Here is a 131,452-nt window from a genome sequence, read left to right as displayed (position 1 = left end):
CAAAGAGCTTAGGACTTTAAAAGCCTTAATCATTAAAAGTGTTTTAAGAAAAACAGTAAAAAAATACATTAGTGTGTTACACCCACAACGAAAGCACCAAAGCACCTATGCCAGACTTCTCCGCTCTGATTTTACTCTGTTATTAAAACCATAAACACCCATACAACACACATTTAAAACTTAACACATTATGAAGGCAGTGTTTACAGCCTGCTTAGCACACCCCCCACCTAGGCTTTCTTCACTTCCTGGTTGCAAACAGTCACCCCCTTACATTCCCCGAAAGTCCCCCCAGTGGTTGAACAGTTACAATTTTCCCATAATTCAACTGTTTACAATAAACACAGTTCCCGCTCAAACTCACAGTAACACAGGTTGTTACAATATATGTTTTTCATTATTGTGGTGAACAGTGATTACATAACACAGGATTGAGCTAAGCACACGCACACAGTCTGAGACTGCTTGTCCCAAGTGGGGGCGATCGCGGCAAGCTGGAGTCTAACCCGGCAACACAAAGCGTAAGGTTGGAGGGGGAGAGGACACACCCAGGATGGGACACCAGTCCATCGCATAGCACCCCAAGCAGGGCTTGAACCCCAGACCCACCAGAGAGCAGGACCCTGCCAAGCCCGATGTACCACCGTGCCCCCCCAAATCAAATTCCCTAAATAAATGTGGAAAAAATCTTTTGTAGTCAGCGTTTTTCTTCAAATTTAATGATCTAGAAAGTAATGGAAATCTTTCACAGACAAAATGGAAAATAACAGTATAAATACTTAGGTGTGCTACATGAAAATGTAGTCTTCCACCTGAACCATGCGGGGGCATCCACGTCTTATAGTTGGGGTTGCAGGATACCTGCACTTTGTGGATCATAAGTTTAACATGATACATGTACAAACAACTGAATTCCGAAAAACCATTTAACTAGATTTGTAAACAAACAAAAATAATACCTGTTTTTTAATTGTAAAAGTGGTAGTTATAAACTGAACAATTTAAGTCTGTAACAAAGTATACGGCACAGCATTTGCTGGAAAACATTTTGTGATACTGATACTTTTTTAAGTGAAAAAATAAACTAAAGGGTGATGATAAAATGGATAAATCAAAGATTTATGGAGTGTGCCATAGGCATTTTTTAATGTCACTGTTTCATACTAACTGGCAAAATTTCTGTTTGGCACATCATTCAGTTCCCAAAATGATAAGGAAATGTAATATTTATGACAAACAACAGCAGCAATAATAATAATAATAATAATAATAATAATAACTGAAACATTGGACAAGGGTAGCACCTGATATGTTCTGCACCTATGTTTGCAATGCAGATAATTCCAGCTGCTAAAATTACTTCAGAAAATATATATTAATTTACAAATTCCAAATTCTGAGAAATTCTTTCTCCAAGTGGCTGCAGATAAGGGTACATCAGCCCAGAAAGAAATGTCACAATACTTAAAATATTTAAAGGTACAAAAGGGAAAAGCATCACAAAAAAAAGTTTCCCTAGGATCTTGGTTGGACAGCACTTAAACTAATCTGAGTTATTTTACCAAATATTAAATGAAATTGAGACTTAGTCATACTTTAATACCACTGAAATACAGCTTGTGTCTTTGCAGGACCTACATTGTACCAACTTGAGTTTGAACATCTGGAGAAGGAGAAAATGGGAGATCTCCTTCACATGAATGGCATACCGAAGCAAAAGAAGATTTTGTTCAGCAGAAAAGAGGAGTTGTTTAGATTCACTGCAAAAAAGTCACACAGAAAGGTCCTTTAAATATGGAAATGATTTTGATTTTTCATTTTACTTTGTTTCAACTGGGGGGGTGTGGTGATGCGGCGGTTTCAACCGGTGGCTGCTGGGTAGCAGGTCCAGGGTTTGAGCCCTGCTTGGGGTGCCTCGTGACAGCATGGTATCCTGCCCGGGGTGCGTTCCCTCCCCCTGCACCCTGCACTGCCGAGTAAGGCTCCAGCTCACCCTAACCCTGCTTGAGACAAGCAGTTATTGATGATGGATGGACTGTGTTTCAACTGATTTTTTTTTGCTCACCTCTGGGAAACAAATGGTTGCTTGCACTTATTACACCTCTTTTCCACTTTTTTAAAATGGTTTTATTTTCTTTATAGAGGATATTGTAGTGCTCACACTACCTTAGAGAGGACAATATCCTATATACTAATGTGGAAGCTATGAGACATGATACTTGTGTACTATATTAGTTATTATAGTATTGCAGTAAATGTTATTCTGTTTCAAAATCATTGTAATTACTAATGCATCTATAGTGAGTATTATAATATAGAGTTTATGGTGATGGTGCAGCGGGTTTGGCCGGGTCCTGCTATGGGGTGGGTTTAGGGTCCGAATCCTGCTTGGGGTGCCTTGGGATGGACCGATGTCCCATCCTGGGTGTGTCCCCTCCCCCTCCGGCCTGGCGCCCTGTGTTGCCAGGCTAGGCTCTGCTTCGCTGTGACCCCACTCAGGACAAACGATTGTAGACATTCTACGTGTGTGACTATATGATATTTATACTATTATAAATGCAATAGAAGTTATGTGCTTTAGGCAGCTGTTCTATAAATTTAGCCCCCAAAAGTATGTGTTTTGGTATGCATATATGATTTTGTGTTTGTGTATGTGTGTGTGTGCATGCATGTGTGTGATTGTGTATATGTACATGGATTCCTATGTATTTATGGGTGTGTCTTGTGGGGCTCTGAGTTTTGGAGCTTCTGGAGAGCCACTCATTGTTCTCACTGAGCAGAGTCAGAGGGAGAGATTGACTCCAGGAACTGGCATGTGGGATGGAGAGCACCCGGCCCCAGACCTGGCCCCTCCACATCCATCCATTCAGACACCATTCTCTCCCACACACAGGCTGACACACCCTCCTAAAGACCTGTGTGAGGGCAGCTTCAAAGACCTTAGCATGGAGGACCGCCCAAGGGCAGCAGGTGACAGATTACAGAGCCCTCTGCCGCTATCTCACACATTTCCTCTCTTCCTTTGTCCCCCCACCATGGATCTTCTTGCCCTACCATCCTCTTTAAAAAAAGCCTTTTTACGGAGATTAAAGGAAGCAGAGCCAGGAGGAAGTATGTGTATCTGTTCAACTTGTGGGGGCACGGATGTTGTGTTAAGCCTGTTTAAACTCTGAAGGGAGTGAGAGGTGGGGGGTTTGACTCTGCGCCGCACTAACCTCAGCATGCCTTTCTGTGTCTTCATCTTGTCTCGTGTCAGGGGCTATATATTGTTGCAGCTGGAAGTGCTCTGTGTCTTTGACCTTGACAAACCTCCCACCGATGCACAGAGATTGGGACTGTCATGGTTTGCTGCGGGCGCAGCAAAAAAGTTGGGCCACTGAAGACTCATACACTCCTCCAGGACTGAATCCTGTCTCTGTTCCAGACACTATCTCACCCACATGAAATGGAGGCAATTCTTTATGTGTGGGGATGAGCCAAAGCAGACAGTGACAGGTAGGCAGGCCTCCCGCTACGCGAGATGACTCATTTTTCGGAATGCAGTAGTGGTCCACGGTGAATCACGCTGGAATACAGGTGTACATTGGTAAGACTGTGGTTGGTATTGAAACACAACAAAGTGTACCTTTCATCAATCAACATGTTATCACCAAGACATGACAAAAAGCCTGCATGTGTTGAGCTGACTGTGATTTAAACACTTTACCCACAAGGTGCTGGTTAAACAAACTCAGCGGGTTATCAAATGGCAGTGAAGGTTAGCAGAAGAAATATAGAAAAATCCAAAAACTGTTGCTAAACTGTGAAAAAACACACACACACACACACACACACACACACACACACACTTTCAGAACCGCTTGTCCCATACAGGGTCACGGGGAACCAGAGCCTACCCGGTAACACAGGGCATAAGGCCAGAGGGGGAGGGGACACACCCAGGACGGGACGCCAGTCCGCCGCAAGGCACCCCAAGCAGGACTCGAACCCCAGACCCACTGGAGAGCAGGACTGTGGTCCAACAGACTGCGCCACCACGCCCCACCTGTGAAAAAACAGTTGATCACATTATGACAGAGAGTATGACAGAAAACGTGAAAAAGTCAAGAAATATAGTTTCCTGTGCTGCATTTGAATTTTTTCTTTACATCTGTAATTAGAAACTGAAAATAGGAAATAGAACTGCGGTTAAATTATTGAATAGAGAAGTTCAAAACTGAGATTTTAGATTGGTATACAGTAGGTTTTTAATATATTTTGATTGTTGCTTTATTTCTTATTTTATTGTATGTTATGGAATGTATTGTTTTATGTGAGTCTAATGTTGTGCACTGGCTGTGTCATGGTTGCCCAAGACAAATTTTCCAGGAATGGGATAATAAAGTATTCTATTCTATTCTATTCTATTCTATTCTATTCTATTCTATTCATTACTGTTCTGCTCATTATTTTCTTTACATGATGTGAACATGTTCTTGTGAAACACTTGAATTGTTACCCATCCTGATGTATTTCTTATTTGGCAACTTAAAAAAAAACATAATCAAAGCACAATTTTTAAGAAGTGGACCTGGTCGATGGGGGCGTGGCGTGGTGTGGCGTGGTGTGGCAGGCTTTGCTAGGTCCTGCTCTCTGGTGGGTCTGGGGTTCGAGCCCTGCTTGGGGTGCCTTGTGATGGACTGGCATCCCGTCCTGGGTGTGTCCCCTCCAGCCTTGTGTCCTCTGTTGTTGGGTTAGGCTGTGGTTCACTGTTTCCCTGCTCAGGACAAGTGGTTTCAGACAGTCTGTGTGTATGTAAATGGTCAGGATGTTAAAAAGAAAAATGATCTGGGAGACAGCAAATTCTGCATAAAAGTTTCTGTTGGCATTATTTTTGTGTTGAGAGAAAGTGAGATCCCAAACTGGATGGAAGGCATGTTCATCTGAATTATTTTTCTTTCATGTTAGAACAGTCTCAAGAGTCTCAGAGAAGAGCCTGCAGTCTTCCTATGTCTGCAGCTGTAAGTGTGTTTTAGACTTTGGAAGAATAACAGGAAAGTAAATCTAGCACAACTGCAATGACATAATGTAGTCACATGTGAGAAACAAGAGAAGCCTGTAACTTTGGTTAAAATGACGTTATGCTTGCTTGTGCTCTCCTGCTGTCACATATCTAGAAGACAAAAAATGGGATAATGTTCATCTCTAGTGGAATTTTAAGATGGATTAATTTAAAGCAATGTAATCTGACCTTTTGTTCTTTCCATTAAAGACAGAGCCTGGCACCTGGAACCTATTGGTAAGATCAATTTGTTTCAGAAGTTAGAGAAATCTGAGCTTCCTTTGCTGTGACTCTAAACCTTGAAGGATTTCATTCATTCATTTCATATGTTCATATGCTGTTTCATGCATCAATATCTTCTTGTTGACATCAGTAAGACTGCTTTTTCTGGCAAAGCATCAGCTATTAGGTATCATCTTACCTACATACGTGATATGTCAAAGGTTTTATAAACCCATGATTTTTCCATTACTGTCCCTATCTTAGCATGACATTGTATCGCATTTGAAAGGCTAAAAGCCTCTGGCCTCAGGCCATATCTATATAAATTTAACATGTCCTGCCTGTGTTTGTGCAGCTTTCCTTTGGATACTCAGGTTGTTTTCCACCTTACAATGGCAGTCTATCCGCACTAAAGCCCATTATGCGCTATTTTTCCAGGGACTGGCCTTGAATTACCAACGTAATTAATGAATAAGCAGTCGCAGATAATGGAGGGACATTTCCATGTTTAAATATTTGCTTTCTAACTTCCCTAGAGCAGCTGTGATAAAACTGCTTTCACTTTCTACAGAATGGAAAGGAAGTACCAGAAATTAGTCCACTGATTAAATTCATATCACTTCCAAATCAAACCGTGCTCGATAAGATAAGCTGGCACACACTGAAACTTAGTACTACGGCATACCTGTTGGTTACTAATATAGGGTGGAACCCAGCGTTGTATATATGTTTACCCACAAGTCTATTCCGGGTCAAAAAAAGCATGACCAAGGACAGTGGTGAGGGGTTAATTGTGTAGACAAGCTTGGGCATGTCTTGGGGAAAGAATGCTTTGACGCCCCCTCCCCTCCTCCCCCAACCATTGAGCTACAGATCCCTGTTAGTCCTTCAACCGTATCATCTTTCTGTTAAGCGTAAGGACCCAAGTCATTATATCTTATGACTACTTGTAAATTTTAAGACTGCCTTCACAACTTTCCCTCATACTGTCTTCTTACAGTGCATTATGTCGCACGAAATTATTCTTTCCATGCTGTGGTCAGCTCACCATAAATGATTATTTACTAATATAGACTGATGATACTGAAGACAAACTGTCAGAATTTATTGAAAAGTGAAACCATTAAACATTTGAACTCTTCACGTTGCTTCAGAGTTAAATATAACCGGAAACAGGAGCATAAATATGTACAATTCTCAAATTGTACTGGAATTAAGGTTTCTGTCTTTAAATAACCATGAAAAAGTGTCAGATAGAAAATGAATAAATGAATAAATGCTGCTGAATGTATAAATTATTTTGCAGATTAATCGTGAAAATCTATATGTGCATATGGGATGAAAATCAATGAAGAGTGAGACAGGCAGGCAGTTAAGCTGGAGGAAAACAAGAGCTGAAGGTAAACAGGGACAGAAAAAAAACTGAAACACACAGATCAAGATAAAGGGAATGTCAGACTGGATAAAAAGCAAGAGAGGACAGAGACCACAGAGCATTCTTTAATTCACTACTTTATTTGTGTACCATTAAAAAAAAATGTAGGAAGGTGATCAGGATTCATCTATCCTGCATTTTATGCACCTACTCAAGCGATGAACATCACTGCATCAGGTGGAAAGAAACAAAGTAGGTTTACTTAAGAATCATGTCTGCAGCTATGTCTCTTTCCTCTAATGTAAAGCACAAATTGTATTTCTATGAGATGTATGTCGCTTTGGAGAAAAGCGTCTGCTAAATGAATAAATGTAAATCTGTTTCATTTCATGTATCCCGAGAGAATTGCCTGATACCAACAGCAAAGCTAGTGATCCTTGCTCCACAGCTTCACCTCAGCACTGGTTTTCTGCTCCACTTGACCCTAAAGAAATTAAGTATAACTGTACCAGAAGCTGTGCAGCACCCCAAGGAAAAAATCAAAACAGTCAAACCTGCACACAGGTGAAAAGCAAGTACACTCGGTGTGAGGGTTTGCACGTTTTAAATGTATCCCAAAGCGTGTCTCTACATCCAAGATGAATTTTTACCTGAACTTTTTTGAGTGCTAACCTCAGAATGTGCCTTTGGATAAATCATTAATCAAGACTGTGACTCACTGTGCAAAATGTACGATCCTTAGTGTGAAATCTTATCAGTGGATTTACGTAATAAATGTATGTGGCTGGATGTAACACGTTGAGGAATCCTTGCATGAGGTCATCCACAATGTTCGGTATTCATGAGGAGACCAGTTAGGGAAGGTCTTGCAAGTTTGTGTCATGTACAGTGCTTGTCAATAATATTCATTCTCCAACAGTTTCAGGTGCTCTTATGTTCCCTAATCGAGACTTCACCAGTAGTATTTTCATCTTTCATCTACTCATATTGCAAAACTGCCTTTTTCTATCAGTATGAGTGAGTACTGTCATTGTTGTCATCCTGAGGACACTATAAGCCACTTCCTTCTTTCTTCAGTTATTTACCCCCGTTCCCCCCAGCTGTACAGGTCGCGCGTAGCCGGTGTTGAGTTTGTGTTTTGACATGCACGCTGTAGGTAGTGTAGCTGTGAAAACAAAAGAGTAAAATGCAAAAGGAATTTCTCCCACAATTTTGCCCCAGGGTAAAGAATAGAACCAGATTGGACCTCCGCACTCTCTGTCTCTAGGATTAAGCCGAAAACCTCCGCAGCACCTGTGAAGAAGAGTGCTACCTCACCTTTTCCCACAGCAGATTTGTTTGGAAGCAACCCCCCAGGCTGGAACAACCTTCTTATCCTTTTTACCTGTCAATAAATGAGGAGGTTAACCTGCACTTAGGAATAACAACTCTTCAGTTGACAGATAATGTTGGTTTCCTCACAAATATTATATCCTATTCATTTTCTTTTCAACATGAGCCAACCACAATTTGTTGGGATTGTCAGTTCGCAAAGAAGTAAACAGGGAAATCAGTCAATTATTCTGAGAGCCTGTGCTTTTACAGTTACAAATCCCTTTTTGTTGCCTCATGATCATGTTGATCCCTGATTATGAAATCTTGGCAGGATTGGGAAACAGTATCTAAGGATTCAATCCAGGTTACAGGTCAGCTTCAAACTCGCCCTCATGACAGCGAGAGAATTTGGGAGTAGTAAATGGGGGAGCTCCTCGGGGAGCCATGTAACAATGGAAGACCACAGGGAGGACAACATCAGAGCAATCACACATCCCACCTGAGTAAAGGCCTGGCCAGGTGTGTTCTACTATGAGTGTGTGAGTTCGGGTATGCATGTCCGCAGGTGTGAGCCGTCTTGGGAGGACAATCAACCGCTGTAACCTGGGGATGATGTCATGGCTGTGCTTGATATCCACTGACAAATGGCACCCACATGTCCGCACAAGAGGCCACTCGCCTGTTGTGACAGGAGCTGGGAGGGGTTAATGGTGGGCTCTGGGCTGGTGGTTGAAGACAAAGGTCACATTAGAACAACCCTTTCCCAGCTCTCGCTAGTAGCACAGACCTGGATTACTGTGCCTGTGTACTGCAGAGAAAATACGGTCGTATCCAGGTTGTTACAAGACTTCAGAAAGGCTGAAGGACCTAAAAACATTTTTACAGGGGTGGTTGGTAGTATAGTGGTTAGAGAGGCTGCCTTTGGTCTCAGAGATTGTGGGTTTGATTCCCTTCTCCTGGAGTACATCCCTTAAGCAGGGTATACTTACACTAAATTGTTCCAGGCAAAATAATCAGGCTATATAAATAATTATAGGTGGCATGATACTGTAAATTGCTTTGGAGAAAATCATCAGCTAAATGAAAAAAGCAAAAATGTGGAGTTCATAGCTGAACCACTGTAGTAATGCAGCAGCCTAGGTTTTGCATGGAATTCAGCTTTTACTAACCTGAATTCACACTTACAGCATATAATTATATGTTGTAAAATTAAAAAAACAGGGAAATTGATATATAAACACGAAGTGCTCATATACACATACATATGTACATGAGTGTTTGAGGGCAGAGCAACAGGGTCACAGCATAACCTCTAAGTACAAAACAAGTCTGAGTTCTAAGAGGTTACATAGCAATGCATTATTTCTTTGCCTAGAGTACCACACACATTAATTCAATGCAAATTGCATAACTATTAATTCAGCGAGAAATTTATTCAAGACAAATACAGCAACTCCTGCCAGTAGCAACACAATGAATTGTGTGCTTTACATATGCATTTCTCTTATGCAAATCAGTTGGAGCTAAAGCAGGAACAGTGGAAAGAACTAAGAAGCAGGTGCAATTATTGGCACAACAGCCATGATGTGATTTTCCAGGTGTTCCACATCTGTGATTCCTTCAACCTCCAGTTCCTTCTGATTCCTTCATCCTCATTCATGCAAAGTGACAAATCAAAAAGTTGAATGAATGAAATAATGAAGTATTGATGCATGTGTCAACCTGGAGGTGTCCAGTTCTTTTAAAAAATGAGTTCCTTGTGCTTGCGTACACCAATTTCGCCCCCTCAAAGATGGCACATAAATGTTTAGTTAATCATATTATTATCATCTTTCTTTGTTTCACCGAAGTGGGGTGCATTGGCGCAGCGAGTTTGGCCAGGTCCTGCTCTCTGGTGGGTCTGGGGTTCGATAGACTGGCGTCCCGTCCTGGGTGTGTCCCCAGCCTTGTGCCCTGTGTTGCCGGGTTAGGGTCTGGTTCACCATGACCCCACTTGGGACAAGTGGTTTCAGACTATGTGTGTATGTGTTTGTTTCACTGTTCCTTTTCCTATAGTTTCAAGGAAAACTATTAGAGTATGAGTAGAAATTTCCAGCTTTAAACTACATTTGTTCACCTCGCTAATTCTTTTCTCCAACACAGCTTACAACATTAAGGTACGCACAATGATTTACATATTTATACACCTGTGTAATTCTTACTCTATCAGTTCTGGGTAAGCAGCTTGCTAAGGGCATTGCAGCAGGAGGTTAGAATTGAACGTAGGTCCTTAGGGTCCAAATGTGGCACTGCACTACTTGCTGTTCCAGCACCTAGTGTGAACTGTTACATAATATGAAATGATTTATTCAGAAGAGTCACACAAAAGCAGGTATCCTTATACAAAAGTACTAACAAGTGTTTAAAATTGATATCTGAGCATTTACAGATAACATTTCTGCCCATCATGACACAGTTGTATTGTACTGATGTCTGCTCATGTACACATCACTGGGATCAGGGGTTAGCAATACATAGCAGTATGAAGTGGCTTTAGACTTCAGACCTGTGATACAGATTGCGCCATACAATGCACGTTTCCCACTACTTCCAACATCCTTTACCCATGCACAGTTATGCAATTTCCTTCTGGAAGTAATAGTTTTCATTCATTCATTCATTCATTCATTCAAAACCTCCTTTATCCTTTTTCCATAAAGCATATGTTTCCTTGTGCCTAGTACATATCCCTGCATGCTCAACTTTTGTCAATTTACAGTCCATTTCGAAAACAAGACTGGATATTGTTATCTCAGTTCAATGAAAGTGACAACTAGAATTCCACCCCCTCTGCCCCATTCCTAAAAAAGTGTCACAGAAGAGTGATTGTTTGAGTGAGGCAAGGAGGTAGGTGGTGCTCATTGGTAATATCATCTCAAAGCCCACAATTAATAAACTGACTCCAGCAGCACACAGTAGGTCCCAAAAGCCTAGCCTTAAATTAACTGACCCACCCTCCACAAGGATGCCTTGAGGGGTTAGAGAAGGTGAATGTGTACAATGGAGGTGAGTGAGCTGGGATTAGTAGGGTTGAGCTGAGAAGGGTGTTTTCATCTGAACCACCCTGTTGCTCATTGCAGCCATGACAACATAGGTGAAAGAATGTATCCAGTGTCAACTACTCCCCCAAAGAAACCTGTAGTTACAGGCAATTTATTAATTTGTTTGACTTATATATGTACATTACATATCTTTTGTTTGTGAAAACCAGAAATGTCGCTCTTACTGAAATCCATATGAATTTTTCTCAGTGTAAAGGAATTAAATTTACAAGCTCGTTCACTAATATGCCTCATCAATCAATTTCTACCCAGGTTCTGCTAAATAACCAGTTTTTAGATAAACACTTTAGTCTCAGCATGTAGAGTTTTTCTGTGTGTTTATCTGTTGTTTCTACCTCTGGTGCTCCAGGTCTGGGGTAAAAATTTCCAAAGAGGTATAGTGTGATATCCTCACCATCAGTGGATCACTCAGGTAAAGTGCAGTGTCCACACCTGCAATGGTTAGCGGATAGTACTATGGTTTAGGAAAATTTATAACCTGGTTACTTATTTTTCAAGAGCGCATCAAGGAGGTAAAATCCCAAGTGATAAACACAGTAATAACACCATGTGTGTTTGCATATTGTTTTCTATTTCTCTGCGTTGCCTTCCTCTGCATTGCATGTTCCCTTAGTATTGTTCCATTGGCCACGTCAAACAAATGTCCACTTATTACACACCTTCATCTGTCTTCCGCTCAGTACCCTGTGCAACAGCCTTGCAAGGTTCCAAGCACAACTCCACTTGGGCTACATCCTGGGCAATGAATAAACCTTTTAAGAAGATTTAGTGTAAGTGTGTATGTGGTTGAGCTGTTTGTCATTTTGGAAAAGTAGTATTAAGTCTTTGCCCATAATCCTCCATGCTGAAAACAATAGCCCCAGAGTGAATATACTTCCCCCATACTGAGCAAAATATCACCTGTAGTGATCCTCTGGGCAGGGCAATAACATGTTCTCGCCGGACACAGGAGGGGGGGTACGCAGACTGATGACGTTTCCATGCTAATAGGCAACTCCTGTGGTAAGCAATTAACAACCCAAGGACGCAGCGTGGCGTACAAAGATGTTTCCATTTACACCACATACAAGAAAGTTGAATGGGGATACAGTAAGCTATATGTGTTCATGTTGAGGAATGAAGGATATGAGTATTTGCCCATTTCTATAAACTAGGTCAAGCACAGAAAAATTAATAAGCTCAACCTGGTTGTATTAATGTTGCAGTTTTGTTATTAAGTTGTGCACAACAATTGAAACACTGGAACACTGGAAAAAATGCATTGTTCCAAAGTAAAAAAGCAATGGAAATATATTCATAAGCTGTAAAGTCTAAATGTAATTGATCAAACTTCCACTGAAGGCTGTCGGATGGTGAGATCAATGTGCTGCTTTACCGACTCGGGGTTTTTCCTTTGTTCCCGGTAGCAGGGGGGAGGTTATGTTCCATTTGTTTGCCTGTTGCCGTGCTGAATCAGCCTATTCCATTCACAGAACACACAAGGCTTGGCCTCCATCCAGGGGAGGTAGGTCCAGCGGCTGCGACCCGATGCCCCGGAGCTACCTGTACTCCCATCCTCCACCCCCACGGGCACAACCACCCAAGGACGAGGGTCCTTTGCAGCCCACAGTAGGCTCCCAGGCTTTCATTTCCTTCACCATCCATAATCTTTTAATCGCTGTACCCGCCACAAGCCCTAACCCCAAGGCTTTTAGTCCATTTCCATGATGTCACTTCCCCTCCCAAAAGCCTCCCACTATCCATCTCTAACTCACTCCTGAAGGACAAGTCTGATCAAAGTCACAAGGCCATCATGGAACATTCTGGCAACAAATGGATGAATCGAGGTGAAGGTAAGGGGGGGGGTGGTGGTTAATCGTAATTCATGGTGCAAAGGCAGTAATTATGGAAGGAAAATACCAAACAAAACGTGACTCACGTTTGGCTCCGTCGATTTTTTTTTTTCTGTTTTCCAGAACTGACTTTTTAGGTTTATCTGTCAGTTATTTGTAACACTTTTCAATCAATATAATCCAGATTGCAGTTTGTCTCCAGTGGACTTCACTGTGGTTTTTCATTTTTGTGCCATTTTGACCCATTTCCACTGAATACCAAGTCCATGATTCGTTCCTTGACTTTGCCAACTATATCTGTTTTTAGAATTACTACAGGTTATTGACTCTAAAGTAGTCTCAGCTTTCCCACACACTCAAGCAATAGGAAGAGTTGAAAGGAGTGACTCTAATCAGTTTTATAGCAGTGCTTTCAATCAGCCTGAATGTGCTCTACTGCTGCTGAACCAGATTGCCTAGTGTTCTGCACCAGTGACCATTCAGTCCACATTGAACCTTCAACTCATCACTCAGTGCCCACAAAACCACAGTCAAGAACTAGACAAAGTTTGCCTTTTGGAGGATTGATGACGACAAAAGAAAATGGGTGACACTGTGCCTTCCTCACACAATGCCTGGAATGAAGCAGAACAAACCTTGGCTTTAACTTCACAGAAGCAAATCCTCTTCAAGAGTTCAGAGGGTTTGCTTTGAGGAAACATGCTTGTAAAGTGCTTCCGTCACTTAACAGCCCCAACAAAGGACTGGCCAGTGACCTCTAGGGGAAGCAGACACTTTATATGGGAAAAAACAATCACTATGCTTAGAGAATGGTTTAAAAAATACGCATAAAAACATTACTGTGGAAGTATAAATTAATAGAACTTTTCATCAAATCGGCAGTATTTCAAATAAAAACCGTAACCAGTGCACGCATTCTATAGCAGGGAACATTCTATAGAGCAAAATGAGAAAAAAAACAGGTAAATGCTGTTAAAAATGTTTATTGTAGGATCAGTATTACGTCATATACAAAGTTTACATGAGACAATATATTATTTACACCCAATAATTAAACAAATGCCAGTGTGATGCATAGTTTTAAATTCTGATAGCTGATCCTAAAATGTAATTCTAGGGTTTGCTCTAGAAGTTCACCCTTCTACCCCTCCTTTTTCTCATATCCCCATTACTCCATTGTATTATCTTTCCTCCGACCTGTTAGCTTCCTATTATTAATATATGCTTATTCGGTATTGTCCTGAACTGCGCCATTTTCAATAGCTCGTTAAAATGAAATGAACATTGTAAAATGTTAAAACTATGTAATTAAAGTGTCATGCCTCAAGCAAGAGGGATTCTGGATCTGCCTACTTTATTTTACACACAGCAGTCTCACCTGTCCCCCCCGATATGCTACCCGCTACACTCACACCCGGCAGATTTACTCTTATCACCCACCCCCACCCCTCATGGCCGTGCAACAAACACACATCGTCTTGCGTGTTCCAGCGGGCCCTCCTATAATTAAACTTCAAACACAATGACTTGATCTGTCCCTATTTTCCAAAAGATACAGAGCACAACACCTCACAGAATGATATTGTTTGCTTCATAGATTGAAAGAGTCTGGCATAACCCAGCCCACCCCCACACATACACACACTCCTTCCAACAGAAAGATATTGTTTGAAGGAAAAAAAAAAGTATCCCAAAAGAAGGAAGAGCATCCCCTGCAGTCCTGAGCGCTCATACACTTCAGTAAATCTGTCTGCATGGAGAGTAATCGTCATACATGCATTCATGCTGCTCTTAACATTTCTCTCAGCACCTTCCTTGAACACGGACCCTCTTTGTTGACATGTGGTATGTTGATATGTGTTACGCAAGACAGAGATGTAAGTACGTGTTGGGTTCGACATACCTAAATGCTATATGCAATATGGTTTGCTCAAGGATGTTATTATTTTACCTTTAAAGCAGTTGGAACAATGGATGGTGGTGATGAAAAGATTGCAGGGTTAAATCTCAAGATGGGAACTATTGTGTGCCCTTAATAATGGTTGCTTTAATAAATGTCTGATTACAAAAATAGGTAAAAGACACAGCGATGGAGGAAGTAGAGGAAAATGAATAGATGAATACGTAGGTAAAATTGCAAACTATGCAAAGCAATTAAATACACTATTTATAATGTTCATTGTTCTGCAATTTGTTTAATAAAATCGTCCACCTTCGGAAACTTTGCGGTCCTTCTCGCAAGGGGTCTAACACTGAAAGTTTGTGGGTACCTCAGTTTAGCGCTGATGTGGCAGACTGAATTCACTGTGTCCCTCAGCACTGCTGAATCCCATTCAACATTGAAGAAGGGTATCAAATGTATCTCTGCTGGACCCACTTCTCTCCCGATCTCTGAAAAGCTACATAAATTTGCATCAAGCCATCCGTGATGACCATCTTTCTATTTCTCTTATGACTCTCAAAGCGTACCAATAGCTACTTCAGTCATGAGACACAGTGCGCTTTAATTATCTTGCGTCTGTATCTCAAGCTCTTTGTCCGTTGTAAGCTTTTTATACTACAAAATTATATTTCTGTGGAGAACAGTGCCTGCAAAATGATTAAATGTGAGAAAAACAGGAAATAAATATATTAAAAAAATAAAAATCAGTTACCATTTGTACCGTTCATGTTGATTTCCAAATAAAATTATTTGTCTGTTACCAAACACATTCTTCTTCTTAAGTGATTGATGCAACACTCATATTGTGTAAATAAATCAGGTCGTAACAACAGCAGTCCGCAGTGCCCTTGCGATCACCTCAGATAGAGGCTGAAACAACATCTGCCCTTGGAGACAGTGTTGATCCTGCTGCCCCAGGCTCCATCTGCTCTGCCGCTGCCCTTAAAAATAAAAAGCTATTTTAAAAAAGTAAACCCAATAAATCACACGTTAACGTCCACCCGCCGTCCGGCCGCTGTCACGTTTACCTGGACGGCTCAATTAAATAAAGGGCGGGAGGCGTGCTGCGGCAGGCGGCGGAAGGCAGGACTGTCCCGACGGCTTCCTCTACGGGGCCTCCGAAAGCACGACGTTTCCCACATGCCGCTCAGCACACCTCTGACCTCTGCTCCCCCTGAAAGGCAACACGGAGGAAGACCACCCAGAGAGGCTCTCGGGGGGCTCGCCTGGGGGGAAGAGACACAACCGTGGGACTGTTGTACTGGAGAAGGTGTGTCTGACGTTGACGCCGAGGGGGATACTGTCAACATTGTGCCGACGTGAAGGACTGGGGGTCTCGCGTCTGCTTCGCCGAGGACAGTTCATTTAATGCCTGGGGATTTCCATAGACGTTACGAAAGTGACGTGCGCTCTTAAGTGTTGACGCGTACGAAGGAGAAGAGGTTACGCTCAGTTCCAAGTGTGTATATGCACGTCTCCACGCGTGGTTATAATGTATCATCCACGGGGAGACAGAACGGTCAAATGTTTTGAGCGCAAGTGGATTATGCTGAATATCCAGGAATACTGATTCCAGGCGGAACCCTTTTAAAACAACTCTCAGAGAAGAAGTTTACGTAATAAAACATACTTTCAGATTTTCAAAGCGATGGTAGAACAAGGCACGGGCGAGGCCAGGGTAATGTCTGGTTTGGGAGCTACATGCAGCCGGCGCTCAGGATGCCATAGCTAAAGGTTTGAAGGGGGAAGCCCATGGCGTCCACACTTTTAGCTGCCCACCGTAAATCTGTGTTCATCGCCTGCCTTACAGCCCAGTAAAGCAGGCTGCTTCTACCCCTCCATCCCATAAAGTTTGCAGGGTCCAGTGCTGATGGCTGTTTTCTATTTTTTTTCAGTTTTGTTAATCTTGACCTGAGAATGAAGCCAGTGCCTGATTCTCACTACAGAAAATGTTACCTGGACACGTTTAACGGAAACAGCCTTCTCCTTGGGGGTTACCGTCACCGGCCCGAGAAGGACTTCAACCCAGGGACCTTCGGAGCTAGTTGACGGGGGCCGGCGCGTGTCACTCTGTCGCTTTACGTGGCCTAGTCAACAAATTCGGTGAGGAAGCTGACGTCGAAGAACAGCCCAAATGGAAGTGCCCGCAAAGTATGCGTGTGGGCTCCTTGGCATTCGTGTGTTTCATATGAGGCATCTACTTGACCTAGAGGTATTAGGAATTTGAAAAGTGAACTCAGATGTATTGGTACATACAGTATATGCTTTATGGTGAACTGGAGCTGGACGCTAGGGGAGGAACAGATGTTAGGGGACGACAGCTTATGATGCTGCATATGTACATTATAAATGAACCATTTACAGCACACTGAGATTAATGAGTGATCTCTAGTACAAAGGCAAACCACCCAGTAGACTGACTTCTAATGGGAAATCTAGTCTCCTCCCAATGATGGACAGCTTTGGCTGTGTATCAACTTACGTAACATATTTTATACTCGGTGCACAGAGGGGACTGTAGCTGTGAGTCTCCGTCGATGTTCCCCCACCTTCATTATTCTCACCCTCCATCAGCGCACAGTTTGGGGTTACTGCAGCAGCACGAGAATGTTGTGACTAAGGCTTTGCCCAATGATTAAATTACATTGTTTACTGTAAAGTTTAAACTTTGAGATCACCAAGTGACTATTTCGCACTTTTATCCATTTATACAGCTGGAAACGTACCAGAGCTTCCCTCGGAGAGACGGCAACAGATATCCTTTTGGGAATTTGAACCGGCTGCCTTTTGGGAATAAATACAGGTCCTCAACCAGTAGCACCTGCTGTCTTCTGAGAAGAACACCTCGGGAGATGTGTTTGACCACAGGGAGTAGTGATACACCCAGATTGCCTGGCAGATGTTGGCAGCGGGAGCTGTGTTTGTGTCAGATGGTGAAAGGGTGACAGGAGCGGTCATTCGTCTCCTGTTCCCTGAGACCAGCATGCCCGCTGCGCCGGCAGCCTCTCCAGGGTAACATCTCGGCATGATCATCTGACCAGTCAGCGCTCATGGCTTCTGGGTCCTGGCGCCGGCCGGAGAGCAAACCATGCCCAGGGTTTCTGGAGAATGGGAGTGAGTGCTCATGGGTGTAAAAAGTATAGGGACAAGGTCAGGTTTCATGTAGGCAAGAAAATAAAGGAATATTTCCACGTCAGGGTACCGAGAGAAGGAAGCAAAGGACATTTTAACTGGGACCAAAATGCGAAAGGACAGCGGAGAAGCTGAGGGTCAGCTATGAGACACAGTAGCACTTCAACGGAAACATGCAGCGTTTGTCTTGACGTTCAACACTTTCTGGGTTCTTTCTTATCGACGTATGAGGAGGGCGATCGCATAGGGTGGCACAGCAAGTAGTACTGCTGTCTCACAGAGCCCGGGTGGTGCGAGAGAACGTGGGTTTGATCCCTGCTCAGTCTGTGCGGAGTTTGCATGTTCTCCCCATGTCTGTGTGGGTTTCCTCCGGGTGCTCTGGTTTCCTCCCACAGTCCAAAGACATGCTGTTCAGGTTCCCCCATAGTGTGTGTGTTCCACTGATGTATGGATGAGTGACCCAGTGTAAGTAGTGTATCTAGCAGTGTAAGTTACCTTGGTGTGAAAGGTGTGTGGAGTGATAACACTACATAAGGTTCACTGCAAGTCGCTTTCCGAGAAAAGTGTCTGCTAAATAAACGTAAATTATGTTTTACAATTTATTTGCATTTTACCACTTATTGCAGAATTGTTACAGAAAATGCTTTTATGCATTTTGTCCACAGAGATGCGAAGTGAAGGACCTGCACATCGCCGTAAAACTCACCTTTTTAATAAAGTAATGTGCAGAAAGAAGGTATGCTTGTCTCTTTATTAACCCCGATACTGATTTCACCTAAAGCATTGCCCTTTCACTATAAGCAAGGCCCTCTGCTCTTTGAAGTGTTATGCAAAGAGGTTTGACTTCATTCAGGGTTGGTTTCCTGCCCAGAATAGATTATGTACCCACACCTCCACCTGGAAAATAGTGCTCCGGGCAGGAACACACTGTACTGCCATCGAGAAGAAAGGCACACAGTTAGGATAAGGGTGTGTAAGCTTTACGCACGTATAAGGAAGTTGGGAGGTGTTTTTTAAGCATTTAGTCTTTTACGTTCTTGTATTAGTATGATTATACTCATAGTTTTATGACACCATAGCAACATGTTATGAACGATGTAACTGAAGTGCGGGCAAAAAAGGGGGGGCTGAGTAGGAAGGGTTTATGGTCGCAGTTCCAGAGTTGTTCCTCGCCACAAAAACTTTTGACCTTCATTTCTGAGCTGTGGTAATAGTCCTTTAAACACATAAGGCCCGCAGGCCCAGAGGGGGTGGGTAGAGCAAAATGCTCCCTGCACGCTGTCCGTGGTTTCATTATGGTGCATCTTTGGATCCCCCCGAAACCCAGAGGACAGGTGTGTAGGTGCGATGTTAACCCAGCTACCACAGAAGCCCCCCTCACGTCTTTTCACACTCCCAGCTTCGCACCCCTGTGTTAAGTGTGGGGTGAACAGCCTCCAGATCCGCGCCATAGTAACTCTCTTCCATTTGCGCTGCAAGAAATTTGTGCACCTGGACAAGCCAGCAAAGTAAAATCAGCTCCGAAACAGTTTACATGGCATCACATTAATTCTAGGATGCTTTTACAGTGCATTTACTGTGCACCTTTAAAATCAAACACGCATATTTTTCAGGAAAGACCTACTGAGTCCTTGTAAGTTTAGGAGCGGAGTTAATCAAACCTAGTTCATTTGTATCATAATACATCATAATAAGCATTTAAGCACATATGTATTAAGACTGTTCGCCTTTGAGAATATTATGTGCAAACTGTACTGAGAAAGAAGCCTAGATGGAGCTCCCATAATGCTGTTGACTGGTCATTGGTGTCCTTGCAGCCTTGCAGATGGAAGGTTAGAGACAAATGGACGCAGGTTCTGGAATGCATCGTGGTCAGATTTCAGGAGTAAATCAGCAGGGAGCAGTGGTGCAGCTGACTCAGTCTCAGTCCCCAGACCCCCATCGACCCCTGGTTCCACCAGGTGCAGCCTAAGCTCCCGTCGGCAGTGGCAGCCTATAAGATGAGCAGGTTAGAGCGAAACTGCCAGGGGAGTCATGGCCCTGTGTATGATTTCTGCCTCTCTTGACTGTAAACAGTTGTGCCTCAATACGGTGTAGCTTTGAAATCCCTGGAAAGAGTTTTCCTGGAGTCACAGCCAAAGCAGGAGTATTTGAGGTATGATGGAAAACATGAGCAGACTACACTCCTGCTGTTCATTTCACAGTAGGTCCTGTTTGACATTTTCTTTATATTTATTCACTTAGCAGACATTTTTCTCCAAAGCAACTTCCAATGAACTCTATGTAGTGTTATCAGCCCACACACCTTATTCACCAAGGTGACTTACACTGCTAGATACACTACTTACAAGGAGCTACTCATCCGTGCATCAGTGAAACACACTCACACACTATGGGGAAAGCTGAACAGCATGTCTTTGGACTGTGGGAGGAAACCAGAGCACCCAGAGGAAACCCATGCAGACACAGGGAGAACATGCAAACTCCACACAGACTGAGCAGGGATCGAACCTACGATCTCCCGCACCACTCAGGCACTGTGAGACAGCAGCGCTACTTGCTGTGCCACCATGCCAGTGTCATATAATATATTAATTTTACTATTTAAAGTGAAGGAAGCGGGGTAGTAATTTTGGACACAGACTCAGAACCTCCAAAGAGTCCCCACTGCTGTACTATTGAGAAAGGGGCTCCATCTGAATCGCTCTGGTAAAATTTAATGCACAGATTTATGAAAGGGGAAATTTGTAACTAGCTTTGGATCTGAGTGGCAGCATGCAGTGTTCTGATTTTATATTGGAAGTGTTACTATGTATCTTCCCACTGAAAGCATGGCTATCGGTCTATTTCAACCTGTACATTTTATTCAGAAGCCTAGTTCCCCATCCAGCCCACCGGTAGCTGTCCCTGAATGACGTCCCGCTCTTTTACTTTTAATGGGGAGATTTTGCACGTTCTGGTGGGATCTGGAAGGATCTGCTTGGGAAATGTGTTCCAACAGCTCCTGAAGCCACACTGTTATTACAACCCCAAAACAACGGAAGATACACTTCTGGGAGTCTCGTCTGTCAGCGGTGCTTCTTCCATCCTGGATGATGTCATCTCCATACTCCCTCAGTGCTGGAGGCATTCATAAGCCCTTAAGGAACGGTTAAGGCACCAACACTCACGCTCAAACTGTACCTGGCCAGGGCACAACAAAGAATAAAAACTTTTCTCACTGATAATTCTGCACTCGGGAGCTCAAGTATCCCAGTTTTCTGCTTTTCTCATACAAGCAAACTGCTCTTGAATGACATAGAACAGGAAATGAAATGGGTCAGTCATTCAATTAAAGGCCCATTTCCTCTTTTCCCGAGAACTTCTTTTTACTTGGAAATGCCATACTAATATATTTATTGTGCTGTTCGTCCATTCTTTACCAAGAAGTACTTTTCCATTCCAGGGCTGCGATCATCTGGAGCCTATTCCGGAAGCCTAGGGAATGAGACAGGGCACACCCAGGACGGGTTGCCATTCACATGCACGTTCACTCCCTCACATATACACATATGTCTCTGGTCGGTGGGAGGAAACTGGAGCACCTGGACAACGACACACAAATACGAGGACAACATGCAAACTCCAGAGCAAACATGCAAAACGTGCAAATAAACAGAGCTGGATTCGAACCAGAGATTTTTGTCAGTGCGACAGATTCTACAGATTTATATTATTTGGATGAAACTACAGTTAAGTTAGGGGGGTGTGGTGGCGCAGCAGGTCTGGCCAGTACATGCTTTCTGGTGGGTCTGGGGTTTGAGTCCGGCCGGGGGTGCATTGTGATGGACTGGCATCCTGTCCGGGGTGTGTCCCCTCCCCCTCCAGCCCTGCGCCCTGTGTTGTCGGGTTAGGCTCTGGTTCACCGTGCCCTTGCTTGGGATAAGCGGTTTCAGTCAATGTGTGTGTGTGTGGAGTTAAGTTCCCCGTTCAAAGGCACAGCAGACTTCAATCAAAAATATATATATGCACACACACACACTTTCTGAACCGCTTGTTCCGTACGGGGTCGCGGGGAGCCAGAGCCTAACCTGGCAACTTAGGGCGTAAGGCTGGAGGGGGAGGGGACACACCCAGGACAGGACGCCAGTCTTTCACAAGGCACCCCAAGTGGGACTCGAACCCCAGACCCACCGGAGAGCAGGACCCTGTCCAACCCACTGCCCCACTGCACCCCCCTTCAATCAAAATATCATGGTAAAATTCTGTGTCCTTGGTGTACTGCTTGGTTGAGAGTCAAAAATCTGTGGAAAATGAACTGCTTGACACCCGTTGCAGCAGAATGCTGCCCTGTACTGTAGTTTGTGTACAGGCTGTACTTAAAGCACTTGGAGAAGTGGACGTTGGATAGGGAGATCCACTCCACTGGACCGAAGGAGAATGTCCTTTGAACAGGATGATTTGCGATAACTCTGTTTACTGCTGGATGGCTGAGCAGCCGAGCACCCAGCACACACATTTACTAGAAGGATCATGGTCTTCTCCGTAATGATGGCAATGGGACACAGATCAGCTGAAAGCACAGCTGTTTGCTCTCAGGGTTCAACCTTTGACCGTGATTTTACAGACACACTGGTCACAGTCCATGTAATTTCCCATTACATGACGCACATTGCCCTGATGATCTTCTAACACGCGCTTGCCGGTATCATCTGCATTTCTTTCAAGGGCTCGTGTCTCTGTTTCTGCCTCAGTGTCTAGAAAGACCGCAGTTTCTCAGCACGGTTTGTTTGAACAATAATATGCACAATCGCACCTGTGTCTGTCTACCTGTGAGGGAGAATAGGATTAAGTGACCTGAAAAAAGAGTGCACTGAATGCATACCAATCTCCGTGGAGCAAGTGACTGACTGACTGACTGACTGACTGACTGACTGAATGAATGAATGAATGAATGAATGAAAATAAACACACCTTAAAGATGACAAATTTCCAGAGGGAAACTGCACTAAGCTGTAGTAGTATACAACCTACAACATACTGTACATACCATATATGTGATGGCAAATGAAGGGGTAAATTAGTAAATGAAGAGTAAATAAATAAATAAGCACATTTAGACTGAAGAAAGGGGTGGGGTGAAATACACTAGTACAGAAGAAGCTCTGTAGCATTCGGTCATTAAGAGGTCGGTACCACCTTGGGAGGGAGAGGACTCATTACAGAGCGTACCAGCTGTTGGCAGGAATGACCCAAGGTAGCTCTCCTTGGAACGGCACAAGCGAACCAGTCCGTTGCTGAAGGTGCTCCTCAGTGCTACATGCCCACTCCAGTATGTTGTTCAGGTGTACTCCTAAGTACCTGTATGTCCCCTCCCCCCACATCCACCTCCCCTCCATCAGTCCTCACCAGGCCCGAGGGCCTCCTGAAATCCTCCGGGTCTTTCCAGCGTTGTGCTGCAGCTGGTTTACATTGCACCACTCAACAAAGTCCTTCACCAAGGCTCTGTACTCACCACTCACTCATGGGACTCCTTCCCTTCCCTGGTAGACCCACCGAATCACTGTTTTTCACTCTGTTTTTGCTTTTATTCACTCTCTGCTTAGAACCAACTTGAGGCACTAATGAGAATGTGGCTGTTGATACCGAATCACTTCTGCCACGTGTTTGTTGCTGTGTGAAGGAGTGTATGTGTCTACAGACTCCACGAGGTCGATCTGTGTACGTTCCTCCCCAGTGAGTGTGTCTGTATCCCTACGTGCCTATGTGTACAGTAGTGACAGGCTCTTGCGGAGGCTGCCGGTGGAGAGACTGCGAGGTCGATGGAGGGAGCTGTAGAGATGGACACGCCTGCTCCCCGATGCATCATGTCACATGCGGGCCCTTTGTTTACCAGCATCCATAGTGCAGCCTCAATGGTCCAATTCACACACACAGAGGATTGCTGTGTCCGTGAATCGGTGCCTTTGCCCGATACCACCACTTCTCCCCTCCGTCAGAACTTAATTAGCAGTCATGGAGGTCATAATTCAACGAAGGGGTCACGTCACCTTTCCTGTCACTCAGCGCTTGCTGAAAGGTAGCCCTTCTTCTTGCCCCAGCCACAGTGCCTTCTGGGAAGAAGGGCCATGGTGCACCCTGCGGGTTGCAGGAATGAAGGTTCTGTTTCCTAAAAAAATGTACTGCGTTCATAAAACACCTTATGAACAGGTCAAATCAAATCAACACTGAAGACATAACCACACCACGCAGTGTGCAGAAGTCAACCATTACTACAGCAGGTGTAACTGTGTAAATATGCATATGCTTTACAAGCGCTAAAATCCTTTTTTAAAATCAAGGTCCAGTCAAAATAAAGACTCCAAAGTAATACAAAAAATGAACGTTAACGAATGTTATTTAAGAAAAACGAATAACGTTATAAAAAGTTAAAAACACTTTTTTAAATAAAACTGTATTATATATTTTACCAATGCAATTTATATTATTTCATCGAAAACAGATGGACAGATGCTGCAAAAATCCAACAAATGTTTCTTCATTCAGAACAAAAGAAAGAGGAGAAAAGGGAAAAATAAGCATATCTTAAAGATGACAAATTTTCAGACACATACTTTTTTCCCCCCCCAATTCCTTTACTTATTTTAAAAAGCATTTTCTTCAGTTTGCTGTTTTCTGTATTTCTGTCTGTTGTGGCCCGGAAGCAACTTGTATTGACACAGCCAGCTGACAGAGGACAGTAAATTACACCCAAAGAAAAGAGGAGTGTGAGACCTCTTTAATTCAACTCACTTCCACAGTGTTTACCGCGTCTGCTTTTGGGAGTGCTGACCAGTAAAAGATGACTAATGTTCCACATGGGATGAATTAGTCAACACTACACGCTGAATAGAAGTTCATGGAGAAAATGTGTTTATATTTTCAGTAATTTTACTTTCAATGAAGCTCAAAGTTAATCCAGATATTAATATAAAAGACATAAAATATATTTTGTTTATCATAGCAGTATCAAAGATTTTTACTGAGCCTAACCTAGCAATAAATCAAAAAATATATATATTATCAAGCTTTTATTGCTCAGTGGTTAAAGTGACCTGGCATTACACAAGTCACAAACTTCCAGTTCCAATCGTGTCATAAGATGAGTATTCATTTTTCCACTTAATATTTTAATAAGGAGCAATTTTTGCATTGGCATGTACACACACACACATTTTCAGAACCGCTTGTCCCATACAGGGTCGCGGAGCCTACCCGGCAACACAGGGCGTAAGGCCGGAGGGGGAGGGGACACACCCAGGATGGGACGCCAGTCCACCGCAAGGCATCCCAAGCGGGACTCGAACCCCAGACCCACCGGAGAACAGGACTGTGGCCCAACCCACTGCGCCACCACGCCCCCCCATTGGCATGTAATTATGCCATATTATTATTTATTCTAATTGTGATAAATGTTTGGTTATTATTACGATAAATATTATGTTACCATTATGATAAATATTACATTACTATTGTGATAAATACTGGCACATGTTGCTCTGTGATGTTGACTGAGAAAAAAAGCTGGCAGACATGGTAGGCACCATTACAATTCGCACCAGAAAGAGGCTGTGAATGAATTCCAGTGCCAAAACTGTCCAAATATGCACCAACACAATCTGCAAAAAGCATCAATCTGCAATCGATGGCGGCACACAATGGGGTCGAGTGTTCGGGGCTCTGCGCGCGCACAAAGCTGTTACTGTGATCTTCCCGGCAGGACCACCGAGAACAACAAGTGCTCCGGCTCGCCTGACACAGAGGGCCGGAGGGAGCCTTCGCTGCGGGGATGGAAGGATGAGCATTAACTGTTTCACCTGGACGAAATACGCGTGGAGCTCCGATGGTTCGCTGATCAAACCGAGCGTCATACATCCGATGCCTACCGAGCTACAATGTACCGCATGAGAAACTCTAAAAAAAAAAACATTTCAAAGCGTTTCGCACAGGATTCCGAAAGACACAGAATTAAAGAAAAATCACACATTTTTCATTATTTTCATCCATTTTTTGGTAAACACTAAGTTTCGTTTTGCGGGTAAACTAACGTTCAACTGCCCTTCAAGGCCTATTAAAACGTCTCTTTCGCTGTGTAGTATAATGATCCAGTGCAGGGACTTCCATGCAGAGCTTTTGGTTTTCATAACCCGTCTTGATTGTTTTTCCTTTCGGAATGAGCCACCTGTACTTATCTGCAAGGTAAATATGCACAGCTGAAGTGGTTCCTAACAAGAGGTTTCTCCCTCACGCTGAGGACTTGGATCCAGCCTCCTTACTGGGTGTGTTGCTTGGTCAAACTGTAACTACTCAGCCGGCAGATTAAAGGCCTGGTCCACACCCAGAACCCTGATCGCACCAAGAGCCAAAGTCTGACACGTGAACATCTCACCACCACATGTGGACACTGTCTGACGACCGTTCCACTGAGTCATGGTGAAAACTTCATCAGCGCTGTCTGTGGAATCTACCTGTATTATCATAGAATCTCTCCGTCCTCCAGCTAAATAAACAAAGTGCAAAGGTAATGGCAGTTTTTTTGGACACAATTTATAATATCAGCTGTTGATGGCCAATCTAAAGAGTTGGCTATTTATAGAATCGGTAAGAAGGCTGTGCCATCTGATATATTTGGCAACCAGGTATCTGTCAATGATGCAAAGCTGTTGTTTCCATGGCTGGAACAGATGACTCTTTGTAAGACGCGAAGGACAATTAAGGATCCTCTTGTCCAATCCGTCACACCAAGAGCTCCTGTCTCCGGGGACCATCCGACCAACGGCGGAGCAACGTTTAAAAAATAACATCTGTTGAGAGGCTCTCCGCTCATTTTAGTCGCTGTCCATGACATCAGCGAGAACTTGGTCTCCAGTTTCAGGTCCCTATAAACCATGCCGACAGACTGGACAGGCGAGGACGAAAACACTGCAGCAAAGTTGCTATGTATAACTGGGGACCGATCGGAGCGCAGGGTCGGTGTATGAAATTCTAAACAAGGTGGACAGACAGTGTTGGACAGTAGCGGATTTTGAGTTGACGGAGTGTGTCTTTCAGCAGGAAGGAGCCCCAGTTATGGTGGTAGAACTCATGCTTTAATATTGAGTTAGCTAGATATTCCTTTTGTCAATTTTACATTGGTTTATTTAGCAGATGCTTTTCTCCAAAGTGACTTCCAGTGAACCTTATGTAGTGTTATCAGCCCACACACCTCATTCACCAAGGTGATTTACACTGGATCACTCACCCATACATCAGTGGAACACACTCTCTCTGCCACTCACACACTATGGGGGAACCTGAACAGCATGTCTTTGGATGGTGGGAGGAAACCAGAGCACCCGGAGGAAACCCACAGGGAGAAACATGCAGACTCCACACAGGCTGAGCGAGGATCAAACCCACATCCTCTTGCACCATCCAGGTGCTGTGAGACAGCAGCGCTACTCCCTGTGCCATCGTGCCGCCCCACTTTGTCTCTTTATAAACCTTTGTGGGTTTTTCTGTCTTTGTTTCAACCTCTATCCTTGACTTGAAGGACAAGGGTGACATGAGTACACTCGGATGGGGGATGAGAACGCACACACACACACACACACACACACACACGGAAGACAGTTCTCTCAAACTGGGCTCCGGACGGTCCCAGTGTGGACGTGACCCCCCTTTCACTTCGAAATGCGGGATTGGCCCAGCCGCCTCATACTGGGAGGTCTACCTCTAATGAGAGCAATTACAGAATGGGAAAGAAGGGGCCCCCTCCTCTCGCTCATCTCTCATCTCTTCTTTCGCTGTGCCACCCCTCCCCCTCCTTCGCATCCATTTTGCTCCTCTCCTGCCCCCTTCCTCCTTACCTTGCCTCTTCCCCTTTTGTTTTCCTTCCCGCTTTCTTTATTTTCTCTAGTCTGACTTTCGCACGCCTGTCCCCCTCCACCCCGTTATCTCTGTTGCTGCTTCCTCACCTCTTTGTTCTGTCTTCTTCATGCTTTTGCTTCCTCTGATCATTTACCTGCGTGCAACTGACTGTGCAGGTAGTGTCTGCCAGATGCAAAACCCAAACAATTCTCCCACAACCCTTCACTCTCTCTCTCTCTCTCTCTCTCTCTCTCTCTCTCTCTCTCTCTCTGACTTTCTCCTCTGTTTTTCTTCTGCTCTTCCTTGTTCTGTCCAGCATGGTCCGCTTTGTCCTGTCTTCACCCCCTTTGCTTGCTCCTGTTTGCTCCAATCTACTCTCTCTGTGTCTCTGTTTCCAACGGTTACAGTTTACCCTCCATCCCCTCTCCCTCTTCTGACCCCCGCTCTGACCTTTAGAGCTCGCAGCCTTGAGAAAGTTCTCTCTGAAAAGAAAAGGGAGAAGGAGATTATCCCTTAAAGGGGCACAGAAAACATTTCCAGTGGACAATGTACGATATTGTGCTGCGGAGTAAAACACTGTGCCGTGGGAATACAAGCCTACGTTCAGCTCAAACCAATGATCACGGCTCCTTAGTCACGTGTGACTCACGGAAAGGCTTGATGGGACTAATTGCAATCAACACACCGGAAAACAAGGGACCGTCCCATTTCACAGCAGCTTTGCGGCAGCCCTTTATTTTGCTCACTTTGAGGTAAGAGACACAAAAGAAGTCGACGAAAAGGATCCGCGCAGTACCTGACGAAGACGCCGGAAAGGCAGCCATTGAAATCGTTTTTGTGAATAGACGAGTTCCCATTTAAATGGGCCTCATCTGAAAAAAGCCTTATTCAAACGAGAGAATGGAAAAGCTAATAACCAAGACAGAAAGAGCATTAACGTTAGCCGGGTGGCATGACAAAGGGAATTTGTTCCTACGTACTTTGCTCGAAATGAGTGGCTGTATTCAGAAATATTTGCACGGGGGTAGAAAGAAAAGCGATGGGGGGGCACGGGCATGAGTGAAACTCTGCAGAGGGAGAGTAGAAGCGAAAGAACGGAGGCTTTCCCCATTCGCAGTACTATACCATCTCGTAGCAGACATTCCACAGTAGTAAAATGTCTGGCCAAACCCAAATTCAGACAAATACCATCCAAAAATCAGTTGATATAATGTGGAAAGATCTAGTACTTTTCTGGACACCCCCAAACAACATAGCAGGTGAATACTGTACATAAATGAAAAGATAACCTCGGTCCCAGAAAGACAGCAATAAGAACCACAAAAAGTGACGAGATCTGTGTAAATTGAAAAAGTCCTCCTGACACTGAACTGAGGCCGTTGTCCGTGTCCTTTCATAACCGAACATTCTCGGTGAAGCCTCAATGCAAAGACTGGGCAAAACGATGTTGAGAAACGCAAAGAAAAAGTGCGTGACGACGATTTTTGGGTTTATTCCACGCCGTGGATACGGTGGACGTGGGGTCTGGACATAGTCTGAGGTCAAAGGTTGCCAAGAGTGCTCAGAGAAAGGGCTCATGATGTCCAAGCAAGGAAGGGAGCGCTTGACTGCACCCGTTTGGTGGGAAGCCGGGGGAGGTCAGAGGTCGACAGCGTGCTCTCTGGTTTCAAAGGCGGCGAGGGGAAAGTGAGCCGCGGTCGGCCCTAATTAACGGCCGAGATTTTTGCCGCTGTGTTTTTCAAAGTGGGCAGCAGGCACACTAATAGTTTCCGCAATTAAAAAGGAAGGGGAAGCAATTACCTCCTCCATTAAATGGTAATAAGCAGTAGGACAACAGCAGCATGGTCCTCATCATGGTCCTCTGCTTCCCAAATTCTTTTGAGGTGCCACATGACAAATGTAGCCTTATGGAGTATTTGAGGGGAAGGTACAACACAAAGCTCATGAACTGAGTTAGTAGCAGGTTAATTAGACGCCAACTAGCAGGAGCCCTGCAGTCCGGGACAATCCACCATCTCGCCATGTGGTGTTCACCATTCAAACAAAGTGACCAAGGCTCTTTTCAGAAACAAGTTTTTCCCATCAAGCCATACCTTGAGGTGAGGGGGGGGCCTGGGGCTTCTGGCAGGGAGTGAAGTTTATGGACTGGAAAGAAGATGTCGGGAAAGAAACCAAATGTGGAGGACGGCATGGGAAATGTCCGACGGGAGATGTTGTCGGAGGTCAGTGAGGTAACGCCGCGGGAACAAAGCTCTCCACGCGTCCCATCGTTAAGGGAAGTGAACCTCGGCGAGTCGGCAGCTCAGCGACAGGGTGACAGAGTGGGGACAATAACACGCAGTGAGGCAAAAGCATCCAGTGGCACAGATTCAAACCATAAAGAGCGCTTTACAGTCCAGAACATGTGCCACGTGGCAATATACGTAAGTGTTTCAGACAAATCGAACGAGAGAGCTTTGAACTGAAAATGACATCGCCGAAGATGACATGCTCCCATTGTGCAGAATGCAGATGTTTTCGTCGTTCTTATCTGCCGGGGAAGCAAATTGCTTACTGGGGTTCGTGGAGAAACCCGGAGAGAAGCGCACACTTAAGCAACGTACCAGTAAAGTTCATCCGTCAGACCGCATCTGACCGTCGCTAACCATGTCTGACCACATCCGGGCATCCGAAAGGCTACGTAGATCCAACGTTCGTGCATGGTTCTCGCAAGCATTCGGGGGAACGGGGTTCTGGGTCATATCCAACTACGTGCGAAAAGAAATCAAAGGAAAAGTGATGGCTGGATAAGGGCGGTGCTGAAGTAATCGGGAAAACGATCAGTGATGAAAAAAGACGTTTGTGTGCAACGTGGACTGAGGAATCTGAGGGCAAACTTGCGTTCTGATACTGTTTCTCTGCAGCGTTCCAGTGCGTTTTGGAGTTGTATGAATCGGGTCAGCCAACACTGACAGTTTGTGAGCCAGTAATGATTGACTTTGGACCACAAAAACTCTGCATGCGTGTTTACTTTCTTCTCTCTTTCTGGCTGCCAGGTTGTCTATCAGGTTGTCCATCTCCTAAGAGACAGAGCATTCTCAAAGCATCGTGGGTTATCACTCACGTGGTGGAAGATCAAAGCGTCCTGAGGGCTGGTGGACGGAGGGGGAAACACCAGGAAAACAAACTGGCTCGATGATGGAAGAATGGGCGAGGTAGAGGTTGGGGGGGTGGTGTGAAAACATCACATGTGGATAAAGGAGATGAGATCATTACACAAACACAGTCCACAGTGAGAGAACAATGGACCTTTGGCCGCCAATCAGATAAGTCCAGACCAACGGGCGGCTGCTTATAGCCAATGAAATGTACTGAACGTGACATCACAGCCACAGATGGATCTGGAACATGGAAAACCATATGAATGGAGGAAAAAATTAAAGTTGGCCTCTTTCTGGATGTCAGCATTCTCTAGAGCCGACACACGAACGACCGTAGCCAATATTTATTACTGTGGATACGCATACGGCGAATGGTTTTCATAATCGCGCGACTCCAAAATCTAGACGAAATAAGAATTCAGAATGAATTCGAGGCTTACGTGATCAGGCTATCGGCACCTTTGCCGGAGTTCAACCTGCCGTTTCGGTTCACTTCGACCGCAGGAGCGCCGGCGATAAAACGGCAATGACAGCAGTATCGCTTTCGATCATCGCTGACAATTCGTACAGCGGTCAGTAACCAGTTTCTTCAGTGGAGAAAAATTCCTGTGGGAAGTCATTGTTCCGCTCAGCCTTGAGTAAAGGTCTTACATAGGAGGTTCAGACGCCTTGTGCTTACGATAATTACCACAGTAATGGTTACTCTAAATGCTAGGAGACTGCTTAGCTATAAATGTTAAGATATGGCATTAAGAGGGTAAAAAGATAACTGTTTTGATTCTATATAATCCTTAGTTTGCGTTATGAAACTGGATCCACCCACACATACGCACAAAACAAATATAGAGATCAAGTGTGCGCTAAACATGTATTTTAAGCTTGCATGTTAAAAATACAAGCAAGAGCGTGCAGGATGGAGTGGTGCACAGAAACCCTCCGCGGAAATGCACCCGAACTGCATTTGCAGACTCCGAGGCACCGGCTTCACACAAGCGGATTCATCAAGAGAGAAAACAACAACACCCAGATAATCTCGCAGCGTTAAATTGAAAAGTTACCTTCCCGAGGGTGTATCTATCTCGATGCAATGGATTCCCACAAAAAACAACACTAAGCAGTTTTATGCTGTTAATTAAAGTATGCCAGTAATTATGCACGCATTGTCTGAAGCCACTTGTCCCATGTGGGGTCGCGGGGAGCTGGAGGGGGAGGGGACACGCCCAGGACGGGACACCAATCCATTGCAAGGCACCCCCAGCGGGACTTGAACCCCACACCCAGGAGAGAGCAGGACCCGGGCAATTGCACCACCGCTCCCCCCCCGCCAGTAATTAATCCAAGACATATTATACGGTGGGGCCTCTGGAAGGTTTTGACTGTCTTCGCTGATTTTTGACGCTCAAGGAACTTAAAGATCTTTGATTCATTGTACATTTCCTTTAGCGAAATCCAATTCAAATTCTGCTCCATAAAAACCCTTTAAGTCTTTTACAAACTAGAGAGCTGCATATTATTCAGAAGTAATGGGAGAAATAGCAGCACATTAAAGATTATTTACTGATTAAGTTATATGAAGTTGTTAAGCTTCGGTAACCGTCGATGAGGAGCTTCGAAATGAAATCCGACGAGGATCTGTGATTGTCTTTCGTCGCGCTTTCAGCAGCTCTGTGGAACAGGAAAGACAGACAAACAGCATCATGCGGTTAACGTCACAGGTCACAGCCCGGCGCCTTGTTGACCACCCCGTTGGAGAGACCCCCTATCGGCCGCCGGTTCGAGGCCACCCCCTCACTGAGGAAGTTCCACCTGCAGGAACGGAAGGTCAAGATGTGCGTGGAAGATATTCCAGGCAAACATGGCCAGACAATTCAAAACATCCTTCCTTGTGTTTATGTGGGCTGGCTCTTTGGTGTGCTTCAAAGCCAAACCCAAACACTCTGGCTTTTGGAAGTCTAACACTCACTAAGATGTTCATGCACGTGCGCACACATGCACCTAAAGGAGGAAATAGCAAGGTTTGCAGACGCCAGAACAGCTGTTTGAGGACCAGCGATGGCTTAGCAACACATCACTTGGGCGGTGTTCAAATTCCCAGAGTCTGGAACAGAAGACGGGGCCTCTCAGTGCACTTTCAGACATGGGAGGGCCTTATTAAGTGCTATTAAACAATCATCTCTTGGCCTTCCTGGCGTTCTCACAGGAGCTGCCACAACGGGAGCCTTTGTCGGGTTTATTGCCGCTGGACTAGAGTGGACAGGAAAGTGACCAGGGTATTAAAAACCAGTAATGGCAGGAGACAACAGGAAATGTCCAGATGTCCTTCCTAGCTGACATCCTATGACTATGGAATAAGGCAGTATTTAAATGTATCGACTTTTGATTCATTAATTCATTATTAATAGATGCATGTTCAATGCAGGGTCATGGTGGTTGAGAGCCTATCCTGGTAGAATAGGGCATGAGGCATGGTATACCTTGGACTGGACACCAGTCCATCACAGGGAAATTACACACACACACACACACACACACACACACACACACTTTTTAGAGCCACCAGGTCAACTCACGTTGAAACCCATAACTCTAAAGGTGTGAGGCAGCTACTTTGCCTGCTGATCCACTGTGCTGCCTTCAAATGGATCAAGAACCATACCGAAAATATTTACAAACATATATCGTTTATTTCTAAGAAGGAAATACAAATGCTCTTAACAGTATTTTAAATTCATATTGCCAGTATATGTTGCCGGTTCAGGTCCCAGTATCCACAAGATGCTCAAGGTGGGTGAATTATTTGCGAATTTCCAGTGGGAGGATTAATAAGCCGTAACACTACAACACAGCGGACGCCGGCGATGGGCAATACATCTTCAGCCGCCTACATTGCGCCGTTTCCCTGCTCAATAATAATGAATAATAAACAAGATCCTGACTTATAGCCATAACACAGAGAATAGCTTTCACTGGGTGCGAAGACTGTGCGCAGTTCTCGTTCCAAGGTCCGACCCGGTTACATCACGGGACACCGGGGTCACAGTTCGAAACGATCCCGTGCGCCGGACCGCAGACGTACATACAACAGCATACGCTAATACCCGTCAGCCAGCCTTAATCCTGTCTATTGCAGTCCTGTGATGTTCACGACTCGAAAGTCCTCAAGCAAGCGGCTCAGAATGACTGGAATTTTTTCGAGTACGGCTGACGTTCGCACACATTCTGAGAAATTACATAAGCAGGTGAAAACAAGTTTAAAATTAACTTACCGCTAACAACAGCACATAACTTCATTTAGAGAGAAGCCTCATATATAAGAGCCATAAGTCATCTTAACTGTATGTTTGTCTTGTGCTATTTTATTCCTCCGACCGGTGCAACAATAGTTGGAAAATAAAGTCTATTTGCATAAACTTGTGTGCCTGTGATTTTTTTTTTTTTATGTTCCGGTATCCTGCACAGGCCGGTATTAACTGGACTGGTGCTGCTACGCTTGCACAGTGTGCACTGAACTGAATAAATGTAAAAAAACAAAAGGTGGTTTAGTCCCACTGATAATTTCATGTTTGAAGAAACACGGAAAAAATGCGTAGAAGTTCCCTCCCCTTTTAGGATGTCTGTTGCTACGGACGGATCTTTCCACGAGTGTGAGCACTATGGTATTTCTGTACTGTACCGTGTAGGACTGCTCCTTGTCCCAGATAAGAGTCCTGAACTGGAAACAAAAACAGTAAACGAAATTATTAGTGCTGAGCTGAGTTGCCCCGCAAGTGACATCTCATATATTTCGGTCCCCGCATTTATTATTATGGCTGCTGCTAATATCGTTATGAATAATTTAATTCCATTACATAGCGATTTATTACCGTTTCAATGGCCTGCAAAGTATAAAATGCAAATTACATGCAAATTACAAATTTGCCCGCAGATCCAGCGATGCTGTGATTCAGAAATCCAGATCACGCAGCACAAAGCAACCCAAACCAATAAAAAGGTGGGGGGGGGGGGGGGGGGGGTGATGAGCCTGAAGCCAGCGTTTCCTTTTGAGGTCCAAACATAGACAGACTGGAATGATTCGTCCAAAGGGGACATTGACGAGTTTCCATGTCTGTCTTCACTCTTCTTGGCTAAGCTCATTTTAAATATTCATTGTACAGGTATCTTCCCCTGAACAGGCACAGTTTCCTCGGGAAGGTTTGGCTTCAAGCTTCAAGCAAAAGTATGTGGCGCAGCAGGTCTGTCTCTGCATTGCTCTTCGCTGTGAGGTGCGGACAGCCTGCGAGATAGAGGATCCCACACAAGGGGATCATTGTTACATTTGATGTTGAGTAAAAAGAAGGTCACTGCCCAGAGGGCAGAGTCATTTCGGGGCTCGACTGAATGCGTCACAGTAAAGGTTCGTTCGAACAATGTCCAGGAGCGTACGGTCCATATAAACATACGTCACTGAAATCTACGGGCCTTGAAGACCTTGCTTTATTATGGGAAACTCACCGCCTCCGCAAGCCGGCAATGGCTTCAAAACAGACCTAAAGACATTAATAAATGACTTTAATAGCATTAACGTCTTGTTTTAAAATTCAACGACTCACTATAAGAATTTTTTACAAGCACGGTCAAACTGAATCCCTTTCAGCTCGCTGATTTAATACGATATTTCAAAATGCCCACGTGCGTCAGTATGAAAAGGATTTTATAGGTATTAACCTAATGCTGCCATCGAGATGCGCTGTGCGAAGTCATTTACATGGAGACCTATCGGTGTCCTTTCATGCAAGTTGATCAATTTGCACTTTTTATGCTATTGACTTGAAATTGTAAGTTTTTATTCCAAATACTGTATTTATATTGTCAATGTTACTATTGTGTTGTCTTGCTCTTGCATTATTGTATTATAGTCTACGCTATTATTGTACTGTTTTTTACATTTTTCCACGTCACTCCAAGTGTCCTCCTGTGAGAAAACTCAGAGAACTGTCACAATTACCGTGTTTTAGTGGAGATCAGTGTCCTCTCATTCAAAAGGGCTGATTTCCAGAAAAGGTCATTATTATAATATATAATTGCTATTCATAAAAATAATTATTATTATTCAATCAATCACAGGTGGCGCAGCGGTGCAGCCTTGCAGCGAATGGCCTGTTTGGGTGTAGGTTCCAGTCTAGTTCAGTGTGAATGGCTTTCCACTGGATGCTCTGGTTTCCTTCCACAGTACAAATATACATGTTTCAGGTTAATTGGTGACTGCAAATTGTCTGTAATGTGTGCCTGTGTGAGTGACTGAGGCTGTGTGTGGCTACTCTGTGATGGACTGCTGTTCTGTCCAGGGAGTACCCTGACTGGCCTTGCACCCTCTGCTTCCAGGATGGGCTCTGGACTACCGTGACCCTGACTTGGACAGGTGGTTACAGATAGTGAGCGGGTGACCAATCGCGTCAGCCCAGTCTCCAAGGACGCACAGAAAAAGCACTTTAGAATGAAGGTTTCACATTTTATTTTGAGTTTTACTTTCACTTGCATCCTCAGATAAGGTAACAATCTGTGAAATGTACAAAGTGGTAACAAGTTCACTTCTGTCCAGTTATAGAACGAGTCTGAAAAGCAAACGTAATGGAAGACTGTGACAAACTAATCTAAAAAAAAAAAAAAACCTTAATAATGATATGGCAATAAAACAAGTCAAAATTTCATACAGAAGCTGTACCTGTCATTTTACATATTTATTTGTTAATTTGATCACCGGTTGTTACAGTTTATTGCCATAAGCTCATTTGATTAAAAAAGCAGGAAAATGGCTTCTTAGAATGAGAAGCAACTCTTTTTTTTTTTTTTTTTTCGGAGGCTAAAACATTCAATATCAGAACATGAAACCACCAGAAAAAAGACTTGTTACAGTTCCAGCTGATCATGAACTAATATAAGGCATTATGGAAGTACTGAATTCAGCACCCGTGAGTTGAATCCATATTGAAGACCATCATCTTTTCGGTGAGTTTAACCCGAATCAAGGAAATATCTATACCATCCCAGACTAGTGATCTCAAATATGAATCCACGGGGCCCGTCTATTTATAAAGCTTGATGAAATCACTGTTTCATTGTCACCTATGAAGCAGTTGAGGTCGTTATCAGGACCACTGTGGGTTAAGTAAAGTTTATCTTGAGCTGAATTTCAAACATGGTAAACATTTACACCATTGTGGAGTGTTGGTTTAACAGAAGCCCATTGTCTCATACAATGTCATGGGCTCGGGCTGCGAAACAGTTAACCTTTATAAAACTGCCGGAGCGGCGGGGCTGCTTTCGTCCTCCTAGGGCCCGGACGCCGGTCCACGTTCCAAGAGCGAGATCTGCGTTTTAGATTAAACCAGCATAATCGCCGCAAGTCGGTCATGTGGTTATTCCATTTGGCAGCACAAAACCCTCGGGTCACAAAATTAAAGACCCTGCGCTTGAGCCTGAAACTGAAACAGCGTGTAAGGTTTTGGGGACTTCAGCTGTTAATACTGCCAAGGCAGGCCCTTGTGTTGATGCAGTGTAAACTGAGCACTGCCCTAAAGTACCTCCAACACGTGTGCATGTGCGTCTGTGTCTTATTGTTTGCGTCTCTATTGACAGCTGAGGCTACGTGCACCAGTGGGGTCGAGGCGCGACACCCCGTAATCCGACGGCGCGGTTTCGCGCGCGAGGGCGCAGCTGCAAAAACGAACGTTTCCGCAAATGCAGCGCAATCGCCCCCCTGCAAGGCTGTAACTGAGACCAGATCACTTTGGTGGGGCCCTGGATTAACTGGTTACCGCTGCACACGCCGCGGTTCCGTTTCACACGGAACGAATCGCATCCGCGTCGTTCAAATGACGAAAACGAGAACTTCCGTAGGCGTTTGCTTTCACGACTGAGAAAAGCTCAAAGGGGGGGGAAAAAAGAACGAGGGGCAATAAATACAGTACGTGATGGGAGACAAGTATGAGACTGAGGAGTGGACAACCCTGGTAAGACAGGACACGCTGTACGAAACACGCGACTCAGAACCTGCCCTACCGCTCCATCTGGAAACCTGTTCATTGCTCACAGCAGAGGAGAAACCGTTCCCTGCGAAGCGACGCAACTTAGCATCACAGCGGGACGATTATTGGACGTGACGGCACTCTCGAGAACGTCCCACGGAGGAAGTCCAAAGGATTGCGGTCCGGTTCAGTCCCTCGCTCCCTGATCCCTGTCAGAACGTAGACCAGTGATTGGACTGTGAAGGTCCCCTGGCCCCAATTCACATCGCGACCTCTTCCGTCTAGAGGATCCGCTGTCGAGCCCCATGGTTTGAGCAGCTGTCTAGAGAAGAACCCAGAGCACCCTTTGGTGCTCAGAGGAATCGGACGGGTTGAAGACTATTTCGGTCCAACTGGTGAGAATCCGCGCTTTTCCGCGTCGAGTCCTCGGCCCTCCTTCGCGGAGCCGCTGCGTCACTGTATGCAAACGTACTTCTTCCACCAGGACTTGGAGAGGGTCTTCATCTTGTCGGCCGTGCTCCTCACCTTGCAATCTCGTCGGGCCCGTCTCTCGGCGTGGCGCAGGCCGATGGCGATGGCGGCATCGAACACCTCCTTCAGGTTCTTCTGCGTGAGGGCCGAGCACTCGATGTAGGCGACGGCGCCGGCCTTGTCGGCCAGGGCGCGGGCGTCGGCCTCGGGCACGGGACGCTCTCGGCGGCGCGCCAGCTCGATGAGGACCTTGACGTCCTCTCGCAGGTCGCACTGGGTGCCCACCAGCAGCACGGGCACCTGGGGACAGCGGCGTCGGATCTCTGGCAGCCACTTCTCCCAAACGTTCTGGAAGGAGGCGGGGCTCACCACGCTGAAGCACAGCAGCAGGGCGTCGGTGCGAGGGTAGCAGAAGTGGCGCAATTTGTCAAACTCATCCTGCGTGGAGGCGGAGGGGAGGAGAAATATGAGGGTAAGACTGAGTGCTGGGTGAGAGCATCTCTCCCTCCCTCGCAGAATGGCGATGTCCAGGCATGCAATTAATAGTCCGCGACCTCAGGAAGGATCAAGAGGCTTCGAGACAAGATGCAATAACTCTTCGGCACTTTTTGCTAAGTGGATTAAATCAATAAAAACCTGACGCCGGCAATGGAAAAAGTCCTGTTTTATGGATATCGCCAATTGAACTCAACGTCGGCAAACTGTAAATCACAGACAGCTTGGCAGCGCGCTCTCCACAAACACACGAGATCACCTTACATGTCTGGTCAGGTAATCAAGTCGGTGAGACACATTCATACGTTCCTACGGAACAAAACACCTCGGCGGTATTTTGTGAGGTTGACGGAAAATGGGATTTAAAGCTGCCTGCTCCAGTACTCCCTGCCACCACCCCTCCCTCGGTTTGGGGAGCTGTGTATTAAACCCCATTTGTTCAGACTGTGTAAGTAAACACAGTGGTACCACATGGCTTCCAGAACAGGGCCTCCCATAATCCCTCAAAGCCACAGATTAACGCAGGAGGAATCTCGAGACGGCCCCCTGGCTCCTCATCCTCCGCCCGCCTCCCGTTCAACCGCTCTGCTCGCCCAGGCTGGTTCAGCAGTGCCGCTCCAACTGGAGTTGGGGATGGATTCCCTGCTCTCTTCAGAGTGAGAGTGTGTGTGTGTGTGTGTGTGTGTGTGTGTGTGTGTGTGTGTGTGTGTCAGTGTTGGGGGGTTGGCGTAAGTCTGTGAAATCTCATACCTGGCTGTGTTTGTTCCAGCTTGTCTGCCCAAGGCTGGGCACGAACCCTTGTGTACCAACAGGGAGGAGGCGCCGCTACCTTCACTGCTGCCGCCGATAAAGGGCTGCGAGGGCTTCCATCGGGCCAAAGTCTGGCTCAGCGACAGAGCACTTTACTCGGAGACAAAACAACAGCTTCCACGCAGGCCCAGATCGTGTGGCCTAACTGCCGGTCAACTGCCGATTAGTCTTTGGGCCGCATCCCGCAGCCTGCCGGCCTGACTGAAATCCTTGTTCAAGATGCTGTTGCAAAACACTGTTCCGCCTCTCAAATTAACCGGAGCAATTACACCAACAAATGGAGGGAGTGTTATTCAGCCTTCGAGGCAGATCTCACAGACTCAGGTAACTGGGAACAAGAACAAACTCGATTGTCTTACTACACTTTTATGCCTTAATGTTAACGCTCAGTGTTATCATGAAATATATTTCATTTCTGAGATCTGCTCTTTGACTTATGGGTCCGCATTGCAGTACGTTCTCTTCAACAGCACGGGCCTCGACCCAACCCAAGCGTCACAGGCGGGCAGGAGTTCCAGGGCTCGTTAGACAGGCGAGGTGACTGAGGGGGGGCCGGGCTACGGGGTGCAAACTCACCCAAGACATGGAGATTGAAAATGAAACCATTGTCAGAGATGTCCAGCAACGTCAGAACGTGCCGTGTGCAAGGTGGTAAGCAATGGGTGTTCAAAAAGAGCCCGTGACCCGGTCTGGGATCGATCGGTGACCGGTGCAACAGGTGCTTGCTGAAGATGACCTAGATAACCGATTCCAGAACATTCCCTTGTGAAAGGGGCTCAGTGTTTCATGTAACAGCAGCAGCAGCAACATGCCTCTCCTGGGATGACACTTGGTAGCCTTGATGAAGGATCAGCGGGGAGCAGAGCGTGTGGGTGTGTGACCAGGTCCTCACCTGTCCGGCGGTGTCGCAGAGCTGCAGCCTCACGGGCTTCCCGTCCACCTGCACCATGGCTGGAACCGAAAGAGAGAGAGACACCAACCATTAGAGCTCAAGACCGGTCAATGCAGTGCACGGGGGGGTATCGGTCCCCCACCCCCACCAGTCATGAGAATCTGCAAACACAACAGGCTCCAGTCCTCCTGGGTCACAAGGTCCTTCACCTCCCGGAGACACTTCCTGTTAAGGCACGTGGGTCAATAAGCACCATTAAGACCAAAACTGACACGAACTGCTGCAAGCCCCCCAAAAGTCCTCTGCTCCTGAGGATCAGCCCCACCATAAACGCTCCCCTCGTCTCGGCGCCCACCGTCTCCCCCGCAGATTTCGGTGGCAGACGCTTCGGTTCCTCTGGTTTCGCAAGGATGGTGTTTTTCACAAGCTGGAGTAAACAGCTCCCCTATCATTTAGGCCATCTTTTATACCGGGTAGGAGAGAGAACCGTCAGTCCACGCGTTCTATCACAGCTCCTGTCTCATGCACTGAGAAGGCTGAAATCACTCAGACAGGATAAGTAAGAGACATACTGCCACAATAAAAAAAAAAAAAAAAACTATCAGAACAGATTAAAAATAGCAGATGAGAAATACTTTACGGTATCGAGCACTTTTCAAAACTGCTGATAATAGTTTCCAAGCAGGGAAATATGATCTCCGCAGCTGACTCTTCACTGTAACCCCGAGAATTGCACAAGTGCCCTCAATTCGGTTTCAGCAGGCGGCTCTCGGACCGGGAACAAAACCATGACATCACCCTGGGCTCCGAGGGCCCGTTCACCCGTGAAATGAACACCGCGCCATGGGGTTTCCAGGGGAATTACAGGGGGAAGCTTTGCAGCAGATGTGCTGTTCCGTGTTCCGGCACCTTCCCACTCAAAACTGACCTCGCAACCGTCTTCCGAGAAACTCGCGTGAAAGCATCTGATGGTGTAACACAGCTATAGTTATGGTATTGAAAAGGTATTTTCACGGGAAAATACTGAACCCAGCGAGGAGCCTGGTAAACCACTCGACCTACACAGGCAGAACGGGATGAACGAGCAACAGCGGACTTCTGAAAAAGCTGCTCTTGATAATTATGTAGTTTTGTGCGTAGCTCATACTGCTCATTGAACCCAGATTGTGACACTAAAAGCATTGCGAACAAAATTAAGGTAAATAACGAAGACATTTACTCTGTTAAAGGACACTGAATGCATTCATGCAGTAAACTACTAGCAAATTTTAAATAGCGAAATAATTTAAGCATGGCCTATTCACGCTTATGAGGAAATACCTTAATGGAGTGGATTTTATTTATTTATTTTTTTTTTATAAGGGAATTGCTTCTTGCATGCTGTCGGTTGCGCATGGATTTTGGTTTCATTAACGACACACTGCTATACCTCTTTTGTGCTGGAAAAGGAAAAAGCGTGGTACTGCGGACAGCGGAGAAGAAGCAGCCCACTGGAAACCCGCGGGAGGAACCTGTGTGCTGAGTAAAGACTCGGACCGGAAGATAAGGGCCCATGATGCCTTGGCGTCATTCCAGGGCTCGACCCTACAGCTGTTGAAGGAGCGCATGCAAACGGCACTCAGACGTGTGACCATGAGGTCAAAGGTGGCACCAGCGGTGCACTGTTCCTTTTCACCCCATTTTACTTATCTTTTTACACTATCCTCTCATTTATAGAGAAAACTTGACACACACAAACAGGTGGCAGTTTACTCTAGTAATTCTGCTAAATTAACCCAGTGAAGGGCACAGCTTCAGGGCTCCTCCTTCGACTAGGATCCCCAACCTCCTCTGTGGACCACACCCCCAGTGCCTTAACCATTTCTTTACTTCGCTATCATACGGCTTTACAAAGCTTTTTTTGCTGATGCACACAGACTCCCATTTAGTTCATTTATTAAAACTGCAAATACACTTATAAATATGTTTCTGGTTTAACAAAAATCATAAAATATGACACCCTGGAAAATAGGTGTGTTGGGGCCTCTAGCCATTATTTATCATTTATTCTTTTTTTAAGATTAAGGCCAAATATAACATTACTACTGTCACTGGCAAGGCAGTAGTGCATTGCGCACGGGAGAGATGGAATATTAAATCATCATTTCATGTTTATCTGCCTGTATGAGCAGCTACACGTGTAAAATTTGAAATTAAAATTTTGATCATTTGACGCTACATTTTTTTTTTTAAATTTAACTTTTTCTACCCAAAGTCAAAGACGACAAATTTCTTCAAGATATGAAAGAAACCAGCAATTATTATTGTAATTATTGCAAATATTATAATTATTATACTGTAGTTGTCTCTCCTTGACACGCGACGCGTGAGATCAGTCAGTCAGGCACGGAGCTCCTTACCCGAGAAGTGGTCGAAGGCGGTGGGCACGTACTTGGTCGGGTACCCGTTCGTGGTGTAACTCACCACCAGGCTCGTCTTGCCCACCGCACCGTCCCCCAGCAGCACGCACTTCAGCGGGCGCTCGCGCACGTCGCGGGGACGCGCTGCGCCGGCACGATGCGGGGGCACCGGAGGGGCCGCGCCTCGGCCGCTGTAATCCAGGGCGCTGTGGGACGGCATGGCTTCCAGGACGAACCCCGAGCAGAGGGCGGCCGGCGGAGGGGCATCAAAGTGAGGGGTCCGAGCGGTGTGTGTTTCTGCACTCGCTTCAGTTCCAGTAACTAATGTAACAATGTAACAAACATGGAACTTCAATGACGGAGCCGCTCGCAGTCCGCAGCTCGCAGTCCGATCCCCTCATTTCCCTCCTCCTCCTCCTCCTCCTCCTCCAGAGGTCTGTATATTCTCTCCGCGCTCCCGACTCCGGGCTTAGACATTTAAACCCCCACCTCATTAGACTAGCTCCTCCCCCTCCCGCAGCCCCCGTTATCGACAAGAACTTAGCAGAGAGTTCCGTGAGATCGGGGCTCAATCGTGCCGCTGCAATTCGGATCCAATCAGCGGTAAATCGACCGATGCTGCGTTTGGTTCGGGGTCTCGCGCACACATGAGCTGCCACGTACCCTTCACACGGTGGTGTTCGCTGTGTCACCACGCTGCTCTCTGTATCACCACGTTTTCACCACACTGTTGGGTGCTGTCAGTCAGGACCTTGGAGAGATAAACAAAATCTTTTCAATGTAGTTTTTAGAACATTGGTCATATTACTGTTTATTACTATCATTTCATAATTTAATTCCAATTTTTAAGATGGGTGGGAAAATATCTGCAAAGAAAATACCTGATAAAGTCTTTGATTAGAAAGACCTGCATGATAAAGAGAAAGACAAACAAGAAGAGAACACAGGATTGACTACTGCCATCGCGTGATGTGACAAAGTGTTTTTTTTTTTTAACATATTAGGGTGTAACTGACCCTCAGCTGGGCTCTCTAACTCCTAACAGCAGATAAAAATGCTCATGTGACAAATAACACCAAACAATATTTACTTTGGCATTATTACTGTAGGGCGGCACAGTGGAGCAGCAGGTAGTGCCGGTGCCTAGACAGCTGTTGAGCTGTGGTTTCAGTTCCGGCTCAGCCTGTACAGTATGTTCGCATGTTCTCCCTGTGTTCATGTGGGTTTCTTCCAAGTGCTCTGGTTTCCTCCCATAGTCTAAAGATATGTTTCAGGTGAATTGGTGACTAACTTTCCTGTTTTGTGTGTGTGTGTGTGTGTGTGTGTGTGTGGGTGGGTGGGTGGGATGAGGGGGGTTGCCTTGTGCCGGCCTGGTGCTCAGTCCAGGCTGTGACCTGCCTCACCCTGTGCTTCCAGGATGGGCTCTGGACCACGGCGACCCTGCAGTGAAAGGGCTGTTAATGACGGATGAACTAAACATCACCCAAACATTATTTAATCCCAGCAGTATTAGAATTTCTCATTGAAAATGTTTAGGGATGCTGTGGATTTGTTCTTACCAGATTTCAATGTGTTTATAGACTACAGTCACTGACTATAGTAAAGACCACTGCAGATGTAATTGCGTCGCTTTGGAGAAAAGCATCTGCTAAGCTTCCACAGGGCTTTCACACTTTTGTATTTATTCATTTATCCAACACTTTTTTCCAAAGCTACTTACAATGTTAATCTACCTACAGTTATTCACCCATTCATACAGCTAGGCAATTTTACTAGAGCAATTAAAGGTAAGAACCTCACGTAAGAGCACTACTGTGAGGATTGGGATTCAAACCTGCAACCTTTGGGACTAAAAGCAGCAGCCCTAACTACTACGCTACCACATATTGATTGTTTGTATTTAATTTACTGATATTCCACAATTTGTAATCAGAATTATAACAAAAAGTATTTTGAAATGTAATGTTTTATATCATTCAGTGTTACAATGCACTCATTGGCAAAAAGAGTAATATGGATTTCAGAGTAAAGCAAGTGTTACGATAACGGGCCAAACTACGAGCCTGCAGCGCCACCAAGTGTTCATATTTACTCAGTACAACGGAACGCGACGGGTATATAGTGTTTATTGAATGGCCGTTAAAATGCTGTTCTGGAGCGCCACCTAGTGGTACGAATATGTCATAATACAGACCTTCGTGAAATATTTAGGGATATTAGAATCACAACCAGAATCCGATTCTGTTAAACTGGAGCTATTAAATCATGTCGCTTTGGATTTGTACAATCACTTGTTTTGGAAAACAAATGTATGTATTCTAATGAAAATGTAGATCCAACTTACAAATATATTCCAGTGGTACCAAAATAAATATCTAAAGTGAGAATAGTATAAAGAATCTGATTTACATGTAAAAATAATTTGGTGTTTTTAGGTTTAAATTAATTCACTTTTAAGAAGTAATAAGTTGAAGTTTTCTCAAGGGTAACAACAACCTGTTCTTCCTTCTGTACCTTGTAGACATTTTGACACCTTGTATGCATGCAGTAGTATGAGCCTCTGATTTATAATACCACTTGAGGAAAAATATGTTTTAGGAAATTGAAATGGACAATATTTACATTTTATGGTCATAATTTTATGAATATACTTCTCTGAGGAAAAATCATGACCTAAAGTAATCTCTTCTCTAAATATCTGACACCAGCCAATATACTGTATAAGTAATGCAAAGTGTAAGGAGTTTTTCATTATTAGTTTATTGCAAGAATCAAGTAAAGTTATCATTTTGCATGTTATTATAAAAGAAACCTCAAACATGTTGTCATTGGAGTCATCACAGTTGAGTAAGATTTCTCAGTTCACACTTGTTTTTCTGCTTGAGTTCCAGGTCTGAGATGCTTGTAGAATTTCGCCTTGAGTTCAGAGCACATCTCCTCCATCCGTCTGGGGGCGCCCATGCAGTGACGATACAAAAATGCTATAATCGGTGTGTCGGTATAGAAATGAGGCCCGTCCTTCTCCCAGTCTACGTTGGGTTTGGCGGCTCTCCTCTCAGGGAGCACCGGTGCAGCGCAGTGCTGTCGCAGCTTCTTCCGCACTGAATGAGTCCCAGGCACAGTGATGGCACAGCGATGGCCTCTGCCACTGTCCGGATGAGACAACATCGTCTACACTTTTCCAAAGACAAGAGAAAACCTTTGAGAGACCGCTCTCTCTCAGCCATAGGAATGACTTGTTTCTGTAATGCCCATTTGTAATTGTTTTTAGCTTGCGACCAGGAAAAAATATATTTTTATATACAGCCCTAAGGCTCGATAGACAGCAATGCCGTACACAGCTGAAAAGTGCCCGAATGGTGGCCCAAACTCAGATCAGGGGGCCGCACGGCTTGGACGGAGGATGTTGGCACCATCCTGGGAATCGGTTCCCCCGACTGGTCGGACTTGATGCGATCGAGACACCCGGGCTGAACTCCCCGAAGGTGAGCGGGATTAGAGCAAAGCCAGGCCACTCGGAGTAAATTAAAGCACATGGGCACGGTGGGAACATTAAGGCAAGCTAAAATACACCCACCGAGGTAAACGGCGTGCGTGTTGGAGGGTCATAGCAGCAGACATGCAGATGATTTAGGGCTGCAGCTTCTGTTCTAACAGAACAAGGAGGATGGGACCCCATAGCAGAGTGAGAGGCTACTAGCCAAATGATGGCTGAACCAAAGAGGCGGAGCTCTTTTTATACATAATAGGATAATTCACACTTGCTGTGGTTTCAGACTGAAAGGCACCTACTCCGTTATTGCAGCCAACCCCCCATGTGGATCAAGAAGCTTTAACTGACCTGTTGTAATAGACAGCGTCGTGGAAAAGGTTAAAATACTGAGGTAAACCGGACATTGTGACATCCTGCGGGAGACAGACGTTTTTCAAATTCGACATTCCTCATCGTAGCGCTTTGGTAACACAGCTTATGTCCTCCTTGTCGCTGTCGAACTGTGTGCAAAAATGCACATTTCACCTAGATTGCTAAAACCGGTCATCAAATCCTTGTCCTGGGGCTGGAAACGCCCATATGTCCCCTCACTCACCTGGAAGAGGAATTAAAAAAAAAAAAAAAAAAAAAACAGACTGGCTTCTGATTTAAAAATACAAAATATGACTGACCTCCCAAGTGAGACACCAGCATTTACAGTCCATTGGCACAGAGTTAGAACAGGATGGTTGTCTGCGGTCAGACAGGACACAGGGGTGCAAGAGCAAGTTTTCATCCCTCGCTACGCTGGCCTGATATGAGTCACGACGCGTTTCAAAGGCTTTCATCAGTTGTTTGTCGAAAGGCACCCTGGGAATGTTCCGGAAACCATTGATTGGGGAGACTGGGGCTGCGCACCCACGCGGTTCCTGCTTGGCCTTACACTCCCGTTTACACAGCTCTTACACGTTTGCTGACAACACTAGCGTTCCCCCTCCAGTCCAGCAAACGGTGTGTCACCCCACTCCTGGGTCCCTGCAGCACCACACAACTCATCGGTTCGCAAACTGCAAAGGGTGGTGAAGTGGTTACTGGTTCCAAAACTTTGGTATGAACACCACTCCTAGTGCCAGGCCTGTCTGCTCGTGGATGCTGGGAAGCATGATTCAAATTAAAAACTTACCGACTATGTTCTGAGGTTGTTTTGGAGTTGGCGAATGCTCAAGCGATGAGGACGAGTATGAGGGCAACTGAGCTTTGTCATGTACTGACTGCGGTTGGGTGGTCTCCGGCAGGGGAACATGACTGACATCACTCCGCGACCACAGCGAGGCCTTAAGTCAGCCAACTGGCCGCCGCACAAGCGGCGTGAGGGTCCGCAGCGATGGGCCCGGTGGACGGAGAGCGCACATCGCCTTGCCAAGTCTGACAGCGAGCGGAAAATGACTAAAGCGGAGTCAACAGCGATTTAAAAAAAAGCTGAAAAATAAGGCGGGTCACCATGACTACTCAGTTCCACATGCTGGATGATGACTCTCCGAGTGTCTGCCCCTTTGGAGAAGAACTACCGCAGACTCGAGGCGCGATCCAGCAGAACCGCTTTCCAAGAGGCCTGTGTAAGCTGATCTCAGCGTGTAATTCTTTATTATAAGCCCTGCGTCTGCTTCCTTCCGCGAATCAATTAAAAACTGTGATCATATTATATGCGAAGCCTGCTCTTTGTGTTCAAGTAACAAAGCGGGGGGTTCTGCAGAACGACAGTCGATGGCTGTATCCGTGTTCGCGCGCGCACATGTTGGGTTGACGTCACAGGAGAAGGAAACGCAGAGAAGGAAAACGGCGACAGTGCCGGGATTTCGCTGCACTCTCAGCAAGCTGTAAGTTCATTTGTTCGCTCCAGGCTGCCTGCTATCAAGTCTGGTTCCTTCCTTTGGTCTTGGGGTCCACGGGATCACCTGGCCACGCGTATTTTTCAGTAGTTCTCAGACTTCGGTTTTCCTCGGCTCAAAGGTCCCGGTTCCCCATCGAACGGTCACAGTGTCACCCAAGTTAGCGTGCGGACGGGAGCCGCGCGAAGACCCGCTTCCGCTCCGATCTTCAACAGTCAGTGTTCAGGAGGTCAGTTCACAGCCCTGGCCCCCCTGCTGAAGGAGCTGCCCAACCCCGGACACTTCCTCTTACTCATCTAGAGTGTTTCGTTTCACTGGACCAGTGACAATACTTGTGTCGTTACAAAAAAAAAAATGGTAATCGTGGTCTTAAACTTTTCCATCTTCAAAAGCCATATGTGAATATTGAGGCCTTCAATGTCCACTTTTCCCTTTCTCCCTGCGCCTTTCCCTGTACCCTCCACCCCAAGCCTCCGGAACACAGGCTGCACGATAAGACATGTGAGTGACAGCCTGTAGCTCCTCCCCCTGCTTCATTTTATTTTTGGCTTGGCTCCACCGGGAGTGGGATCTGGTGCTGGACAGCCACCTTGAAGCAGCCGGTGAAATCTGTTGCAGAAGAAGGTGGGGCCACAATACATGAGTTGCATTTATGTATTGTTGAGTTGACACTTCTCTCCAAAGCAACTTAAGTTAAACTGCCTATAACTGTTTATCCATTTACACAGTTGGGTCTTTTTTAGTTAAAGTACAGGGGAAGTACCTTACTCAAGGGTATGACAGCAGCAGGTGGGATTTGAACCTGTGATCTTTTGAGTGCAAAGGCAGCAGTTTTAACCACAAGACTACCATCTGCCCTTATGCACTGCTCCCTTTCCTATGATCTATTATCAAAATGACTATAGCAGACACCTAGTTTCTGAACAACGAAGTAATGGAATACTGAAGTGTCGATAGAGAATGACACCTCTCGATTTATAACTACTGGATCATTATTTGTAACATTCTGCACACTACAGCAGCTCTAAACGATGATTGATGAAGGAAGTCTCCATGCATTTGGATCTTTTTCCAAAGGCAACAGCAATACAATGTTTTGAATGCTAGGGAAGGGCCTGTATGTACACAGATATACTCACGAAAAATGATGCACGCAAGCTTCTGCAACAGAATAAATAAATAAAAACCGAACAGGATAATTCCACTTATTCACGTATGAGGGTATACTCACATATCTTTGATGTTGTCCACATGAGCCTTGATTGAAGTTAGAATACTGTCAACCTGCACCTGGTATTTAAAGGGTAGCGTGACTGAGTCGTTCTCGTGGAAAAAACTGGATTAGTGTCGACCTCGTTAATATTTTCAGCTGGGAGGCCTGAGCATCTCCACGGCGGTGTGAGGTGTGTGAGCTGCGAGCCCTTTGTAAGTCATGTATGTGTTTACAGAAGCGGTAGAGTGTATCACCAGGGAGGTGATACCGACACCGAGCAAAGACTGGAAGGCCCTGTCTAGAACCTGCCAGCCAACGAGCGAGACGTGTGCTCCACTGCCCTGGGACACGTCTGGCCTTAACTCCAGACTCCTGCGAAAACTTGTCTTCCGCCCCTTACCTCATTGTGCATTTGTTATAAAAAAAAAACCTTCCAACGACATCTAAATACTACCATACAACAGGTATAACCTAAGCAAAAAAGGGTGGAATGTCCCACGGTCTAGCAGAAGGAAGGATGAGAAAATGCACCAGGACAGGAAACAAGATTATCAGGGAGGAAGACACCTCAAAAGACAAAACAATGTAAAAGCTTTGCAAATGATATTATGCTGTTGATGTACATCACCCATCACTGGCTTTGGGTGACTTAGAGAGGCTCACTGCAAGAGAGGAGTTCTTACCTGGCGCTGTTTGTAGAACAGTGGGAGGGAGAATAGGGAGATCACACCTGACGAGGCAAAGCGAACACACGTTCATCCATGCAAATGCTAATAGGTTAGAGTGTAAATAAGCATTTCATACGCTGATTGCTCTGCTTTTCCAACGAAACCTTATTACAAACTTAGAACAAGAAAAAAATAACTTCATAATTTCCATTAAAGGCCACTTTCACAACGGTGTAATGAGGGTGGTGTGTGAGTACAGGTGGTCCTCGACTTAGGACGCGTGACTCATGACAGCCCGGACACGACAGCCGTCCCATCAACTTTATTATTTTATTTCCGAGTCTCGACGTTTGGTCATAACGTCTAACCACGGCCGCTCCACGTGCTGTACGGTAACGTCGGCTGGCCGAACTACTGCAACGCACACGTTTCCCGTTGACTCGGTCAGCGTGTCTCTCGACGATTACGGTGGCTAACAAGCAAAAAAAAAAACTGAAAGAAAGGAGTTCTATAAACAAGAGAAAATAAAAGTGCGGCATGAAAATATAATTACAATACAGTCCTGTATTTATATACTGTATTATTCAATATTAGCAATATTTTAACACGAAAAATGTGGGAAATTAGTGAAAAAATATAACAAAGCCCATTATACAAAATAGCACTCATGCTTGTTAATTGTTCATATATCCTTGTGGTTGATATTATTATAGAATAAGAGGATTAGGGACTCATGAAGAAGTGCACTTACGATGGGGTCATCAGAACAGAGACCTGTCATAAGCAAAGGACCACCTGGAGATGTGCAATGAGGCAAAAAGAAGCAAAAAAGCAAACTCTGAGGCTAGTGGGATCAAGAGGGGATCCACAGAAAATAACTAGGTGTCATGTCAGTGTGAGGAGAACTGATCAGGAGTAGAGCGAAGAGGTGGTGTACAAGGCTGGTATTGAACAAGAAGGTAGCGTCCATGTGAAGGGCGGTGGACGGCAAGAGACCAGAGCCCGTGAGCGCCTAGCGAAAGGGATCTTACCGATGATCAGGAGCGTCAGTCCGTTGAAGATGGCACCCACGAAGGTCAGCAAGTACGCCAGCACCAGGTACTAACCACAAGAGAAACCAATTACAGGGTGGAAGGCACAACTCATCGCAATTACATTTACATTTATTCATTTAGCAGACGCTTTTCTCCAAAGCGACTTACATCTCGGTGAAATACATTTTGTACATTACATTAGGAGAAAGAGACATAGTTGCATACATGTGATTCTTAAATAAACCTAGTTTGTTTCTTTTCACTTTATGCACCGATGTTCATCGCATGAGTAGGTGCACAAAATTCTGGATAGACTAATCCTGATCACCTACTATCAGTCTTAAACTCTGTTCACACTATACTAGGACTGTCCAGCTCAACTTCTCCTGTTACTGGTGAGTAAATTCCCTATTTGTGTATCTGACATTATTATTATAATAGGGGCTGCATGGTGGAGCAGTCTATACTGTTGCTGTCTCACTGTGCTTAGCCTGCTCGAGTGCAAATCCAGCCCAGGCTGTGTGTACTTTGAATGTTCTCCTTGTGTTCCTGAGGGTTTCCTCCGGGTACTCTGGTTTCCTCCCACAGTCCAAATATGCATGTCGGGTGAACCGGTCCCCCTAATTTGCCCATAAGTGTGTGGCCATCTACGGTATCCTCTGATTTGCCTTGTGCCTCGAGCTTCTGGGATAAGCTCCCGACTACCGCGACCCTGGCTTGGACAAATGGTTAACAAAACTGTGTTTGAAGTGATAATTATAATAGTAACTAATTTGTCTTGCTTATGAGTTTTGAAATAGTTCTTTATGTGCAAATCAGTTGCTGCCATAAATGCAGCCTAAAAGACCCTGCAGCTTTTGAACACTGAAGTCTCTCTGACATGAACACCAAAATAAGAACAAAATAAATAAAAGGATCTTATTCTGACAGCTTAGTGGTGGCATATGAAAATATATAATGTCACAGAGGAAGCAGGACACAAAAGTCATGCAGTGCCTCTTGGGTTTCCCGCATTGCCACGCTGCACTTGCCTTTGGTATGTGAATCTTTCGTCTGACATGACCTCTGACACGGCAAAAGGTCAAACGAGTCCCATATCGTATGTCTGTGAGATTGGATCAGATAACTGGAACGATGGGGGCACTTTGAATCTCAACTAGTGCTAGAGACAGATGAGTACTTTCTTCTGATTTACAGCCTGGTGTCTGTGTCAGTCACAAAGAATTGGGGACAGCTGGTAGCATAAAGGTTAGTGCTGCTGCCTTTGGACCCAAAAGTTGGAGGTTTTAATCTCACCTCTGGCTGTAATACGCTTGAACAAAATACTGTCCATCAATTGCGCCACTAAAATTACCCAGCTGTATAAATGGGTAAATAATTGTACATAGACTAACATTGGAAGTCACTTTGGAGAAAAGTGTCAGCTAAATGAATAAATGTAGAACCAACTTTAGTGGGCAGGATCTCTATATGAACATCTCTTTCTCTGATAACACTTGCTGGGCTTTCACCATAACTAACAATGAATAGTTGCCATGCCTTCATTGCGGTGCCTTTTGAGGACATCTACTGTTGATGGATGTGGAATGACGGCTCAGGCGTTACATAAGACAACAGCGTGAGAGAGCTATGCAAGGGATTTTGGAGAAATAGAGCGATGGAAAGGAAGGGCAATGGAGGAAGAAGAACCGCAGAAAAGACATGGGGGTGAAAAGGTGCAAATATTGTGTTGCACTTTTCAGTCTTCTTACTGACAGCCAGGCTCAATTGCCGGCTGTTTCCAGTGTAAGTTGTGCATCATTGCTCCAATTACCCCAACAATTGTCAGCCTTTGGCAGCGAAGCAGTCGGCGAAACATTTTCATGCCTCAACTGCATTTTGTTAATGGGCGAAAGCAGCGAGAGCGATTGTACGTTTGGCAATACAGCCAATCAGAACGCTCGCTCACAGGATAACGGCATGGCCCCGAGCAAGGGGTGGGGGTGAGGACAAATGGTGCACAAACATAATATGAGTCCATGCCATGTATATATGTACAAGTGGATTTAAATAGAACAGAGGCAAGGGGCAATGGCGAAGAACTAGCGGTGGGGGTCCGTGGAGAGAGAGGGAAAGAAAGAGAGAAAGAGAGAGAGAGAGAGAGCTTGGGAATAGCACATGTAGCAGTCGTTTTTTTGGATGCCTATGTTTCCACGCAAGTGTGCACCCGTTGTCAGCCTCACTAAATCCCCTTTCTGCTGCCTCTTCTGTCCACGTCAGGCGTGCGAATTATCTTCAGCCCGCGCACCTTCAGCGAATCAATGAGGTTGCCGACAAAGAGGATCCGCTTCATCTCTGCGATGGCGGAGACGGTCAGGACAATGATGCGCTGCATGTGGTGCTCGGCCTTCTCCCCCGATAGGCTGATGTCATAGTCCAGATACCACCTGGCCAGCGACAACTCATAAAATTAGTGATCCGCTTGTCAAAATATCAAACATTTATGAAATATTTGGCCTTTGGGTTACCCATCCATCCATGTAAATGTCACTGGTGGCACAGAGGTCAAGGAACTTGTATCAAAAAGGCTGCAACTTCCAGAAAGGGTTGTGCTGTGCTCTTGAATTACAGAGAAACTGTAAGCTATTATAAGCATACAGATAAATTTGGATAAATCCATTTATTTGAGAAGGAATTAAGATTTGCAGTTTGTTCTTTAAGGTGGCGATTAGCGAGTGATAAACAAGATGCACTACTAATATTCATGTATACGGGCTGCAGCTCTGTGCGCCGAACACTAGTTCATAATAATAATTCACAATCCGTGCTTTTTGTGAAATGTGTACAGAGAAAAGTCACGGAAACGTACTAATGCGAAAGTGTTGCCGAAGGTCCCTTCGGAAAGCGTGTGATGCGTGGCGCACGGCTCACTCACTTGAAGGGGTGCACGCCGTCTCCCCACTGCAGCGCGTGCAGCACGTGGTAGTAGACCCGTACAATAACGGTACAGCATACGACTGCCAGAGAGAGCGTGGACACCACGGTGACGATGCTCAGCTGGAACAGGGACAGTAGGCCCACCACCAGCCCCGTGAAGACCACCCCGGTCCGCTCCATATCCCGCCAGTAGATCAGGTCCAATACTGCAGGAGGGCCAGGCCACGGAGGGACACACGGCATGGGGAGTAGAGGTGAGGATGGGGAAAAGAGAAGAACAGGACACCACGTATCAGCAGGAAAGGGGCGGAGAAAAAGAGGATTTATATTTAGCTGATGTTTTTCTCAAAAGTGACTTAAAATATTGATTTACACAGCTGGGCAATTTAGGTAAGTACCTGGCTCAAAGATACTACAGCTGGAGATCAAACCTGCAACCTTTAGGGCCACAGGAAGCAACTCTAACCACTATGCCACCAACGGGCAAACAGACATGTTGCAGTGGAGTCTGATAGAAATGGAGGAGGAAAAAAAAATGACTGAACACCAGGTTACTTCAGTACAGGGGCACAGGAACTATTCTAAAAGTGGGGCTGGATATGATTACACTGGAATACCATGACATCAGACTGAAAGAGATGAGGCAGATAACCCTCTCGCTCCAGACCCAAGCCATCCCTCAGGACTCATGGCTGTGCTTCAGAAGGACATGCGTGACATGTGGAGGAGGGAACAGGAAATAATGCCAAGAATTTCTTCGGTGGGTTTGAACGTGAAGCCGAAGTTAAGGCTGGGATCCTTCACATTTCTCTAGTGCCGGAGCAACCAAAGGTCCTTGGAGAGGTGTGTGGGAGCATGGAGAAAAGCTGGAGAAGTTCAGGCTTTGCTAAATATAGAAAGTGCAGAATGGAAATGGTGGACTAATGTGTGTTTGTGTGTGCGTGTGCGTGTGTGTGTGTGTGTGTGTGTGTGTGTGTGTGTGAGCTGTGGGGTGGGCGAAAGACCCAGAAATTGAATGCTGCCACTGAAAGCACCTGCTCACAGTACTCAAGCCCCACTGCCACAGTTCCACATTAGCCCCCCTCCGTCTGGCTCTCCTACTCTCTCATACAGCAATTGCTGTCACCGCTGGCGTCATGCATGTCCGCTGGGACTACTGTGACTCTGCACGTCAGATTCGGCAGCACCAGCTTTCCTGCTGTGGAGTGAACCCTTCGCAAATCCCGTGGAGCCTTTCAGTCCCGTTCCAGAGTGTTTCCTGCACCACTGTTTCAAAGATGACAACAAAGTCTCAAGGTCGGTTGCAATCCTTTTGCCGTCCATATCAAGCCATTCGTAGAACAGCAGAAGCACTGACGTGCTTCTAGAGCCTAGTTTTTTGGAAGATCTATGGAACTTGGATGCCTATGTGCGGCACTATCTGTGGCCTCTAACAAATGTTAACCTATTAAGTCATCTCTGAAGCTGTCGGTAGGCGCCGGCCCATCGGTGTGCCTCCAATCTGTCAATATGCCCCCGCTCCACTCAGCATGCACCTAGTCCATCACAAAATTCCTGGTCCGTCACAGTATTCCAGGTCCACGAGAATGTCTCTACTCCATTGCAGGATCTCAGGAAAACCATTTGAAAAAGAAAGCGTCAAAGGCCACAATCAGCCGCCGGCTTTACGCGGCTTCCTTTGCACCTGGTCTTCAAAGACTAAATAATGAGCAGACCAACTGGAGCATTACACCCAAAGCATTAACCCTGAGAGTGACAGCGGACACCTGTCCCTTGTCAGCACGCACAGCTCCTCCGCGGACTTCTCTCAAGCGACTGCGCACACAACCACTTGCACTCCACATCGACCTTCGAATAAAACAAGATACGAGATAGACCACCGCAGCTGAAAAACAACAAACGTGTTATATGTCCATCCAATATTTATACTTATCCACATCTATACTTAGATGTACTGACATTGTTTAAGCTGAGTCCATTTCAAACTACATGTGCATTGGTATGTCTAGCTTGTCTGAATGGGCTTCTCATGGCTTTCTGAATAAGTGAGCTGCAATTAAAGGCATAAGAATTTATGCAGATAAACAAATATAGCTGGAGAGCCGCTGCCACCCACAGTGAATCTGGTGCTCCGTGATGTCCTGAGCCTTTGCTAAATGCAAACAACACTACAATTTGTATTTCGTGACTTCATGAAACATAGGATCTTCACAGGACCGACACGTAAAACTTACCACAGTGCGGGGCTCATGCATGAGTGCTCTATGAAAACCATTTAGCATGGTGTGAAACTAACACACTCTATGAAAACCGACATCTTCATACAAGGTCAGGTAAGGACTACTGGTATCCCCCTTGGTTCTATCCTGGGTCCAGTTGTAATTTTTTCGCTATGCACTGAAACAAAGCAGATCCTGGAGATGTTTCACAAGGGGAGAATCACTTGCGACAGCTAAACTGCTCCGTGAAGAGCCACATCGCCATCCTGCAGTGCTCGGCCGGTTCAGACGCTCACGATGAAAAGTCCCGTATCTCCCAGCTCCCTGTACAGAACTCACCTTTGTTTGTCATTTTGACTGCTGCCTTGGAGATTCCCCACCAAAATCTTCTCTCCCTATCTGCTCTCTCTCTGGCAGTCAAGGCTGTTTTTGGCCACTGCTGCCCTGTCAGCAGTAAGGAAGTCCTGGCAGCCTAATTATATCTGCCCGCTTGTTCACGCCCAGCCCCAAAGAGGCGCGCACAGTCGCACAAATGCGCAAAGACACAAATACAAAAAAAGCTGCAACAGAACCACTCGTAGCACCTTTGAATACAATGCCAGAAGAAAAATGTTTTTTTTTTCCCCACAGAGATTAAAGCATCTGAGCGTTTCTAAAGATTCAGTCTATGAGCTGAGAAACACTGAATAATATGTGACTCATTCATTACACACACTTCAGAAAGGCCACAAATATGCAAATAGCTGATGGCTGCTACGCTGTAATATCCACTGTCATGTTGAAGGAGAGGCCTAGTGCTCATATAGAGCAAACTATTCAGCAGCTCCCTTTCGCCAAAGCAACTTGCAATATTAAAGTTGGTCAACAAATAACCTATTTATGCAGATGACACAGGTACCTGCATATCGAACTGATCAAGATCCCTTTTCACGCTTTCCCAACTTTTCTCGCTGTTATTTTTTATTGTATCAATTTTTTGTTCAGTACCTTGATTAAGGAAATGACAGCGGGAGGTAGGGTTAGGGCCCTTACGCTGGAAGGTGATGACTCTAAACCACTACGTCTCCTGCTGCCCCTACAATGTTAACATGCAAGTGAGGAAAGTCTTTTTTCTACTACAGATTAAAACATTCGTGTATCAGACACGTCCTTGTTCCGCTCACATTGCACATACAATACGCATATAACCAGATAAAGTGTGGGACGTGGTCATGAAGTGTTCTGTATCAACTCAGTTATCACATGCAGGGTGAACAAATTCAACACAAACCTGGAACAAATTCCAGATGTTTCAGCTGTCATACAACATTTTTTTGAGAACGAAGACAATACATTATCAAAGAACTGGAAATAAGCGCCTTACTCGCTGTTTGGATCCGCTGGCTAGTGTCCTCAGACAGGTTTAACGTTGAGAACCACCGCTCCTGGCCTGGTGCTTCCTGAGTGTTTTGACCAATAGAAGAAGGTGGAGTGGATGAAGTCACGTCAGTGATCCCTCCACCTGGTTGTACCTCCATGAGAAGTGTGTTTGCAGTTTCCATGGCAACAAGAGAGCCCGCTTCCTCATACAGAACTGTGGAGAAACACAGTTACATCCATATGCCATCACATCTCACCACAAAGAAAGTAAAATAAAATGTTTTACATTTTGGAGGGTCATTGGATAATATGGGGACACGGCAGTTAGGTTTATATATATTTTTAACGTGATGACGATCAAAGTCTTCCAGGATCACATCACAGAAATGTCCAGCATAAGTTAAAATTTTTTTATGTAGTTCTATCAAATAATTCTATGCAGTAATTAATAGATAATAACATACAAAGATCTGCAGTATTATTTCCATTTATCAAATAAAGTAAGAATGTGGCACTTTTACGTTTTAAACCAGAATAAATACAACATGGTATATCCAGTTCTTAGGTACCTTATGCACTTTAATAATTTTCTGTATAGCAACTGATTTAAACTCTTATCGAAATGAGAGACTTTTTCTTTATTCTTCGCCATGTTAATTTAAAGATCCTGTGGGTGTACGGCCTTTTTTAAAGTTACTTAAATGCTAATGCATCAGCCATACAACAACACACACGCAGTCTGAAGCGGCTTGTCCCGAGTAGGGTCACGGCAGACAGGAGCCTAACCCGGCAGCACAGGGCACAAGGCCAGAGGGGGAGGGAACACACCCAGGACGGGACACCAGTCCGTCGCAAGGCACCGAACCCCAAACCCACCAGAGAGCAGGACACGCCAAGCCCACCATGCCACCGCGTCCCCCAAGACACCAAACATTGCATTAAAAATAATGCATTGACATTTATTCATTTAGCAGACGTTTTTCTCCAATACAGTAATACATCCATTTATGTACCAGAACAATTTAACACATATACACGGCTGATAATTTAGAATCAAACACCTACCAGAAAAAACATGTGTTTAGACTGTGGGAGGAAACCCACATGAGCACAGGGACAATATGGAAACTCAAGACAGACTGATGAAGATTCATATCCACATTTGAATGCAAAAGTGCTACCTTCTGTATCACCATCTATATATGGTATTACATACACAGATATTGCATGGTATAAAACTCCAAATATCACTCTCACACCCATCCCAAGCAGGATCACAGCAAGCCAGAGCCTAACCCAGCAACACAGGGTACAAGGCTGGAAGGGGTAGGGGACACACCCAGGACAGGACGCCAGTCCACCACAGGGAACCCTAAGCAGGGCTTGAACCCCAGACCCACCAGAGAGCAGGCACAGGCCAAACCCACTGCGTTGCTGCACCACAGCACCCCTCCTCAAAATAATCTACAAATATTTATTTAACAAATCTGCAATAAAACGCAGATGTAGTAGTAAATACTATGTGAAACAGAGTGAAACCGAAACCATGTTTATATGCACACAATATGTAACTATAGTACAGTGCATAAAAAGTATTGCATGCACAATATATGTACATTGGATATACTAAACTGAATTTCTTCATTGCATACTAGCATAATACCCCAGGTTTTCCACCGGGCAGGGTGTCAATTAATTCTTTATTTGTAGTAATTTTCTGTGGACATTATTACAAACTGTTTCACATTTTACATTTAAACACAAAGACAAATGATGTGCCCGATAAACAAGAGAGAGTACATGATACTGTCCCCTTATATAATTTAAGCTGTTCCAACACAAGTTATTTTCAGTGACTAATTTTCTGCTGGCATGGATCTCTTGTTATCATCACAGCAATATTCTTACTGTGCTATTTTGCGCTCGCTTACAAATAAGCACTACAAACATTTTAGAAGTGTTACTATTAGAGCTCAAGATCTCTTAACCTTTCGAAGTGCCTCTTCTTGGGCTTTCTAAGAAAAACTATAACTGACTTGATGAATTTGGTCAAGGAAGGCCTCATTCCAAGTGCCCTTAAGTATGAGCTACAGCACAGGCTCAGCTCTGCAGGTCGAATACAGACCGGTCGGCAAAAAGCTTGACAAAAATGCAGCTGTCTGTCATTAAGTGATCAGGTGTAACTCATCTTCACTTTATTTCACATGTTAAATCCTGACGGTTATCCTCTAGATCCTCACCTTGGTGGGAGTCCAAAGGCTCGTGATGCAGGGTGAGCTGGGAGAGCTCCACCTGTTTGCTGCTCTCAGTCTTGGGACTCTCGTCCTGAAGCTCTGCAGCTGGAGCATGGGAGCAGCGTTGGACCCTCAAGTCAAGGCTGGCTGGGGGTTCAGCCGGCTGTCCCTCTCTCCTTTCCACCTCGTCCTCCAGTTCATCCTTTGTCTCTAATTCCTCGGCTAAAAAGTCATGGGGGTTCCACTCAGCCTGCGGCGAGTCCAGTGGAGGAACGGTCTCTGAAGTATCCGTGCGGCTTAAGACCGGGCGACTGCCCCGCCCCCCAGAACCGCCCCTGCGTCTCGACCCTCCTAGCGAGTCTCGCCGAGAGGGTCCACCCCCTTCCGGTTCTGAAAAGGCGATGTATGAGAAGGTGAGCTCGAAGGAGTTCTGCCTAGGGGTTCCCCACACCGAGGGGCTGCTAGCACCCCCTTCCTCGTCCTCAATGCCATCCTCCTCCTCAGACCACTCCCGCGCTGTCTGCAACTCTGGGAAGTCCGATTCCTCATTTCCACCTGGAATGGAAGAGAACTGTACATTATCTCAACATTTACACTTTTTAACAATGGTAGCCCTACCGTAAGTTACCTACTAACAGCTATATTAGGTGTCAGAATTGTCCTATCAACATAAATATTCATTGTTATGAACAAATCAATCTGGATTCTGAATTCAGAAACACTGATCTTCCAAATGATAATGTTTTGAAGGACATATTGTGGTACAGAGATAAAATATGATGGTACAATGGATGCTAGATGCTTTTGGGAGTAATACCTGCAATTAACTGAAACAGTTGTTTCCTAAGTTCTCTGCAGATCCTGTAGTACATGAAAATCTTTAATAACATGACCCTTCAACTCAAAGGGAAACTGGAACTCTGATAAAAAGGAGGCCCTGTGGAAATAAGATGCCATTTCTATTGCTTACCAGTCCTTTTATCTAGAGAACTTACCACATTACCCATTCACCCTACAAGATATTTTTCACATCTACTTTGCCAGCAAAGCAATTCACATTTTTTCACCCAGCTAACCCTTTTCTCCAAAGTGACATACAATGCTATGGTTATAATTATTACAGTTACACACCTGCAATTAGTTACTCATTTATAGAGGTGGGTAATTTTACTAGAGCACTTTTAGGGTAAGTACCTTGTTCAAGGGTACTACAGCAAGAGGTGGGGATCAAACCTACAACCTTAGAATACACAGGCAACAACTTCAACCACTACACTACCAGCTGCAATTTCATAGTGGACCCTTATTTTACTGAAGTCAATACTTGATTCAAGGGTAATGCAGCAGGGCACTACCTAGGACTTGAACCAACAACCTTCAAGTTACAAGTTGGTGTTCCAAACTACCATAGGTCAAAATGTACAATTGCTGGTTGACTGAGCGAAGAGATGAAACTGAAGCCACTTTGGGTGGCTGAGAATCCCTACCATCAGTGCAGGGAGGTGTAGAGTCAGGTGTCGAGGAGACAGAACCAAATTCCTCTGGAGGGAGAGAGAAAGGCACATAACAGCAATGCTACAGTTATGGTGCATTTTGCTTCCTACTGCAGCGTTGCCTTGGAAAAGAGTAAAGTTATGACAGAGATAAGTCACAGTGCGGAGGTTTGACACAGGCCATTACAAGGGAAAAACGGCAGCTGAACTGCAAATTCTCACACCATTAACTGAATTCTAAAGCAGCATTCGGGATGACAGTCCACAGCGGGCAGCGGCCTCATCCCCCCGCTCAGATAGGGACGTCCAGGCAAATCCCAGCCGAAGAGATAAGACAAACAATTCGCATGAATATTCTTAAGTCAACTCCAACCCGAGAGGACAATTACTGCACGCAAAGCAGGGCCAGAAATAGACGGAGTTCAGAATCACCGGTCCGTGACATTTCCAGGAGCGCGCCAGAACACCAGCATCACAGCTACTCCAGCATCCCTCTCTGCCGAGTTCGTTGTCCAGGCAAAATACCGTAGTTACACTCACTGGCCTGGGAAACAAAATGGTTGCCCACTATTAAAAATACCCGCAGTGAGTCTATGGGTGCTGGCTGAGTATGAAAAATGAAGTAATCAGATCTCTACAGTTAAATTATTCATGCATAAATGCTGCGGATCGCCCAGGTTTTGCCAACGTGTTTGATTCTTTACGCAAGTTGTGTCTGTGCCAGCTGCCCACTGGACTGCATCGTGGTGTGGGAGGCTAATGTTCATGAAAACTAATGTGTGAACTCTGCACTAAACCCTCCCATCCCTGGGCCTGCTGCGCTGAGTAGAAGAGGCGTCAAAAGCAGTTGCCACGAAGCCACTAATAAATCAACCAGTTTTGATGGAGGTTCCTGAAACTGCAATCAGTGGCCCCGGTTGCATTTAAATGCAGCCCAGCTGAATGCGGCGCCTTTAGTCAGGCGACACCGCGGGGGTCCGAGTGACGGCACCGTGGAAAAGGAGCGAGCGACTCGCAGAAATGACACGTTGCCCCAGCCCCTCGTCCTCTCGCATCAGCATCCGCACGTAGACAGACACACGCTCCGACACAGACACGCTCAGGAGAACGGACGCCGAAGCGGTGGCCCCTGCACATTCACCGCTGTTGTGGTCCCGCCCATCCCCATGTGTTTATCACAAAGCATGCTCCCGTGAAGACAGAGAGACAGGCGGAGGATGATCGTCAACAGCGGCTGCAGAGACGGACTGAAAGCCGGACATCAGACAGACAGGTAGGAGACAAAGGACAGATACGCACTGCAATGGGAGAATCCTAGAACCTGGCCCATGCTCCATCAAGGCTCCTGTGGGCCCATTCAGACTGGAGTCCCCCTCTCCTGGCTGCTCCCTCCGCTCTCTCTGTGCCTCCCTCTCTCTCTGTCCAGCTCCTCTTCCGTCCCCCTCCCTCCTTCCCTTTCTTCTTCCTCCGGTGTGCTGCCGTCACGCCGTTCCTTTCTCCGCTCTCTCTCGCTCATTTCCACTGCACAGCCGCTCCCTCCCTCCCTCCCTGCCTCCCTCTCTACCTCCTCTCCCCCCTCTCCCTTTCACAGCACAATAACTGCAGGAGCACAGAGGGCAGAGGGAAACAGCAGGACAGAGGGTGTGTGTGTGCGCGTGTGGGCGTGTGTGTGCATGTACACTTCCATCTGCCCATTCATGAACAGTTCTCTATATCTTAACTCGCCTGTTCGTGTTATGGCCCTGTCTCTTCATTTGTCTGCTTAAATCTGAATTTTTCTTTGTTATTTTAGGGCTTGCGGGCAACCAAAGGAAAGCAGAATCAATACACAGAAAATGAACGTGTCGCACGACAAATAGCGACGTTTAAAAATAACAGCCAAATAATGATTCTTAATACTAAATAAAAGGCACGCATGGTTTAAACCAGGAAACGTTTACCATCTGACAGCGAAGAGAATGAAATATATAATACAGCAGCTATTTGACTAGGAAATGCCTTAAGATGAACAAAAAGCAATTGTGGATGGGTTTAGATGTTTGTAGAAGAAAATGGGGATGATGTTTGTTGGGTCCTGCCTGGCAGATGCAGAGACACCCCCAGGTCCTGCCAAGAGGTACTCTTTCAATTAAAAGCGGTCACATGGTGTCTGCCGCCCTCTGCATGAGCAGAAAGCCTGCGGAAGGCCAACAACAAATGGAAGAAGAGAATGAAGATGATGAAGCAGTATAGCGAGTGTACTTTATTGCACCTTTATAATAAAATCAGAGGCACTCTCCAATTTTTTCCCGCCATACGGGTGGTATGGGAACATTTTTCATGCTTTTAGGCTCCGAAGTTAAGAGACGTGGTATAGAATTTCAACCAGGTGCTCTAGTATGTGGTGAAGAATACCATACGGACCACGGTGCACACATGAGACGTAGAGAATCCTAGGTATGACTCAAGCTGGAGACCTTTTCTCTTCTAAGAGGGTCCCGTCCCTCAACACACTCATCTGTATCACTGCGATTTGAATCTGTCTCAAATCATATAATTGTCTTCCAATAAGTGTACAAGTACTTTTGAAGTCTGTAAATACACTTTATCCATTTTTTTGTCCATATAATTATGACAGGGTATGAGGAAGCCCTTAGAAATACCACCATAACAGATCTGCATGGTTATTTAATTTATCTGGAATTTCTGTAGTAAAAACTGCTTGGGTGTATAAATGAGTAAATCACTGGATGTAGTTTAACATTATAGGTCACTTTTCACAAGAGTGTTGGGTAAATGTAAATCACATTGCCATTTCTGTGATGTGATAAATAGGGAATTTTGTACTATATAACTAGAAGCTTTGAATATGACATAATTTTTGTGACTGAAAGGCAGTCTTAGAAAGTACCAGGCTGACTCCATATGAACCCAAAGAGCCCATCTTAATGTGGAACCAACTCTTCATTTAATTTCTACCTCTCAATAGTAAAATCTCATATTTGGTATAGAAGCTTCGCCCATTTCTTTTGGTTTTTCAAAATCTGGATGGGCTATGCATTCTGATGTGGGTTCAAATCTGGGTCAGTCAACATAGAGTTTGCATATTCTCCCCGTGCTTGTGTGGGCTACCTGTGAGTGCTCCTGTTTCCTCTCACAGTCCAAAGATGTGTTTCAGGTGGACTGTTGATTCTAAATTGCCTTGAGTGTGGGTATGTCAGTGAATGGGTGTGTGTTACTTGACTCTACTGTATAAAAACAAAAGACCATACCTACTGGGACAGCTGGTACCATAGTGGTTAGAGCTACTGCCTTTAGCTTCGAAGATTGCAGGTTTGAGCTCCACCTCGAGTTGTAGTATCCTTGAGCAATGTACTTACCCTAAGCTGCTCCAGTAGAAAAAAAATAACCCAGCTGTATAAAAAGTTGTAAGTTTGTAACTGGAATAATAATTGTAACCTTAACATTATAAGTTGCTTTGAAAAAAAGGGTCTGCTAGATGAGTAAATGTAAAAGGCATAAATGAATACTGTGTAATGAACAACATAATCAAAAGTGAAGCATAATTAAAGGGAAATCATAATGATTTAATGAAGAGTAAATAATAATGTGAAAATAGTAAGTATATGTACTTACTATGCGGGGGGTGTGGTGGCGCAGTGGGTTGGACCAGATCCTGCTCTCTCGTGGGTCTGGGGTTCGAGTCCCGCTTGGGGTGCCTTGCGGCGGACTGGCGTCCTGTTCTGGGTGTGTCCCCTCCAGCCCCATGCCCTGTGTTGCCGGGTTAGGCTCCAGTTCCCCGCGATCCCATATGGGACCAGCAGTTCAGAAAATGTGTGTGTGTGTGTGTGTATACTTACTATTTGTGAGCTGAACAGTGGTTAATAATCACTGTACATTGGTTTGAAGAAAACACCTGCCAAACAAATAAATGTTTACCAGTGATCACTCAAAGTGCAACATTAAGCATCGTAACAACCCACGGGAGTGTCACGTTTGAGAGGGAAATGTTTGTTATAAATAATTGGAATTGTGGGAAAAATGTAAAATAGTTGTCCAGCTGCTGAAGGGGTTGATAGGGATTATGAGGGGTTAGTGCTTGTTGGGCAGAGAAAGGGCAAAGAGGTTCTCGGACCAAGAGCATTATGTCCCTCTGTTTGCGCCTTTACCTCTCGCAGTGTGCTGGTATTCCAATGAACCTTTGCAATGAACGGTGTCCATGAGTCCTCCTTCACCCCATTCAACTCAGCATGCCGTGCACTACAGTATCAATGCTTGTTGTCATCAATGTGGGAATTATTCTGATTCTATAGTTTCTGCTTCTAGCTGCTCAGAAGGTAGCTACTAGATGAATCAGCAGTGGACACCTGCCAGGAACACTAATCGGGGTGCTGCAGAGTCGCAGCACACGGACTGACTAATGGGTGATTCACCACGTTGTGGATTTAGCGACCTAGAGCACCGTGAGGGCAAAGAGCTCCTCGGCAAGGCGGTTACAAAACTCTCCACACACGTGGAGGCCCGCGGGGTGGAAAGCCCATAATCCAAGCTCGATAAAGCAGGTGGAGATTAATGAAGGAAGAAAAAGACTGGAGGAAAGAGAAAGGCAGAAAGAGAAGGTGGATGGGAAATGATGTCGAGGGATAAGGGAACGGAAATAGACAGGCCAATAGGATCTGCGGGCCGGAGAGGGCGGCACAAGGGAAGCAGGAGAGGTGGGGTAGTGTCTTCAGACAAAAGCAGTGGTGAAGAATAACTGTGGGAGTGAAGAAGAGAGCAGCAGCAACCGTGAGAGCGACAGGTTACCTGTTTGGCAGGAAAGAGCGAAAACACACCTGGGAGAAGGGTCGGTGGTTGGGTGGGGTCGCAGGGATTCAAACGGCACCTGCAGCGGCACCATGAGAACATCACGCAGGGCTAGCAATGTGGAAGTGCCCTCCTGCCTCCGACAGCTTGTGAAGGAGACTGAAAGGATGGTTGCCTTTTTCTTCAGGGGAGCCCAGGGGCTGGGTATGTCCAAGGGGGACGAGGAGGAGGATGAGGAGGAGGAGGCCACGCCAAGCCCTTACCTGGAGCGGCCCATCTTGGACAAGAGCATGGCAGAAGGCAGCACCAAGAAGGGAATTAACTATGCTGTGGGCAGCATGCAGGGCTGGCGTGCCCACATGGAGGATGCCCACACCTGCATCCCTGAGATGGATGGAGAGCTGTCCAGCTGGGGCTACTTTGCTGTGTTTGACGGGCACGCCGGGAGCACCGTGGCAGAGTACTGCTCACATCACCTGCTGGATCACATCTTGGCCACAGGTGACGCTGCTTCTCCCATTAGCTGGGGCTTTTACTCATAGGGTCGTCAAGATCTCTTAAACGCCAGGGCCAGTAGGTGGCGTAGTGGTTAGAACTGCTACCGTTGGGTGCAGAGGTGACAGGTTTTCAATCCCACCTCCTGCTGTAGTACCCTGTAGCAAGGCACCTAGCCTAAATTACTGTAGTAAAAATTGCTCAGCTGTATAAACAGATAAATAATTGTAGGTACCTTAACACTGTAAGTCACTTTGGAGAAAAGTATCAGCTAAATGAACAAACATCAGAACTACACTTTCCTCACTGCTGTTCTTCAGTGGTCATAAACCAGGAAGACACAGTTAGCTACTTAGCATGACAAGATGTACAGAGCTTTGCACTGTAAGCTGAAAAGTTAAAGTGCTGTATGACCAGTTGTCTTATGTATGGGACAGTCAACAAGTTCTAAAACTGGCTTCTGTGGTTACAATACAGTCATTATATCAGCGGTACTCCATGGGAGAATGTCTTGGAACTTATTGACTGCATCATATGAGGAGCAGCAGGTGGTGCAGTGATGAAGGAATCACACTCTTGCAACAATATCTGCAAGGAACTCACCTTCATCTAATTTTGTAAAATAACCTGCTAAACGGATAAATCGGTGTAAGGTTGCTTCTGGAACATTTTCATCTAACAAAGAAATCAGCTATAAAATTAATAATAATATTGTGGAACTGGTGTGACTGCAGCACTTGAAACTAATTAACAGCGCCGCATACCATACCAGACAAGTGCTGGTGAAAATGAACAAAATGATTAATTTCATTTGAAGTAAATTAAGATGAGCACAATGGGTAACTAACGCTGCGAGGCAAACAAATGAGAGCTTTCTTTGCACACTTTGCGGGAGGGAGGCACTGAGCCCGCGTCATTTGCTAGGCTTGCTCTGATTGGCTGATATATAACGCTCTCTGCGATAGGTCAATACGCATGGCTCGTTTGAAAGTGTGTTTTGCACATGTCTGTGTAAACATACACACGTATGCAAATATGTACATTTCTACGTATCTATTTGTGCCTTTTTGTGTGTTTTAAAAGAGAACTTTAATCTCTTTTTCCCCATTAATTTTATTTTTCCCCCAAAAATAATGCATATATTTTGCCCACTGTCTGTTGTTCTGTGGATTCGCGGTAATTGATTATGTCATTTGGTACTTTGTTTGCCTTGAGCAAAGATATGCAAAACGAGTACCCATGAGGACTATGAAGACAAGCGGGTGACCATCCTTTCTTGGAAAAGGCATGTAAATGCAGTATGTAATCCCTCTGTCCTTAGGGATGATAAAAGAGGAGGAAAACAAGGTGGAAGTGATGGAGGGGATTCGTGAGGGCTTCCTGCGAATCGACAAACACATGCACACCTTGTCGCGTCAGGAGAATTGGGACCGCAGCGGCTCGACCGCAGCTGCTGTCATGCTCTCGCCCCAAAACATCTACTTCATCAACTGTGGCGACTCACGGACACTCCTGTGCCGCGACGGTCAAGTCTGCTTCTACACAGAGGACCACAAGCCCTGCAACCCACGTGAGAAGGAGCGCATCCAGAACGCAGGCGGCTCCGTCACTCTGCAGAGGGTCAACGGCTCCTTGGCCGTGTCCCGGGCGCTTGGGGACTTTGACTTCAAGGAGGTGGAGTGGCGGAAGCAGACGGAGCAGCTTGTGTCGCCAGAGCCGGAGGTGTGCGAGCTGGAGCGTTCGCCAGGAGACGAGTTCCTGGTGGTGGCTTGCGACGGGGTGTGGGACGCCCTCGACAACGAGGAACTATGCGCCTTCGTGCGCAGTCGGCTGCAGGTCACCGATGACCTACGGGAGGTGTGCGCCCAGGTCATTGACCTCTGCCTCTACAAGGTCAGTGGCTATGGGGAGATAAACCCTTCAGCCTCTATGTGGTTCCATGGTGGAGGATCTCAAATGGGCAGAGGCCACCAGTGCTCACTTGACTGATCCCCTTCGAGTTCATTATTTCTTCCTAGAAATGTCTGTGACTGCATCTGCCTTGCAGGAAGTTCACAAGTGGCCCTGTTGGCTATTGTGAAGAAGTGCAAATGACTATTTTTAATGAAGCCAATTGCCTGCAGTCTTACAGAATTTGTGCAGAAAGCAGGCACAGGGATGGAGAAGTACAAAGTAAAAAAGATCGAAGCCCATCTTAACTCTTCAAATTCACTCGCCTACATGTTCTCTTTGCTGCGGTTAAATACACTGCTTTTCCTCACTTTGAGGCTCAAGGCGATCTGCTCGCAGGTTTTCATCATTAAACACAGAGGCTGCTTGTCAACTTGCCGTTTCTTTCGAATTCTGACAAGCACGCACGTGAAAAGCAATGTCACGACAGCACGTATTTTAAAAAGCTTTCAGAATCAAAACGTTTAACTACATTAAATTAGGGCTAAATAAAGAACCCTTTTGTGGCCAGTGTTCCCTGTTCCCAGCGAAAGGGATTTTCTGTGCTCTAAGCAGCGGGATTACCACAAAGAGGTGCAGTCTATGCAGGCCAGGGATTAAGGGAGGCCAACGAGGATCCCAAAGCTGCTTTGGTACCTATGGACCAAACCCATGCTAACCCCTGTTTGCCAGTGACAACTGTACCAGCATTCTGTGCTTTAGGAGAACCTATGGTCACATGATGGCCCGTCCATCCTCTGACGTCCCCACAGCAGCCAAATTCTTGTAATCTTATTAGCCAGTTAGTCAGCCCTTCTCTTCAATACACATGCATCTGCAGACATGCCAGGGTTTGGTATGCTCCCGAAAGCCTTCTGGCTGTGAAATAGCTTTTTCGGGGATTTGTGACTTGACAGAAACTCCTCCGATTTCCCGCTGCATTTCTGATTTTCCTTCAAAACTGGCTGCTGCTTTTCTGCGCAACTTTGTCACGTATCTCCATCCATCAAGGCTGTTCTGCAGTCTGACTGACACAGTACAGTATAAACTTGAAAGGCACACATGTCAAACTGAGATTTTTTAAATATGGGACAAAGGATATGTAATGTGCCAAAGAATTAAGCTTTGAAACTCAAAATCATTGATTTTTCTGCTCACAAACCTGTGCATTTTTCCTTTATTATCCAATTTTCATCGCTCATAAGAATGCAAAGCCTGATGTTGTTATGGAAAACATAGCAATGAAAAATGGTGGTACAATATAACTTAAGCATTAAATTATTAAAGGGGATCATAAGTTCTCTCCCAGCAACTAGAAAATTTAATAAGCAAAACGGTACTAAGGACATTTTCATGAACTGCTTTTTCAGTGATTTTCCATAATGAAAAAGAAAAAAATTAAAATCCAATATCCTAATCTATGGAAAAACTACTTTACGACCCATTATCAGGAAGGATGGTCAAGTCTTGCAAAATAAAATATACTGTCCTGAAAAACAGTAAATCTAAAAGAAAACTTTGTTAACCAATCCAGTCGATGGTGAGAGGACAATGAAAGGAGGTTTGACGCAGCAGAAAAGATGAAAAGCCTGAATCATTCACACACATAGGCAAAAAGGTTAGTGCCAGAGTTGCGGAAAGTGAAAAGCATGGTAAAACTTCTGACACACACACACACACACACACACACACACTTTCTGAACCGCTTGTCCCATACGGGGTCGCGGGGAGCCGGAGCCTACCCGGCAACACAGGGCGTAGGGCCGGAGGGGGAGGGGACACACCCAGGACGGGACGCCAGTCCGTCGCAAGGCACCCCAAGCGGGACTCGAACCCCAGACCCACTGGAGAGCAGGACCTGGTCCAACCCACTGCGCCACCGCACCCCCCTAAACTTCTGACAATCCTGGGAAAGTATTTTCGCTTCCTGGGAATACTGAAAATAGTCCCAGTGTAATTATCACTGGGGTACTGAACTTCAGTGAGCTACTGGATGACGAGGTTCTGTTGAGAGAGGGTATTAAGTGTATTACACCAAGCCAAGAATAGGATAACTGTAGTGCGAAAAGACATGAATCTATAACCTGAAGGTAGACTGTTCAAGCTCCACACCTTGGTGTGTCTGTAACACCCTTGAGTAATGTACTTATAATGAACTGGTCCTGTAAAAATACCCTGGTGCAAAAATGAGTGAGACATGGTAAGCAACTTTGGATATAAACATTAACCAAGCAACAAACTGACAAAAAAGAGACAACTTTCCTAGAAGCGTAAATCAAGCTGCTTTAGAAATAACAAAAAAAAACTGATTCCTACAAAATAGTCTAATCTTAAAAGCAGTAATGACAATAATAACCTTATTTTTTGCTGCAGGGCAGTTTGGACAATATCAGCATTATCATCATCTGCTTCCCTGGTGCTCCTCGGGTGTCACCTGAGACTCTGCAACAGGAGGCTGCCCTGGAGGAGCTTATTGAGAAGAAAGTAGAAGGTACAGCAAAACAGAAAAGGCACAGGAGAGTGTGGTGTGTGGCAGTGTCACACTATACAAATAGAAATACTGATTAGCCTCGGTACCACAGTAGTATCCTTTACCAAGCTCCTTACCTCAAAGTGCTCCAGTAACAACACAGCTGCTGAGATTGTCCAATAATGTAAGTCGCTTTGGATAAAACTATCAGCTAAGCAACTAACTAATAATAACAATATAGCATTTTCTCCACAGTCATTGCAAAAACAATGATGTTTCCAAAAATATGGACACTATAAGGCAACATCAAAGAGTTAATATCTTTTTGGTAATGTTACTGTATAGTAATTATATTTAAGGCCACTACCATTGTCTTAATTTCATTTGATCTCTTGCTCTGTGTATCTTTCCTCTGAACTTTGAGAGGAGAGGATAAAATATTGATTCTGTAATATTATTTCTATGCAGATGTTTTCCGGGTGATACGATCAAGAGATAAAGACCCTGACCTGTTGTATGTAATGAGATTTGTGGCCTCAGAAGACATACCTGGTCTACCACCAGGTGGCGGCATCACTAGCAAGTGAGAGCTGAGAGGATGGATGGATGGATGGATGGATGGATGGATGGATGGTCCAGAGGCAGGGAAGGAGGCCTGTGGATATGACATTACTGGAAGAGATATCCACATACTTACTTCACCATACAGAACATTCCATGTTGTAACTGGACCAAGGCAGAGAACTAAAAACACAAACAAAATGCTGTAATAATGGAAAACAACTGTGTTTATATTATGTGAGCTGACGTTTTGCATACATAGTTCACACTTTCATACCTTGATATTCTACTGAACCAGTTCAGGTTAGGTGTGGCTGCTGAGTTTAAAATAACAGTGCTTTTACATTGCTAGCTGCTGTCCTGTTGAAATCCAATTTCTTGCAGGCGGGACTGTGTTATAGCTGCTTATCAGAAGCAGATGGCATCCTACAGACCGCAGGAATTCATGGTGAGAAAAATACAAGAATGTCCTCTCTGCCTAACTTAGCCGTCCTAAAACTGCCACAGGTTCATAGATGAACACACTGACTGCAGCATCCAAAACAGCTACATGTAACATGCTGGCACCTGCACCCTCAGAACATATAAGAAGGCAACTATACAGAATGTAGTAATGAATAGTAAAAATGTCCCATTATTAATATTGAAAACCATGCCTATCACACCGTGGATCAACAGTTATTGCAATGACAACAAGGATGACATGTTAATGTCACTGGCCTGCCTGTCATTCCAGGATATCAGTGGCTCGGAGGACTCCAGCTAGAGGCAGTTCCCATGGAAACAAAATCTTCAGCCTTGCATCTCCATAGTGACAACTCTAAATTAGCCAAAAAAGAGGGACTCTGGCTGTTAGTGTATAGTCCCACCACTGGTTTAAAATACAGAAAATGAAAGGCAGAATGACCCAAGTCAATAAATAGGTACCATCCTTTCCCACCGACAGACATGAATAAGATATAATAGAACATGTACTTGAAACATATTGAACATTTTTGTATTACGTTCATTTAAATTTCAGCAGGTGTACTTGTACATATTTCAGTGTAACTCATTAAAAAAGTAAAAACTACAAAATGTTTGCAATTTCTTCACAAAAAAGAGCCTGGAATAATACAACTAGATGCAGCAACACAGAAAGATCAACAATAATAATATTCCAGCAACGGGTCCAGTAAGACAGTCTTGTGGTTAAACAGTTCAGTAATTAAACAAATAGATAAAATTAGAACTCCAATGCACAGCATAAAACACTTCACGGAGTTGTATGAAAGAAGCGGTTTGGAGCCATTTAATTACTTTATACAAGAGGCACACATGTAGCTCTCTGGAAGGTGCAAACTGTCTGAGAAATAACGCAATGTGGTTCTCTACACCACTGTACACCAAAGCTCCAGGGACACACAAGAGAGGATGGAGCACTTTCTGAGCAGGTCAAGTCCAATAAGCAGCCTTAGTTGTGCAGACGGTGGAAAAATCTAGGATTTAAAAAAGAAAACACTCCCTGGTGATGACCTTTCTGAGAAGAGACCTAACCGGGATCTTGATTCCAAACCCAACTTTCTCTTTTCAAGTCTTAACAATTGTTCCTGTTGGTTTGTTCAGATTATTCTTTTCTAAGTTCTGCGCTGCGGTTTATTGAAAATATTACCAACAACGACACTGAAAGAGTGCCCCAAACAGGGACAGCTGGTAGCGTAGTGGGTGGAGTTGTTGCCTTTAGATCCAAAGCTTGCAGGTTTGAATCACCCCTCCAACTGAAGTACCCTTGAGTAAGGTACTTACTAGGTAATAGCTGATGGGAGATTAAAATCCCAAGTTACTTGGGAAAAGGCTAAATTAATAAATCTTAAAAAAGGTTTTATAAGGAGCTAAAAGGCTACCAGATTGGAGAGAATTAGGCTGTAAAGGACGGTCAAGACAGCTGAGAGGATCATTGGTGCACCCCTGCTACCCTTCAGGTCTTGCACGAGAGCAGAACGAAGAAGCGGGCGGGCAAAATCATCACTGATCCCACACATCCGGGGCACAAACTCTTCACACTTCTCCCCTCTGACAGGTGTTACAGAGCACCGTCTGCCAGAACAACAAGACATAAGAACAGTTTTTTCCCCTCAGGGCATCACTCCTATGGACAGTTACACTCCCCTATAGGTCTCCTATCAGTACAATATATCCCATCACTTTTGTAATTTACGTTTTTTTTGTATTTACTCATTTTACTCTGTAAATATGCTATTTAATTATTTATTCTGTGTCTGTGTAAGCTGTCTTGTCTAGGGTCTGTAATATTGAAAGCACCAAACACCAAAGCAAATTCCTTGTGTGCGTAAGCACACTTCCATTTATTCACTTAGCAAACGCTTGTTTCCCCAAAGCGACTTCCAATGAACTCTGTGTAGTGTTACCAGCCCACACACCTTATTCACCGTGGTGACTTACACTGCTAGATACACTACTTACACTGGGTCACTCATCCATACACCAGTGGAACACACCCTCTCTCTAACTCACACACTATGGAGAAACCTGAACATCATGTCTTTGGACTATGGGAAGAAACCTGAGCACCCAGAGGAAACCCACACAGACACAGGGAACATGCAAACTCCACACAGACTTGAGTGGGGAATCGAACCCATATCCTGTCACACCACCCAGGCGCTGTGAGACAGCAGCGCTACTAGCTGTGCCACTGTACTACCCACTTGGCAAATAAAACCTCATTCTGTTTCTAAAGTAATACAATTATTACAGCTTCATTTAACAAATTAACCACCATTTATAGAATACACATAGTAGGCAAGATCCTACAGGAAATAAGAGGAAAGACAGGTACCCATAGGGTAAGTTTGGTTAGTAATTTGCATTTGTCAGTTATGAAAGGCTAAGCGGCTTTTTTATTAACACAACAGTACAAGTGTGTACATGGATGGATGAAAGCCAGGGTAATACAAAATACAAATACAGGTCACAATTTAGCTAAAAAGAGGCGTGAGGTGTAAGGTGTGAACGCAGTGTTTAAGCAGAATCCAGGTAACCTACATAGATGGACGGTTGTGATTGGCAGATTGGTTGACCTTTGACCTTCCGCTTTCGATGTTCCCGAAATTCCCAGAAACAACTTTGCCCGTATGGGACAAGCGGTTCTGAAAATGTGTGAAATGAAACTTTGCTCGATAGTTTTGTTTAAAAAATAATTAAAAAAAAAAAAAACAACAAACATCCAGTCAGTGATACTCAGACTCAGAGTTTCTGTATTCGTTCAAACTTTAATGCAAAAAAGATTAAAAACACAAATGAATTCACACTCGCCAGACAAATGGCTCCGTTGCATAGGTGAGTCTGTTTAGTGCAGTGAGTATCTAGTGTGTCAACTGAATACTAGTTTATAATCATTAGGTGGCTTTGGAGATAAATAATCCTCTTCTATGAATAAATGCAAATATATGGGGCTGCTCAGCCACCCGGAGGCTCGCGAAATTCAAATTCATGCCTCCTACGTCAAACGATGCCCTGTAAATTAGTAATCGACGCGTAGGTATTATTAACTCTCACGTAGAATTCCGGATATGCCTCTGTATTCGCTATCTGAACTTCACTCAGAAAAGTTACTAAGACATGAGTTTTCGGTCAGGCTGTGAAAAACAATATGAACAGATACACAAGTGAACATCGCAAAAACAACAAATGTTAAACCGGTTTGATCGGAACCTTCTTTGCGCTCGCGATTCCCAGCCACGTGGATTGATGGATGATGGGCCCAATTAAAGGCACAGTACTGCACAAACGCAGCGACGGCAGGAAAACAACGATCAAAGCATACATCTCTTATTTTCTTCCAACAGCAAAACTATGATCTGAGGTCACAAACTTAGAGTCCTACCCGGAACAGGTTGTTTGTTTTGGAAAAAAAATAACCTGAATCGCTTCTTCCTAAACCGGTGCTCTGCTTTGCTTACAGAGAGATTTGAGATTTTCGGGAATTAATCAGGTTAGAATACCAGAGGGTGTATAATTGATTGGAATCCCAATTTTGCCAGAGAGCAATACTTTTAAGCTGAAATGGAGAACCGGTGTGTGAATACGCGAATTCAGTCCATGTGATATGGATCTGACGATGAATTAGAATAATAGCAATGAAAAAGTTCACTGGTGCAATAGAGTAGACGATCATGAGCACTCCTTCCTCCTGCTGCGGTATTATGAGATTATACTTCACATGCACTGTACACGCACACTTGAGCCGGGCGGTATACAGCGCAGGAGGTGACTGACACGGGAGCGCGCGCCTCCTCACGTCTCAGCGCTAATAAATTGTGAGAATCACGGCTCTGTTCTTAAAACAAGAGAAATGACGCGAACGCAACACACTCACTCTCTCTCTTTCTTACATACTCTGTGTTTCTCTAAGGGAAAGAGGCAGGGGACTTCTGCACACCCTGGAGGCTTTCCTCACCTTGTTTTACCTGTTTTACCATCCCCCCCGTAGCATTAAACTGGTACGGGTTTATTCAGATGCATAAATTACCGAAAGAAATGTTAGAATACTTTCTGATTATTTAATCAGAAAATCGTCTGTACTAGTGAATCTTTCATTATTCTGATATTACTTAGAAAGACATCAAGTGCCGGCCTTTTTAAATAGTACTTTATTTTTAATTTTAGCCGAAATGTTGGCTGTTCTTGCAATACTCGGCACTGAATTAACAAGAGAGAAATGTAGGTAAACAAAACAGTTATGAAGCAGAGAGTAGAATTAATATTACAAACGGCATCTGATGTGTTATGTACACCGTTTCTTTCGCCCGATGAAAGATCAGTTTTCGATTTGTGCGCGGTTATTTAAGCCACCATTTCAGGCCACAAAGAAAGAATTTGAAGAAAGGTTTCCCCACTAAATGCGAGCGCCTCACATCCATGGAGGTTTAGTTTCATTCAAACAAACAAACGCAAAATCCTTTTTTCAACAAGTGTCGCGTTTAAAAATATAAAGCTGAGACGGTGGTGACGTCATTATGGGGGCGAGTAAGTCATGATGAAGTAGTAAAAAAAAAAAAAAAACCCCAGTAACATTTAATGTTGTTTTTTACTTACCCGTTATTTACAGTATGACACCTAATATGAGAAATGTATGGCAAATTTACAACTGAAAATACTGATGTGTAATAAATATGAATTTATTGAGAACTTTGGCTGTAAACTAAGACAAACTCACTCTGTCTAAATACTGTAGTGCTGTTGAGTCTTATTGTTCCTTTAATGCATTTTAAGTACTTTACCATCCCCCCTTTCCCCAAGCCTGAGGTGAGACCAGATGCCATTCAGCGTAGACAGTGATGTGGGCTATGGCAGTACACCGCGTGGACCGAGGTTAGGTTCCAGCCCCGCGGGGTGTCCGGAGGCCTCGGAGACAGGCCCCCTCCTAATCCCGGTTCGCGAGTTGGATCCCAGCCCTCACCGGGTACGCATGAGCAAGAAGGAGCTGGAGCGTGTGGCTGGGGGGCCCGGCTGGAGGAAACCGCGCTCCCGTCCGGTGCTGCTATTCCGGGTCAGCTGGCTGTCTGTCCTGGGCGCTGCCCTGGCCGTCTTTTTCCCGAGTCCTCGACCTGTCGCGCCGTCCCTGAGATGGTGGCGGAAAACGCCTTTCTACTGGGAGTCGCGTACCCTGCTCCTGAGCTCCCGTCGAGTCGGAACGGGGGCTGTCAACGGTGAGTTAGCTCTCAGAGAGGGACATTGAAGGACATGGCACCCAGTTCTCATGCAAAATGAGATGCTCCTATTCTGTGTACCATATACTAAGGGGTACACAGCCTTGTTAAAAAAATGTTTAAATGCCAACTGTTGATCAGACTTTGACCATTTTAGTCAGCATTTTGAGACACATTAAGCACACACACACACACGCTGTCTGAGGCCGTTTCCCCCAAGGGGGGTCGCGGCGAGCTGGAGCCTAACCCGGCAACACGGGACGCAACGCTGAGGGGGGAGCCAATCCGCCGCAGGGCACCCCAAGCGGGACTCGAACCCCAGACCTGCCAGAGAACAGGCCTGGCCAAACCCGCTGCGCCACCGCACCCCCAACATACATTATATCAAGGCAGTTTTCTTCTGCATACTGTCACCTATTGCTTGGTTGCGTCTGGCACCTGTGTGCTCACAAGTGCTGTAATGAAGGGATAGTGTGTGTTGTTGGCAGGGGCGCGTGACCGCATGCAGTACCTGCGCTCTTTGGGTGTGGGGGCACTGATTGTGGAGGGCCTCTTCTCCAAGGACTTCCCCACGCCAGGCCTGCTGAAGTCCAACAGCTCCATGGGTGCTCTGTCCCAGCTTCAGCATATTCTTGCTGAGGGCAACAAAGCAGGTGAGCAAAGAGAAGAACGCCAACGTGATGGCACCTTCATCTACACAGTGTAGGTTATAGGTCTAAGTTGTTATACCCTGAGGGTATTTCACATTGCTCAGGGATCTTTATAAACAGGAAATGCTTGGTGTGTTTTGTATTTATTTACCCCATTTTAGTTCAGGGCTGAAAAATAGCAATAATCTTTGTCCGTACAACATATGACCATATGTCTAAGCTAAATCATGGTAAAGAAATCCATCTGGTACTCGGTAGACAGTAGCTTCACAACCTGCAAGGCAGCAGAAAGTGTAGTGGTTACAGCTGCCACATTTGCATCTGAAGGTCACAGGTTCAAATCTTACCTACTGCTGCTGTTACCCTTGAACAAGGTACATATCCTATAGTGCTCTAGTAAAAATTACCCTGCTGTTTAAGTGGTTAAATCATTGTATGTAGTTTAATGCTGTAAGCTGCTTTGGAGAAATGATTCAGCTAAAGGAATGTGAGTATTTGGTGCAAAAATGGAGATTATGATGAAGTCCATCTGTTTGGCAGATCTGAAAATCCTGTTGGACCTCTGTGGTTTGGACCTGTCTGATCTCAGTAGTACAAACCTGGGCAATGAAATGGGAGAGTCTGGAAACTCAACAGGGTTGGTACGTGCAAGTACAAAGATTTTAGAATGATGAGAATCTATAAAGTTTTTTTCAATATTTTCTCATGCGTTAATCAGTTGGGGGGGTGGCATGGTAGGTTTGGGGTTCGAGCCCTGCTTGGGGTGCCTTGCGACGGACTGGCCCCTCCCCCCTTGGCCCTGTGTTGTTGGGTAAGGCTCCGGCTCACTGTTACCCTGCTCAGGATAAGCGGCTGTAGACATTTGTTGGTTAGTTAGTCCATTCGGTCAATCTTTTTTTTTTATTTTTATTTTATTTTTATTTTTATTTTTGGAACAGGGTGTGGCGGGAGTCAGCGTGTGTGACACAGATGCAGCCTATTCAGAGCATGTAAGATTAAACTGAAATGTCTGACTTTGAAGGATTGTTTTGAGTTCAATGTATCAATATACTGAATGGTATTTTACAACCATTAATATTTGAGATGAGGTAATTTAAGCCTGCATAGCAAATTGTCAGTTTTTTCCCCTTTTCTTCAAGATACTTTGTGAGTGGAGAGTTGTGCTGAAAGAGTTCAGTCAAGTGGATAATGAGAGGTACATTTCCAATAATAGTTTCATTAAGTTAATTTACATTTTACCGAATACCTTTTTGAATATGTTTATGCTCTGCCTGTATTAGTGTCCTGGATCTATTACTTACACATTTTGTGAAAATAAGCAAATTCTCTTCTGTTGCAAACCATAATTAATATGAAAGGAAGATTAATTGATAATTGGAAACAACACTGGAACTGGAACATTACACCTAAACAAGTAAAAGAGTGTGCAAACAGTGTCAGCACTGATGACTCAGCTAGACCAATGCACCACTGAAAAAGTCTCTGGAGACCTGGACCACTCTGTCCGAAATGTCTGAGCGAAGTGGTAAGGGGGAAATCCATGTGCCCTACAACATGAGCACATATTGTTGGCACGATGTGTGGTCTGAAGATTCATTTCTAAATCGTGTAATGCCAAACACATCACCAGACCACTGGCTACAAACACAGTGAACCCACCACCTTGGTGTCAGAACAAACATTGTTTCAGCCAAAAAAGGAAGGAGTGATTTTTGTCTTATCCCCCCCCCCAAACTATAAATTCTTCTTTCTCTGTATGAATCATCACTGATTTGGTCTCTGCGTTGAGGATTGTGGTTGTGAAGCAGATAGCGGAGACAGAACGAAGGCACAGTGCATCAGGTCCCAGTGTCAACCACTCATTGGTGGAGATCTTCACAAAGTCCCTCCTTTCTCCATCGCTGCGGCCGCTGTCTTCAAAGGAAGTGGCTGTTGCTGTAAAGACGAGTCTGTCGAGACCACGTGAAAAGTGGCGTAGCTGGAACGTAAGAAAATATTTCTTCATTTTCATCATTATTAACATCAGCAATTTGTATCTGGCTGATGCCTTTGTCCAAGGCAACTTGCAATGCTCCATACATTATACTAAGATACCTAAAAGTATCTACCAATTCAGGCAAAAGAGCAGTGTAAACCACACACACGTAAACCTACCCAAAGAGGGTGAAAACATGCAAACTCCACACAGACTGAACTGTGGTCAAACCTATTCTGTAGCCCTGACTCTGAGATGCAATCACTACCTGCTGTGCCACCATGCCACCCCAACACATATCCAGTTTAATTTTGGCATTGAGTTTGTCTGAAGGGGCTTAATGTATACAACTGAATGTTTTTACTGTAGCTGTTCTGCTGAAATTGCGATCAGGTTGAAACAGTTCTTGGGATTTGATCCAACAGTCCTTGGCATACAAATCCATGTGCTTGATCACTATTCTGCCCAGTACCATTCTCAAGTATGCTATGTGTCTCTTTTTACTTAGTACAGCAATCATGTAGTTACTGTGACGTGGTGATCTCTGTTTATGTTCTACCATTTTCAGCTGGGAGGGTCAGTGTCATGGAAAGTACACAGGATACTTATGGTGCTGGTGATGACGCTACCAGGGCCGCCTGTCATCAGCTATGAGGAGGAAGTCGGCCAGTTAAAGGTGTGTGGTTCACCCCTCCGCTTCCTCCTCTGCTGTTTATTGCTGACTGTTGTGAACTAAGTGGTTGCTCATGCACAACTTTGTTCTCTGTTCCATCTTTCGATGTGGTACAATGAGCTCCCTCTCTCACTCAGAACAGCTGAATCCCTTTCAGCATTCAAGTCACAAAACACATCTTTCAGACTCACTTCCCTCCCAATCTCCTACCTGCTCATAAACCTTCAGTAGATATTTGTATTTAAAAAAAAAAATTCGATTCTATTTATTTTTATAGAGCACTTTGCTCACGCAGAGCGCTTTAACACAGGCATAAGGCAATAAAATAAATGCATCGGAACAAAGGAAATTAGTTGACTACAGACTATCATAATATAATCCTTTTATAGAGCTATAAGTACACCTACTGGCCACGGAGGAAAAGAACACAAGCTCCCAAATGAACATCAAGGAAGGAAAAATCCTCTGGCAGTCCAAGTGCCAGTGGCTGCCCACCTATCCTGGGCATTCTAGATTAAATAAGACTTCTAAGCCAGTTTAATAAGTAATAATGGCATTGTTGATTTCCCAGTTCAGCAAGGCACGTCTCGTTCATCACGGCAAATGGTCATCTTCAGTCGGCATGGGGTGCGTCTGTGACCGCCGGCCGACCTCCTCAGGTCTTGTAGGGAGACAATGCTCAACAAGAAAAAAAATAGTAATTTGTAACTTAAACAAGTAAATTTTTAATATGCTTTGATATAGAGGTGGGGAAAAGCAAACACAGCCAGGTGGAATTACATTTTGAGGTGGAATGCCTGAGTAAACATGCAAGTCTTTAGTCTGCATTTGAAGACTGATAGAGACAGGGCATTTCTGACAGTAATTGGTAGACTATTCCACAGTTTAGGTGCTCTATAACTAAAGGTTTGACCTCCTACTGGGGTCTTATTGATCACAGGTCCAGGTTAAACCAGTTCTTGGGATTTGATCCAACAATAAAACTTGCTACCTATGAATTCTACACACAGGCATTTGTGTAATGTATGGTATCAAAACCGTAGTATTGCACCAACTCTCCTCTGTGAGTCATGCGATTGCATTTGAATCTCCGTCTGGTTGAAATGCACTTTTATTTAATCTGTATGCCACCAAATGAAGAAGAAAAGTCTCTGCCCAGTGATTAAATGTAAATTAGTTTCTACTAATTTCAGTTTTATAATAACAAGGATGGTCCAAATGAAAGGAACCCTTGGATTGCAGAGTTTAATTTCTTCTGTTGTGAAGGATGGATTTTTTTAAACTGGGAATTGAAACTTGCCCATGTCTGGCGGTGAGGGGAGAATCATTCTGTGGCCGAACATGTTTAGTCACTGCGAGCCCCTCTTGCTCACCCCATGGAATGCTGAACTTTTTCTCTCCTTGAGTATTTTTCACCGCCTCTGTTACCTCAACCATTGTGTTCCTCTCTCCCTCCGTTTCCGGTCGACCCAGGAGACAGCCGGGAATGAAGCCTTGGACCTGTTTCACGCACTCAGCTGCCTGCGCTTAAGGGAGGGGGTTCTGCCCTTTGGCAACTTCACCTTTCTGCCCTCTAGCACCCCACTGGACTCCTTTGCCAACCACTCCTTGGCTTCCTGCGATCCTGGGGCTGCGCTTCCTTGTGCTGCTCAACCTTAGCCGAGACACTCGTCGCTTGGAGTCCAGCTGGGCCTCGGGCCTCCCTACTGGCGGTGTGTTCGCAGCCAGCTCCGGCCTTGACCGTGTGGGTTTCCTCTCCCTAGAAACGCTGCTCCTGAAGCCCGAAGAGGCTGTGGTTATTCGGTTGTTGGATTCTAGAACCTTCTCATAAGCTTCATGCTAAGCCAATTGGAAGACAAATTTACTTCTTCGCAAGATAATCAGAATAATTTGTTAGAAAACTGAGAGCTGTGAAAAATAAGTTAATGGAAGTATCTTTCAATAAATAGTGTACCTGCTGGGGTGAAATTGCATATTTTTTAGGTGTTATTTAGAAAAGGACGAATAAATAAACTAATACATGTTCATGACCCCCTGTCTGGTGGCTGTGCTTGCCAGCAGAGGGAAGCACATACCTACCTTGTCACAAATGTACCTCATCAGAATTACTGTAATTTGTTTTCCATCCAAATTTCAGGGAATTGATGCTGAATCGGGACTCAGTCTTGAATGTAAAAGTCCTCTTGACTACCTTTAGAAGCTATGAACCTTAAGGTGTTTTTACTGTAAATCACATTTTGTTCTGGGTATTACCTTAAGCAAAATTCTAATAATCATGGTAATAACAATACAAGGAAGGGTTGAGAAAGTTGAGGAATGTCTCGGGTTAGGGTCCAAGGTCTACAGTGATGGCTCACGCAACCCCATCTAGTAGTGTTGTCATCAACAATTTGAGTCACGTAATGAAAGGTGACACATGCTTTAAAACTGGATATGATCACATACTAATGGCACATGTGTTTCTACTTTACAACTCATGCAGTGCTCATTTGTTATTAAATATAATACAAATGGTTGTGAAATATTGTGAAGGCCAACACGGGCATGTTCCCAGTTCCCGCTCAGACCTTCCATATCTGGAGGAATAGAAGTGAGCCAAGACCATGTCTTTCACAACAGCTCCCAGTTTGTCCATCATCTGCCCATGATATTTTACCACTTCGCCACATGTACTTCCATTCCATGTTTGCGGTGTGATTGTGGAGGAGCCCAGTCCAGCTGCTCTAAGCTGGTCCAGATGGTACCACCTCTTCACCAAGCTCCAACCCAAACAAGAAAAACATTTGGAACAAGTACGAAGTACGCCCGTCTAAAAGCTTTCACCTGTTCACACAGATGCTTATGAGTTTTGGTAAAAGTATTGGGTTCAAAAACATTGTAACTCAAATGTTGCTCTCAGTAGCAACTATCAATTATTTGTCTTAATCAGTTTGCAGTGTAATCTGTTACGAAGTAACAGTATCAAAGTGATCACAATTCTAAAAAATGAGTAATATTACGAAATAAGAATAAAATGCCAAATAAGCACATCAGTTACATTTTATGTGACAATCAAACCTTGTACCTACTAATCATTTTTTCAAAGAAAGTACGTAATATGTTTTTCACCATAATGGATAGACATTCTTTCATTCTAGGGACCAAATAATATATAGTAATATAACAATTATTGCATTGTTCAATTTGTTTTTTTTTTTTTTTTAAATATTCACATTTATGCAGTTATGTGATTTAGTTTTTGCAAATAACTAAACTTAGGTGAATTGGTGTTATGTATAAATATAATTAATTACATTTGCTAATGTGCTGTGAGTTTGCCTATTAAATTTGGCTCCAGGCCAAAAATCTGCAGTCATGTACAATAATAGTGTTGATGTAATATTCCAGCTTAATGAGGTTTTTAAGGGAAACCGTTAACTGTGTAAATGTTTATCAAGTTTTGGGTCAATCATGCAACAAGTACACGAACACTGTATTTGCATCAAATGCAGACTATGAAATTATAAATCCAAGACATTTATTGTATGTATCAGATATTGACAAAGCATCACTTTATTCATAATTTAGATGAAACAATAGTTTAAAAAGAAACATTTCTGTTTGTCCTTGCATAAAATGTTTCATTATCCACTGCCAGCTTTTTACACAAAGTTGTTTTAATCATGCTGTTTTGGGAATAATTTCAATACAGTACCAGTACTTTGGTCCAGATGAAACTTGAACCAAAATCATGGATTCCTGATTCAGTGTTTCCGTTTTTGGCCAATGTATACAAAAAAGTTTGTCTGAAGTATCTTGGTCAAGTGTCTCGCAGAGTTTTCATTTGAAACTAGATCTCTGTTCTGGAGTTCTGGAGTAAATGTATCACAAGTGGTATTTAAACTGTACAACATTACCCAAGATTTACTAGCTCAGAACCTAACTCTGACAAAACATATTTACTCAAAGCTAAGAAGCATTCTACAATTGAAAAGGTGCTGTTTGAAAAAGATGTGGATAGATTTGGATAATTCTCTTCTTAAATTTCAACCCTGAACGGAGATGAATAATTAAAATCAGGTTATTAGGACAGGCACACTCCTCCCCAAAGCCAAACAACAGACTTTCAGCTTCTTAATCATGTTGTCTAAATCACCCGGTCGCAGCAATACATGAATGTAAATCACAGTCTAATCACAACCCACACACAAACAGTTCAGTTGTTTAAGTTCTGAAAACCGCTTTCATGGAACAAATACTTTTATGTTTTCTTCACAAAAATTTACCATTCACGTGCCAGAGGATACAAAAGTATTTTTAAAAGCCAACTTGTCCTTTTTAGCAACATTCTTCATTAAGTAGCAAAACCAGTCAGATGGAGAATTGTTATGGAACAGGAAAACAATCCCTGTTTAATATTAGTAATTTGTTTTACTAATTCAGATGCTGTAGCTGAATGATGTTTAATGAACACACACACACTGGCTGAAAGCGCTTGTCCCAAGCAGGGTCACAGCGAACCGGAGCCTAAGCAGGTAATACAGGGCGCAAAGCTGGAGGGGACACACCCAGGACAGGACACCAGTCCATTGCAAGGCACCCCAAGCAGGACTCAAACCACAGACCCGCCAAAGAGCAGGCACCGGCCAAACTCACTGTGTCACTGCGCCTCCCCATTTAACACACTGATTTCAATATAGCTTTATCTAATTGGGGGGGTGCGGTGGGTTGGACTGGGTCCTTCTCTCTGGTGGGCCTGGGGTTCGAGTCCTGCTTGGGGTGCCTTGTGACGGAGCGGCATCCCATCCCGTCCTGGGTGTGTCCCCTCCCCCTCCAGCCCTAGGCCCTGTGGTGCTACACTAGGCTCCGGCTCCCCGCGACCCCATACAGGACAAGCGGTTCAGACAGTGTGTGTATCTAATTGCTAATATTGTATATCTCATATGTCTAAAATCTGGCCAAGGTATAAAAATGTCACAGAGACCTGCTCTTTTTACACCCATATTTAGCCATTTGTTATATTTACCATTTTACAGTGCTATGGTGACACAGTGGATAACACTGTTGCTTCCAGCTCTGGGTAAGCAAATTAGTTTGGCTGCATCTGTGAAGTTTGCATATCCTCCTCATGTTTGCATTGGCTTCATTTGGGCACTCCTGTTTTCTCGCATAGTCCAAAGATATGTATTTGAGGTGAATTACACACACACACACACACACACATTTTCAGAACCGCTTGTCCCATACGGGGTCACGGAGCCTACCCGGTAACACAGGGCGTAAGGCCGGAGGGGGAAGGGACACACCCAGGACGGGACACCAGTCCATCGCAAGGCACCCCAAGCAGGACTTGAACCCCAGACCCACTGGACAGCAGGACCGTGGTCCAACCCACTGCGCCATGAGGTGAACTAAAAATTGTGTGATTCGTAGTGAATTAGTGTGTGTGTGTGATTGCTCTGTGATGGAATCGCATCTCGATCAAGGTGTAACCAGCCTCAGGACCTATGCTACTAGGACAGGCTCTGGACCACCGTGAGCCTGAATTAGACAAGCAGTTTTCTTGATAATGAATTGATGGAAGGATATTTACCACACTAATTTCTACCACACCCTGTTTTATAATAAGTGATTCCATTGAGCAAGATTTTCGTCTCGTTGCATAATTATACCTTATTTTCGATAAATCCAGGCTTGATTTGCATTTAACTATTTGGTCATATAAAAGAAGCAGACTGGTTTGTAAAATAGCGAATTGTTACTGCAATGCCTTCCATCAAATGGGACTGTTGGTTTCTGAAAAAAATGAAGCCACATAAATCAGCCTTTATAAACTGGAGTCCTGTGCAACAAAAAATGGCTTATATGGAAAAGTACAGGCTTTCCAGTTTGTGCCCTTAAGAAAACATCCAGTAAGAAAAGAAATCTCTATTCAAACTACACACCTTGGTCATGAAAAGAACCACAGAAAGTGAACGTACAACCCGACCCCCTCCCAACCACACACACACACTCACACTTTTCTTTTGCTAAAGAGAATAGAGGTAATTTGATCTCCTCACAATGGGAGTTTGACTAAGATGGTGAAATTGTGGAATGAATTAACCCCATTATGTGAAGGACAGGTGTACATAAGTCCGCCCGTATTTCCTCCTCGCAGGTATGTGGAGGTTGTTTTCCTTTAATGACAAATAGTGAGATTCAGGATGGATAACAATTTACACAGATTTTTGGATGACTGCGTGTTTGCATTGTACTTATAGAGCATGTATACATGAAACTCAGTTTGTTCAGCCACTGACTGATGACTGTTGTCACCATTCTACATGATTGATACCTCCCACGCAGCCTATGAATAATGAGTTGCTGCGCAAACTGGAACTGTGCCTAGCAAAGTGCTTTCATTGGTGTTTTCATCATCCTTAAAAATTGCTCAACACACCCCAGAAAATTACAAAAAGCTTTGTTTTATAATGACAATGTCTACATACCCTGTAAGCACAGTGTTTTTTTCATGAGTCGAATATTACCATGAATTTTATAAATATACGGAGCAGTAAAAAGTGTGAGTATAAATGGTAGAAACTACTTTTTTTCTTCACGTTTGGCATTTACTTGTGAGTTGCTGTGCTTTCACTCTTCTGTCCAGTTCATCCCATCTCATGCTTTATCCAGGATGTTCAGGTATACATAAAATTTTGACTCGTACTGGACTTTTTTCTTCCGTCTTTTATGTTTTTTTTTTTTTTTTTAAATTAATAATAAGGATCAGTGTGACTTCTCTTTTAACTGTTGTGTTCCCTTAGGGTGGTTTTGGGTTTGGGTGGCACAGTGGGTAGTGCTGTTGCCTCACAGCGCCTGGGTGTTGCAAGAGGATGTGGATTCAATCCCCACTCAGTCTGTGTGGAGTTTCCATGTTCTCCCTGTGTCTGTGTGGGTTTCTTCTGGGTGCTCTGGTTTCCTCCCACAGTCCAAAGATAGCTGTTCAGGTTTACCCATAGTGTGTGAGTGATAGAGAGAGTATGTTCCACTGATGTATGGATGAGTGACCCAATGTAAGTAGTGTATCTAGCAGTGTAAGTCACTGCAGTGAATAAGGTGTGTGGGCTGGTAACACTACATAGAGTTCATTGGAAGTTGCTTTGGAGAAAAGTGTCTGCTAAGTGAATAAATGTAAATGTTATCTTTATTAACACACAACAGTCACAAAATGTGTAAAAGTAGAGTCTCTTCCAGCTGAAATGTATAAGCGCTCAGTCATCCTCTAACATGGTCTGAAAAGTATTGTGTAGGCTTACGTAATGCTCGCACAATGAGCTGATGTCACAGTAATGATGTGAGAACAACGTTAGAGGCTTTGTCACTATCATGATGGATAGCAAAAAAAGTCAGCACAGTTTCAGATACAGTAAGAACAAATAAATTTACACGTGAAAAGGTCATTTCAGACCACTGCTGAATACAAACACCTCCCTAGCACTCAGGTTTGCAGCTGAACCCAAAATGTATCACAATCTGTTCTTATCATCAAACAATTTTTAATTTTATCGAGTTATCTTAAACCAGACACAATGGAATACATCTGGCACTGTACGCAACTTTTTAAAATCCTATCACAATATCATAATCATATATCATCCTGTGTGTCTGGAAATAAACTGCTCTTCAGGACAGAGCGTAGAGAAACACTGAAGACTAAATCAAATTCCCTCAATTTTTGTTAGTGCTACAGAAATGTGAGCCAGCAGCACCAGATCCATTAAAAAGTTTTATAAGAGGGTTAATGTTCAGATTGTAACCCCAGAGCAGCTCAGCCGTAATGTCAGTAGCGGGAAAATACTAACATTTAACACACCTCATGAAGCCAGAGTTGCTGGATTGTCGCTTCTCCAGAAATATTCACGGGGCATACGGATATTTTTCCAGTAATTTATGACAAGTTTGAAAGGTATCCAGAAGTCAAACTGTCACTTGCAATAATGCTCTCAAATTATGGGAAAGATTATTCCCTAAGCAATGAAAAAGCAGATTTCTTCCAGCATTAAGCAACACTTCTTAGTAGTTGCATCAGGACAGTTTTTGCAGATAATAATAGGAGATGTGTCTCTGCAAACAGTTTCACTTCATGCTTTGTTTGAAGACCTGGAGCAGAGTCTTCCTGAGGCTCTAGAGTGAAAGGAGGAGACGAGACGGGAATCAAAACTTTGAATACGGGAAGCGAAAGAGCAGGGCGCGGATCCTCTGAATCGCCTCTCCTGTGCAAGCCGGAAAGCTGGAGTAATACTGTATATACTGAAAACAAATTGTATTCTCAACAATTTGTGAACCCAAAATATATTTTTGTGAAAGTTGCTGGATTTTTTTTTAATTCAACTGAGAGTACAAAAACAATAAAAATCAAGGATCTCACAGTTGAACACTTTCCTCCATCCATCATTATCAACTGTTTGTCATTTATTAATTTAGCTGATGCTTTTCACCAAAGCAACTTACAATTATTTACCCATTTATACAGCTGGATAATTTTTACTGGAACAATTCCAGGGTAAGTATCTTGCTCAAGGGTACTACAGCAAGAGGTGCGATTCAAACCTGTGACCTTTGGGTCCAAAGGTAGCAGTTCTTACCACTACACTACTAATTGTTTTCCAATGCATGGTTACAGTAGACCAGAGCAGGGTGCTATTCTTCTTATTATTATTATTCATCATCCCATCGTCAAGAATCGCGGCGAGCCAGAGCCTAACCCGGCAACACAAGGCGCAGGGCTGAAGGGGGAGGGGACACACCCAGGACAGGACACCAGTCCATTGCAAGGCACCCCAAGTAGGGCTTGAACCCCAGACCCACCACACAGCAGGCACCAGCTGAACCCACCACACCCCCACGCCCCCCTATTATTGTTATTGCTGTTCTTGTCCCTATCTTATTGTTTCTTGATTTTTATTCCATCCAGCAGTTGTTGGTGGAGGCATCGCTCCAGACATATGTTCCCAACCTCTCTCACTGTTTTCATGGCATGTATGGAAATGGAGAACACTGAATCCCTGAGGGGCAGCAGCTTTCTGCTTTCGATTAACCAACGGCTCACAAACATGGAATGTGAAAGAGACAACAGGGAATCAATCCTATCTCATGTTCCAATCCATCATCCGGCTTTTTTTTTCCTTTTTCAACACTCCTTTGAGATCGCAAGTAAAATTTCATCAAGCGCTATTTTGTCAGACAGGAATTTTTTTGCGGGCTTCCGAGTCAAGAATGTTTTGACTAATACTACGCCATCTGATTACAGTGATCAATAAAGAAATATTATAAAGAAGTTTATTCCATAGTTTTTTGGTTAAAGCCTCAAAGGAACCAAACTTCAGCGATGCTGTGTAGAACTCTTGACCAGAAATGGCGTCACTGGAAACTGGAGGCAGAAGACCAGGACTGGGAAGTGAGGCGCACTGGGAACACATGAGTCCAAACCACCTAGAATGCATGCCGTCAAAGGAAAAGACAAATATCTACACAGCAAACTCTGTTTTGAAATCGGGGTGAATAAGAGTTTATCTGATATTACAATACAGCAGGTAGAATTGTTCAGAGATGGAATTATATACATGATCTGAACTCTTCCAGCAAGACTTACAACTTTATAAATGAACCAACTGAGTAAGAACAATGTAGAATTATCCTATATGGTGTCAGGTATGCTGAAAGCTTCAGTTTTAAGAAAACATTCAGTAGCATAAACACTCAAGAATGCTAAACCCTCATTTTTTAATGGTGCAATGTCACATTAATGTGTAGCATTGGGAATTAGATTTACGGTTGCTTCGGGATATTGCCTACATTCTTATGAAGGTGTGAAAGAGAGGATGAAAATACCTCCTGGCACCCAGTTTCTGCCCGACTCTGTTCCACTGACCAAACAAGATGACACAGAAGAATGGATGGGAGCACTGATCACTCTCTCCTTCATGAGAGTTTAATGATCAGAGCCGTAATTGATTCTTTGTGGAAACTGTAATAGATACCATTGTTGAAAGACAAAGAGAGCTTTGGAAACAGCTGGTGCTTCCTTCACCCAGCGGGATCTTCCTGCATTGACCTCAGTCTCTTCTTCCAAACTCTTCCTGCATTGACCTCAGTCTCTTCTTCCAATCTCTTCCTGCATTAACCTTAGTTTCTTCTTCCAAACTCTTCCTGCATTGACCTCAGTGCCTTCACCCACACTGGAAGCTGAAACTGACCATCAGGATTGATGAGTGTCAACCCCCCGATTTTTATCTCCCTAGACGTTCTGGCTAGACTCTCTTCTCATCCTGACTCTATTGTTGACAAGCACAGCAAGTTGGTATGTACAGTATATTGATATCAGTGTAGATATTCTCTGCACAGTTGAAATGTCAGTCTGTCACAAACTCAACTATGTCACCTGAAAATTCTCTCTACTTTATACAAATTATCAATACCAGCCTTTCATTTTAACTGTGAATGTGTAAAAGTAATGTGTAATTCCTTAAATGGGTCTTCAGAAAGCCTTGCTAAACTGACATTTTGTGAATGGTACATATTCTTAATGGGTACACATTTTGTTGCCATGTGTGAAGAAGGAAGCAGCCACACAACCCACATTCACTACTAATGACAGCCTTCCAAATTGTTCCAAGGCTCCATGTTTCCTCCACCTCTTATTTATCTCCAACTCCTTTCCCACATATCAACAGTTGCCCTTCTGGAAACAAGCTAAGACATCAAGAACTTGCTGCAAATTTAACATTCATAGAGAAGTTGCTATGAAACATCTCTGACTTGATTTTTTTTTTTTTTTTTACATTTATCAATTTTATTGATATTCATTTATGGTTTTAATCTGTAACATTTACACGGTAATGTAAAAACAAAATAGCAAAGGGTATTGGTTTTATCCGGACATGATACAATTGCCTCCCATGGTTCTTGAAATAAAGGTCATATTTTATGATCCTCCGAAGAAAAAGGGCATGAAACTGTTCTGTGATTATTTTTAATTTAGATTTTCCCTGTTTTTCTTGCCAAAACATCATTTGAAAAACATAAAAAGAACAGATGCTGTGTTTTAAGAAGGGAATTATATTCCCCTGGTAAACTGAAGGAATAATAACTTGTTTATGAGATACAAGCACTGGCTGGGAGAGGTTCTCAAGATCTTCTGTTACTTACTTCATTAAAAAACAGACGCAGCTCTTTTTGTCTGTGCCAGGCTTTGACTGGAAGCTTTCTGATGTGCATTCTTGGTTTACCTGCCTCATTCCATTTTTACCATAGAGCTGGTTTTATGTTACCACCACTCTCCCAGCCCTCATCCTTCAGCACTACTTCTCTCTTCCAACCTGTTTCCGTCAGGACCTTCTCTCTTTCTCAACCCTGTCTTTCAGCATCTTCTCCCTTCTCCAACTATCTCCTTCAGCACCACCCACCACCAATTCACATAACTGAGAGCCTTCCAGGCCCATTGCTCCTGGTTTCTGCATCGTGACTTGTGAGTGCTTTAACAGCGGGCATGTGTACTTGTTTTTTCTTGTGTGTATCAAAGTATTTTTCCCCCACACTTGTTTGTCAGTGACTGAACATAAAGCTCAGGCAAAATCTGGGACATCTGGGACTTGATGGGATTGATTAACTGTTAAATCTCAGCACAATGTGAAGACAAAGAAAAATTAAATAAGAAACAACATCCATTTCTGTGTGGACAGAGTGATCTACAAAACTTGTGACTCATTCTCCTAATTCATATAATCAGTTTTTTGTTTAGACCAGGCAATACTGACCATATCATTACATTTTCATCAGCTTGTTTAGTATATTACATTATTGTTAAAGATGATCAGTGGCATTGTAACCCTTTAGGTCGTTACACTAGTAGGAATCAGGGAAAACGTGCTCAGCAGCACATTCGTGTGGGTTTGCTTTGACTTGATGGCTTTTCATGGTCTCTCATGGGTCCAGACCCCAGACTGTCCTCAGTGCACAGAACGGATTGTTGCACTCCTTCTTGCTGCTCTGTTTATTTAAAGTTGTCAATGTGTTTTGGTTTGCAGCTCCTCTGTGCTGTGGTATAACATGTTCCTTGGAGCCAGCCTGGGCAACAAGGCAAAGGGACGACTCCGAAATTCCCCCGTCTCTCTGCTGTTTTGACAGCAGCTGGATCCTGTGGAAATCCCAAGCTGGTCCAAACACCAAAGCACGCCCTGCATGTGTGAAGCCTGGAAACTAAATAAAAAAGACGAAGACCGACGTGTTTAATTTAACCTGTGTTGTAATCTGGTTGTATTTTTAACTATTTCAATTTGAGCTCATTAGTCAGCTCCCAGGCAAGAAGGGTAAAAACAACACTTTTACATTCTGGGACCACTTACTATGATAATGCCTTAACAATGCTTCTCTTTGACGTTAGCTTTGTAAAGACTGCTGCGTGTTGAATTGTTCCGCCTAATGATTTGGTCTTTCAGGACAAAGACACAGATCCGTGCACAGATCCATGGTTCTTCAAGCAAGAAAACCAAATTACTGCTGCAAATGTTGATTTCACTTGGGTCCCGGGGGAATTGCTGGAGAGACACGGAGCTTAATGAACTAGTTGAGAGCTCAATGGCTCAGTGGTCTAGTTTCACTTTGTATTGACTCAAGGTGATCATTATGGACTCAGTGACCTAGGCAGAAAAATCAAAATCAGGCCATCTAATAAACCCAGCATTAACTGGAACTCAGTGCCGTACTATAAGATCCTGGAGCAAAATGACTGGGTAAGTTCACAAAGCTGCGTAGAAAACAAGGTGTGCTGAAAAATGAGTGCCGTTCTCACGGTCCAGTGTTTTGGTGGAGTAAAAGTGAAAGATTACTAGCAGCGGGTTTCAGCCAAATTCAAACAACAGAGCTCTAGATTCATCAAAGAAAAATGTTTTAAACTGGTTTTAAAAGCTTAAAGCATTTTCCGTGTAATTCCTGTTATTGTGTTCTTTTATTTTATATTCTTATTTCTTATATATGATCTCATTCTTATACATTACAATCTTTTATCATTATCCTGATCATACATTCTTTCATGTATACCTTACTTATAGAATATTACACTGTATGTAGTAATACTGAAGTATCGTTAACTATAGCGAAATTGTTTAAAATCGTTAAGTAAGATAATGATAAAATTATGAAAGATAGTATTATATACTCTGGTACCTATGCTTTAAATTCATCGTGAACTTTGTTACTCAGACTCATTAGATGACAACCAGCCAATGACCACTATGATGTGTAGTTCAAATTTTCCTGGGCAGTTTGACAAACCATTACCGAACAAAACTAATGTTTGGGTCCCTCCCCAGCACTCTCTTTCCAGCATTTCTTCGGGTCCAGCTGCATCTAAATACCCTTTGTCATATGAAGTCATGGGTGTGTTTGATAGGTGGAGCCCCCCCCACAAACCACAGTCGGCACAACGTAGCTCAGCCTAGTCTCACTGAAGTGAAAAACATTGACAAAACAAAGTTATGCCGAGAAGGATGACATGCTCACCGATTAAACTGTACGGAAGGTCTGGAGACCTTTCCCTTTGCTGTGTTTCGAGGACGTTACATGTGAAATAATCCTAAGTAGTACAGATATCATAACTGAGCAAGCACAATCTGAGATGAGCACTTTTCCAGGATTTCATGTATTAATTACTTTGCAACGACAGATGCAGCAAAGCATGATTCCTGCCACTAGATACGGAGGTGTTAAGAAGCAGAGCACAGTTATTCATCAACACCTGCCAATGAAAGGAGTGAATCAGCCAGAAATGTAACACTCAGAGTCAATACAGCTCAGAAAGAGAACATGTGAGTATATTCTGGGTATTATTGTGGGACCTTGTGTATTATTATAACAACAATAGTGTACAGCAGCATTGGGTTTGTGTTGCAGATTTCAGTCAAGGGTTCCATTCATACCGCAGAAGAAGCTGATACAGTGGGATGAAGTGGTCCACCACTCATTCACATTCATCTATTTTGTAAACACGTTTCTCCAAAGCAACGTACAATGATTTTTAACCAACCTTACCGGAGTCTACCTGACTCCTTTGTCCAAGGTGATTGACAATAAAGGATGTACTATAGATGTGTATTTGAACAGCATGATATGGATGTCCACCATTTTAATGAACACCAGTTCTTTAAAACACCATTTGCATGCAGTCTCTGAAAATCTGCAAAATTTAAAAGATTTAAAAAAAAAAAAAAAAGATTAAGAAATATTTACCATACTCCTTTGTCCAAGGCGACTTGCAGATATACTGTGTTACTATCTACAGTCATTCACCCATCAATACAGAAGAGCAATAGAAATCTTAGAAAAGGCAGCTTAGATTTCCCAGTTCACTGGGAATGCATCTTTGGACTGTGTGAGGCAACCAGAGCATACAGACAAAACTCAGAGAAACGCTGGGAGAACAGGTGACATAGAGGTTAAAGCTGCTGCCTTCCAGTCTGAAATCTCACCACCTGCTGCGATACCTTGAGCAAGGTACTTACCCTGAATTGCTTCAGTAAAGGTTCCTTAGCTGTATAAATGGTTAAAACATTGTGTTGCTTTGGTGAAAAGTGTTAGCTAAATGAACAAATAATAGCAAACAAAGCATACGCTCTGCACAGACTGACCAGAGCACGGGAGCTGTGAAGAACTTGTGGGACAGTGGCACCATGCTGTCCTTGAAACATATGAAACGATATGAGCAACATGAAATGATTATTCTCCTCAACTTCCTCTGACCTTATATGGCTGCTCACTTATTCATACAAATAAAATGACTGGGCCTTGTGGGAAAGAAGTGGTTTTAGTTTTTTGTGAATAGTATTTGTTTAATCTTTCTGTGGTTTTGATTCATCTTACAGGGCTCTTCTGCAATATGTTCTTTGACACATTATATTGGAAAAACTGCGGCTTAGCCTTGGAGAAGTACAGCTGTTTTAAGCATTACCAGAAAAAAGATTACACCCAACAGCTCAGTTTACAGCTAACAACAGAATTTTTAGTCATAAAATTGAAGTATATTGTACATAAACTTTCCATAATGTGCATTCTTATTGTTATTATTATTATTATTATTATGCTCATTGCTTCATACACGTTTTGAAATGGCAGGTAAAAAAAAGGCAATGGCAAGCTACAAACATAATAGAGTGTACAAATATTGGCCATAACAAAATCTTTACTGATGCAGAAAGATTCTGTTCTGTTTCTTAGTGTTACTGGGGTATCACAACGGTGTGGGTATAAAATTTTATTTTATTTTTTTTTCAAATTTATTGGCAGAATACTTGCCAGCTACCATTACTGACAATTACGCTGTAAAAATAAACAGCAGGGAAAACCTGCAAGCACAGGTTGCCTAATTGCTAAAGAACGAGATTTTTAAACCAAAATCTGCTGATTCAGCTCCAGGGTTGGACGCATACTTTTGTATCTTTAAGCACAAAACTTAACCTCAGTTGCCGCAGTGATATACAGGACTTTATATGGAAAAAGAAAAAGCAATTCCTAAGAAGCGTAATTTTAAAATTCACTGTCATTGTCTCTCTTTTGCCTTCAGTCTGGTGTTTTTATTCCTCATAGAATCTGTAGTTTCACTGCTCATAGAATCATTGGCTTTTTGGTTTATCTGGCTTAGCCGGGTCCTGCTTTGGTGGGTCTGGGGTTCGAGTCCTGCTTGGGGTGCCTTGCCATGGACTGGCGTCCCATCCCGGGTGTGTCCCCTCCCCCTCCAGCCTTACGCCCTGTGTTGCCGGGCTAGGCTCTGGTTTGCCGCGACCCCGCTCAGGAAGCGAGCAGTTTCAGACATTGTGTGTGTTGGGGGTGTGTAAAAAAAACAGTCCTCAGCCAATCAGCACTGCAAAAAAAGGAAAGGTCTGCCTTGAGCTTTAAAAAAAACAAACATATACCCCCAGAAGCTTTTAAAGTGCAGGGTTCCCAAAATCTGTTTAATTGAAACTAAGTTGAATTTTAAGTGAATTAAGCATTATATCAGGGCTATATCAGGATAGCCCTCTCATGTGCATTAACCATTAATGCCTAATTCTAAGATCACTTATCTGCAGTAAAAGTACTTAAGAGCTTCTGGGACTTCTGAAGTTCTCTGCTGACACAGATGAATCTCATCTGCCTGATAAGTTAATTATGTACAATATTAGATATGAATGGTGACTTTGTTTAAAATTTCTTACTCATTATTTACTCTTGAGAATATTTTAACACTTTGGTGGTGTACGGCATTCATAAAACAGAAACGCTCAGATCTGACAGAATAGCCTGGCAATATGGGAATCGATTCAATTAGATGGTCTTACATTAAGAATTAATCTCAGAGCTCTTTATGACGTACAGATAACACACCTACAGCTGTCTAAGTATCCTCCTGGTAGTGCTGTTAAAGACCCATCATCTCTTAATGTGAAGTGTCAGGACCAAATCAAATTTGAGATCAAAATTTCATTTATTTCTGTTTTAATTACCCATAATTATTTCAGATTTCCTCAGCATTGAAAGCAGTAATACATTCTCTAAAAAGGCTAACCATGAGTAAGTATGAAAGCCCCCTTTACTGCAGCTCCTGGTAAATTAAAAAAATAAATAAAACAAAATAAATAAATTAATATCCATACGAACATGTTTCTGCCCTCATATGCAATATTTGGAATAACTGTGCAAATATTTAGTACATAATGATTTAGTGGAAAGAAAATGTTGGTGGATAGGATTTAAAAAAGAGGAATGGCACCCAGCATGTTTAACCTTTTTTTTCCCCACTACAGCTGTTGAGTGCATTTAACTTTGATTCTTGGAGTCTGTGGCTGCAGTGGGGTAACTGAAAACTGGAATAATGTTCTGTCAGTTACATTCAGATAAATGAGAAAAACATGTAAACTGACATAATATTACAAACAGAAAGCTAAGAAATCTGTTACAAGGCTTTTATAACAGTTTCAGGGCCTTTTACTGTTGTTATTGCTTATATTTACCCAGTTGTACAGTATGAAACATACGTGTCTCACCGCTACTGGGTTGTGCATATCTAGAAGTGTAAGTCACCTTGGTGAATAGGGTGTGTGGGCTGATAACACTACATAGAATCCATTGTAAGTCCCTTTGGAGAAAAGCATCTTCTAAATAAATAAATGTAAATAAAGGTAAATGTAAACACACACACACATTTTCAGAACCGCTTGTCCCATACGGGGTCACGGGGAACCAGAGCCTACCCGGCAATTTTCATTACTTTTATAGTAAGTGTGAGTGAGTAGACCTGCTATACAGGGTTAAAAGGAGGGACTAAGAATCAGCATCCTTTTGACGTTTTTCTTGCTATTTACATTTATTTATTTTACAGATGTAGGGGGTGTGGTGGCGCAGTGGGTTGGACCACAGTCCTGCTCTCCGGTGGGTCTGGGGTTCGAGTCCCGCTTGGGGTGCCTTGCGACGGACTGGCGTCCCGTCCTGGGTGTGTCCCCTCCCCCTCCGGCCTTACGCCCTGTGTTACCGGGTAGGCTCCGGTTCCCCGTGACCCCGTATGGGATAAGCGGTTCTGAAAATGTGTGTGTGTGTGTGTATTTTACAGATGGTTTTCTCCAAAGCAACTTCCAATGAACTATGCAGTGTTATCAACCCACACACCTTATTCACCATGGTGACTTACACTGCTAGATACACTACTTACACTGGGTCACTCATCCATACATCAGTGAAACATACTCCCTCTGTCACTCACACACAATGGAGGAACCTGAACAACATGTCTTTGGACTGTGGGAGGAAACCAGAGCACCTGGAGGAAACCCACGCAAACATGGGGACAACATGCAAACTCCACACAGACTGAGCGCGGATCGAACCCACGTTCTCTCGCACCAACCAGGTGCTGTGAGACAGCAGCGTGACTCACTGTGCCAGCATGCTGCCTATATAGGAAAAAATCTATATATTTATTCCAACATATTTACTAGCACGTATGGCAAAAGATGGAAAGTAGAGAAATTACTATTTTTACACTGTAATAATTTCCTTTAGTCACCCCCACAGGAAGTATGGCCACATGGATCCCTCCTGGGATGGGCCTGGGTCATATTCACATGCCTATAATTCTACTGTCTCATTACAAGCCAACCTCAGAGATATTCACAGCACCCCACACATCACTACTCCCAGATGAACATTTGATTTACTGCTCTTTTTTCAGTCATTCCCAGTCTTACTGGGAATACTGCTTCCACTGCTTGAATACTTAATATGGCTTGAAGACTAGAGTAATTTCCTTCTCCTTGTTGAAATTATTCCACTTTTTAAACGTCTGGTCCTAAGGCATGCATGCTATTATTTGTACAGTCCAGAATTGTGCAATATCACAAATTGGGACATGGCAGTGGCTGAAATTAATCAAAATCTAATGTATTAAATATCTGCAGGGCCAATCATACATTGGTATTCTATGCTGGTGCTAATCCAAATTAAGTTTTACAGAACATCTGCCTCATAGATTACATCCAGTTATGGGGCAATGAGTCATTTCTACATTCAGGTAGTGGGATGACATATGCAAAGGTGTCAATTTTTTGTCTTACGAGAATCTTTAGTATTCACTTGAAGACCAAAATAACACAGAACATTAATAAAGACTTTGTATCTGATACTCAAATTCATTAGACACTGCTTTCAAGAAACATTTAGATACGTAAGGAATCGTAATTCATTATTTTCTGTTGCTGGAAATAAACCACAGCCTATAATAGGGACGAGCTGTTTGAAATCAAAATCAGTTATAGAGTATCTGAAAACACAGTCACCATTGTCTGGAAGCAAATAATTCAACAATTCATGCATTTTATGAAATGCATAATGGAGTTAAGTACAACCTTCTGCAGACATGGTTTTTATTTTATAATTGCTTAGAAGATACAGTGGTTCCCCCTTATCCGCAGATTCGCCTTCCGCGGTTTTGGTTACCCGTGGTCAACCGCTGTCCGAAAATATTGAATGTAAATAAATACAAAATATATTTTGATGTAGGACAGTCTTTTCCCTGAGAAACAGTGTGAGATAAAGTGTGGGGAAAGACTCCACATGTAATTTCAGGTTTAAAATGGTTTATACAGAGCTGATTTTTCATTCAGGGGGTGTGGTGGCGCAGAGGGTTTGGCCAGGTCTTGCTCTCTGATGGGTCTGGGGTTCGAGTCCTGCTTTGGGTGCCTTGCAATGGACTGGTGTCCTGTCCTGGGTATGTCCCCTCCAGCTTTGCGCCCTGTATTACCTGCTTAGGCTCCGGTTCGCTGTGACCCTGCTTGGGACAAGCAGTTTCGGCCAGTGTGTGATTTTTCATTAGTGTTCCTTTTTAACGCATGACTGTTTAAAGTGCCACACAGAATAGGCTGTTTGGTTAGTGTACGGTCGGTGCCGTGAGAGCTACAGCAGCTACAGCGGTTTACTGCTAGAAGGTCCTGGTTTGCAGCATCCAACTCCCGCGCGGGCCCTGGCGGTAACGTGCTGCACCTCACCTTTGATCTGCTCTGTTTTGTTACGTAAGCTGCGTTTGCAGTGAGGCAAAAAAACAAATAGCGACAATGTAGTTTAGATACCTGTGCAGTGTGCAGTAAACATGAGGCTCGAGCGTGAGAAACACCACACCTTAATAACTGATTAGAACAAGACGGATTTCGCTCTTTAATTAATCATCAATAATATCACAGTATATACATATTCTAACATGTAATATTAGAAGCAATAATGCATAAGAATGACTGTTTTGAATATCTCTCAAGTATTAACCTCAGTTTTATATAAATGCTAACTTTTAAGACCCTTAAAAGCGAGAGGGCGGTAATACATGATGATTTCTGTCCTTCCCGTCCTGCGAGTGCGAGCAAAGTGAGGTAATAAAGCGGTTTCTCCGCGTTTTACACTCACTTTTCATTGTTTGGAGGTTAGTGAGGATTATGTGTGTCTCCTCCCTTCGAGCACTGAATCATTTCACATTTTGATATTGGAAAAACAGTTAAAAGGTTTAACGGCCTCATCAATAATTTACACCATACTGCGTCAGTCGCTGGCATTGGCGGCTTTGACGCAATTTCAGCAATTTTGGATTGTAATTTTAATTGGTTGTTTGTCATTTCATGAACTGTTTTATGTTGGAGAGGAGGAAAAATCTGAAGGCCGCCTCAGTACAAGTGCTTAATAATCACGCAGAGAAACCCCAGCAGCAACACTGCACGTTCGTTCTTTCGAAAGATTTGACTACAGCTCATCTTTCGAGGTTTTTTATAGCGTACCAACATGTTTCTACACACACACAAAATGAATGTATATTTAACAAAACATTCAGACCCCCGTTCGTTGTCGCGTGCAGTGTCTTACAGGTCTTGCGCAACGCGTCAGTATTCTCTCTACAGCGTCGACGAAGTTAATAATGCGGCACTAAAAATTTGGAAAAAAATTAATTGAACTAAACTGAACTGAACTGAAGTGAATGCAGAACGACTTCATGTTTTTCCGAAGACTTTTCAATGTAAAAAAATACGTCGGTAAATACTTTTTTTAAGAGGAGATCATCATGAATGATGATGGGAGCGCTATTCAGAACGTTAAAAAATGCGTTTTCGGTTGCAAAACGGTTAACGTGCGGGCGAGTTAGACAAGTTCTCTGGGTGTTTAGAATTCCACCCAGTTAAATTATTTTAAGTGGTAATTATCGTTGACATATACTTTATCTCTCTCACTCACTCACTCACTCACACTCTCTCTCTCTCTCTCTCTCTCTCTCTCGCGCGCGCGCGTACACACGCGGCCGCGTGCACAGGGACCGCCCGCGAGCTTTAACTGTGGATGTGTGAAAGTCAGGAAGACTTCTGTCACGCGGTCGACACTCTCACATCTGCGTCGGTACCGGGAAGGAGAAGATGGGACTGAGACATGGAAGGGACGGGGAGACACTCCTCACTTCACATCTACCAGCTCACCAACCTTGTTAATATTAACCGCCGTCTGGTCCGAATTTAACGCGAACGAGGCGGCACGAGCACCACTGCCGGGGACCGAAGAGAAACTTCCCTGGTTCACGAATGCGGGCTGGACGCGGCGCTTTCCGTAATTTGTCTCTCATTTGTCCGACTGAAATTTTGAAAGAGACGGCCGGGTCAGCGAAAGTACAGACGAGACGAGGGATTTCTTCCGAATTGGAGAGAGAGAGTGCTGAGGAAACTCGTACCGGCGAACACTGAATCATGAATACAGAAGAATACTCGAGAATATTATCGGTGAATTTTGCCTCAAGTTCTGTGGAGAGAGACTGAGTTTCGGGAGACAGCTCGGAGGGAACGCTGAGCCATCAGTGTGAGTCCTAGTACTTGGAAATTGCTCACGGTTCGACGCAGTGGGAAGAGCTGCTGTGTGAGGTGCGTTTCTCGTAGAACAGGCAGTTTTCCTCGTGACTCACTTGTGAACACTTGTGAAAGCAGCTGCCGTCCCCCTGTGTGCTTTCCGAAGCTGCGTGGACCAGGGGATCACTTGTTGCTGGTGGTAGGGGGAATCATCTGCTGGTGGTGGGTACATGAGACAAGTACATTGATTGATCAGTTCCTCAGCCTCCCCCCCTCCCACACTCCAACACAACACCATGTTGGGCAACATGACGTGTGAAAACGCCACGGTGATCGAGGCAGACGGCAGCCCAGTGGTCAGCACGTTGATGTTCGTGGCCGGTTTGGTGGGCAATGTCCTGGCACTGGCCATCCTGAGCCTGCATCAGCGCAAGCGGCGCGCCAAGACCTCCGTCTTCTGCATCCTGGTCACAGGGCTGGCTGTGACGGACCTGCTGGGCACCTGCTTCCTTAGCCCGATGGTGTTTGTGTGCTACGCCCAGCACGCCTCGCTGTTGGGCCTGACGGGTGGTCGAGGACTTTGTGGCTTCTTCGCCTTCATCATGACCTTTTTCATCCTGGCCTCCATGCTCATCCTATGCGCCATGGCCGTGGAGCGCTGCCTGGCCATCAGCCACCCTTACTTCTACTCCAAGCGTGTGCGAAGAAGCTTTGCCAAGGCGGTCGTGCCACTCATCTACCTCTTCACCTTTGCCTTCTGTTTGCTGCCTTTCCTTGGCTATGGGAAGCACAAGCAGTTTTGCCCGGGCACATGGTGCTTCATCAAGATGGATGCAGATGACGAGCTTGGGGACAAGCAGCATGTGCTGGCCTTCTCCCTGTCCTATGCCTCCCTGATGGCTCTGCTGATTGTTGTGGTCTTCCTTTGTAACGGTTCAGTGATTCTCAGCTTGTGCCACATGCATCGCAGTCAAATGTCCCGTCGAGGCTCTGTGGTGTCCACTGGGCGCAGGAAGAAAGTCACCTCCTGGTTTAAAGACGGAGAGGAGGAGGTCGACCACCTGGTGCTGCTGGCATCCATGACTGTCATCTTTGTCATCTGCTCGCTGCCTCTAACCGTGAGTACTTGTTCATTTCACATTCCTCACATAAGAAAATCTAATCTTTCTTCCTCCTCTCATGAGTGGCATGTTGCATGAGTAGTGCCTCAGAGCATTTGGACATGGGTTGGAATCCAGCTCAATCTGTGTGGAGTCTGCATGTTCTCCTGGTGTTCAAATGAGTTTTCTCCTACAGTACAAAGAAATTGACATTTTCAAAGTCAAAGTGGCTTTATTGTCATTTCAACCATATACAGCTGGTACAGTATACAGTTAAATGAAACAACGTTCCTCCAGGACCAGGGTGCTACGTGAAAAACAACACAAAGCTACCTACACAAACAAAAAATGACGAACACATTAAAAAACAGAAGCTATTACAATATCATAAATACTACAGATATAAACCTACTGTTAGCAGCAAAAAAATAAAGTTGGTCGGTACAGTAAGAACAGTGGAAAAAAATTGTAAAGGGAGTGGAATGGTGTTCAGTGGCATCTGGGTGTGCGTGCGTGTGCGTGTGTATATGGGTTGGTGTCAGTCTAGTCCCTGGGTAATGAGAAGTCTGATGGCTTTGGGGAAGAAACTATTACATAGTCTAATCGTGAGGGCTCGAAAGTTTTGGTACCTTTTGCCAGACGGCAGGAAAGAGAAAAGTTTGTGTGAGGGGTGCGTGGGGTCATCCACAATGTGGATGACTTTGGGGATACAGCGTGTGATGTAAATATCTGTGATGGGAGGAGAGAGACCCCGATGATCTTCTCAGCTGTCCTCACTATCCGCTGCAGGGTCTTGCAATCCAAAACGGTGCAGCTTCCAAACCACGCAGTGATGTAGTTGCTCAGGATGCTCTCGATAGTCCCTCTGTAGAATATGGTGAGGATGGAGGTGGGAAATGGGCTTTCCTTAACCTTCACAGAATGTAGAGATGCTGCTGGGCTTTCTTGGCTGTGGAGCTATTGTTGAGGGACCAGGTGAGGTTCTCCACCAGGTGAACACCTAGAAATTTGGTGCTCTTGTCGATCTCCATGGAGGAGCTGTCGATGTTCAGCGGACAGTGGTTGCTCCATGCTCTCCTGAAGTCAACAACCATCTCCTTTGTCCACATTCAGGGACCAGTTGTTGGCTCTGCACCAGTCAGTTAGCTGCTGCACCTCCTTTCTGTATGACGGCTCGTCGTTCATGCTGATCAGACCCACCACGGTCGTGTCATCGGTGAACTTGATGATGTGGTTCAAGCTGCGTATTGCTGTACAGTTGTGAGTCAGCAGAGTGAACAGCAGTGGACTGAGCACACAGCCCTGGGGGCCCCAGTGCTCAGTGTGGTGGTGTTGGAGATGCTGCTCCTGATCCAGACTGACTGAGGTCTCCCAGTCAGGAAGTCTAGGATCCAGTTGCAGAGGGAGATATTTAGGCCCAGCAGGCTCAGCTTTCCAATCAGGTGCTGAGGAATGATTGTATTGAATGCTGAACTGAAGCCTATGAACAGCATTCGAACGTACGTGTCCTTTATGTCCAGGTGGAGGGTGGTGGCGATGGTGTCGTCTATTGCGCGCTTGGGACAATACGCAAACTGCAGGGGGTCCAGTGAGGGGGGGCAGCAGGGTCTTAATGTGCCTCATGACGAGCCTCTCAAAGCACTTCATGATGATGGATGGGAGTGCGATGGGACGGTAGTCATTGAGACGGGAAACAGGAGGCTTCTTTGGCAGGCGGACGATGATGGTGGCCTTGAGGCACGTTGGACCGGTGGCTCAGGGAGATGTCGAAGATATCAGTGAGAACATTTGCCAGCAGGTCTGCACATCTTCTGGGCACTCTGCCAGGAGTGTTATCTGGTCCAGCAGCCTTCCGTGGGTTGACTATGCGTAGAGTTTTCCTCACATCAGCTGTCGTAAGACAGCATCTGGTCATTGAGAGGAGGAGCGGTCTTCCTCGCCGCCACATCACTGTGCATCTAGAAGGGAAGCATCACTGTCACAGGCAGGTGGTGATGTCTTGTGGTTGGTGATGGCAGGTTTCCATTTTAGGTGAACTGCGAACTTTAAACAGCCCTTTGCATGTGTGTGTGCGTACGTGTGTGTGAGTGTGTAGGCAAGCGAGTATGTTACATTTACCTGCGTTACAAAATATTCGATTATTATACAGTTTAGAGTAGTGTATTTAGCATTGGAAGGCGCCTTGGATAAAGGTGCCAGCTTTGTCTGATCGTTAATAAGTACTATGCAGTATGTAACAATGGAAAAAAGTGCGAAATGAAGAAATAAAACGTCAAAAGTTTCATAAGATGCTAAAAAATGTACCCACAAAGTAGATGGATTTGAACCAGAGACCAGACTGCAAGGTGAAGGCTCTAAACACTACACTACCATGTCACCCACTATCCTTAACCCCTTCTCCAAGTGAGCATCACGGTGGTCTGGATCCTGTCCTTGAAGCACAGGATGCTAGGCTCAGGGTACACCCTGAACAAATATACCAGCACATTGCTGTACACTATCACCTGTGCTGTTCTCTACAAAAAAAGGGTGGTGCTTTGTTTTTAAATCTTTAAATACACCAAGGCAGTCACTGAAAACTCTCACACACACACACATTGGCTAAAGCCGCTTGTCCCGAGCAGGGTCGCGGGGAGCCAGAGCCTAACCCGGCAACACAGGGTGCAAGACTGGAGGGGGAGGGGACACACCCAGGACAGGATGCCAGTCCGTCACAAGGCACTCCAAGCTGGACTCAAACCCCAGACCTGCCAGAGAGCTGGACCCAGCTAAGCCCACTGCACCCCCTCACTGAAAATTTTGTATGCTATTTATGTATTTTATTTGTTCCACCATCACAAGCACCATTACACAGCTGCTGAATAACTGAATTGCTCATCTTCAGATAAGGACTTTAATCAATGAGCCAGCTTCCTATCTGTGATTCCTGACATCCATTACGTGTTTTCCGAGTTTTATCTAAAAACCCTGCACTCCGTGTAAATTTCAATATATTTCTCTGCTACCACAATGACGCACCTGCTTTTTCTTTGGGGTTCCATTTGTAATTTAACAAAAACACCTCAAGCTTTTAGAGAGGGCTGGTTAAGAAACTGGGATGGACTAATCTTTTCCAAAAACACCCTGGGGGTATTTACGCTAAACACGGCACTTCAAGTTTTTCTTAAATTACAAGATACGTCATGTAGATCGATGGGGAAGTCATCAGACTGGAGCATTTGTTGTTTTTCCAGATCTTATCTGGGTGCTACCTGAATGGAACGTGTTAAACTTGACAGTCCTGGGGAATTGGACAACTAACAGATCCCAGCTAAAAGCCACCTAGTAGGAGATGTTGCCTGGTGTAGGGTGTGGGATCACTGTAAATTAGACTGTTATTTTGATGCATTCCTTACTGTCAGTGCACTTGGAAAAACAAACACACTTCTCCAACATACAGACTGCTATGAGGTATAGTGTTTTTTAACGCTGTTGTTATATGTTACCTAAGAGCTAATAAGGACCACAGTGTTTGTTGTTTAATGTATTTAAATAGTGGGTTGCGCAGATGACATTTTGTAAAGAGATAGATGCTGAAGTATCTAAAGTATTTTTGAGAACTACTCAATTGAGGATTTGAACCATATGTTGCCATTTATCCCATAAATAATGCAGGCTGTAATTAAGGGTTTACCAGCCAACACAGCAGCATCTGAGCTACCTCATGCAAGTTAGTCACGCAGGGTTGCAGAGTTGCCTTCTGCCCTTTCATAACCTTTCTTTTCCAGTCAAGAGTTTCCAATCCCCTCACCCTTCTCCATCCTCCCTATAAACAGTGGCAGTCTTGGCACTCCAGAACCTGCTGCGTTTATAACAGTTCTTAGTGATAAACCATGGATATGCTCAGAATACACACAGATAAGAAACAGGTGGGGTCTTGAGTGAGATAACCTTGTTCTTTACTACATACCACCTCCTTGTTCATGTTCATAATAAATTAAATGACCGCACACTCGTGTAACAGAATCCTGAGTTGTACAATGCAAGACCAAATAAAGGACTTATTTGACAATCTATTTTTAGAGATGGTGGGTTTCCATTTACACCATGTAGCCTGTGCTGGACTGTGTTTGAAATGTACTGGGGTTTAGGCCACTAGATCATTACAAGTGGGCAGCTAGTGAGTTCATTTTAGGTTGTGCAGTTTCCTGTTTCAAAGTCTTGCCCATGTAGTGTACACCCCAGTCCAGAATGTGAGACGTGCTTCTGTGCTTGTATCTTAACTGTTGAAATATTTATGTTAAAGTGTCTCTTTATCGTGCTTCCTTTTTTCCTTTTTCATGTTACAACTTTCCTTTGAATATTGAGCAATTTCTACTGAGTAAGATTTTGAATATAACCTTTGCTCAGTTTGGTCTGTGTGGAGTATTTATGTTTTACATCTCGTAGAATAGTTTGAGCAATCCTAATATTGTAGGGCCACTGCATATATGGGCTGTTGTCTGTCTTCTTCATTTTGCATTTACATTAACCAGACCATGATGGGTTTATGGTCTTTTTGTACTCTCAATGTGCTTCTGTATATCGTATAGCTCATTGGGAACAATGACAACCTTTCACTAGCAAACAAAATGATAATTAGAAAAATAACTTGCTCTTTTTTGATTGTCACCTCCATAATTTTTCACTGTTGTTAGGGCGGTAAAGAGACGTTTTCTTTGAAAAACATATTCTTTGTTCGCTTTCTTCATTTTCGCTGTTTCAAGCATGTTAAATAGAAAAATCTCGTGTTAACTTGTTACCTTCTAAGTCACACATTCTTTGCAAACAAAATGAAAGTGTACATTTCTTGTAGTTTTGGCAATGCCTTTGTCGAAATGTATAATTTTCAAAGATGCTTGAATGTATTATGCACTAATGGTAATGTGTCAAAGCGCAGCATCTGCAATTTTCTGTGAATTTTAGATAATAAAGATAAGAAAAGGGTGAGGCAGCGGACAGGGTGGTACACAGTGGTTGCAAAGATTTGTCTTGTTATGGGAGGCCTATTTGCTTGCTTGTGTGCAACCACCAAGCTTTAAGTGCAAGGCTCAACACACATGGTCGTCATCGATCCACAACAGTCAATTGCCTTGTTGCCATAGTTTCCGTAAAGCCATTTCCTCCAACAGCAACGCAACTGCATAGACCTGCTCTGTGAGACAAGAAGATCACGTTCACTCACTTTTTCCACTGTGCTGTGCTTGCTGGATGAACATCTCAATAACTAACATCATGTTCCTTTATTGGCCATGAACGGATGAAAACCTTCTCTGGTAATTGCAGAGATAGCCATTGGCTGCCTGCCTTCAGCCTGTCCAGGGGTATAAAGAAGCAGCCTGGATGTCCGGCATAAGGAATCAATGCAGAAATTGATTGTGGAGGAAAATAGCTGCATTAGTAACAATAGTTCTCAGAAAGCACCTGCAACCAGGACTGAATGGTTTTTAGAACAAGTAGGCAGAGCGGAGGAGAAATCTGCAGTAACAGTCAATTAATTGATTAACACAGTCCTTACAGGTCAGCTTTCTCTTTTGAGTGCTCCAGACAGAAGAAATTTGGACCTCCCTTATTTTTTTGTTGAGAGAGTAATAGGTATTACCCATGTGGCAGGTTCTTGAAATGAAAGAAACTTCTCACTAAGTGAATCCATTTATATCAAGTAAGGATGTAATTACTAATGTTCCTTTCATACAAGGCAGCAGTTTCTCAAACCCCAGCCTAAATTGTGTTACAGAGTGCTTTGCTTAATTGTACTAAAATGTTATTTCTGGTTATAATTATTGAATAATGGAAAATTGTGAACCAGTCATAGCAGACTGCCTCTGCAGGGTATAGTTTGTAAGTGACAGGCACCTTCCACAGATTTTTCAAGGGGACAGTTATGGTAAGGGGGTACTGATGATCATCCACACTGTTTTATGGTATATATGAATTCTCTATATTTAATATACAATTTCATATTCTATATTTCATATACAATTTAGTACAAAACAAGAAAAATACAATAAAACAGAAAGAATGTGACTGGGAGACAGAAGGTTGTACAGCAGATAAATATAGATTTTTCAAAATGTTTGGTTCTAATCACAGAACAGGAATTGCTTAAATGCTTAAGTAAGGCACACAAATATCTTTAGTTGAATAAATATATGAATTGTAAAACTGAAAGAATATGCCATAATAATTAAAAATATACTGTGTAAAAGCAGTTAAAGTAAACTTCTGTCCAAGGTTAACGTGGGATTAAGGGAGCTCATCCATCTGTGAACATAATAAAACTGAAGAATCATTCTATGTGATTTTGCAGCCAACTGTCACAGAATATGTAAAGGGTAAACTAGAGTGTAAACGAATAAGGAGGACCTCTTCCTGTAAAGCCTAAATGAAAACTCTATAAGGTTGGATAGTGATAGTAAGGAACAACTCAGAACTTGGGCTGAGCAAACCAAGGCGGTCAAGTCCTTCATGCAGATGCCTCTAACAAATATTACTGGCTAATAAGCCAGATACACACCCCTAAAGTTCATCTGAGGTGAATCATTAATCCAGTACAGCTGTGGATTCCAGGTGTTGTTTATCCAAATTTCCATCTATATCTTAAAGTTGACATTTGAGCATCTGTTTCTGAGTGCACAGTAGGTCCTGGGATACCATTACCTGCACAGTGGTTACTAATCCATATGCCAACACATTTACTGGTTTATGTTTAATCATGAAAAATTTAAGGGTCATTTTCATTTGAAACCATATTTTAGCACACAAGAAATTCAGTTTCCTTTATATAAAATCACTGCTTTACCAAATCCCTTAACCTTCAAGCAACATGCCACAGCCAAACCCAAGTTTTTTTTTGTTTCTCCTTTTCTCTGGATAGACATCTTGCCATCCAATCAAATGATGAACTGTAAAACAGTTTAACTACTTTTTCACCTGGTTTTTGTTTATGATTCATGTAGCAAATTATTATTCATTATTAAATATTTATTATTATTAAATAATTATCACATACCAAAGAAATGCCACATACATGCAAACCACACGCATTCACACAATGTGTTGTTTTTTCTGTTGTAAATTCATATATGTGGTTTTTGTAAGTGAAAGACCTGCAGCATTTTCTGTGTAACAAAACACTCAGATGAAAATTAACATAAATCAGAATAATTCTGCCATGGGTTTTGGATCTAAAACTTGAAAGTGTTTGTTATACCTGGAAAATCTGGTCATTCATACTGGAATTCAAAAAATAATTATCCCACAAACCTAAAATATTAAACTGCGTCATTTAACATATCTTCTATGGTAAAACCCGTTGTGAAGTGTTCGCCAAAAAATAACATAGTATGGCAGACACTGGAGGACGAACTGTTTATGGAATTCCTCATAGATCATCGTATGCTTTACTGAGATTGCACTTGGCTGATTTCTGTGAAGAAACAGCTTTTTCTTCTTTACCAGACAGTTAACATTAAGCTTTTAAGATTATGAATTCCATTTGTGTTCTCTTTCACTGACTTAAAATTTACTTTAAATTCTGTGCTTTTCTACATTTTTTTTATGAAGAGCTCTGGATGTGCTTATCTGCTTATTAGCTTCTTTATTGCTGTACAGAAATTACAATAAATTTTTTGAGCCACAACACAGTATTAATGCCAATCTGATGCTTGAACTCATGGCACAACATGTACAGAATAACCATCAGTATGCCCTGCTCAGAAACTTCTCCTTTTAGTCAGTATTGAGCCTGGATTCTGTTTCACCGTGTGTCTCAACATTTTTCCATTTCCATAAACATTCATACATCACAAATGTCTTGTCTATTACTGAAAATATTGGTTGGTTCTGTATATACTGCTGTGGGGAATACATGACTTGATTGAACAAGTAGTAGTTCATTTACAGATGGACAGGTTTATTGATTTATAGGGCCATACAAGAATTTTGATGCTGTGAGTCAGGTCACGGCACTGTGGATTCAAGGAAGGACTTCTGAATTCTAAACTGAAAACAAGCTTGAACTAAAAGATTAACTGAACTTTTGAAGGCTTAGCTGACATGAGTTATTTGTCTTTAGTTTTTCATCCTGTGTTTTTTGTCCAAGATCAGTGTTTGCTTTAAGCTCACAATATGTCTCTGTGATATTATCAGGCAATGAATTGGTCAAGTTCCAAAATAAACCTAAAACATGTTTCAGAATTGCTATGATTGAGGGTGATTTGCACGAGTTGCTCAAATATAGATTCACACAAAAAATGTACATAAATTTAAATGCTCACACAGATACCTTAGCATTCACCATAGTCAAGTTCAGACACTCTGGCTCACCAGTATTTGCATTCAGTGGAGCCTGTCATTATTATGCTTTTTACTTTTTTGGGAGAAGACTGTTTTGAAGATAGCTGGGTCATTCTAGTGTTTTTTTGTGTGAATGTTTTGGGAAAATAAAATTAAGTATTAATTACTTACAGTGGACCACACTCACACCCACGTGTCTTTAAACATACACCATTACCATTTGTTATGTAAATATTATAGTTCTTAACACTTTCATTTCAGATTATGCAGAATGTGCTGTTTACATGTCATGCTGTTTACATGTTGACTAGTGCACACCTGTGGTTTCTGATGTACCAAGTCGGACATTGCTGTAAAAGCCTTCAGAAAGACATACAACTAGAATTTCTAAAACTGTATAAACAGTTGAAATGAAAACAATGGTTAAGCAATGAACTAATAATTTATGTGAAAATATTGAAATAGCAGTGTGTTCCATACACTTTATTGGAAAAATAAAGCATAAAAATGTATTTGCAGTTAATCTATAAAAAAGTATGAACTGTAAACTTTATGTTTAAAGCATAGATCAGGTTGGATTCGTCTGGATATTTTAGTTCTGGAGTTTATTTGATAAGGTGACACAGTGACCGGTAAAGAAAGCAGGCAAACACACGTGCACATCAGTTGGGCATTTTGGTTTGTACATTGTTTATCTACCCTATTCTTCCAGAGCACTCAGTTTTCCATTTACACCACAGGGCTTTCTAACATATGCCTGTGCTCCTTCTCTTTGTTTGTCAGATACATAACTTTCACACACCATAGTGGCAGGATCCTGATTCGGGTAGGCACATGCTATAGCCATGGGGGCTTGTTGCTTTCTGCCTAGCACAGGACACAGGTGATATGACAGCTTCTTGGTCAGACGTAAACTCCCACTTTGTCTATCGCCATCGCCACCCCCACATGGACTCCTCCCGCCCCTCTCCGTCCTATTGTTCATTACTGAGACTCAAAAACTATACACACTTAACAGGGTAATAAATCACACCTTTTAAAAATGCTTCTTGTGTGTTGTAATGCTGGATGGAGAGTAATGCTGTGACTCAAATTTCCAGTATTGCCCCTGTCTTGATACCATCTGCAGAATTGTGGGGAGTCAGCGAAGATGAAGGGAGTCTGAAACACCGACATGGAAACTCATAAAAAGGTATTAATCACCGCATAGCACTGAGCAACATAACCCCTTTTCAGCAAGTATCAACAGTTTCACAGGAGACAGTACCCAAAGAATCTGCCCAGAATACATTGCCTGGCTCTGCCACTAGCAGAAAGTATGCAGCCAGAATAAGGGGAAAAAGTCCTGGTCTTCAAGGTCTTCCTGGATTGAGGATATTTCTATTTAGGATTATTTTGAAACTTTCCAATTTAATAAAGCCACAGCCACCTTGTGCCACTCAACATAATACAGGTGATAATAGACAAGAAGGAGAGTGAAAGTATAGTTACTGTTGAAGTATAACTTGTTGTTAAGTTGCTAGCCACTCAGAATGTTAACATATTCCCTTTAAGGGTGTGTCTGTGGGAACAATGAAAGGTTTGTGAACAGAACTGGACAAATGTTTGCCTTTGCCTCCTTCTCTTCCAACCTGCTTCCTCTCCAGACCTCAGGGGCTACCTGTTCCTGCCTTCGGGGCAGTCTTTTCATGTCTACATTAGCCCATGCAGACCTCCTCAGCCATCAGTTTGACACATACATCAATAACATGCCTTGACATTATGCTCTATCATATTCCATCAGTCTATGATGCTGACAATAATCTTAGAGCAACTGGTGGGCTTGCTGTAGCCACGCTGCCTCTATCTAGTTCTCTAAAGAGCTCTCTGAGATGTGAATATGCTGTGGAGCATCTCCCACTTCTGTCTGATGTGGGCAGCAGTGGAGTGGATGTTTCTGGCTTTACCGGAACATGGTACCATCTTCCCACTACATTCTCAACAAGAAGTGTGGCAAGAAGGAACCAAACAAGGAAAGAGGTTGGAGTGGAAAAAGGCAGAGCGCTCCCGAGAAGAGGTGCATTCTGGCGGGGCAGAGAGTAAACTGACACGACACACGCCCACCCCTCTGCCAAAATCTGAAGTGTTTACCCATGGATATACACATGAGTCAGGAAGGCCTTTGCGAACTTCGCACCTGCTGCTCAGTCTCGCTTTATGTAAGCCACACATTCCTTATAGTGATCTGACCTGCCAGAGTGTTGCACAAACCTTGATTTCAATGCTAGATTTAAGACTCGCTTGATCATTTTTGATGTTCCCATGCAGCTCCCTTTAATTCGTGTGCCAGAGTACACAAAGCGGCCAGTGATGACTCACAGTCTTAACAACAGTATTAACATCCTATTATCTTGTAACAGAACCTCAGACAAAACAATGGAATAATTCCAGTAAAGTCAAATTAAAGTAGTTTGCCTTTAATCAGAAAGATTAATTACAACAATTTTTTTAAACAAAACTTCAAGCAATTAACAAGCTCCCCACCAGAACTTGGCATGAATATAATCAACAGATGTAGAGTATGATCTGTGAATAGTTAAAAGCATATATATCAAACTTTGTAGCGACATGTAGCAGAGCAAAATCCGAATAAACGTGTGACAGGATGTTCCACAGTTAATACCAAGACAAAAAAGTACTGTCAGACAAAGCAGATAAAGAACAGTTTCGTTTTCATTCTTGCAGTCTATCCTGTTTAGCCTGATAGGATGCCTTGAGAGTTTGGCTCATGCACTGTGCTTGTAGTATGAAAGTTATGGTGTGGTGACAATACTGATGTGCATTGCTCAGTTTATGGAGAAATATTCAAAAGTACCTGCTGGCTATATCTTAATTGTTTTGCACAAGCACCTGGATGGATTGTGCTTTGTGTTCCATGTCACATTGTAGAATCAACGCATTCATCCACAATGAATTGTGCCATTTCTGATGTTCATACTGAACATACCTCAGCTTTGAATCTGTGGATCAAGTGCATCTGAATATCAGAAGCTCAGTTTCTTTCATGGTCCCATCTGGAGTTGCTCTCTCAAAATTTTAATATTATTTTGTGTGTGGCTACATTACCTGCAGTGTTGGCAATGGATTCAGAGAAGCATAGGGTCCTCCTAGATGGATGATGTGCTGTACGCTTTACATAAATCTATAAATCTAACATCTGACAAGGTGTCTGCCGCATATCTGTTGCAGATGTTAGCCCACAAGGTTGATGATGCACCCTGCAAATAACTGTGGAACCTTTACTCCCCTAGCCGTAGAACAGTCCCAGCTGGCTACACCAAATATTCCTTACGTTTGCTTTCTCTTAAAATTGTTTCTTTTTAAAATTTTGCTTTATACTGTTTTAAATGAATTCTGGCAAACTCCCATTTATTTGTTGTAATTTTTTTATCTTCACAATCTATTTCTGAAGCCATATTTTCTCTCCACTATGGACACTTTAAACAGTGGTTTTTATCCAACCATCTGCACTTGACACGTGGCATTCAAAGCATCTGTTTTTGTGCACCTCTTTAACACTGCCAAAACAGACTTTGAAAAGCCACACATCAGATCCACTTTGACACTGGCGTATTTAAACAGACGTTGCCGGTGAAAAACATAACAGCTTTTCGACTTTCAGTTATAAAGCAGCATCAAGATTTTTGTGTCTAAGTTGTCCCTTTAAATTGTGATGTACATGCCAGCACTTGCCCAACTGTCGTGCTCATACCTTTCTGTCTAGTTTTATACAAGCACAGGCACACAGAGTGGGGAAGTACATTGTGCACTGGTGAGAACTTTGGCTTACTCAATGTTGAGAGCACAGAAATGTACCTATGCCTACTCTCTCTTCTACAGAGGTTTTGGTTAGTAAGCTGAAAAATATCTGTTTATTTATTCAAACAAATATGTTTAACATAACCTGAGATCCTCTGGTGTTGTAGTGCTGCTGACTTCAGCAGTCTTTAGCCAGGTGACATGGGTGAGGTCAGTTGGATCTCCTGTCCAAATGATTAAGTCTAATTTGGTTAATTGGCTTTGATAACATCTAGTCAATGGATCTATGAAGCTAGAAGGTTTATTTTGTAAAAGTTGAATTTTCTGTAATGTGCTATTATGACTGGAGTAATTTAAGCTTTTCTGCAATGTATAACTGCAGATTTTGCTTGTTTTCTGGAGGTAATCTAAGGTGAACTGTCTAAGGCTTTCTTCCCTTCTTCATACCTAATTTCCTCTCACTCAACACAGAAGCCATTCTCCTCTGGGGCAAATATGATCTCTGGTCCATGAAAGGGCTGGAGAGATGGATGATGCAAACTGCAGAAGGAAATTTCAACAGGAATAACTAATGACTCTATACCACACTCAGCTTTATTTTCTTAATTCTTATTTTAAATAACAAGATAGGTTCAGTTCATTTATTCTGTGTGGCTGTTACCTATTCTAACAAATATTTCCCTATTTTTCATTTGATACTTTTGATCTGAGAATGTAAACCTTAGATAGGCAGTTATTTTAAATACAGTAATTGCTTTAATGATTTTACTGATGTGAATTTTGTGTGGAATAGTTATGACTACTTCCAGTAGACTCAGTAGATTAGTAATAACATTGCCCCACACTTTTCCACTCATCCACTGGCACAAAGAAATATTTGTCATCTTCTGAGCTCTCATCACAGTCACAGGTCCTAAATACATTACTGACAAAACTGATTGAGTTCTAACTGATTTATTTAGAAAAAACAGAAATAGTTATCACATAGTACTGTTTGTTTAACCAAACTCTTGCCAGCTGGGATCACAAAAGAGGAACTTCTTTTACCCTTCATCAAAGTCAGTTTTACAAGTTTCCTTAATAAGCATAACAGCTTTATGCATGGAAAAGCAAGAGAATTGCAACATTCAGCTGTTTAGATCAGTTTATGTGAAAGAACCTTCAAGCAACTAAATTAAATTTAGTTAATTCTTAATTTGTTTGACTACATTTGAAAACGCAAGCAAACGTGAGAAAGAGGAATATTTCTCAGAAAAGTACTGCAATTCTGTAATTCTTGGCAATAAACATTGGTTATAAATTTTTAAAAAGTAGTCACACAGTAACTGCATAAAACATGAACTTCCCCTTCTGGAGATCAGGAGATAATTAACATTGGGTGGTCAAGTATTGCAACAGCTCTTTTAGCTTCTTCAGTTCTCTGTTAAACCATTGAAGAAAAGCTTCCCTTAAGGTGTGTCTTTTTGAGCTATCAAACAAATAATCTCTTGGCATGCATCATAGTCTGCACCAAGGATTTAAGGTAGTGGAGACAGTCCAGAAAGTGAAAGTGGGAAAAAAGTGAGTAATGGAGAAGTTCTGCCTTTAAAAAAAAAAAACTCATATGTGAGAAGGAAATGTGCTGGATAGGTGTGATATCCTGTATATCTTTGTCACCCATAGAATGGGCTCAAAATGATGGGTAGATCTATGTTAGTGTCTAAATTTCTAGCTTGATTTAATTATCTGGATCATGTTTTTCTTCCACTGAAAGATGTGAATCGGCATTAGGCAACATCTGTTTGTGTGAAGCCTCATCGAGGCGGCCACTTTGAATCGACAAAGAATCCATTTCCCTTTATAAATCTGGTTACTGAACAGCCAGCTGTAACAACATCTGATAAATGATGCCGGAACAATGAAACAATGGCATTTTTAATGGCCATGTACTTCATCTGGGAAGAGTTATGATAATTGTCTTACAGATGAAGTTGAGATACGATGGGTATGGTCTGAACCCAACAGTGCCTTTCACTGTTTTTGAGGCCTTCATCTTTGGTTACTGCCCACCATCTTACCAGCCTACAGTGTGATTGGGTGCCGTCGCTGAATATTTTACCAGAGCGTTTAGATTTATTTCAAGTAGCATCAGCCCACTTCATTTCTAGGGCTTTGCATTTCCTTTTAGAAATTTGGATCTGAACGTTATTTGCATAGGACTGATTATATCACAAAACAACAACATGAATTCCCTTAGCTAGGTTGAATAAACATGCACGTTTATGTAAAATAATTTTTAAGAATGGAAAAGCCGATATGCACCTATCTGTGTAATGCATACTGGTTCATATGGCGAGATGTGACAAATCAGCTGTACTCATGAATCATGTGTCTGCATGCATTCTTCTGTTTATGTAATGCACTTCTTGTATTGTTCTCTGACATGTATGCCACTTTGGAGAAAAGCATCTGCAAAATGGATAGATGTGAAGGTAAATGTAGCTACAACTGAAATTAACTGCAGGTGACGGGTCATGTCCTCAGGCTTCCTCAAAAGATCTAATAAACTATAAATGAACGGTGGACATCCAGCTGCAGGCTTCAGGGGATGAATGCTGCAGATTTGAAGGAAGTATTTTATCAGTCTCCAACCATAAGCCACAAAGCTGAACAATCTGTCTGCAGTGATGACTCAAGCTTCAAGAGCATTGACTATGGTATGGTCTAGCAGCCTTCAGCATCTCCCCCAGAGTGCTGAGCAATCATGACTCAATACCACCTTCTAAACTGAGCTTTCACCTCTGTGGAAACCTTTAGATCAGGTAAATTGTGGCAAGTCAGTGAGGGCAGTGGGGGTATAGGCAGTTTCACCCATGTGCATGTCTGTGTTAAACCTTCCACTACACTCAGCTGTTTCAATGGTGCATTTTGATCTGTGCTACTGAACAGAATTGACTCTCTGACAGCCCACTGAAAGCTTCTAGCCACACTCATTTGCTTATGTTGTACAAGCCAGAGGAACATACATAAGGATATGAGAAAATGAAACTCTTAGAGAGGAAGAGGGGAAAAAAGTGAAATGGAAAAAAGTTGAGAAACCAGTGTGTGCAGACACACAGAAAAGTAAAAGATGCCTCATTTCAGCAAAGACATTTGAGAGGAGGGGACAAACTGATGGGGTGGTTAAATGTCAGTTTCATACTGACGCTTTCAGGAAGTCTGTTTCCTCCCATTGGCTCAGTCATGTCTGCCAAAGTAATCGCAAGGTTCGCCCACGTTTCACTGTCTCATGTTATGTGGCCCACATAAATTAAACATGTTTCCAGTTGAGGTTTTTTTCTTGACTTTTATACAAAACTAAGAAATTACTCACCTGGAATGATGGTTGGTACTGGCCTACTCACTGTCTCAGTTTATGCCACTCATGCTCTGTTTAGGTGGGGGGGCTGTGGAGGATTGCAGTCACTGCATCCTGATTCTTAACCTCCAAACAGACTTGGTGGCTTGGACCACTCAGAGATGAAACATGATCTGGCAAGGGGGGAGCGGGTTGTTCCTGGATGACACTGGGTGCATGCAGTAATGGACTTTTGTAAGCCTCTATTACAGCCCCGGCTTCCTGGGGCCAAACACATCACTATCATCAAATGGGTATTTATCTCTCAGGACTGTGAGTGCACAGAAGATATCCTTGGTATCTTTAATGTCTTTGGATCACTGCTTTCATCTTTCAGTCTTGCTTTATGTATTTTTGTACATCAACCAGGTCTCTCCATATTCTGTCATTTCACAATGGTTATTATATGTGCAATGGATGGATTAGTGTATCTGACAGGTATTTCTGGCTGTGGACTCACCAACCCCTGGTATTCTGCAGAACCAGCAGCTCAACTGAAGGAGTGCTACCACCAAGGAGTTTAAAGTGCAAAGCTAAACACAAATCTATCAATCAATAAATATTTGTGCCAGGCAGCAGTTGGGAGTTCTTTCTAGAAGACCATATGTGGTTCGGTGCAGTTTAGGAAAAAATGCTCTTGCCACATGTTGCTCTTGCCACATGGATGTCTTTACCAGGAGTTTGTTTTGACGACGTGGAATGAGGAGACAGGAGCTGTTTGTCTAACAAATCTCACGAGGCCTCCCAACAAGGGACACGGGAGAGCTTTACTCCAAAATCTCAGGTTCAGGCGTCAGTGGTATGATCTGTTTGAAGAAGATTCCCAGAACAATGAAGTGACCACTATGCAAGTGTGTGATGCGTTTTGGACACAGGAAATGCGGTGACCAATGGAGACAAGATCCGTGATGTCAACCTGAGGTACTCTGCTGCAGAATAATCTGGCAAAAAGGTGTTTGTTAATACATCTGAAACAAAACTGCTTTTGAGTGGTACAGTGCTAACTCAAATACAAGCAAGTAAGAGTGATTAAGGATGTGAACCTGTAAATGAAAGTTTGACAGGTCAAGTGTTGGAGGTGTTATATCGTTGAGGGATGTACTTAAGCATGAACTGGCTTCTGCAAGATCTCTAGCTATCGAAATGAGTAAAAATGTTTCAGAAAGACATAAAAGTTCAGCTGAAGTTTGCGTAAAGAGATTGTTTTTAAAAATTCAGAAGATGTGCACTGAGGTTCATGAGTTGACTCAACAGGCTGCAGATTCATCAAAGTTGCTCATCATTTCCTCAACTTCAACTGGTTTCCTAAATTATATTCAGTGTTTTGTGGGTTTGCAGCACATAAAGAAAATTCCAAGAAGACGTGTTTACGCTGCACCACTAAACACAAAATTAGCAAAATATTTTGGGGATTTTCTCAGTGTCTAATCCTGCAAGACAACCACATTTAAACTCTGATTAATAAAAGTTCTCAAAAACACTTTACATGTGTTAGTTCAGCTTAACTCCATAAAAACAGAAATGGTATCAAAGCAAAATCTTGAAAATCTGACTGTGTGATCTCAGATCCACTTTCTATATTTATTGCTTTTATTTGGCTTTTGGGACCAATCACAGACAAAACGTGGTCAATAAGAACTACATTTTTTCCTCATGAGATAAAAAGATATCAGACCAAATTTCCCTCTGGGAATAAGTACCTAAAGCAACCTGCTGATCAAACTGTCATTTTGTGTCATTTTAATTAGTCCCACTTCGTCCGTGCATTTCACATGTTGCATTCTTTATTTTATGGCATTTATTGTGGAACACAGCCTGATAAGGTGCGAGACCGGTGCACTTGTTTGCGTCAAAAGGTGAGGCAGCTACCACACAGAATTTTTATTGCCTCTCTCTAAAGGACATAAGCCACCCAATTCCCAAACTGCCGTCCAGAAAGCAGACCGATTGGTGGGTGCTAACAATGGAGATATTTTATGCCTCACTGCCAGTTTACACAATATCATTTTTCAAAGCTTCGTAACTGAACCACGTACTTTTATAGTATCCATTCCTAAGTGTTTTGTGAATTTATTGGCATTTTTATATATGGGTCATGATTGATACTGATATTTGCCTTCTGATGTATGGTCATGTGACAGATCTAATTGCACACTTCCTGTTGGCCATTTCATGTTTTCTGCTCATTAAAGATTGAAAAGAAAATGATAGTGATGTTTAAAATAGTCAGTTTGATTGTTACCAATGTAACCTGCATCTAGAGTGCTACAACCTTGTGGGGTGAAAAAACTTAATTTTGAATTTTAATATAATAATGCTATGGCATTAGCTTTAAAGGGTTAGCAACAGTTGTTGCAGGATTGTTTTGCTCAGCATGCCATTCTTGAACTACAATATGTTAAAAAATTAACTTGAGATGTTTCCCAGTGCAACAAATTAGGGGTTAGTTAGTCTTACCATGAAACCAAAATACAATAAGGAGAACTCTTGGTCTTTGCCAAAAAAGGGGGCGTAAACATGTCCCACTGGTGTATTTTGTAACATTGGAATTGCACTTGGTTAAATCTTAATCAATACATACATCCATTAGTCAGCACATTCAGCAAAATGTTGATCTCAAAAATATGATTTTTGCATTATAGTCGGCATGTCAAACATCCCTGAGTTTCTGGAGAGATGCTGGATTTCATTCAGAGTTCTAGTCTAAATACATTCTTTAGCACACGTTAAAATATCTACAGTCTTCACAATCCACTTCACTGTTTGACAAAGTGTCAATGTAAAAATGATGGAGAACATTAAACAATTATTGAGGTTGGATAAAAAAGCCTGCAGACTCATCAGGGACAGATTCTGAAAGAACTTTTAAATACATAATCAGTACTTGTTTCTAATGCATTTGTCATAATAAGATAGATCCACATTTAAAACCAAAGTCAAATGTATACTTAATAAAAAAAAAAAAAAAAAAAAAAAAATTAATAGAATACAAAGTTTTTTTTTTTTTTTTTAAGAAAAAAAAGGCTTTTATGTTTGTCAGCACTCCATGTCTGTACAACTAAGGGTTTCTATATAGATCAGAGTTTAGGAAAAGGAAGTACCAAAATAAACTGGCCACTGACTTTATTTCCAAATCAGACTCACAATCCTGGGGTTTACATTTATTCACTTAGCAGACACTTTTCTCCAAAGCAACTTCCAATGAACTCTATGTAGTGTTATGAGCCCACACACCTTATTCACCAATTGACTTACACTGATAGATACACTACTTACACTGGGTCACTCATCCATACATCAGTGGAACACACTCTCTCGGCTACTCACACACTATGGGGGAACCTGAACAGCTATCTTTGGACTGTGGGAGGAAACCGGAGAATCCAGAGGAAACCCCCCAGACACAGGGAGAACATGCAAACTCCACACAGACAGAGCGGGAACTGAACCCACGTCCTCTCGCAACACCCAGGTGTTGCAAGACAGCAGCGCTACTCACTGTGCCACCATGCAGAGTATACAGACTACTCTCAGGGCTGCTGTGGATTGCATGACATGACACTTCTGGGTACAGTGCCAATTACTCATCTTAATGTTCGTGTTAATCCAAAGATTCTTCTTTCCATTCAACAATGGAGCCCAGGGCACTAAAAAGCAAATTTCAGAGAAAAAAGGCAGCCTTCATATGGTGGCTCTGTCCATCTGGGTAAGTGCCCATATTTAGCTTTCTTAGGCTACATCTAACCCATTGCTTTTACTGTATCGGTGTTTGGTTCATGTCATAGCAATGCATAAACATTTACAAGGGCAGCAATAACATTCCACCAGCAGAGATATGTCGTTAAAGAACCATTTAGATAAATGTAAAAAATGAATTTTCTCCATACAACCTGTCAGAAGATTCATCTTGCACCAGCTATTTTAAAGTGTTTGCACAGTGATCGTGGCCAACCTGTATTTAGGTAACATAAGGTGTTCAAGCAGTTTTTTCAAGCTACTCTGCGAGACAATACACAACATTTCATTGCTTTCTATCAAGAAAGTTGACTGCTCTTTATCAGGTACTTCTATTCTAAGTGAAATTTTATCCTGAATGTAAAAATTATGCTTGGGGCCTCTCTTGGAAATTTAACCAGAAAACTTCAGATGGAATTTGATGGGTTTGCAATTTTTAATTTTCTGTGTACTGAACAAAAAAATTCTGATTAATCAAGGACATTTCATACCATGATGTTTGTTGAAACAAATCTGTGTACACTGTGTATAACCTGTATATCAGCAAGACACAATATAAGTGTATAGCAGAGAGCAAGTGTTGAAGTAATGTTTTGCTGGGTGGTGTGGGTTCACACAGTGGAGGGGTTCTTTTCTCAGTTCCTCAAATGCTTCGTTCCTCATTTCTTCCTGTTGTGAGCTAATTCATCCAAATACAAATTTTGCTAGAAAGAAATTAGATATGAAGTTGTCATCTGAACAGACAACCTGACATTTTGGACAATCAGCCATCATTAGTGCAATTTTCAAAAAAGGCTTGACAATTAGTCTCTGTCTGCACCATTTTGACTTAACAGAATTGCATATTTCAAGCCTAACAATTTTGAGCTAGACTCTCACTATTGTGACCTTATGTCTGGACACAGTCCCACCGTCAGGGATCTTGGAGTTAATCACTCCTTTTTCTTCTCCAATCTATCGCCTCTGTGTCCTCTCGCTGACTTCACTGACATCCATCACTCTCTTGCAGATCTGTGGCTTCATCAGCGCCGTCTCGCCAAGCGGGGACGACCAGCAGAGTCTGACGGCCTTCCGTTTCTCAGCCTTCAACCCCATTGTGGACCCCTGGGTCTTCATCATCTGCCGCAAAGCCGTATTCCAGCACTTGCGCTCAATTTTTCGTTGCCGCTTCCCTGGGGGGGCACTGAAGAACACGGCACGCTCCACTCTCAGCTACCCACCTCAGAATGGGTCACTCCAGTGCCCCTCCACTTCGCAGCTGCAGAACTTCCCCCGCCTACCCATGTGAGTGCACTAAGGGTGACAGAATATACCTGGAGACACACAATGGAGAGGTGATCCGACTTCAAAAGCTATAGAGGAGAGCTGGAATCACAGACTGCTGCTGTTAGCCAAGAAAACAACATGAGAACACCCAGCTAGGATCTTGCCAGGCGATGATGGCGCGTGCTGTTGGGGAAGGGATGGAAGGCTCATGGGACTAACCTGGGGACCATGAGAAATAGAGCCAGAACTCCAAATACATAATGTTGCTGGCAGGTACTACTTAGCCTTGCCAATATGAAACAGTACCTAGATCATATAGTGGTACATAAGAGCTAATGACAGACTTAAAAATTACTTTTACTGCTTCTAATTTCAAACTCTTCAGCCTTTTGTGCTGCAGGATGCTTGTTGAAACAGGAGAGGCAATGTGCCTCACTTAGCAGTTGCTCCACCTGCATTTCAGTGTGCTTCATTTTTGTCACAGGTGCAGTCTCTGAACCAGTATGAAACCCAGTGTCCATGGACAGAATGTGCCCATGAGATCCTGAGCTCTGAATGTAGACACCTGGGCCACTTCATCTCTTTTTCACATGTGGAATAAACCGCCTTATCTTCTCCCAAACAATTAACACTGTGCTGGGTGTCAGTTGTAAAGTGATCTCAAACTCTGCTAAACTGACAGACAGCCCCACGCTCAGTTTCCAGTGGAGACAGAGGAGCATCAGACAAATCACAAGCTCATTCTCTCTGCTCCCTGTGCAGCAGCACAGTAACCACACATCACATTAGTACATTGTTCCCACAATGACCGTACACTTTGTGCATGACAGAGAGATAGAAACCAAGTATATGTGAAGCAGGTACATCTCCAGATAATGAGCCACTTAACTTTAAAGAGTATCTTTGCTCATGCAAATGACACTAGGGTACTTTGTGATTAGGAAACTGGACACGAAGAAACTGGTGTTTCAAGTCTCAGCTGTGTAGCTATTTGCTGTAGCCTTGCAAAGTGCCTAATTGAAAGTGTTTCAGTAAATATCCATCTGTAAAGTATAGAGCTGTTATTGTCATTTTCATTTCAACATTTAGCTGATGGTTTTATTCATGATGACTTCTGTTCAACATGTTCTGATGAGAGAAAAGCAACAGGATTTTTAGAGGAATGAGACCAAAACAATTTACAAGTATCACATTGAGCTGAGAAAATCCTGGACATTTCGTAATGCATAATACACTTACAATGCATATACAATTCAGTGCTCTACTGAGACTACCCTGGATAAAACCGAACACTAATCAAAACAGTACACAATAAACAGACAGCAGAGAAGCACAGAACGTGCCAGTCAAAGCCATTTCTGCACTTGCTTCCCCTTGCTGATCTTGTTCCCATCCCCATGCCAATGCTTATTGTCAGACCACAAGGAAACAGAAGGAACGGGATCTTTGACCTTTCACCTTTGATGCGACATCACCCAGGAAACAGCCACTGTGGAACTGGAAACGGCTCCAAGTATAATGCAGTAGCACAGCATCTTTAGTGTTTTTTTTCTTGATTGCTTTGTAGTTTGATGAGACAGGAAAAACTTTGATGGCGATTCCCACGGCCACTTGCATTCCAGGCAGTATCCCCCCAGGGCCATTCCTGACACTTGTCAGTTTTTCAACTAGGAAACATCACCACCACACCATTTCTACTACAATTTCTCACAAGGATGGAGAGCAGAGCAGGAGACCTTTAAGTAGGTAATTCTGGCCCTGGTGCACAAGAGTTTGGTACCACGAGAATAGGGTGTAAACTGACATGTGCGAGCTGTCTGGAACATTTCACACATTTGGTGACCGTGATAAGAACCACGGAAATGATTCAGTTCCAGAAGTTTCTCTGGAAGGATTGTGACATCTGTAATAATGATGACAAATGAGACTCAAATGCTCACCTTTTGAAATCCTTGCACCGATTGCAACGAAAAGATCACTCCCAACAAACTCTCAGCATAGTACTCATAACTTTAGTTTACTTGTTATGGTCAGAGGAGGGAAAAAAAAAAAATTCAAATAGAACAGTTGTTATCCTTAAGTTTTAAAAACCTGAATAAATTTTCATATCTGTAGTAATAAGGGCAGAAAAATGCTCAAGCAAGTGACCCAACCACACAATTTAACTTTATTTCATGTCTCCCTGTAAGAAACATCTGGACACTCCCTGTCTAAAAACTCTGAACAGCTTCTTGGGTGTCTTCAGGGTTTTCTACAATATTCAGCTTGAAAAGGGAATGTGTTGTTGTTGTGTAACCTCTGAACACTGTGATACAAAGAATTTAGTTTTGGTGATGATGAGCTGGACCAGGGTAGACCTCTATAGAAGGCATGTGGAGAAGTTCCCAAGACACCTCAGGAGCGATGCCCCTTTCTCCCTGGCTCAATGCTTGTCAAAGTTGGCCTCTCCATGCCTCTAACCAATATGCGTAGATAGAGAGAATGTGCCACTACTCTTGTGTGTGACATGCATGCTCTATGAATGTGTGTTTTATTGTAACTTGCCTGTGAAGCTGTGCATGAATGTGGTCTAAGGTATTTTCAGTGTCAAGAATGTGAACATCCAATAAATCTTTTCAGTATTGATGAGTTCAAAAATATGTGTGTGAATTTTGACAAAAAAAAAAAAATACTAATTTAGAAGGAATGAGTTCTCCCTTTTGTCATCTCTTCATACAGTGAAGAGTTCTGGGAGGTTCTGTGGCTGGATGCGAACTGAGGCCCGGAGTGTTATTTAATGAAATCATAAATCGATCAGAAGCAGAGTGCGAACGTCCGCTCTGACAGCAGCCACTTCCTTTGCCCGTTTCCTTCTTTAATTGAATCAGTTAGATTCTCTTTGTGGAGATAAAGAGCTTAAATACAGATACCGACACAGTTATCGGAAGTGCACAAGTATCCACACATACACAGGTTTTCCCCTTGAGAAAACACAGAAAAACAAAGGCCACAGTTCAACCGCTGCACAAAGGCAGAGCAAAGGAAGAGTGAACCATTACAGATCACGCAGAATGGAAACAATCTCGTCGAGGTTACGGGCTCTTACTTCCAGTCCTGTGTGACAGCAGTACACAAAGTTTCCATACCCCTGTTGCAGCGAACCTCAGAATTAAACTAACCGTGGCCCTGAAACAATAGACCAGCTCCATGGGGTATGAATAAGCTTTGTACAAAGTTGGAAAATCAGCTGGACCAGAGCAAGAGTCAGGAGTCACATGTTCACACAGCAAGGATGCCCCAGACCAGCTTGGAGCTGTTTATTGTTCCATCGCTGCCTTTTTCAGCTGTGCATTATTATTATTACCCAAGTGGCATTGGGCCAGACTGCCGGAAAGTCACGTATAACAAACAGACAGAGGTGGCAGATGTGAGCGGATGCAGAAGGGATTGGACCAGCCCTGATGGACATGCTGCAGAGCCTGGATACGGCACGGCACACAACCACGTTGAAAAACATAACCCGATTCCATTAAGCTCCATTAATGGAATCCATTAAGATTCCATTTATATGTACAGTATCTAAAAATACTACCAGTATAGGAAGGTGATCAGGAATCGTCAATATTCGGATAAAGTTTTATGGAACTACTCATGTGATGAGCACTGGTTCATATGGTGGAAAGAAAAACTACTTTAGAATCATCATGTGTCTGCAACTATGTCTCTTCCTAATGTAATGCACACACTGTATTTTCTATGAGATGTAGGTGTCTTTGGAGAAAAACACCAGCTAAATGAATGAAAGCCACAAAGAACCACTTGTGATTCTCTCTCAGTCATTGACCACACATCCTATTTACTGGACACTAAGATCATGAATCTGACCAAATACAAACATTTGGCATGCTGGAACAAAGTACGCAAGGTGGTGGTCAGACACCACTGGAAATGTGTGGGTGTAAACAGCAGTAAAACGATTTATATCGCCAGATTTCAACAGATGGGATGCCTTACGCCCTGTGTTGCAGGGTAGGCTCCGGTTCCCCGCGACCCCATATGGGACAAGTGGTTCCGAAAATGCGTGTGTGTGTGGGGATGTGAACACATCGCTCCTGGCTTTTTCACGTTCCCTCGTACGTCTTCCCTGCCTCAGGAGCAAATTCGATGTTTTTTCCTCGTTCTCGTTGACTGGATTTGCGGCTCCTCGCGCCACACAAAGAAAGAGTTTGCGTTTGTAGCGCCACCCTCCATCAACCTGATATGAGGGTGGTGCCCTGGGTTCTAAGAACGCAAATGTGATAACCCAAAATGCAAATAGCCTTGGTAACAGAACAAACAACAACAATGAATGGATGGATTCATTTTCCCCAAAGTGGTAAATACTCACCCTACAACATTGTGTTGTTCAATACCTGCCAAAGCCCCTTCAGCCTTCTTCAAAAAATTACTGAAATAAAAATGCAAACAAATAAAACATTAACACAATAAAAGGCTTACAGCAAGTACTTCAATATTAGAAACGACCTCACAGACAGTAGGCTTCACGCAAACAAGACTCTAGAAGTTTCTTTAGAGAACCTTCCCGATATTTACTGAACTTAGTAAAAACACCTCGAGGTACGTCGCAGGCCTGATCGAAGCTTGCGCGCCTGTGACCAAAAAATATATGGTCGCTTCACTCTCACGAAAAAACGGACAAGAAAACCTGCGGTTTACCTCGTTTGCTGTCCACGCAAAGTCGGGATCGTCCACTCCATGGAATTTGTGGTTCAAGAGCAGATGAACAGCCCCACGAAGCCCCAGGAACTTCGTGTGTTTCCGGTAACACGAAGCCCTAACGGGTTCTCCTGGCTGCTCGACGAGCTGAAAACTCGCAGCTGAGTTTCCTAACGCAATTTGTCTCGTTGGACACAAACGAGTACAAGACGTTTATTCCTCAACTCTCCAAACAAAACACATCAAATTAAAACGGTATTCAGTCTCTTTGGTGACTTCGGAGCAACCGGAAAATACTATAACGACCCGCTTTACTGTGTTTTAGCGGGAAGTGTGTTTGTTGTGATTGGCTGGTGTTTGGTGACGTGAGAGGAATATGGGGGGGGCGGCGATTGCGGGTGCTCCGGGGTAAAAGAGAAAAGAGAGCCTGGGAACGTCAAGGAGGTTGAGAAGGCTGGCTAGACGCGCAGGTTACTCGGACCGAAAGCGTTATTTCCCTGTGTGCCGGTGACGTGTTCAGATAAATCGTTCGAAACGAACGCTGTCTCTGCGTCCTTCTTCGCCCCATCCAAACCCACGGCGCTGCGAAAAATACGAATTACCTTCTCTCCTCTACCACTCGACCGAACCTCACTTCCAGAACCGTCTCGAAGCTTCTCCCAGCGCGTTCCATCCCTCTCCTCTCTAATTGGTTTCCCTCAAATCAAAACCCAATAAGTTCGCAATAAATGTGAGACTAACTAGCACACAGGTTGTAAACTGTCGCAGCACGGCTTCATAGAAACAATGTGTTGAAATCGTGAACTTTATTTTAAACCCTTAAAAAAAAAGGAACGCTCAAACTAGCAGCACTATGGTGCTACACGTTGAATTGTTAGACCCTCGAAACCCCTTCACAGAGACAAGACGCACAGGCAAGTCTGTGTGAGAGCGGTGAGGAGCTGAGTTTTCTCACGACGCACTCGACGTGACTATGAATATGAAGCCACACTTGCTCAGTTCCAAAGGCCATCTTCCACTTGAATGCCCTGCAGCTCTTAGAAAGCACACAGACTGAATGTAGCACCATAATGAGAACCTGTACTACGGTAAAGTGTCCCCTCACTGACTAGCATACATAGTCAAGCTAAAGTACAAGCTGAGGGAGACCAACTCATCCTTTCTTCTTACTATACTCTGACATGTACCTCGTTTTGGAGAATAGTGTCTGCTAAATAAATATATAATGTATATGTTGGCTCTGGTTCCCCGCGACCCCGTATGGGACAAGCGGTTCAGAAAATGTGTGTGTGTGTGTAATATGCATGTCTTTTTCTCAGGTTGAACCTGTTCAATTATTTGTTCATTCCCGTTTTTTCGTAACGTGAATTAAAACCTTCTGTTTGTGCACTAAGCTGGCTTATTCTTACTGGAACTGCCATTCAGGGTTTGCACCTTGTTCAGGGTTATTGCAGCTGGGACTCGAACCCAGGTCTTTAAGTGACAAGTTCCCAAGGCGCTTAAGGCAACAATATATGGGAAGCGCAAAACACTTATTTATAATAAACTCCGCTGAGCTCAAATCCTGGACGTGCACCAGCTCTGCTGGACATCTGCGCCTTGGGTGTGTGGATCGGGGCCACAGACAGCCAACTGGGGGAGAGCAAACACCAGCACCGCGAGCCACCCGAGAGGTACGAGCAAATCAGTTCCCGTGGGTAGCGCCGGAGGCAATCGGGAAGGCAAATTCCTCCGATAAATATTGACTCAGTTAATCTTTTTCCGTTCGGGTCCTCAGCGGCAGGGCCCTCCGCTTTGGGAGAAACGCACCAGTGGCACCGTGCCGCCCTCACGCCCACGGCCATCGGTCGGGCTGATTTCATCAGATTCATATCTCCAGTGTTGAGTCTGGCAAAGCTTGTAAGAGACAGGCATGCAGAAAGCAGGTGGAGGGGGGTGGCTGGGGGGCCATGTGGTCTCGCTTAATCACCCATTATCGAGTGATCCATTAAGAGCTGACAAAGGAACCAGCTGTGGACGATTTTTCATCATAAATCAAGGAGATCGAATCCTCTAAATTTAAACATGCAGGCGCACACAGTATCTGACAAGGTGGTTGAGAATTTGCTGGCGTCGAGTCTTTGGGAGTGACCGGGTGTCCCCGACGTTACGGCATGTGCGCCAACATAATTGCGATGTGCGTCCAATCGCTCTATTAGCCCTGCTTTTGGTAAGCAGCAGGAAAAGTTCCCTGAATCGCACCAGACTGACGCTCTCACCTGGACACAAAATCCCTCTCGTCTGCATGCCCAAAAAACACGCTTAAAATCACACTCGACCAGTGTACTTGTTTTTACACTGCATCGGTGCTTAGCATCAAATTGCTCTGAAATTTTGCGAAATTCCGGCATGTAGCTGAGTGACAGAGAAAGTGTTGACCTGAGCTTGCATTTTCAGGACAATTTCCGAAGCAGCAGTGTCATGCGAAGCTAAGGCGTCCGTTGAGAAAGCAGGATCACAAACACATGGACCGCAAACAAACAAAAACATAAACACGGGCAGCAGGCCTCCCGCGCGCCAAACACCAGTTTGCCTCAACGCACACCTACCGATTTACTCGTCTAGCTCCATGGCAGGCAGTCAAACGGTCGTCCGCGGGCCCAAGAACAATAATGCTGGCACACGATCACTCCTTATTTTCATTACAAGCACATTTAGGAAATTTGGCCGTTTCTGGGAACGGAATATTTTGAAACCTTTTTGCAGAGATCCAACCGCAAAAGGCCCAAATATGTCAAAACATCCGTCCGTGAGCTGTTCGTAAGATCACAAACAAAGCCGTTCTCGTTCAGGCACTCTTTGGCGGAAAAAGGTCAAAAGTCCCTCTTTATTTTTCAGGCAATGTAAACCGGTGCCATTACTCTGAATTTAGTCAGCAGAGCTCCTCGTCGTCTCTCTGGGTGCCGAAAGAGCCGCCGTGCAGCCAAAGCAGGGGCATCGTCATCTCGTCTGTTTATGCATTTCTCAGGTGAACCTTGTGTCCCAGAATTCCTC

The 131,452-nt window shown here is 43.7% G+C and overlaps 5 protein-coding genes across 8 annotated transcripts; 3 read left to right on the top strand and 2 right to left on the bottom strand.

Annotated features, from left to right (window-relative positions):
* Positions 1-36,781: 36,781 nt before the first annotated feature.
* On the bottom strand, positions 36,782-43,487 carry rhoub (ras homolog family member Ub). Its single transcript, XM_029255582.1, has 3 exons — positions 43,038-43,487; positions 40,639-40,697; positions 36,782-38,879 (listed from the first exon to the last, which is right to left on the bottom strand). The coding sequence occupies exons 1-3, from the start codon at positions 43,255-43,257 to the stop codon at positions 38,424-38,426; spliced, it is 735 nt and encodes a 244-aa protein (XP_029111415.1). The 5' UTR covers positions 43,258-43,487; the 3' UTR covers positions 36,782-38,423.
* Positions 43,488-46,974: 3,487 nt separating this feature from the next.
* rtn2a (reticulon 2a) lies at positions 46,975-62,968 on the bottom strand. 3 transcript variants are annotated; one of them, XM_018748840.2, is made up of 10 exons: positions 62,834-62,968; positions 61,529-61,582; positions 60,048-60,596; positions 57,812-58,021; positions 54,228-54,435; positions 53,601-53,739; positions 51,311-51,380; positions 50,295-50,341; positions 49,630-49,688; positions 46,975-49,007 (listed from the first exon to the last, which is right to left on the bottom strand). In XM_018748840.2, exons 1-10 carry the CDS (start codon positions 62,862-62,864, stop codon positions 48,932-48,934), a joined length of 1,443 nt encoding a protein of 480 aa, XP_018604356.1. In that variant the 5' UTR covers positions 62,865-62,968; the 3' UTR covers positions 46,975-48,931. The 3 variants fall into 3 exon arrangements, with proteins under 3 accessions (XP_018604356.1, XP_018604357.1, XP_018604358.1); XM_018748841.2 differs by lacking the exon at positions 61,529-61,582; XM_018748842.2 differs by lacking the exons at positions 57,812-58,021; positions 60,048-60,596; positions 61,529-61,582; positions 62,834-62,968 and adding an exon at positions 56,788-56,887.
* Positions 61,251-72,719, top strand: ppm1na (protein phosphatase, Mg2+/Mn2+ dependent, 1Na (putative)). Of its 2 annotated transcripts, XM_018748844.1 has the most exons (7): positions 61,251-62,807; positions 66,507-66,820; positions 68,136-68,707; positions 71,117-71,234; positions 71,682-71,796; positions 72,159-72,222; positions 72,511-72,719. In XM_018748844.1, the coding sequence occupies exons 1-7, from the start codon at positions 62,752-62,754 to the stop codon at positions 72,538-72,540; spliced, it is 1,269 nt and encodes a 422-aa protein (XP_018604360.1). In that variant the 5' UTR covers positions 61,251-62,751; the 3' UTR covers positions 72,541-72,719. The 2 variants fall into 2 exon arrangements, with proteins under 2 accessions (XP_018604360.1, XP_018604359.1); XM_018748843.1 differs by lacking the exon at positions 61,251-62,807 and having other exon boundaries at positions 66,412-66,820.
* A 4,372-nt stretch (positions 72,720-77,091) lies between these two features.
* LOC108932178 (4F2 cell-surface antigen heavy chain) lies at positions 77,092-82,614 on the top strand. The gene is given in 10 exon segments (XM_074559707.1): positions 77,092-77,485; positions 77,974-78,138; positions 78,676-78,805; positions 79,064-79,124; positions 79,275-79,330; positions 79,925-80,120; positions 80,679-80,786; positions 82,257-82,382; positions 82,385-82,415; positions 82,418-82,614. Coding segments are annotated over 10 exon segments (1,464 nt in total).
* A 19,068-nt stretch (positions 82,615-101,682) lies between these two features.
* On the top strand, positions 101,683-125,777 carry ptgir (prostaglandin I2 receptor). The gene is made up of 3 exons (XM_018748857.2): positions 101,683-103,251; positions 123,468-123,742; positions 124,209-125,777. Exons 1-3 carry the CDS (start codon positions 102,430-102,432, stop codon positions 124,219-124,221), a joined length of 1,110 nt encoding a protein of 369 aa, XP_018604373.1. The 5' UTR covers positions 101,683-102,429; the 3' UTR covers positions 124,222-125,777.
* The last annotated feature ends 5,675 nt before the right edge of the window (positions 125,778-131,452 follow it).

Source organism: Scleropages formosus, chromosome 10, assembly GCF_900964775.1.
Source record: "Scleropages formosus chromosome 10, fSclFor1.1, whole genome shotgun sequence".
Classification (NCBI taxonomy): Eukaryota; Metazoa; Chordata; class Actinopteri; order Osteoglossiformes; family Osteoglossidae; genus Scleropages; species Scleropages formosus.
The sequence above is the reverse complement of the archived record's forward strand: the minus strand, read 5'-3'. Positions and strand labels throughout refer to the sequence as shown.

Bases quoted from the DNA above. Each gene is read 5' to 3' on its own strand.
- rhoub (XM_029255582.1), bottom strand. From the start codon at position 43,257: ATGCCGTCCCACAGCGCCCTGGATTACAGCGGCCGAGGCGCGGCCCCT. The intron at 40,698-43,037 runs GTAAGGAGCTCC...TTTCGGTTCCAG, and splicing joins CGCCTTCGACCACTTCTCGG to CCATGGTGCAGGTGGACGGG. The intron at 38,880-40,638 runs GTGAGGACCTGG...GCCTCCACGCAG, and splicing joins TCTGCGACACCGCCGGACAG to GATGAGTTTGACAAATTGCG.
- rtn2a (XM_018748840.2), bottom strand. From the start codon at position 62,864: ATGGGCCAGGTTCTAGGATTCTCCCATTGCA. The intron at 61,583-62,833 runs GTGCGTATCTGT...CTCTCCCTCCAG, and splicing joins TCTAGGATTCTCCCATTGCA to AGGAATTTGGTTCTGTCTCC. The intron at 51,381-53,600 runs GTGCGCGGGCTG...TCTTGTGGTTAG, and splicing joins ACCTCATTGATTCGCTGAAG to TACCTGGTGCTGGCGTACTT.
- ppm1na (XM_018748843.1), top strand. From the start codon at position 66,412: ATGAGAACATCACGCAGGGCTAGCAATGTGGAAGTGCCCTCCTGCCTC. The intron at 68,708-71,116 runs GTCAGTGGCTAT...TTTTTGCTGCAG, and splicing joins TTGACCTCTGCCTCTACAAG to GGCAGTTTGGACAATATCAG. The intron at 72,223-72,510 runs GTGAGAAAAATA...CTGTCATTCCAG, and splicing joins ACAGACCGCAGGAATTCATG to GATATCAGTGGCTCGGAGGA.
- ptgir (XM_018748857.2), top strand. From the start codon at position 102,430: ATGTTGGGCAACATGACGTGTGAAAACGCCACGGTGATCGAGGCAGAC. The intron at 103,252-123,467 runs GTGAGTACTTGT...ACTCTCTTGCAG, and splicing joins TCTGCTCGCTGCCTCTAACC to ATCTGTGGCTTCATCAGCGC.